The 144,179-nt window shown below is 41.4% G+C and overlaps 1 protein-coding gene and 2 pseudogenes across 1 annotated transcript; 2 read left to right on the top strand and 1 right to left on the bottom strand.

Moving 5' to 3' along the window:
- The first annotated feature begins 45,512 nt into the window (after nucleotides 1-45,512).
- On the top strand, nucleotides 45,513-99,481 carry Emb (embigin). Its single transcript, XM_052159405.1, has 9 exons — nucleotides 45,513-45,816; nucleotides 56,826-56,915; nucleotides 74,759-74,951; nucleotides 75,176-75,261; nucleotides 86,496-86,623; nucleotides 89,350-89,629; nucleotides 91,275-91,308; nucleotides 94,425-94,479; nucleotides 95,245-99,481. Exons 1-9 carry the CDS (start codon nucleotides 45,708-45,710, stop codon nucleotides 95,260-95,262), a joined length of 993 nt encoding a protein of 330 aa, XP_052015365.1. The 5' UTR covers nucleotides 45,513-45,707; the 3' UTR covers nucleotides 95,263-99,481.
- Nucleotides 99,482-115,049: 15,568 nt separating this feature from the next.
- LOC127666653 (protein transport protein Sec61 subunit gamma-like) lies at nucleotides 115,050-115,319 on the top strand (annotated as a pseudogene).
- A 20,434-nt stretch (nucleotides 115,320-135,753) lies between these two features.
- Nucleotides 135,754-136,394, bottom strand: LOC127666538 (60S ribosomal protein L15-like; annotated as a pseudogene).
- Between the last annotated feature and the right edge of the window lie 7,785 nt (nucleotides 136,395-144,179).

The following is a 144,179-nucleotide window of genomic DNA, read 5'->3' as shown; positions in this document are numbered from 1 at the left end:
ATTGAAAATATTCCAGGAGAAAAAAATTATAAAGGAAGAAAGCTGAAGGGGAAAACGGAATGAAAGAAAGGAAGAAGGAAGGAAGGAAGGAAGGAAGGAAGGAAGCAAGGAAGGAAGGAAGAAAGGAAGGAAGGGAGGAAGGAATGGAGGAAGGAAGGGAGGGAAGAAGGAAGGGAGGGAGGCAGGAAGGAAGGAAGGAAGGAAGGAAGGAAGGAAGGAAGGAAGATGAAAAGCAAGGAAGGAGGAAGGAAGAGGTGCAGATATAAATTTGATTACATTAAGTTTATGTGAAAAATTGCAGGGATAAAATTAAGCATGTACTGACAAGATGTGTAAAATAAATGATGCCTCAGCATCTAGAACATGCAAAATACATAGGACATCTTTGCTTTAAAATGGGAGAGGAAGCCAGGTGGTGGTGGTGCACGCCTGTAATCCCAGCACTCTGGGAGGCAGAGGCAGGTGGATTTCTGAGTTCGAGGCCAGCCTGGTCTACAGAGTGAGTTCCAGGACAGCCAGGGCTACACAGAGAAACCCTGTCTCAAAAAAACCAAATCGAAAAAAAAAGAAAAAAAATGGGAGAGGAAAATGATGAGAACACTTAACAGGGGAGGGGAGTTCCTGAAAACTCTGGGGAGTTGTTGAACTTTCTTTTTAGAGGGGATAAGCATCAGTCAGAGTTATAACCATGTTCTTCTGATTTCCCGGCAATTCTGCTGCTGAATCCTCCCTGGAGAATTCCCTACCAAGATCCATGCACACACATGCTGAGAATGTGGGCACATGATAGCCCCATTATAAAAGGAAGAAATCATTCACAATTTTGCTGTCCCCAGCAAAGAATGCACAAACCCCCTAAGAGCATAATTAGTCCCCTATATCTGCTATTTCACCATTTGTTGTTTAAGCTCCCCTTCCCCCATCCATAATCCTGAAATAGTAACTTTAATGTTCCAGGAAGAGTGCATACGTCTTAACCATGTACCTTCCTGAGTTCCTGATGAGACTTGTATCATCTGGCTTCATCTTCGAGGGTACATGACTCGTTCTTCTGCCCACCTGTTGTTACCACTCTTTACTTCTCAGTAGTCTTAGTGACCGTTGTCACGTCTTCTTCACTCACTGGCTATTGTGGCACCAGTATCACAGTGTCCAAGTAACACCGAGATGTTCATCTAACACAGGCTGCAAGGCCTGTGTCACACACCACAAAAATATCTCATCCTGTCATCTTGCATTATTAATAGAAAAATGAGAAGATGGAGGGACATGGAGAGAGAGAAAGAGAGAGGGGGGAGGGAGGGAGAGAGAGAGAGAGGCACAAAGACAAAAGTCACAATCATACCACTTCTTACTATATTTTTTTACTTATTCTTTGAAAGTTTCATAAGTTCATACAACCTATTTTGACCATATCCCACACTCTTCCCTGCCAACTCTTCCCAGACATCCCCCACATCTCCCTTCCAACTTCATGTCACCTTATCTTAATCCTCTGGGTCCAGTTAGTGTTAGGAGTGTGTGCATGGTTGTCGCTGATCTCTGACAGTAGTTAATATATAAATTAAACTTTACCATAGGCATTTGTGTGCATATTTGGGTTTGGTGCCATCATGATCTCCAGCATTCCCTTGAGGTCATGGATGTGGCATATATTATATTCCTTGAAGCAGATGGAAAGAGCTGTGCTGTCAGAGATAGTATGCCAAATACAACTTCCTGTAAGATAGAAATGATAAGCAGAGATCAGATATTGAAGCAGATGGTGGTGCCTCATGCCTTTAACTCCAACATTCAGGAGACAGAGGTGGGTGGATCTGTGAGTTTGAGACCAGCCTGGTCTACAGAGTGAGTCCCAAGAAAGCCAAGGCTACTTGTCTCAAAAAAATTTTTTTTTAAGAAGCTGATATTGAAGAAAAGGGGGAACAAGGAAAGCAACAGAATAGGATCATACAGTTAACTTCAGAACTCCCACACTTCCACCACGCAATGCAACCTATAGGGGTCTATATGTGTCTAACCAGAACATATAGAATACCTAGGCAGTGAGATGGGACAGAGAGCTAAGTAAGATGAGAGAGAAAAATAAGTAGAAACTATGAGAAATCTTGCCTGTCAGGTACATTTTTCAGATTATAATTGCCTTCATTTTTCTATAACCATGTTTCTAAAGAACAAGGAAACATGAATTTGCATTGGTCATAGAAATCTCCAGGGACGGAATTGTGTTTTTATACACAGCTGTTAAATACAAGCTGTGATGACTGCAAATATTTATAGTACTATTAGCTTACCCTGAAAATGTATTTCTGAGAAAGTATTTTGAATAAGAATGTAACTCATGTATATAGATGATTAAAAGTTATATGTTTAGGGTATTAGGAAAGTCTTTAGATTCTGAGCAAAGGCCTAGGAACATAGTCGATATTAGAGGCTTGATGTTTGGAGTGCCATTTTTAAGCTGACAGCCTAAACTTACAAAATTTAATCAAAGTCAGAACAAGGAAGAAGAGACCAGACATGATGGTGCATGGAGAATCCAAGAGGCTGTGGTAGGAGAATATCAAGGTTGAGCTGGCCTGGGCTACATAGTTAGACTCTGTTTCAAGAAACAGACATGATAACTCATTGTTTGATATTTTTAAGTGAATCCATAGCCACTGCTGGATAGTCAGTAACCTATGATGCAAACATTGATTTTAAACATAAATATTTGATGAGGCTTAGTCAAAAGATAAAAGTATCTAGATGCAAAAACAATAAAAATTCCTAAGTATCCACTTCCCATACTCTCAGTGTATTGATAATATACGGATAATTGCTGACGCTGAATTGGCCAGAAACTACCAAGACAATAAAATAAGTAAATAAGGGGCAAATAGCCACAGTACCTGTGAGAGAGAACGTGTATGTGATGTGTGCATGCAGAAGCTGGAAGGGCACATTGGCTTCGAGACAAGTTCTCCACTAAATCTGGAACTAGGCTGGCCGACAATCCTCTTTTCTCTGCCCCTCACAGCGATGGCCATGCCTGACATTTTATGCAGGTATCGGGGCTGGGGCTTTGACTTCTGGTCCTCATGCTTACACCTTCCCCAGCCCTGATCAATATTTTGATCTATTATGTCATATGGAAAAATAGATATTACTATGCCAAATAGGAAATACTTGTTTTATAAAGACCTAAATGTATACTCACTTTAAAAAAAAAAAGTGTGTGTGTGTGTGTGTGTTTGTGTGTGTGTGTGTGTGTGTGTGTGTGTATTAGTGTGTGCAGGTACTCACAGAGGTCAGAAAAGAGTGTTGCGGGCAATGAGGCTTCTGGGATCAGAACTCCTGGTCTCTCATAAAGCAGTATTTGCTCTTAGCTGCTGAGCCATCTCGCCACTCCCTTTATATGTAGTATTACAATTGTCAACAGAAAATTTCAAATTGCCCAAAGAAGTGCGACATATTTTTAATTGTTACGCCATTTGTGTGATTTTATTAGGACAAAAACTCCTCAAAGACTTGGAGACATTCTGGATCTTTTATGGAGATTATGTTATCTCCCACTCTCTGATTTTACAACCGTGAAAGAACATATTTATGAAGAGATGGCACGCTTATCATGCTGGGATACAAGGGAATTGTGGAATGCATGCATAATCCATTTCACACTTAAGTAGTTTAATTTCATCCTCATAGAAAATCACCTTATTTGTCTTAATTAATTGATTAATACAGCAAATATTTTATTACTTTAGCATCTGTCAATATGTACTGGGAACTAGAAAATGAACATAAATGCATGTGTGTACAGGCACTCATACACACAGAGACACACACACACACACACACAATTCTCTGTCATTATGGAGCTTGTAATACAGAAGGAATTTCAGACTTCAAATGAATTTTTAAAATCCACATTTCTATGACGTTCTATGACATTTTCACTTGTAGACCTCTGTCATAAACCAAGTATGCCTTTTATACAAGAGTTCTTTGAGTCATCAAAATCCTCCTCATATGATTATACATCTTCAAATCACACTTCAGTTCCTACAAAACCTTCTTAAAACATAATGCCCAGAATTCAATGGAGATATTGCTTACTAAACACAGTAAGATTATTAAATGAGACCAAAGGTGGCAAACACCTGTTCTAAACTAACATGTCATAGTGCATCATTACATTTCAAGATTTGTCGTGTGTGAACTTGGTGATGCTGAACTCCAGCCTCTCAAATGCCTTTCTTGACTATTAGAACCGGGCATGTGGAAGACACAAGGGAAATTCAGAGAGGCAAAGGGAAGCGATGTGTGCTTCTCTGTCTCTAATGCATGCTATTTCTGAGCTGCTGATTCAATTCCTTGGGGTGAAGTAGAAGGTGGATCTGCAAATGTTATGGCTTGCCCTGGATTCATGTTCCTTTTCTCCTGGGTCAGATATATATGCTTAGCTTTGCGACACAAGTCCTGAAGACCTATGCGATGATATCACTACCAGTGTCAGTAAAAACTGGCACTGTTTTGAGGGTTAAGTTTGGGTTTATGAGTTCTGATCTCCCCGTGGTCTCCCTTGCTTTAAGCACATCTTGTCTTCCTGACTGCACAGTTGTTGATATCCATGCCCAGTTGTTCTGCTTGTCACAGCTGCACCCTGTCTAATAAACTTACAAGACATGGGAGTTTCTTCTTTTCAATTTTAATTTTGATGTAATTTATACATACTGATAAGTTCTGATCCTGAAGAAAACATTACTGATCTTCTTGATAGCAAAACCTTCCACCTCTAGCCACGATCTGTGGTGGTCTGAATGAGAATGGCCTCTATAGATATGTTTATACCTTCGAATATCTAATCCGCAGTTGGCGGAACTGTTGGGGAAGGATTAGGAGGAGTGGCCTTGTTGGAGGATATGTGTCAATGGAGGTGGACTTTGAGGCTTCCAAAGCCCACATCCTTTCTAGTTAGCTCTATCTGCTTCATGCTTGTGGATCAAGATTTGAATTCTCAACTACTGTTCTGGTACCATGCCTGCTGCCTGCTGCCTGCTGCCTGCTGCCTGCTGCCTGCTGCCTGCTGCCTGCTGCCTGCTGCCTGCTGCCTGCTGCCTGCTGCCTGCTGCCTGCTACCTGTTGCTTGATGCTGTTAGCATCAAGATGGTCATGAAATCACCTCTGGAACAATGAGTCTCAGTAAACTGTTTTTTCTATAAGTTTTCTTGACCAATGTGTCTCTCATTTGTACTTCTCCACATGAATCCCTCCTTAAGTAATCAAAGAATATTATGTTTATCATTTCTAAGTTGCTTCATAGCTCTTACAACACATATTTAATTGTGTGTATAAAATTTTTTTATAATTAAGTTTTTGTGGGTAGGAGTGGTGTGTACTAGAGGACATCTTGCTAGAACTTATTCTTTTTTTCTCCATTCAGTGGATTTTAGGAATTAAACTCAGGTCTATCTTCAGGCTTGGTGATAAGTGCCTTGAGAAGTCTCCCTGGGCTAATTGTGTGCATTTTTAATATTAAATGAATAATATTCTAGACACCTATAAAGTTAACCTCTGTGGTCAATGTGACACAAACATAAAGCTTCCTGGGAGAGGGGAACATGAGAATTGCCTCCATCACATTGGCCTGTGGCCATGGCTGTAAGGGTATTTTCTGAATTAATAATTGATGTTGGGGGTCGAGTCCTGTATGGACAATACCATTCCTAGACAGGTGGGTCTGGGCTGTACAAAACAAAAAGCTGAACAAGCAAGAGGGAGAAAGTCAGTGCAACACCCTCCATTGTCTCTGCTTCAGGTTCTGCCTTCGGTTTTCTATGTTGACCTTTTTGTCCTATGAGCTGAAATAATCCCTTTATTCCTCAAATTACTGTAGGTGAGGGTGTGCATCATAAAAGATTAAAAACAAAAACAAATAGCAAATAACAAATAACCTAGAACAGTAGCCTTATGATGTTTTATAAGACATATTTACTTATTCCTATCTGAATCTTTTATTAAATTATATTTAAAAATAAAAAAACAAAATGGTCGTGGTGGTGCTAGACTTTGGAGGCAGAGGCAGGAGGATCTCTGAGTTCAAGATCTGCAAAATGAGGTCCAGGACAGACAGGACTATGCAAAACAAAACAACAACAACAACAAAATATGTCTCAAACCCAACCTCCCCCAAAAGATATTTTCAAGGAGCTAGAGGGATGGCTCAGTGGTTAAGAGTGCTGGTTGTTCTTCCACAGGACCCAGGTTCAATTCCCAGAACTCACCTGGCTGCTCATAACTGTCTGCAACTCGAATCCCAGAGGCTCTGACACCCTCACACAGACAAATATGTAGGCAAGACACGAATACACATAAAATAAAAATAAATCACGCTTAAAAGGTATTTTCAAGATAGGTGTCTTCAAGAATTATAAGTCTCCTTACTTTTTTTTTTCACTGAATTTAAACCACCAACTTAAAGTGTCCATCAGTTTGGACCTGGTTTCCCTCATCTTCCTAGTCAAGGCTCCCTTCTGCAGCTGTTTTATCTCATGCTTTGCAACAAATACTGCCTATATTTGTATTCTACCAGAGCTGCCAGTCAGTCAATGTGGAAACCCCGACTGGGGGCAATGAGGATGCTTACAGGAAAGGCAGAAAGAAGATGCAAGGAGCAAAGATGGGGGGGCTCCTGGTGAATGCCATGCCAGTGAGCAAGTATATCTTCTCAGGGTCTTTCATAGGCAAGCCACACAAAGCGTGACCCATTCCTGGAAGATACACAATGACCACAAATCCTTACGAGGCAAATGGATGGTACACAGTATCTACGTCTGACTAAAGCCCTTTCCTCAGCCTAGGGACAGTCTCTCAAGGCTGCACGTGTAAGCAGAGGAACTTGTCAGGGTATAACGCTCCTCTTAATTAAAAACAAAGGCAGATGTCTGCAGACGCATTCATGGTTACTCACAAGCAAGAAGTCAGTCAGAGTTAACTCTGGAAGCGCTCCCCACAGTATTCTAATGAGAAAACCTAAGAAGTAAGTTTTGAAGATGGTCCTAGGCACATGTGACTGTTCTCTCACAGCAGATGGTCTTCTATTTAATGTGTTGATTTGCTGTGTTAACCAAATGTTCCCAGTATCACCGCCTGGTTTAAGTATCTACTTCTCTTGCACAGCTAGACAGTACTATGTTTAGTGGAAAGACAAACTCAATTCCACCTTTTAATTTTCTGCCTGTTACAATGCTTGGTACTAACTTGACCTTAATTATTGTTTACTGGTTGTATATGGTTGAGATAGATGAGGTAAGAAGAGGTGTTCTAGGAAATGGAGACCACAAAGAGGCAGAGGCTGAGACAATTCAGTAGTGTCCAGCTTCCTCTAAGGAACTCACATTACAGTACTACAGGAAGGCAAATAAACCAAGATGCCTTAGCATCTTCACAAAGGTCATCATGACACCACAGGACGTGACTGTGGGATCACTGAACCCTGGCAGGGACCACGATTGAAAAATGCATGAAATGCAGTTGTGGTCTTATAATGGTTTCTGAGCAGTCGTTACAAGCTTGGATGGGCTGAGTAAACAACCTCTTGTTTCCTCTGAAAGAGAAACTGTGAGCTGAGGTAATGAGCAGCTGCTTTTGTTCTCTTTGCCTAATCGACATTGACCCTGTGACATTAACTCAGCCTCCCATATGCTGAGATGCACTGGGCCTCCAAGTTACACCATTGGTTTGAGACAGAGTCTGGCTACATCACCCACGCAGCTTTGACCTTGTGACCCACTTCCTTCAGCTTTCTGAGGAACTGAGGACAAGCCTGCACCAGGGAACTTTTATTCCTGGAAGAAGTTCTTTTTGATAATGACTTATTCCTTTTCATCATTATTACTTAATTCCCTTCTACATCTTGCATTAATGGTTTTTGTCGCTGTAATATGCCTGTGGGGAGGGAAAGAGACAGAGGAACGAAGGGTGTGACGGAGAGACTTACAGGCTTTCTTCCTAGATTCTGGCTCAGTAGATCATAGGAATTGGACTGTGCTTTAAACTTGCTTCTGGGGGGTAAGGGTGGTGCTAGAGAGATGGCTGAGTGGATCAGAGCACAGACTGTACTTCTGGAGGACCTGGACTCAATTCTCAACACCCACACGGTGGCTGACAGTTGTCTCCGATCCCAAGGGATTTGACACCTTTACACAGACATACATGCAGCTGGAAACACCAATCAATGCTCTTAAAATGAACAAATTATTTTTTAAAGAGCTGCTTCCGGATACACAACTAGTCATGAGAATCATTATCTAATGCATCTGGTAATAAAGTGATCAGACAAATAAATACAACTAATCTAATCTAACCTAATCTAATCTATTATAAACTATTAACCTACCATTTGAATGCCCATGACACCAAGTGGGAACTGCATCCCAAAACATTGGCTTGCCTCTGGATTAAATTTTACTCCTATCTCTCTGGGTCATCTAAAGAGCAAGCACCAGCAAATACCCTGGCTTGAGCCATATTCTAGAACCAGAGATGTCTATTTGCTTGAAAAGATCTTAATGTTATATTTGCAGTCTCTGGGTTTATTGTCTATAATTATAGTACAAACATTTGGAGTATTGAGTTTTTCAGGATAGGGCAGTAGTGATACATGCCTTTAATCACAGCACTTGGGAAGCAGAGGCAGGTGGATGGCTGCATTTGAGGCCAGCCGGGTCGACCAAGAGAGTTGTAGAATAGCAGGAGCTGTACAGTGAAACTCTCTAGACCACACATCCCCACACACTTAATTAAAAAAAAAAAAAGAGTTTTTCAGGAGCAAAACAGCAGAGATCAATACCTGGTCAAAATATATAAACTAAGTAACCATGGTAACCATGGATTGCCCAGCCACGATTAGTGCATTAACACAACCGCTACACCTAAGGCTCAAGAAACATTGCAAAGGAGGGGATGGGAAGATTATGTAAGAGACAGAGAACAAGAATGTCTGCTCAGAGGGTGTCCCGACAATATGGGGGCCTGAACATCACTGGCGTAATGACTATGTCATTCTCTCACTTCCTGCAGGAAATCGGGGAGACCAAACAAGATGAGCAGCTCCTTTCTGTTTTTGGAAGACAAGACACTGACAGCCATTTGAGCTGCACTCCCGAGAACGTAAGCTTGCTTCCCGCGTGGGACCAGCGCAATGGCTGAGATGCCAAAGCTTTTTAATTCAAACTCCATCTTAGAGAACCTGGCCTGTGTTTGAGCTCAGGTAGACTAACAGGCTGGTACCTAGCATTAGTTTCCAAGTTGCCCCCTAACAAAATCTGAGCCTAGCTCCAGTCTCTAGGCTAAACCCTAGCAAGAACAGAGTTTCCAGGTTACACCCACAAGACCAGTGTCTCCTGGTGAGTCCCCCAACAAACCTGCAGTCCCAGGTTAGAAGCCCATCCCCTGCCTTACGACCACCAATGCACAGGGGAGCAGAAGTTAGGTTTATGATAGGACTCCCGGCACCAGCCAATTATGGTAAAGACCACGGTAGCTTTCCAATTAGATGCTTGGACACATATTCCCTGCTTATTGCTTACTATAAAGCCTTGCCCCACAGACATTCGGGGCTCCCCCACCATCAAAACTGTCCTGCATGATGGTGGTGTGTTGGGGGTAGGGTGGGGAGAATTTGCTAGTGTATGGAGAGGACGGGAATTCTGGGGTGTGTTGGGAAAGGAAAGAAGATGATAAAAATATTTTCTGTGAAATTCTCAAAAAAAAAAAGAGTATTGCTGAAATGAAGGTGAATAAGAAGTAAGCATTTTGCAGTTACTTTTGTGCATCATTTGTATTTATTTGGTAAGAACGAACTACACAAAAGCCAGGTGTATGTACGCATTTATAATTCCAGGACTTGGGAGGCTGCGACGCAGCAGAATCATGAGTTTGAGGCCAGCCAATTTCATACAGTGAATTACAGGCCAGCCTGGGCTACAGCACAATAGCTTGTCTCAAAGTGCACACACACACACACACACACACACACACACACACGCACACACACGCACACACAGAGAGAGAGAGAGAAAGAGAGAGAGAGAGAGATAGAGACATAAATTAATTTCAGTGCTTTTATAAGTTAAAAATTTCTAATATTAGCACTGCTGACTATTTTGAGCAAAACTCTTTCCGATAACTTTTTTTTTCCTTCCTTAGAATATTAAGCAGTGGACTGGTGAGATGGCTCAGCTGGTGACAACACTGACTGCTCTTCTGAAGGTCCTGAGTTCAAATCCCAGCAACCACATGGTGGCTCACAACCATCCCAACCATTTGTAATGAGATCTGATGCCCTCTTCTGGAGTGTCTGAAGACAGCTACAATGTACTTACATATAATAATATAATAATAAATAAATCTTTTTATATTTTTGGTTTTTTGGATTTGTTTTTTTTCAAGACAGGGTTTCTTTGTATAGCCCTGGCTGTCCTGGAACTCACTCTGTTGACCAGGCTGGCCTTGAACACAGAAATCCGCCTGCCTCTGCCTCCCAGAGTGCTGGGATTACAGGCTGGCCTAAATAAATCTTTAAAGAGAAAAATCAGTAAAATGAATAAAGATTACACCATCATTCAACTTTTTTTAAAAAAAAGAATATTAATTAGCAAACAAAAAAGGTACTATAAACCCAGTTAAAGACCACAAAGAAATGGTAAAAACTTGAAACTGAGTTATTTCCTATGACCTTCCTTGTGATTTCTAACCAAGGGACCTGTGTTGTGGTTTGGATCTTAGATAAAATGAACATGTGCTGCTGGGTTGGTTGCACTGGAAAGCGGTAGGCCTTAGGAGCTGGGGCCAGTGGAAGGAAGCTATCTTAACACGGGCTTGCACCAGAGAAGGATGCTAGGACCAACACTGCTTTGATCTTACTATTGGCCTCCCAAGCCACTGTGAAGTCAGCAGTCCCCTTTGCCCTTGAAACCATCTCATCAGCCCCGTTAAAGTCACTTTAAAAAAAAGTTAATACTTACTAGTTTTAACAGCAGTGTTAACATCTACATTATCTTATAACTGAATATTTCATTAAACTGTTTCATTCACTCTAATGGGTGTATTTAAAATTAGTTATCCAGGATGTTCTACACAGAGAATCCTATAAATGTAATTCATACTGATCTCCCCTCCCCTTCAAATGTTTATTTATCACATTAATATCTTATTAGAACTTGCAGCATCGTTGCTCTTAATTAAAATAAAACAAAAGAGAAAACAGAGTAAGTCAGACTGGGTAATTTTGAAAAAAAAAAATACTTAAAAGAGAAAACTAGAAAAACACATTTTTTTTAAGTCATGTAGACTGAGCAGCTGGAATCAGATGGGAAAGAAACTCATCCGGTCACCCTGCTAAGGCTGTCACCATTGAGTGGCAGACTGGCTGCCTCAGCACTAGCCAGACAACAGCAAGGATGGGGGAGCAGGGAGGGGGGGGGGGCGCATGTGAATGCAGGGGTTCTCAACCTGTGGGTCGCGACCCCCACACAGTTTATGTATCATATATCCCATATATTAGATATTCATATTATGATTCTTTACAGTAGCAGAGTTGCAGCTGTGAATTAACAACAAAACATTTTTATGGTTGGGGCTTTCCACAACATGAGGATGTATTAAAGATCACAGAATTAGGAAGGCTCTGAGCTTCCTGCCAGCACTGGATCCCAAGGAGGCCAGAGTGGCTCCTGGTCTGTCCTCCCTGTGTTATGCCCTGACTCGGTTTTCCTTCAGTCTGTCTGAACGGCCTATGTCATATGCACACGCCAAAGTGAGGGGAAAGTTCTTTTTTTTTTTTTTTTACTGCCTAGAGTTTTCAACTAATGAGAAACTTGCAAATTTAGAACCAGAGTTAACATGTTGAGCAGAAGACAGACCAGAATATTCCACACTCATCAAAACACACTGGATAGGGCAGCAACAGGAATGGTGTGCTGTACATTGCTCTGTGCAGTAACTGTATTTACTGACCAATATGCTATTTCTCATTGTATCCACATGGTTATATAAGTGGAGGTTCTGTTTACTGCTAGTCTACCAAGGGTCATTGCTGGCATGCTGGCTTTAGTCAAAGATGGGTTGAGATCAGAGTGGAGCTCACTCTACAGGCCTTGCCTAGCATGCACAGTGATCCAGGTTGCATGCCCAGTTCTGTAGGAAAAAGAAAGAATATTCCCTTTTCATCAAATACATTTTCAGCACAGATGCAAAAACTGAAAAGGTGATTCGGTAATACACAATATCAAATGATGTGAACAAGTTTCTTCGCGTTGAGTTGTTTCCTTGTATTGCAACTCATATCTGACTTGATCTTGTTTCTTGTTGACTCAGTCTGGATAGTACTGGGTGTGTGTGTGTGTGCTTTCACAGCCGAGATTTCTAATGTATACGTAAACTCATCATGTCATACCTTTCTGTTACTGTTCTGTGTGTGTGTGCATGTGTGTATGTGTATGCATGCATATGTGTGCACCTGTGTATGTAGCTGTGTATGCGCGCACAGTTGTGTGCATGTGTGCGCATGAGAGTATGCATGCATGTGTGTGTGCATCTCTTGCTATTCTCCTCTCCTTCCTCTCTTTTCCCAATGGTCATCTCTCTTCCACAGGCTTCAGGAGGTGTCACCTCTCCTGTCAGGGCCTGCTGTACTCTAACCTAACACACAGCTATCAATCAATGCCTTCTCTTTCTTTGTCATACTTTGAATTCACTCTGCCTCTCTTGTGGTTTGGATCTCCTGCGAAAGGCCTCCAACTTCCCCTTACTTGATTTAAAGCCCGTTTTGCCTCCGTGAATCAGCAGGTCAGGTGGACGAGACAGGGCAAAGGCACAGCCGTGAGAGATGAAGTCTCCCATCTGCATCCTGACAGGCTGAGCCAGTCTCCCTGGAATGTCCTCCTTCATCATCTTGACAATTCCTGCCCCCACAGCAGTCCACTTAATTTGATTTACTTTGATTTTGTGGAAGACATTCTCCAGTAGATCCTCAGGGAAGAGACTCTTGAAATATACATCTTTTCAGATAGTTCTTGATTCAATATGTTTTTATTTGGTTTTCATATTAATAGACATTTCAATAGGTCCAAGGGAGGAAATACTTTTTCTTTCAGAAGGTTGGAGCCAGCTTTTTTTTTTTTTTCTGTTTAGAAAGTGATCTAGGGGTGCTGTTCATACCTGACCTAACATATAAGGGCTGGAGGCAGGAGGATTGTTGTAACCTCAAGACCAGCCTGGGTTACGTAGTGAGTTCTATCCTAGCCTGAACTACAGAGTTAAGACTGTCTCAAAAAACAAACAAGGGAGCCAGGCTTAGTGGGATATACCTTTAATACCAGCATTTGGGAGGCAGAGGCAGGTGGATCTCTGTGAGCTTAAGGCTAGCCTGGTCTACATGTCAAGTTCCAGCATAGCCAGAACTAAACCTCTATTTAGTCCCTGTCTGAAAAAAAGCAAACAAACAAAAGTTGCAGCCATTTTTAATTTCTTACCACTTCATTAACCTCTCTCCCTCTCTCTCTTTCTCCCTCCCTCTCTTCTCCCTTATATTCTTCCAGAGTTCCACTGGCTAACAGTGAGCATCTGCCTCTGTCCACCTGTGAGGAATAAGAAAGCTCTCTGCCCACACTGTCTTACCTTTAGTTAATTCTGACCTTTCCTCCCCGACTTCCTTTCTCCCTGAGCTTTCTGTGCCTCCCAGGACGTCCGCTCTTGGGATGCTGGACCTCACCCACTGATGCTCTCTCACCTTTTTCTGTCTTCCAAGAACATCTGTTGTCCTTCAGAGAGCTTCTCATCTTCATTTTTCTTTTTATATATGTATTTTTTAATTTTTAGAGTAAGCTTATCACGGGTTCACAGGAAGAAGGTTAACTAGGAGAGTCAGGGCATTGAGTTAGGCACAGAGGTCAGGCCACAGCAGGAAGCAGCCACACGGTGTGGACAGGGGCTTTAGCCCAGAGCAGGAACTAGTTAGTTAGGATTTGGTTTGTTTGTGTGCTCTGTTTTCTCTTTTCTTTTCTTTTTTTCTTTTATTATTTTCTATATTCTTTGTTTACATTCCAAATGATTTCCCCTTTCCCGGTTCTCCCCTCCCCATAAGTTCCCTAAGCCCTCTTCCCTCCACCCATTCTCCTATTAACCCCTTCCTACTTCTCTGTCCTGGTACTCCCCTACAATGCTGCAGCAAGCCTTTTCAGGGTCCGGGACCTCTCCTTCCTTCTTCTTGGGAGTCATTTGATATGTGAATTGTGTCTTGGGTATTCAGAGTTTCTGAGTTAATATCCACTTATCAGTGACTGTATTCCATGAGTGTTCTTTTGTGATTGGGTTACCTCACTTAGGACGATATTTTCCAGATCAAACCATTTGCCTAAGAATTTCATGAATTCATTGTTTTTAATTGCTGAGTAGTATTCCATTGTGTAAATATACCACATTTTCTGTATCCATTCCTCCACTGAAGGATATCTGGGTTCTTTCCAGCTTCTGGCTATTATAAATAAGGCTGCTATGAACATAGTGGAGCATGTGTCCTTATTGTATGCCGGGGAATCCTCTGGGTGTATGCCCAGGAAGGCTGTTTTCTCTTTTCATTTGAAATTCTCTATCTCTGGTATTTCTTAATCTTTAGTTGGTTTATTTTATTTTATTTATCTGCTTGTTTGTTTGATTGTTTATTGAGCCAGGATTGTGTGTGTGTGTGTGTGTGTGTGTGTGTGTGTGTGTGTATTCCTGGCCATCCTGGAACTCAATCTGTAGACCAGGCTGGCCTCAAACTCAGATATTCACCTGCCTTATCTCCTGAGTACTGGGATTAATGGCATGCGTCACCACCGCCCAGTTCAGCTGTTTCATTTTTATTCAGGATTATTCATGGGGAGAGATAGGTCAGCTGTTAAGAGGCATGAATTTGGTTCCCCGCAACCATGTTTGGGGGTGCACAATCCCCAATAACTGTAGCTTCAAAGAATCTCTTCTGGCTTCACAGGGCACCTAAGTGGACACATAGGTTAATAATAATAATAATAATAATAATAATAATAATAATAATAATAATAAATCTTTAAAAACAGAAAAAGATTATGGATTAAAACATTTATTTTAATCATTTGATAACCTTAGAATACTTGAAGTGAACACATTATCTGAAAAAACCTTAACACGGCCACACTGAAAATTAAGGCAACAGCTCTTACTTGAAAATTCTCAGTACTCAGCCTGCAACACTGTTTTTTTCTTTTTCTTTTTCTTCTTTTCCCTTTCCTTTTTCTTTTTCTGTAAAGAACCTGCGCCTCCTCGTCGCCCCACAGTCTCTACGAAGCCGGCTAGCGGAGTCCAGAACCAGCCTGCACTCTGACTCTCAGCCCTGCGCTGAGCCGACGAGTAATTTCATTCCACTCCAGGCTGGTGTTTCCGTTTCTCAGAAGGCCACACAAGTCGATGTTACCAATCTTGGCAACCCACACCTCCAAGTCTGAAGATCACCCACCAACACCTCTCTGGGGGCAGTCTGCCTTGAAGTTACCACTGAGGAACCTAAACTGGCCCGCTCTCCATGGATATAGCTTGTTGGTAGTTCCTTAACTTTTATTTGTCTACTACAACTCCAGCACATGCTGGCCTCCCAACCCTGAAGCTTGTGTTAACAAGCAAGCTTTTATTCCACTACCAACTTCCTACCAACAGTGAGTGGGCGTTTCCTGTAAAGCGGTGCTGTATGCAGCAGGCCTCTGGATGCAGCGCACTTCTCTGTACAGGAAAGGGAACTACTGGGGAAGGGGTGGGGAGGGACACAGAGAGGGGGAAGCTGGGCTTTGCTTTTTAAACTTTTTTTTTTCTTTTTTGGTTTTTTGAGACAGGGTTTCTCTGTATAGACCTGGCTGTCCTGGAACTCACTCTGTAGACCAGCCTGGCCTCGAACTCAGAAATCCGCCTGCCCCTGCCTCCCAGAGTGCTGGGATTACAGGCGTGCGCCACCACCGCCCAGCTGGGCTTTGCTTTTTGACGATGGTGTACTTTTTTACAAATTTTGCCAGGAAATCTTTGTCTTAACCCATTGGGATTGACTTAGCAATCTTTCTAAATTCCAGCACACAAAAAGCTCCAAATGGGGGCATTTTCACACACACACACACACACACACACACACACACACAGCAAGTCAGCTGGAAATTTACTGCTTTTGTATAATTCATACAAATTAAAATATGAAAAAAATAAAATTGATTAAAAAAAACAGTACTAACCATTACAACAAACATTCCCGTATTGTATTTTATAATTTACGTTAATGCTGAACATTTGTCTTGATCACCACAACATTGGTAGATGGGCATTTTTTTTAACCTTATAGGGGGTTAAGAGATGGGTCCCAGTTTCTCAAAAAGAGCAAGTGACAGGGTTGAAAGCTCAGGACCGCCACCTCCCCAAACCCTCTTAACTGGGTGAGCAGGCCATCCTCAGGGGCCAGGCCATCCCCAGGAGCCAGGCCATCCCCAGGGACCAGGCCATCCCCAGGGGCCAGGCCATCCCCAGGGGCCAGGCCATCTCCAGGAGAAGGTTCCCCTTTTTATCTGGCTCCTCCAGTTTTGCCCATTTTCTTCTTTACAGGAATCTGAGGGGAAATCTTACCCTGTCCTTATATCCTTTAATAAGCACCGCCCATGTTTATTAACTGAGCATGCGCCCGGACAGGGCAGTAACTCGTCTTTCTGAATGGAAACAAAGCTGCCTTTATCAGAACTTAGATTGGAGTTCTGCCCACCTGTTTACTCAGCCGCACTGTCACACTGGCAAGAGCACCAACAGGATCTTAAACCTAAGAGCACGGCTTCCTCTGCAGCAACTAAGAAAACTGAGACCGTCCTTACAAGTGCCCACATAGCCGGGTGGAGAGAGGAATTAGTTTTATGTAACTTTTTACATCTTACTTTTTTTTTAACTAACAAAACATTTAAAACATAACGTGAAGTATTATTTTGGCATAAAGCTTTCTGCACACGAGAGTGTTTCAGTGACAACTGAGGTTTCCATCTCTGACGGTGGGGAATGCCGCCCTCCCTCTCCCCCCCCCCCCACTCCCCTGTTCTCCAAGGCAAAGATGGAGATAAAATTCCACACGAATTCCATTCATTGTGAAGATCAAGATAAAAGTTTCACGTAAGACCTTGGCATCTCTGATCTTTGTCTTGTGTAAACTTCTTCACCTGTAGAACACCAGCGTGAGCTAGATCTCTTGGAATTCCGTACAGCTACTAGATCTAATGTGAGCTAGGAAATGGAAATATTAGTAAATGAGAGAGTGGTGGTATAGCTCAGTGGTAGGGCACTCACTGGTTTCATACCCAACTCTATGAAAATCTAAATAGAGTCAATGCAAAATTCTCAAGTAAAAGATACTTGAGTTTGAAAGGGAGATGAATCAACAGGATTTGAGATAAACTGTTAAATTCACCACAGATTTAGCCACAGAGTGGGACAGAACAAAGATGCAGAGGAGGTCAAAAGGTACCTTTCTCGTTTGGTTCACTTGTCATATTTTTATTTTGTTGTTTGCCTTTTGAGACAGGGTCTCATTATGTAGCCCTGGATGGCCTAGACCAGGCTGGGGTTTTGAATTTACAGAGATTCCCTGACTACTGCCTCCTGAGTTCTGGAATTAAAGACATCTACTACTACACTTGGTTTTCGCTTTTTCATTACTTTTTTTCTAATCTTGACATTAGCAAAAACTATTTCTAAAGGACTGGTTAATATGACTATGAAACAAATTATTCCTCATGATAAACAGCTTTGTGAACAAAAGGCATCCTGGGAAGAGATCATCAAAAACTAAAACTGTACAATAGAAAAATGGGTGAATAACCAAAATAAATTTGATGAATTGGCTCATCAAAAAAGGAAGTGAAAATACCACTCTTTGTATTTGCTCTATTTGTGACTGTGTGTGTGTGTGTGACTATATATATATATATAGATATATAGATAGATAGATAGATAGATAGATAGATAGATAGATAGATAGATAGATAGTATTTATTTATTTGGTGTTTGGTTTGTATGGGTGTTTTGCCTGCATGTACGGCTGTGCACTGTGTTCATGCAGTGCCCAGAGAGGCCAGAAGATGACACTAGATACCCTGGAACTGGAGTTATTGACAATTGTGGTTGCTGACCTGTGGATGCTGGGAATTGAACCTGCATCTTCTAGAAAAGCCACTAGTGCTCTCCCCTCTCCCCTTTTTAATTGGATATTTTATTTACATTTCAAATGTTATCCCCTTTCCCTGTTTCCCCTGAAGTCCCTTATCCATCCCCCACCCCCTGCTTCTATGAGGGTGTTCCCCCACTCATCCACCCACTCCTGCTCTCAAATTACCCTACATTGGGGCATCAAGCCTTGACTGGACCAAAGGCCTCTTCTCCCTTTGATGCCCAGCCTCTGCTACATATGTAGCTGGAGCCATGGGTCCCTCCATGTGTACTCTTTTGACCCGTCCAGCAGGTCCAGTTATTCCAGGGTCCCGAAGAGGCACTACCTGAGGGTCAAAAATGGGGGGAAGAGAGAAAGGAAGCCAAGCACGCTAACAAAGTCAGAGTCAGTCTGGGTTGTGTCATGGCTTCGTTTAATGTCGGGGAGGTAAGTGGGTTTTAAGGCTTACAGAGAAGGAAAGAACCTTCACACCAGACAAAGGAGGGAAGGGCAGAGACATCCCTAGGGGTCGAAGCAGGAAGCAAGTGAGGAGGTCATCTGGTCATCTGGAGAGGACACCCGGAGTTAACGCCGACAGGTACATTCCATGGTTAGGGCAGGAACATCTTGTGGTATTCTCGGGAATCTTCTCACACCCGACAGTTCATGGGGAAGTCTCTAGTTAATTGTTCTCATATTTTAGCAGCCACCACCTTAGGGCCATGAGTAAGCATAAGTCCAAATAGCTCAGGACGGCTTCCCACACTCTTTGGTTGGTGGTTTAGTTCCCGGGAGCTCTGGGGGTACTGGTTGGTTCATATTGTTGTTATTCCTATGGGGCTACAAACCCCTTCAGCTCCTTGGGTCCTTTCTCCTCCATTGGGGGCCTTGTGCTCAGTCCAATGGTTGGCTGAGAGCACCCACCTCTGTATTTGTCAGGCACTGTCAGAGACTCTCAGAAGACAGCTTTATCAGGCTCCTGTCAGCATGCACCTGTTGGCATCCACAATGGTCTGCATTTGGTGACAGTATATGGGATGGATTCCCAGATGGGACAGCCTCTGGGTGTCCTTTCCTTCAGTCTCTGCTCCACACTTTGTCTCTGTATTTCCTCCTGTGAGTATTTTGTTCCCCCTTCTAAGAAGGACTGTAGCGTCCACACTTTGGTCTTCCTTCTTCTTGAGCTTCATGTGGTTCTGTGAATTATATCTTGGGTATTCCAAGCTTTTGGGCTAATATCCACTTATCATTGAGTGCATACCATGTGTGATTGAGTTACCTCACTCAAGATGATATTTTCTAGTTCCATCCATTTGCCTAAGGATTTCATGAATTCATTGTTTTTAATAGATGAGTAGTCCTCCATTGTGTAAATATACCACATTTTCTGTATCCATTCCTCTGTGGATGGACATCTGGGCTGAAGAGATGGCTCAGGCATTAAAGGCTAGGCTCACAGCCACTAGTGCTCTTAACACAAAGCCAGCTCTCCCCAGCCCCTTTAATAGCTTTGTCTTTTTACATTAGCATACAAAGCAACGGGCCTTGCCCTGTGACCTTTCCCACATGAACATCTTTATACATTGTGTTCATCGGGCATAAGCTTTTTATCCTTGGAAAATGGCCATGTTATGCTTCATGTATTTCTAGCTAGGGATGGCAAACAGCATGTGACCTAGCTGCAGACACTCACACCCATGTGGCAAATGTTGATTCATCAATAATCAAAAACAAGAAAGATGCTACGTGAAGCTGTTTTCACTGGTTTAAGACAAGGAAAGACAGCTAGCTCATTTCCCATGACTTTCAGGTTTGTCACCTGATGCAAAGAGGCACTAGCATTTGCTACAGGATAAGTAAATAGCTTTTGCATTTGTGGCCTCTGACGCCAGATGACGCAGGGACTAAAGGGGCTCTGGCTTCTTTAGCCATGCGGCAATACTATTTTTGGTCACATGGATTTCAGCTTTCCTTTCTAGTCCCTATGATGAATGATTTTGTACTTTTCTGGCTGACCTAGCCAGTGAGTTCCTTTCTCTGCACTGTGGTGCTGGCTCCTTATTTCCAGTTGTGCTAGAAAATTAAAGAGAGAGGTCGGACCGGGGAGGTAGCTCAGTGGTCAAGCACTTCCATAGCATGGGTGAAATCACAGGCTTACTCTCTGGGGTGGGAAGATGGAGGGAGAGAGGGAACATGAGAGGAGAATATGCCAGGTCAGACTTCAAACCTTGGCTGGACTCGCTGTCTCAGACAGCAAGGAGCCTCTGTTGGTTCTAAAGTTGCTTGTGATCGTGTGTCGCTTCAAAACTTAAGAATGCTAAACAACAACAAAGCACCAACCTCTGAGATGTCGTATTATAGGTAACTGAATTTAAATACGTTATAGATGCATAGAGGAAGTATATATTCTGAAAGGAAAATGGAATTGTGAGAATTAGCGTGGGGACATCTGGCGAGACGCAGATGACTCTGGGCTTCTAAAATACCCAGATTCTATAGATGTTCTTTGCCAGGTGAAGCACCTCCAATTTCTCCCCGTGGACAGGTAGATTCTTGCAAGCAAAAAGGCTCAGTAGCACAGGCAATTACCTTACAGGAACATTGTGAGTTTCCTCAGCCTCTAGTCAACTCACTGTATTCTAGACTACAGGTGAACCCCAGTGTGTCCTGGGGTGTCCCCAAAGAATGTGACTATGCAGCGATCGTTTAGGAATCTCAGTGGGGATAGAGATTCTCTCTCTCTCTCTCTCTCTCTCTCTCTCTCTCTCTCTCTCTCTCTCTCTCTCTCGCTGTGTGTGTGTGTGTGTGTGTGTGTGTCTGTCTGTCTGCCTGCCTGCCTGTCTGATGTAGAGAAAGATCTATCACTTGTAATAGGTAAGGAGAACATGGACTTATTTGCAAAACAATATCCTTGTCAAGCAAATAAGTGTGTGTGGCTCATCCAATGAGCCTATGGATCTTCACAGAGCCCTATTGCAAGGAAGCTCTTCAGAGTAGGCAAATCCCTGACAACGTTCAGCTAAGGGATATATTCCTGTGCTTGCTCAGCCTAAGGTCACAGTTCAAGGAGAAAGGATGGCAGATATGACTTGGGGCATGGTTAGCTCAGGGTCCTGGAACACAAGTTCAAAGAAGAGTCAAACAGAAGGTAGGAACACTGCTCCTTATTTTCAACTGTCAAAAAAAGATGGCGGCTATGAAGTGTCTGCGCATGCTCAGATTGCATTGGACCGTTCTAGGTTAAAAACAAAAGGATGCTTTGGAGGGTATGTGCTGGTGTTCCCTTTTTCCTCGTAAGACAATAATTTGAACTGTTGTAACGGGACTAGTTTATTCTAGTAATTATAGTACCCTGATACTCAGAGCATTGTGAGCTGAAAGTAGCAGACAGGTGTTCATTCCAGGAGGATAGACAGGGCTTCTCTGTGTAGCTCGGAGCTCACTCTGTACCAAGGCTAGCCTCGAATTCAAGAGATCCACCTGCCTCTGCCTCTAGGGTACTAGAATTAAAGGCGTGTTCCAGGACCACAGATATTGGACTACCAAACAGAAAGCATGCATGGGGCAGACGTAGTTATGTAGCTTGGGCTTCATGTGGGACTCAAAACAGCAGGAGCGGGAGCAGGAGCAGGAGGAGGAGCAGGAGCAGGAGGAGCAGGAGGAGCAGAAGGAGCAGGAGTGGGAGCAAGAGGAGGAGCAGAAGCAGGAGGAGGAGGAAGAAGAGCAGGAGGAGGAGCGGGCTCTAACTCTGCTGCCTGCCTTTGGATCTCTTTCCCCTAACTGGACTACCTCGTCTAGCCACAATACAAGAAGATGCACCCAGTCCTACTGCAACTTGCTATGCAAGGTGGATTGATAGCCATAGTAGGCTTCCCAGTTTCTGAGGAGAAAGTGAGGACAGGAGGATGGGGGGAAGGGGAGATGAGAGGGAGGGACAGAACTCTCAAGGAGGGAGGGAAAGTTGCAATCAGGATGTAAAGTAAATAATAATAATAATAAGTGTTTGCTCCCCACCACTGTCCAGCTTAGTTCCTTTATTTTTATTTAGGATTGATCACCTTCTTTAAGTACAATTGGCTACATCTCAATTCAATCCTATCATGTCTATGCTACCTATAGTCTATGCTACCATAGTGAAGCTTTTTAGCAAAGTAGAAAATATACTGTAATTACCACCCCTTCCTCCCTCCTTCCTTTCCCTTTGTTCTTTCCTTCCATGGTTTCTTTCTTCTTTCTTTCTTTCCTTCTTTCTTTTTGAGATTTATTTATTTTACATAAATACACTGTCACTGTCTTCAGACACACCAGAAGAGGGCATTGGATCCCATTACAGATGGTTGTGAGCCACCGTGTGGTTGTTGGGAATTGAACTCAGGACCTCTGGTAGAACATTCAATGCTCTTAACCACTGAGCCATCTCTCCAGCCCCCTACCCCATGCTTTCTTTTCTTTTTTTCCTAGGCTTTTAAGCCAGGGCCTTGCTATTTAGCCAAAGATGGCCTTGAAGTTGCACACTCTCTCTGCCTTAGTCTCCTAGTGCTAATATTAAAAGTGAGTGCTACCTTTGCACTGTTTTCCTCCATATTAAAAATTCAAACTTCATTGACTCTCTGTTTATATGGAGGTGATATGAGCTCCCATGGGTACTCACCAAGCACTAGCCCATTGTGGGCAGAATGTCCTCTGAACTACCAAGCCACGAAGTGATTCACATTCAGCAACGTGGCCCCATGATTTGGATATAAAATATATACGATCCCTCTTGAATCCCAACGATTATACCGTATGAGCGGAAGACTCACATTCCCAACAGGCATCCACAAAAGCACACAAAAGAATGTGGAGGTACATTCTGAGGGTCTCTGGCTGGGAATGTGGCAGGAGAAAATGTGAAATTGGATGAAAAAGACTTTTTAAACTGAGGTGCACTCTTCCAGGACAGAAGATAATAACATGTCATAAATTCAAGGAGAAAGTGTGAATTCACTAACAAGCTAGTCCTCCCAAAACATAGAAAAGGCCTGATGTTGGAATAAAAATATATTCAGAGATTTGGACGTATTTAGATCAAATATTAAATAGACTAGAAAACCCACTATTTTGCTCCCTGGGAGGACACAGAGGGGACATGTCATTTATAGAGGCCATTTAAATGTATGTATTGCGCATAGGAATATTAGCTTCCCTAACACATCCACTGCTGCCTCTCCTCTCTAAGGATGCAGAAGAAGTTGTAGACCTGGACTCACTTGTGCTAGGAGTGAGGATCTGGAATAAGATATTAAATGAGTAAACCTCAGAACAAGGACAAGCTTACTGTAACGAATGGAAAACTCAGGAAGCCATGCGTGGATCTTGGGTCCATAGGAATGTATAGGAATAGTCAGAACATAGTACGGCTAGGGCAAAATAGTCAAGAAGAATGTTCAACTATGTAATCAAGAAAATCAAAGTTAGACAACCAGGGCGCTAAGCAAAGGTTCTTTGCCCAGGAAGTGAGTGTTTGATTTCATCCAGATTTACCCTACTGCCAGTGATGTGGCAATAGCTCAGTCTTTGAATTCATAACTGGAATTATCACGCTTTGTTTTGGCATAACACCTATGCTGGAGTCTCAGAATATGAAACCGTAGGAGGGAAGGGCCAGTAGCAGCCAGCCAAGACAGCTAGTCTAAACTAGTACTAGTAACACCTCTTAGGATAATGTAAAACTTCCCTACATTCTTAAAGACTAAAGCGTGCAATGGGCATGGTGGTCAGCTTACTCTACTTAACACACAGTATTCCCATCCTCGGCATAAAACAAATACCATGTGACACCTGCAGGGTCCCTAACAATGCCTACTGATAGTAGCTGTTGGGTCTGCTTAGCTGCAGCTATTGTGCCTTGCTAGTCCGTGATCCCTAGGCTAGAGCCGATTAACTCCCCGGTTTATGGTATGCTGTACCATGTAGCTGTTTGTGTTACTATGTTAGAGACGCCACAATAGCACCACAGACTGTGTCCCTTAAAACTGCAGTTTGTTTCAGAGATCTGGGGCCTGACAATCCACAATCAAGGCATTTGCTTTCCCCTGCTATCTCTCTCCTTGTCCAGCAGATGGCGACCTTCTCCCTGTTGCTGTTTCCGCTTGTCTCCACGATTGCGTGTCCTTCCTGGTGTCCCTTTCCCCCACTTCCTTCTAAATTTCATTTTATTTGGTGTGTGTGTGTGTGTGTGTGTGTGTGTGTGTGTGTGTGTGTGCATGTGTGCGCGTGTGCGTGTGCATGTGCATGTGTGCGTGCATTGTGTGTGTGTGTACAGCACATGTGTTGATCAAAGGACAACTTGTGCAAGTTGGTTCTCTTTACCACGTGGGTGGGTCCTGGCATGGAACTCAGGTTGTTGTCAGCTCTGGTGGAAAGCGGCTTTGACCTTTGACTCATCCCACTTGCTGTCTTCCTCTTCTTGTAAAGATATTAAGGATGAGTGGGCAGGAGAAAAGGTCGTTGCGGACCCACAAGAAGCAGAGAATTCATACTGGCTTGGGGCTCAGTCTCTTCACCTCACTTTGCCTTACCTTTTAAAGGTCCTATCTCCAAATATAGCCACATTCTCACGTCCTGGTAATAAAGCTTCCATGCCAGTCTTCGCTCCTGCCCCCAACTCTATTATGACCTCATCTTGAGTAATATTTAAAAACCTGTTTTAAAAAATTACAGTCTGGGGTACGAGAGATTAGGACCTTAGGGGAGAGACTTTGAGAAACACAAGGTGGTCTAACACGGGTACTAACATGACATTTTCCAAATGTCAAGGCAGAGACAGATGACGCATTTCTGATGTGGCCTGACCACATGACGTGCCCGACCAATTTGATTATGTCATCTTACTTTTTAAAAACAAATGGCATTTGTATTTGAATGTGGCATTCTAACTCACAGAGTGCAGCAAAAGAATTTTCTACTCGTGAACTTACTAGGCATATGGACCACTGGTTGAGAATCTCACAGAAAAGCTGTAACAGCCAGACAGAGGTACAGGAGTGGACACATGGCCACATATTCACTAGACATAACTAGTCATATACCAGAACCGCATATCCCAGAAATTGTCATTTTTTTTTTAATATGGCTGAAGCTGACAGTTCAAAAAGTGATACCTTGGGAGGTCAGAAAGTCATCTTTTTAACAGTACATACTGTCAGCTAACCACTTTATATGAGCCAAGTTACCCAGCAGTAGAAATGAGGGAATTTGTGGGTCTAATTCTTACAACCCTGTGTTCTGTGGATCTAAAGGAAAGGCTGACCCAGCGTCCACACAAAGGCTCATTAACATAGGGCACTGCTGTCCACCGGACACTTCGCCTTCATATAAAGAATGAGAAGGCAGGAAGGTCAGACACGATGGTGGCAAGGGTGACACACTCAAGGGACCCCTTCATGGCAAATGGACTGAAGTCACGGGTCCTGAGGAGGTCACAGTGGAAAGGCCCAAGCCTCCTAGTTAGGCACGTTTGGAAGAACCTGGAATCAGGGCAGGTGATGGCCAGATGTATAGCCAAACCATAGAGAAGGGAGAACACAATGTCAAGCGTGCTGCCCAGACTCTACTTTCTGCTTCCAGTACATCCTCTTCTACATAATGCCATCATGAGGCAGTTGTCGTGTCTTCAATATGCTCTACCACAAAATATGACGCACATAGGATAAACTTGGCGGCGGCTGAAAGGGGACGAGGGTTGAAAGCATTCTTTAACATTAATCGGTTTAAACCATAGAAAAATTTTCAAAGATTATCTCTTTGATTTATTGTGAACTCCATTTTGGTGCCAAGTGATAGCAGAACATCAGGCCTTTGCATTTGGCACATCACCTTTGGGTAAAACGTTTAGTCACGATGTTGGGTGGATAACAGCAGGAGCTCTGTGCGTGCAGGTTATTTCTGTATCGCATTGGAACAAGGTTCCTCTACACAGAAGTGACTGCAGGACACAGCAGCATGATGATAAATCTCCACTAGTTTTACCCTAACTCCTCATAAGACATAACAGGAAGGGAAACACAAGGAAAGTTCCATTGGCCTGAGGTTTTGGTTTAACTGCCAACCTGACACAGCTTAAAATCTTCTGGGAAAATCTCACTGTGAAATTATCTAAGTGGGTTCACTTCTGAGCATGCTTATCAAGGTATAAAGGTAGATATTTTGGATCTTTTGTTTTGTTTTTTATTCTCTCTCTCTCCTCTCTCTCCCTTTCTGTCTCTGTCTCTCTCCCTCTCTCTCTCCATCTCTCTCTCTCCTCTCTCTCCCTCTCTGTCTCTGTGTCTCTGTCTCTCTCCGTCTCTCTCTCCATCTCTCTCTCTCCTCTCTTCCTCTCTGTCTCTGTGTCTCTGTCTGTCTCTCTCCCTCTGTCTCTCTGTCTCTATCTCCTCTCTCTCTCTCTCTCTCTCTCTCTCTCTCTCTCTCTCCCCCTCTCTCTCTGTCTCTCTCTCTCTGTCTCTGTGTCCCTTTGACAAAGTTTTGATATGTATCCCCTCACCTGGAATTCTACTTTGTGGGTGTTGGGACTGAAGGTGTGAGCCACCAGGTTGAACAGGGATTTTCGTACCTGGCCTAATTGGGGTTGGAGCCCTCACCCTGAATGTGGGCAGGGTTATTTCATGGGCGGGGTTCTGAACTGCAAATGAGCATAAACACTGAGCTGAGAAAGTAAGCATGAATGCATTTATTCTACCTCTGCTTTTGATTGTGGGTGTGGCTAGTTGCATCAAGTTCCTGACTTGACTTCTTTACCATGGTGGACTATCATCTGGAATTATAAGCTAAAAGACACCCTTTCTCTCCTAAATTGCTTTCTTTCAGGCTATTTTATCACAGCCACAGAAAGAAAGTAGGGCAGTTAGAGTAGACCTAAATAATTTAGCTAAATGGCTGATTTTAGCAAATCTTGCAAAAGCATCTAGCAAGTGAAAGTAGTGCTAGCTTTTTGCCCCTGGATCTTAAGATGTACAAGTCAGGATCCCCTCTAATGAAACATGTTCTTTCCTGAGATCTAAGGACGTGTATGTACTGGCCATGAATGGCGGGTGTTATAGAATGGAAGAGTACATGCAGTTATTGCAGAAATTGAGCATCCAGTGAAGTAGTTGATAGTGTGGAGTGCTGACGTCATTACATCTCCTTTAGAGTTGCTACTGATGGTGTGGTATACTTAAGTAATTAAGTTTCCAGTAGTGTTGTCAATGGTAGTGTGGAGTACTGAGGCAGATTCTTCATGCTTGGAATATCTTCCTATTTTTGAGGGAATTATCACATTATGGATCTGACTTTCTTCCATGGGGATCAGTACTTGGTGACCAGACTCCCTTGCAGCTAGCATGTGTCCTCAACCTTGGCCCACAGGCACACCCTAGTGAGACTGCTTTTGAGATGAGCTAAGCTGTGTCCCCATCTTTCTGGTGTAGGTGGCAGCAGGAAGAACCAGGTACAGCATCCAACAAGCTGCATCTTAGACAGAGACATCTGCGATGCTGGCCTTCCAATCTCTGCATTTCATGGCCAAGGAAAGAGGTATCGGTGATATCCCTTTCAGTCCAGTCTCTTGTGTAGTTTTTCTGGCATTCCTGGAAGTTTACTTCTGTGTTTGTTTCTTCACAATCTCAAGTAATGCCTAATCTGCTTCAAAAGATTCTAGTTCTGGTAGAACTAGCCAGACTAGATCTTGCCGGCATCAAGGTTTGCACATGGTATTATACCATACAAAAAGTGTTCTGACCCCAACTAATAATAGAGGAAAGTAAGTCATGCCATGTTATTCAGTTATTGTATTGACAAGGACTGAGAATCTTACCTGTAGGCATTAATACAAGTAAGCAGGCTTTCTGGTTGTTGGTAAGAATGCAAAATGAAGCAAGTTGGATGGAAGATATTATGTCAATATCTTTCTGGATTCAAAATGCAACTCTCCTTTGGTAAAGAATTATTCCTATGATTATATTCTGTATGCATATTCATATAACCTACTAAATAAATGTACAATGGTTTAATTTTGAATTGGTTCTAAATTAAAGATCTTAAACATCAATGGAAATGCAGTCAGTCAGGAACTGGTAAATGGACATTGAGCAACCAAAGAATGGAGTGATACTGAGCTGTTAAAAAAGGTAAAGGCCGGGGACTGGAGAGATGGCTCAGTGGTTAAGAGCACTGACTGTTCTTCCAAAGGTCCTGAGTTCAAATCCCAGCAACCATATGGTAGCTCACAACCATCCATAAATATATCTGACACCCTTTTCTGGTGTGTCTGAAGACAGCTACAGTGTACTCACATATAATAAATAAATAAATCTTTTTAAAAAAATTAAAAAGGTAAAGGCCTTTATGGGAATCAGTAGCCATAGTGTCAAAATTTAAAGAAATAAGTATGGGACATGGAGCATGGCATGTTATCACGCGTGAAAAAGAGAAAAGGCCACAGATATGTCTGCTCTGATTTGGAATGATTCTGGAGGAAAGCCAGTAAGAACCAACTCCTTCTAATGGGGAGTGGGGGGAGTTGTGTAGAGGATGTGTTCTTAAGAGATGGAAACTACTGAGGAATATGCGTCTATAACATTTAACTTTCCTTTATTCATCTATGTAACAACTATGTCTTAGAACATGGAACATACATGCTAGCCAGATATGAGCTAAGCATCCAGGGAGCTAAAAGACAGAGAAAGCAGATAATTACAAGATCACATGTAAAGAACTAGTTATATTAGCCTTCTCTTGCTGTAACAACTGCTGGAGGTAAATCATTTTAGAGAGAGGGCAGGTTTATTTTGTCTTGTGGTTTCAGAAGTTTTATTCCACAGTCATGTGGCTCTGGCCCTTTAGTCCTGAGCGCTTGGAGAAGATCTTGGCAGAAGCATTCAGTGGAGGAACGTGATTGGGACTATCATGGTGACTGGGAAGCAGACAGGGTCATAGTCAAGAGACTGAAGTACCAATATTTCTTTCAAGGATCCACCCAAACCTAAGTTCCTTCCATCAGCGTTGGAAGGCTTTCTCTTCTACGTTTCTACAGCTTTCTCGTAACTTGGTAATCAAAGTCACTACCAGTACATGGTCTTTCCGGGACATTCTAGATACAAACAGCAGCATAAGCCAGAACGTCGGGGTATGCACACGATGCTGTGGAAGCCAGGGAGGCTGGTGGGAGAAGGACAGTCAATGACGTTCTCTGAAGCAAAGGGCATTCAGAAAATAAGACTGCGAAGAGTTGGGGTCCACAGCGGCAGGGGGGGGAGGCAAGAGAAGGAGGAGAAGGCAGAGGAGGATGTGATAAGAGTGGAGGCTATCAGTAGAGCAAAGGTGAACGACTGACTGCAGGAAGAGCAAGAGGGGGTGGAGCTGCAAAGGAGAAGGAGGAAGAGGAGATAACAGGATGCTATCATCGAACAAAGGTGAACCACGGCAGGATTTAGTGGGAGATTTCCGGGAACTTTAAGACACAGGAGGTCAAGGCTTTATATTTAGACTAAAACAAAAGCTCTAGAAGGTTGGAACCATGTGGCAATGCATTCAGCTGCCATTTGCAGACCCAAAACAGTTCTATACCAATACCTGTCACTGCTACTTTATGTAAGGTCTCAGCGAGGAGTTTGAGGTTGATGTGGGAACGCGGTGGCACTGCCTGTTCCTCATCTGCTTGTGAAGACACTGACTCAACACCAGATGAGGGCAGATTTGCTCCAGCCAATCCTGACCTCATCGTGGCTAGATTCAAGGGAGGAGGAAGAGAGGCAGGAAGCAGTTTCTCCCCATTCATGCTTTTCCTCTCTGTAAAGAGAACTGATATCTTTTACTGTATTTCATTAGCTGCCTCTTCCCCACCCCCAACCCACCCAACAAGCCCTCTGCACAGGCGGCTGATGGAGACCAGCTGTGACTCATCATCTGGGAGATGGAGGATCCTCAAAAATTTTGTGTTTAACTCAAAATATCTTAGCAGAGATTGCAAATCATGGGTCTCAACTCAGAAATAGCATGTTTTCTCAGTGAACCGAGAACTTGCCTTTGATTTTTGACATGCGTCCTGTGGAGGGAACCCCGTTAGTTTTCTACTGCTGCCTTAACACATTGCTGGAAGTTTAGAAGTCTAAGGACAAGACAAAGAAGTGATCTGACAGATTCCACAGGTTCAGGGTTCAGGCTATTTCTGGGTTTCTCCTCAAAGTGTGCAGACCTGCAATCTCACCTGAGGTTTGGGGATCTCTTCCCAGGTCACTGCATGGCAGAATTCAGTTTCTGGTGATTTCAGGACTGAGACATCGAAACTGTAGAAGTGATCCCTTCCCATGAGGTACTCACAGAATGACTGCTTTTCCATTTCAGGCAAACACAAGGACAGCTTCCTATAGGACTGCCTCCAGCCTGTTAAAAGAAGACATCAAATGTAACATTATAGTTTGGCTGCCAATCTCACCACAGTCCCTGGCCTGCCCACACTTAAGGGGCCGGGTGGTTGGGCTTACAAGTTATTTATCCAGGGACAGATCTCGGGTGTGAGCCTGAAAGCATGCTTGGTTTTGATTTATCTTGGTGGCTTTTGACTTACCTGTTTTCCTTATGGCCACTGGTAAATTCTCCATACTTTATAGATACATACCATGTGATATTTTTCTCTAATATAAAAATCCAAACATTATTTTCAATAATAACCAATTCCCATCTCCATCTCCACTCTCATTTTCTTTTAATTAATTAATTAATTAATTAATTATTGGGTTTTTTATTTTATTTTATTCTAGATAGGGTTTCTCTGTGTTGCCCTGGCTGTCCTGGAACTCACTCTGTAGACCAGGCTGGCCTCGAACTCAGAAATCCGCTTCCCTCTGCCTCCCAGAGTGCTGGGATTACAGGCGTGCGGGCCCCCCCCCCCCCCCCCCCCCGCAGACTCCATCACACACATTCTATTCACTCACATAATATGATAAAAGTAAATGCCAAGGCAGATTTTTGACGTTATTGTCAAAGCAAAACTAGAAAAATTATATAAAAAAGAAACCATGTGCTGGACAGATGTGGTGCACACCTTTAATCCCAGGACTCAGGAGACAGAGGTAGGCAGATCTCTGATTGCAGGACCAGCCTAGTCTACAGAATGAGTTCAAGGACAGCCAAGAGCCCGGCAGGGGTGGCGCACGCCTGTAATCCCAGCACTCTGGGAGGCAGAGGCAGGCGGATTTCTGAGTTCGAGGCCAGCCTGTTCTACAGAGTGAGTTCCAGGACAGCCAGGGCTATACAGAGAAACCCTGTCTCAACAAAACAAAAAACAAAAACCAACCAACCAAAAAAAGGACAGTCAAGGCTACACAGAAAACATTTTTCTGTTTTGTTTTCTATGTTTCAGAAAAACAAAACAACAACAACAACAACAACAAAACCACGAGAAGGGCATGGTGACACATGGTTTAATCTGGGCACTCAGGAGGTAAAAGCAGGCAAATCTCTGAGTTCAAGGCCAGCCTGGTCAACATAGTGAGGTTCAAGCCAACCAGAGGTGCACGGCACCATAGGTAGAGTTTGTACCTCTGGATGCAAGGAAATATCATGAGCAAAAAACAAGCTGGGAGAAAAGGGTTTATTTGGCTTACACTTCCATATCACTGTTCATCACCAACAGGAACTCAGGCAGGGCAGGAATCTGGAGGCAGGAACAGATGCAGAGACCACAGGGAGGGACTGCTTACTGGCTTGCTCTCTATGGCTGACTCAGTTTGCTTTCTGATAGAACCCAGGACCACCATCTCAGAGATGGCATCGCCCCACAATGGGATGGGCCCTCCTCTATTGATCACTAATAAAGAAAATGCCTCTCAGCTTTGTCTTCAGGAGCTACCTTCTCAATTGAGGCATCTTTCTTTCTGATTACTTTGTGTCAAGTTGACAGAAAACTAGCCAGCAGCACACATGGGAAGGTATAAAATAAAATAATAAAATAAAATAAAACATTTTTCCTATATGAATTGTCTAGTTAAGTTAAAAATCAAAAGACAGGCACTGGAGAGGCGTGGCACCAGTGGCCATTGAAAAATGGCGACTGTTACTGAACTGAAAGCTGTTTTAAAGGACACCTTGGAAAGTAGGGGAGTGTTCGGATATTTAAAAGCAAGGATCTGTGGGGAAGTTTTCAATGCCCTGGACGATGATCGTGAACCCTGGCCATCCTTGTCTCATGAGAACCTTCTAATTAATGAATTAATTAGGGAGCATTTGGAATTCAATAAATATAAATACACAGCCTCTGCCATTACAGCCAAGAACCATGACGGACACACTTCATGCTGCTGCACAAGCAGTCAGTAGATGATGCCTACAGCAGGCTCTTCTCCTAAATGGTGTGTGGAGTAACTAACTTGTTATTCACAATGCCATCGATTAGACCACCACTGTTTGTAAATGTTTGAGCAGTTACAAACATTCAGCCACTCATGGTTTACTGCATCTGTGGAACACTGATCTGGCATCTAGCTTGCTGGATGCCCCTGGGGGAAATGTATTGTTTGCAGGATGTATTTTTAAAGTTCTCATTTGTGAAATCTGAAAGGGCTTTTTAGTACTTTGCACAGTTTTTTGGGTTTGGTTTTTTTATTTTTTGTTTTGTTTTGTTTTGTTTTGTTTTTTTAAGGCCAGCTCTAAGGGCTGTTGATGTGCTGTTAGTAAAGAACTTTCCTCCCATGTGTAATGTCTGGGTTCAGTCCTAGCACTGAAGAAAGAAAACAGAAGAACGGGTCTTTGTTCATATGCTCTGCTCATTAAACTTTTTCCAGCTAGAATTATATGGACCTATGGAAAAGGCATTCATGTTTTGAAAAAAATATTTAAAGGAGCGTTAAAACCAGAACTTAGCTGGGCAGTGGTGGTGTACGCCTTTAATCCCAGCACTTGGGAGACAGAGGCAGGCGGATTTCTGAGCTCAAAGCCAGCCTGTTCTACAGAGTGAGTTCCAGGACAGCCAGGGCTATACAGAGAAATCCTGTTTCGAAAATACCAACAAACAAAACAAACAAACAAACAAACAAACAAACCAAAAAAACCAAACCTTAATTTGCATAAAGTTTGATTTTTAAAAAATATCTGAATTACTGCCTGCCCTGGCTAGTTTTATGTCAACTTGATACAAGCTAGAGTCATTTAAGAAGAAGGACTTTGAATTGAGAAAATCCCTCCATCAGATTAGCTTAAGGGCAAATCTGTAGGACATTTTTCTTAATTAATGATTGATGTGGGAGGGTACAGCCCATTGTGGGTGGTGTCACCCCTGGGCAGGTGGTCCTGGGTTCAGTAAGAAAGACTGAGCAAGCCATTGGGAGCAAGTCAATAAGCAGCACTCCTCTGTGGCCTCTGCGTCAGCTTCTGCCCTGATTTCTCTCAGTGATGAACTGTGATGTTGAACTGTAAGCTGAAATAAACCCTCTTCTTCCCTCCCCCCCCACAATAAAATAAAATAATAAAGTAAAAAGATAACAGAATGAAGCAAGAATGTTATTTATGGAAGGTTTGCTGGCACTATAAAATTTTATTTTACTTGTGAAACAAGATAAAATCACAGCTGAGTAATAGTGAAATATTTAAATTGAAATTCAGAGCAACAGTAAAGCCCCAGGTTGTAAATCATTAATCACGAAATTGATCTTATAGATAGTATGAATCTTGAGGAAAGAGACTGGCTTGTTTGTTGTGAGGGTGCAAACTAATTCAACATGTTATTCCTCAAAACACCCCCGTTCTCTTGTGTCTCACTGTGCAATGGGCTGGGAGGGTGGTCAGAGGTTAGCTGGCAATTCTCTACTAGGAAGGGACGTTAACTTCATGGTGCTTGCTGAGAGCTGGCTTTTGAAACGTGAGAGTCCTTCACAAAGCTGGGACCTCACTGCTCTTCACTCCTGCTTCTTCACAAGGAAACTTATCATTTATGGCTAATTAAAAAGTCAAAACAGAGGCCAACCCTCATCATTCTATAAATGTGCCCAACAAATGTAAGCTCTAACAAAACACACAACTCTCATTTCTCTTCGTGTCACCGTGTTAAGTTTAAAGCAATCAGTTATAGGCGAGTGATTTTCTACGGCTCCTCTTGCCCTCAGAGGAATGTGGTTTCTACAGTCAGTATGACACAGAGCAGTACACTTCCTCATTGTTCTGGGACTTGTGAGCCATGCTTCTTACCACGGCTAATGTCTCCCAGCTTCCAAACTGTTCCTTTGTGAGCACAATGGAGTCTTCTATTCCTCTTCATCTGATTTGATTCTTCACACTTTCCGGTGTCAGAGGTGAGAACCACAGAAGACCGTGATGAGCCCCAAGGCTAGAGAGGGTGACTGGATGCCAGTAACCACAGAGACCTTTCTACTCACAGGTCTCTTGCTGTCAGTAAAGTGCAAGGGCAAAGTGTCTTAGACCTGGCTTTGTATGCCGTGAATCCAACTTTCAACCTCATTGTGTAATCTGTACGTGTTCTTCACTACAAGGTCTCAGTCAACTGCCTTTATGTCTAGAAAATAATACTTATTATTCCCAGGGATGCCAATGGATAGTGGCAGAATTACCAAGCTCCCCACAGATCAGTGCTATTTTAGAAATACTAAGGCAAAAGTAGGTTCTTCTCATTTACAACCCTTATCTAGGTGACTTTTTCTTTTTTCCATTTTTATTTTATTTACACCGGTGTCTGTGTGAGGGTGTCTGATCCCCTAGAACCAGTTACAGATAGTTGTGAGCTGCCACGTGGGTACTGGGAGGTGAACGCTGGTCCTCTGAAAGAAAAGCCAGTGCTCTTAACTATTGAATTATCTCTCCAAGCCTCCCCTGCCCCCAGATGACTCTTTTTTTGTTTGTTTGTTTGTTTGTTTGTTTTTTCTAGATAGGGTTTCTCTGTATAGCCCTGGCTGTCCTGAAACTCACTCTGTAGAACAGGCTGGCCTCAAACTCAGAAATCCACCTGCCTCTGCCTCCCAGAGTGTTGGGATCACAATCACACACCACCACCACCTTGCCCCAGATGACTTAAATGTCTGCTTCCTACATATGTATCCCCAGTAGGTCATGACTTTCATGATTGCAATAAAATCAAACTACTTTACAGAACTATTTGACATCATTCTAGGGTTTGGTACTCATCAGCTCTTTGTAACAAAATGCCTGATACAGGCTAGTTTTAAAGAGTAAGAGGTTTATTTAGCTCATGGTTTTAGAGGTTCGGAGTTCTAAACCAAGTGATCACATGTGTTTGGCCTCTGGTGACGACAGTACATGGGATATCATGGAGGGATTGCATCTAGGACTAAATGGTCAGATCTCCAATTGGAGCAGGGGACTGGATGGGGCCAAGCTCAGACTTCACTATTACACTTTCGTGAGAGCCAAGAGGCTGTATGCATGTTGGACTCTGAGAACACATCCTCCACAGCATAATGACCTCTTTCTATGTTCTACCTTCCAAAGGGCCCACAACCTCCCCGGAGAGCCACCTTAGAGGACAAGACATACAAAATCTTCAGTATTCAAACCATTACAAGGCCCACAGCTCCCCATGCAGTTGGGTCCTTAGGGATACTTGAAAACAACTAGAAAAAGCTGATTGGGTTATTTGACCTAGATGTCATTTTATTCTTCTTTTGTAGTGCTGTGAATTAGAGTGTTAGGATACAAAGCAGTCACTCTACTGTTAAACTAGAACTCCCTTTCCTTGGGTCTTGCTGAGGATGTAACCTGAGAAAAGGGTAAGATGGGCCAGGAAAATGGATCAGCAATTGTCAAAAACTTGATCTTAAATGTTCCCCATGAACACTGACTGGATCCTAATCTGATCCTGAAAACATGCAGACTCAATGAGCTGGGGTTGCCTGTAGGAAGGAGGGACTCATCTCTTAGGTCAGGATGACTAGCCCGTTTTGCTAATGGATGGTACCCAGGAATAAATGACTGACAGAGGAAGCATGAATCAGAATGGGGGATGAAGACTACAACAGCTCGTAGAACATCGGGAAGGGAAACTGTATCAAGAAGGAGCCATCAGACCAAGGAAGTGATGGCCCAACAATTAGCATTTGCAGGGACCTTGACTAGCCTTTCAAACCTATTCCCGATTTTGCCCCATTGATAAATGGTTATGGTTGCTGTAGTCATTATAAATGGGTATTGGGATGGGGGCGGGGTGTTTGTCTTTACTAAATAAGAGGCAGCTGGAATAACCTTAACCTTCACTTAAAAAAAAAAAAACAACTAAGTTTATGACACTACGAGGAAGTATCTGGTAAGCTACTTCCAACCATTGTCATACACTAACAAGGAGAAAATGAATGCAAGTGGAGAAATTTATACTGTCTTGGTAAATAACATAGGACTTTTTTTTTTCCTCTTGAACATCGCCATTGTATATTAAGAAGCTTTTGGAGTAATAACAATAACTTAGTGGTGGGAATTTCAAATCAAGTTCAAGGTTTTGCATTACTGGGACATGTAACAGTTATCACTGGCCTGCTTTTGAGCATTACAATTTCCAACTGTGTGATTCTGTCCCTGTCAATCTCCAGAAAAGACTTCTGATTTCCTGAGAGGGAGCATTAAATTGCAAAGATGTATAAACAGACATACACTATTCTGAATTCCTCATGCTCCTCACGATGCTTCTTGTACGGATGTGGGAAATCCACTGCATTCCTGATTGCACTGTTAAACTGCTTCCTAGGTCATTTCAAGGGTGTTTGTTCCCTGAAACAATGCAAGCCACACTCTGCTAAGAGAATCTAATCTAGAACAAATCATTCTGTGTGCTAATCTGTGACCTTTACATATCTGTCAGTAAAGCAAGGAAGGGTATGTGGGGGCATTACATAGGTCCTGCAAGCCATAAAATTATAACGCCAAGATTCTCAATGGTAACAAATGAAAATGTTTTGCTAGGAGTGACACCAACTGAGACCAGATCACAGTAGTGGAGTATATGTTCTTTCTTTAAGTATTCCTGTAGATAAGACCACTGAATTTAACTAAAAATATAAATGATGCATGCTAGGTATAGATAACAGCCAGGCCTAGGCCTCACTATGTATATATGTTAGAATATATATATATATATAATAACATATTTACATTAATTATATATTATGTATTATTTATATACAATATGTAACATATAATGTACAATGCATGTTATATAATACTTAAATAATATACAATATATACTGTGTCATAGGTAATATATTACATGATATATGTGGTTATATCTTTATTATATTCAAATATATATTTATAACATATGCAATTATATGTAATTTATAGCATATATAATTGTATTATTTAATATGTTGTTATATAGCCAAATATATATATATTACTTGGATAGTAAAACCTAACCAGTGTTCCCTCATACTTTTACATATTTTATGTTTATGATTTCAACGTTGTAATTTCAGAAAGTCTATGTTGATTCGGTGTGGAGATGATTTATTCCTTAATTCTTCATATCTAAAAAGGACTCAACGTTTGACTCAAAAGTTTTGGTTACAACTGAACCTCAGTTGTAAGACTCGCTAAGATAAGCTTCACTTCTCAGAAGAAATGGAGCCCTATCTACCTCGTCACATCAGCAAAGGAAGCCTTCTTGCCTTAGATAAAAATAGCAACGTCCAGTGGACTGGGCTGGAGAGATGGCTCAGCGGTTAAGAGCACTGACTGAAGACAGCTACAGTGTACTTACATATAATAAATAAATAAATAAATCTTTAAGCCGGGCGGTGATGGCGCACGCCTGTAATCCCAGCACTCTGGGAGGCAGAGGCAGGCGGATTTCTGAGTTCAAGGCCAGCCTGGTCTACAGAGTGAGCTCCAGGACAGCCAGGGCTACACAGAAAAACCCTGTCTCGGAAAACCAAAAAAAAAAAAAAAAAAAAAAAAAAAAAAAAAAAAAATAGCAACGTCCAACTTTATCTTCACCCAGCAATGAAAGGCAGCACGAGAGATTCCTTGGATTTGCATGCAGTGTATTGAGAGCCTTCTGTCCCCAAGTTGTTTCTGATCAGGACACAAACTGAAAAGAACATTCAGGAAGTTTTTTTTCATGAAACAAAACTGGAGAGTAGTCCTTGTTACATTTTAAGGCCAATTGCAAAGTTCTCCTGAGGTCGGATACCCCGCCCCCCCCCACACCTCTAAATTTTTAATGAAACAGACAAGCGAGAGTGTCCTCGTTTTCAAACACACGTGGAAAAAAACACTCAGCCTCACATCTGAGAGAGCTAAAAGATCAGATCCACATCTTCCATAGAGCCAGGAAGGTACAATCTCTTTGGTTGGTTAAATATTGACTTTGGATTCTCCATTTGGGATCTTGTCTTCAAATCTTCCACAGCGTCAGGAAGGCACAATCAATTATCTCTTTGGTTGGCTAAATATTGACTTTGGGTCCTCGTCTTTGGGATCTTGTCAAACCCTTGGTCCTGTCTCCCTAAAGGGTCTATCGACAACCTTTGTTGAGCACCGTGCTCTCCCAAGCGTTTTAAAAGCTCGCCGGTGGTGGACACTGACTCAGCAGATCCTCCCCTGTAGCAGCGACAAACAAAGGCAAGGAATGGCATGTGGCCTGTGTGCCAAGGCCTAGTCAAAGGTCCTGCAGCCTCACGAAACGAAGCCTTCTAAATGTCCTTGAAATGCAAAGCCTAAAGAAATACACTTAGGGTTTTTCTTTCTTGCCGGTACGAAGAAGTTGAAACAGCCAGTCTAAGCCAAATGAACTTATAAAGCAACGCTGGCTTCAAAAGGATACCCCCCCCCTTTTTTTTAGGGGGCGGGCGAGGGAAATCATAAGAGACATCGATGAATTTCTTCCTTTAATCTTTATAAATTACTCAGTAAGTCTTGACAGCCAAACTTGGCTTCTCCCAGTCCCAGACTGTTCTTTTGTGCGTACAGCACACTCGAGTTGTTTTTAAAACCTGATGTGATTTTTATCTGGGGAGCACAGCGTCTTCAGCGCCTTTCTGGCTGCATGCTGGGTTTCCGTGTAACTCCTTTTCACCTGGCAGCTCTCTTCAGAGAGAAGGATGTGAGAGAGCTTGTGACCTAGATCTGAAGACTCCGGGCTTGTTACGCCGGCAACATTCAGCTCAAGAAAGGAAACAGAACCCTCCGCCAGCTCGCACACACTAAGAGAGCAGGAAAGTATTTGAGACCACATTTCATTTATTAGGGAAGGAAAGGACAGTTCTATATAGAAAGGCCAGAAAAGCTATACAGGGAGATTATTCCATCATCTGACTTTAAAAGATGCCAATCCTTTTTTTTTTTTAAGGGTAACACAGACGAGGCCAAAACATACAAAATATATCTAAATATAAAAGTGTAACAGAGGTGAAATCGAGTCTCCAAATGCTTGGCAAAACAAGAATTATATTTCTTTCTCAACTTCTTTTGCTCAAAGAAATAGGACCGCAGGAATTAACCTTGGGTGTGGCAAGTCACTGCTGCCAGTTGACAAACCCCCCAAAAGGAATAATCTTGGGTTTGGCCAGACACTGGTGGTGCCAGTTGATAAAACAGGCAGATTCCACTGAAATGACACTTTTTCTTTAACTGGGGTCAGCTCTTTTGCAGGAGGGTGAATTTGAGATGAATTTTGGTAGACTAATTGAGAAAGGTCAGGAGAGGTCGGTTCTAAGAGGCGCTGGCAATTAAAGGCTCCCCGGGTGTGGGGAAATACCTGCTGGGCAGAAATTAGCAAGCCCTCACTCAGGAAATTTGGGTTTAGCTAGCCCACCCTTGGGACCCTGGGAAGGTCACACTGTGCGAAGCGTAAGCCTCAAGGTATCTTTCGACTTTGCTGAGAGCGGTTTAATCATTATAAAAAGTACGTTTTCTGACTGCAAATATAATCACCTTTCAGGAAGGAATACTCCGGTGTTCCTCACAGGGCTAACAAACTCTGGAAATGACGGTCTTGGAGTAATTGGAATTTTCCTGGGATTCTTCAGCTAGAAGAAACCTGTCTCCCTGAAAGAGATTTTACTAAATTTTGACAACTTGTCAGACCACTTTATAGAAGACGCTGGAGACAGGATTGGTGTGAGCGCTCCTTAAAGGGACAGCTTAATTATGCACGCCTCCATCTTTCTGGTTAACCCTAAACCTCAAGCCAGGACCGTGAAGACCGCTATGGGTGGTCTCTGTCCCTCTTTCCAGTGTGACACCATTGACTAGAGACCCTTTCTCTGGTTTTTCAGTATACTTTGTTTAAATGACCTATTGAGGGCAGGACGCTGGCTTATCTTGGTGTGTGTTACAGAAAACCGGGGTTTCTGTAACACACACACATATTGGGGTCACCAGAGCCCAATGCTCTAACTGTAACTCTGAAAACAGGAAGAGTCTGTGGGTTTTACAGACAAATGATTGTATAAGTTAGTTGTCATGTGTGCTGCTTATTTTTCGTGCAGTTCCTTTTGAACATAGCATCTGGCACTCAGGAGATATTTAATATGAGTTGCTTCATTTCTTTCTTTCTTTTTTTTTTTTTTTTTTTTTTTTTTTTTTTTTTTTTTGGTTTTTCGAGACACGGTTTCTCTGTGTAGCCCTGGCTGTCCTGGAACTCACTCTGTAGACCAGGCTGGCCTCAAACTCAGAAATCTGCCCGCCTCTGCCTCCTAAATGCTGGGATTACAGGTGTGCACCACCACACCCAGTTCTCATTTACATTCTTTCTAGACAAGCTTACAGAAACTGTATTCTTTTTGTTTCTGAGATGGGGTTTCTCCCTGGAGCTATGTCTGTCCTGGAACAAGCTATGTAGGGACAGCTGACCTTACAGAGATCCGCCTACCTCTGCCTGTCAAGTGCTGGGATTAAAGACATATACCACCATTACCAGGCCAGAAGCCATATTCTTTCCTGAAGTTTTTTTTTCTTTCCCAATTAATATTAACCCAGGAACATGAATATTTTATATGCATATACCAGTTAAAAATTTACGGTGACTCCCAGCAGTAAGCATAGTTCTCTCGTTCAGTAGTTTAGTCTATAAGGTAAGTTTCTTTCTGCAAAAAGTAATGGCATTTTCTCTAGGCTCCACCCCACAGTTGCCTGGCAACAGCCAAGTGTGCCTGACTCACTATTAAAGGTGCTGCTTGCCCCTCCTCTCTCTCTTGCTCTCTTGTTCTCTTGATCCTTACCCTCTCTCTCCCCTATTCCTTCTCCACTCTCTATGGGTTCATAGCTGGCATCTCCTCCTCCTCCTCCCCTTCCTCCTCCTCCTCTTCTTCTCTCTCTCTCTCATTCTCTCTGCCTTTCTCTGTCTCTACTCTCTCAACTCCCCTCCCCATGCCCTGAATAAACTCTATTCTATGCTTTCCCTCAGGGGAAGGGATGCCTCAGCATGAGCCCCCAGAGGCACCCCCTTCCCCCACCCCCTTCCCCCACATCTGACGACACACCCACCCAACCTATTTCTTCTCTCCTGTTTATTTTTATAAAACACAACATAAAGTACCCATCATTTGGGAGGAAATCTTTTTTCCTTTTAAATCTTATTTGAATTTAGAACTATCAAACCTAGCATTTAAAGAGTAAGAGGTCATGACTCTGTCGTGATGGCTCAGCAGTTAAAAGCTACTCCTCCAGAGGACTAGGGTTTGATTCTCAGCATCCACATGATGGCTGAAACCATTTGTGACTCATGTTCTAGGGATCCATTGCCCTTCCCTGGCTTCCATGCACACATGAGATAGACATATGTGCAGGCATCCCCCTCCTCATACAATGTATTTGCTGTAGTATGGCATGGGGGTGCAGCTGAGGCAGAGGAATTTCATGACACCAGGGACTGGGGGCTAACCTCAGCAACACAACTAGCTATATTATGTGTAAAACACAAACAAAAAACTACAAAATGACTCTCCCCCCACCCATAATCTTTATTGCGTGGTAATATTCCACACGGTAGGATGACAGATGTACTGGCTGGTTTTGTGTCTCAATTTGACACAAGAGAAAGGAGCTTCAGTTAAGGAAATGCCTCCATGAGATCCAGCTGTAAGGCCTTTTCTCAATTAGTGATCAAGAGGGGAGGGTCCCTTGTGGGTGGTGCCATCTCTGGGCTGGTAGTCTTAAATTCTACAAGAAAGCAAGCTGAGCAAGCCAGGGGAAGCAAGCCAGTAAGAAATATCCCTCCATGGCCTCTGCATCAGCTCCTGCTTCCTGACCTGCTTGAGTTCCAGTCCTGACTTTCTTTGGTGATCAACAGCAATGTGGAAGTGTAAGCTGAATAAATCCTTTCCTCCCCAACTTGCTTCTTGGTCATGATGTTTGTACAGGAATAGAAACCCTGACTAAAGCCGGGCGTGGTGGCGCACGCATGTAATCCCAGCCCTTGGCAGGCAGAGGCAGGCAGATTTCTGAGTTCGAGGCCAGCCTGGTCTACAGAGTGAGTTCCAGGACAGCCAGGGCTACACAGAGAAAGCCTGTCTCGAAAAACAAAAAACAAACAAACAAAACAAAACAACAAAAAACCCCTGACCATGTTTTGGGGAGGATTGTGGAAGGACTTAGTGCTAGAAGAGCCATTGGGATGTTAAGAGCTCTATGGAATGTTTAGTAGGAGCTTGGAAGATAATGTTGAGAACAGTGCAGAAGAAGGAGACCTGGCTTGTGAAATTTCAGAGGGAAGATTAAAGACTTATCAGGGCTGTTGCTATTTTGATTGTGAAGATCCTGTGTTTTTGGTTAACTGGGACTGAAGAATCAGCGGTGATTAACAAGATACCAGAACTACTAAAGCGAAACCTTTGCATTACTGGGACTATTGATGGCTGGTTACCTGGAGCTAAGAAATTAGTGGTGATTAAAAAGAGACCAGTGTCACTGAGGTGAAATCTTCTGGGAAATGTTTTCTGAGAGCACACAGAGGCTGCATTCCAGAGATAGCCAAGGTTGTACCTCGTGCTGTGGCTGGACTTGGTGATGTGTGAGAGTCGGTCACCCAGGTGGTACTGATTTTGAGGCATGAGGGGGTCATGAAGAGCAGCTGAGGCTTAGCACTATAGGAGGCCTTGGAAGGCCATTAGTGAAGGTGCAACCTCAGTTGCAATTAATGGTCCAGGATTGGAGGGGTCATGCAAAGGAGTTGAGGCTTGGCACCCTGAAGAGAGCCTATGAGGGGCTATTGGTGAAGCCTAATTACAGCAGAAGACAACAGTGTTTTGGAGATGCCAGTGCCATGAGGTGACCACCAAGAACAGCAGCAGCAGTGGAGTACAGGCAGCTGGAGCCTAGAAGACAAGGTATGTGCTACAAAGGACAGAGCTGGAGAAGTGACCCAAGCCCTTGGAGGAATCCAGAAGATTGTGAGTGTATCCCAGACATTGGACATTTGGAGTTTGCTTAAGGGTAGAGGCTTAATAGTTATGTTTGTGTGTTAAGTTGATAAGGGGTCAATTGTACTGGCTGATTTTGAGAGTCCATTTTTGACACAGGTTGGAGCTTCAGGTGTGGAAATGCCTCCATGAGATCCAGCTGCAAGGCATTTTCTAAATTAGTGATCAAGGGGGACGGGCCCATTGTAGGTGGTGCCATCCCTAGGCTGGTAGTCTTGGGTTCTATAATAAAGCAAGCTGAGTAACATCCCTTCATGGTCTCTGCATCAGCTCCAGCTTCCTGGCCTGCTTGATTTCCAGTCCTGATCTCCTTTGGTGATAAACAGCAATGTGGAAGTGTAAGCTGAATAAACCCTTTCTTCCCCAACTTGCTTCTTGGTCATGATGTTTGTGCAGGAATAGAAACCCTAAGACAAAAGAGAACATTAGGGAGGAAGGAAAAATAGCCACTCACCTGGAGTAAGCTGAAGCCTTTTCACTAGGAGACAAGCATTCCATCACAACTAATATTTGCAGTGTTACACAGAGACAATATTGCCTTCATACGGACCTCAAACAAAACAATGTAAAAATTGCAGTGTGTCGCTTTTAAGGTCTCAACTTAAATGAAATGATGTTTCTTCTTTTCTGTGTATAAGCCTGCAGTTTTCCAGGAATCTCCCCTGAAGTCCCTATTACAACAAAAGAAATGTCTTAATTATGCACTAGAAACGCTTGCGGCCCATGTTTTGATCTTATCAGATTGCAATTTCATGCGAGGCACCCCTGGAAACACCCTTTAATTTCACTTATCAAGAAAAGAGGAATAAAGCGGAATGGGGAGCTTCCTAGCAGTCCTTTTGAGTTGTAACTTGAGAGACACTAAAATGGTCTGTGTGGTTACTGTTAAAACACAGCTCTGAAATCCATGCACCTGGTCTTGGGTGTGTCTTATGCATTTAAATCTACTTTGAGGGGAAAAAAAAAACCTTTTTAATAAACTCCAGCTATGCTTCACACGGTATCGTTCTTTAATTCCTTCCTGGCAGTTTCACCTGAGTGGGGGTCCCTAAAGGACAAAGGACTGCTAAGTAAGGCTTGCTGACTGCCTCAGATTTAAGGCTCCCTGGTTTTAACATAGAATCCTTTCCCGCTGAATAGGAAAACAATTGTTTTTCACTGTCTCAATTTATTTGATAGGAGAGTAAGAAATTCCAACCTCCCGGTCCTCGTGGATAAGAGATAACATTGTATTCCACAATGTTTGACAAAGATGAACGGCCTTCTGCAGTTTACACAGTTTCCCCTTAACTTAGTCTTCGTTTCTTGAGCTCTTTGGCGCCAGGAGAACTGTGGCCGCAAGCAAACAAAGGGAGACACACTGTGGGGCCTTGGGACTCTGAAACCTTAATCCGGAGGGAACCGGCCAAACCTTCAGTGATCGGGAGGGGGGGTGGTGGCAGGTGGGGGAAGGGGGTCAGGAGGGTGGGGGGTGGAGTAGTGGAGGGGTGGGGGGGTTGGGGAGGGGTATGCCTGACTGATAGAAAACTCCAAGGAACATAAAGTACCGGTCTCAGGGCCACTGGATAGCGCCTTCGGTTTGGTGAAACGAAACCTTTGTACATCCAAAGATGTACAGGAGCATAACTATCTTATCCTTTTCACATGTCACATCAAAGTAAATATGGGAACCTATCCAACGGATGGGAAAAAAACGCTCTGTAGGGAGTTGCGACCCCTCCGGGAGGTGATGAGCTAGACACACCTGGCTGGCTGGCTGAGCTAGGTCCCTCCCCAACCTGGGTAGTCGAGGAGGATTAGGGAGGGAGAGGATTCACTGCCGGGCTTGCACAGCACATCCGGGCGCGCCGACAGCGGGCTGCATAATTGATAGAGGGCTGGCTCTACGCTGGGCTGGCCTCGGGTGCGCTGGGAGCGTCTCGGGGGTGGAGGCCAGGGTGGCCGGGCCCCTCCCACTCCGCTTTTTCTCGCGTCTCCTGTACCCGGGACTGGCAGTGGGCGCCTGGTTACCAGACGGTGTACACGGGGACAAACGGAAACCGATCTCAGCAAGCTGAGGGTGCAGGAGCGATCTCCTGGACCGACCCGCCCGCGCCATGCGCTCGTACACTGGCCTGAGGGCGCTTGTGGCTCCTGGTTGCCCGCTCCTCCTCCTATGTCTTCTGGCGGCGACGCGCCCGGATCGGGCTGAGGGCGATCCCGCAGGTGCCTGGGGTGTGGGGGACTGGCACGTGGGGGGCTCTGGATGCACCGGAAGAGGCGCAGTGGCGGGGACCCTCCAGCCCGACAACATCCCTTGCTGCTCGCGCAGGAGCTGCGGGGATGCAGGCGGCTGCGGAGCAGAGCGGGGGTGGCCTTTCATTGGCTGGGCGCAGATTACCCAAGGAGGAAACGTGGGAGCCCGGGTGGCTCCGTATCCGCCGGGTCTGGGGGTGATTCCGTCCCAGTAAAGCCCAGTTTGATCCAGGGTACTGGGACAGGATCTGATTTTACCTACGAAGTGGGCTAGTAGAGTACGTGGGTTTGTGGAGGGGGGTACTGGGGGTTCTGCTAGTGTGGTTTGAGAATGAGTCCACGTTCCCTGAGGCCAGCCCTCTTCACTAGAGGCCACAGCGAGGCTCTTGGATCACCTTTCCTCCTGGCAGGTATTGACTCTGGGGATGTTTTTTTTAGAGCAGAGGGTAAAAATCGCGACTGCCAGCCAACTCAAGTAAACCCAGATAAGAAAATTATACTTGTGTGTTATCTTTACACTTCAATCTTTATTTAAAAAAAAAAAACCGTTTTTCGAGGGTGTTGGGTTGCGTGTTTAAGGCATGCGGACAGAAAGATTTCCGTGAAAAACATTACCGGGTCACGATCTAGTTTGCCACGCTAACTCACCTGTTTATACTTTCTGTGTTGCAAGAGATCCAGTGCTTTTCAGTGCAATTTCCTGTGTCTGTGACCAGTAGCTCCCATCTAAGTTATCACTAACTTCTCAAGCAGTTGAAAGACTATAAGGTTTTGAGCTATTATAAATTATTTCCAAGAGTTTATACATGTAGATTTGTTGAACATAGTATAAAGGAAAATGGTCAAAGGGACACACACGCACTTTTTTTTTTTTTCCTCTTTGGATTTGGATTTGCTTTTTTTTTTTTTTTTTCTCGAGACAGGGTTTCTCTGTATAGCCTTGGCTGTCCTGGAACTCACTCTGTAGACCAGGCTGGCCTCGAACTCAGAAATCCGCCTGTCTCTGCCTCCCAGAGTGCTGGGATTACAGGCGTGTACCGCCACCGCCCGGCTCACACACGCACTTTTAACTTGGGTTCTTCTAGTGTCCGGATGTACTTGCTCCACATATGGTTTCTCCATCATAAGAATTTGGGACATGGCCTTCTAGCTGTACCTGGTTCTTCGGTTCTTTTCCACTCATAAGCTTCTGAAAATTATAGCCTCTTTTTCTAACTTGATTGTTTTTCCTCCCCACTTCCCCTTTCCTCCCCTTGCGCCTCCCCTCCCCTTCTCTTCCTTTCTTCCTCCTTCCTGCTTTTTCTTTCTTCCTCCCTCCCCGTGGGTCTGCTTGAACAGAAGCCGCTCCACCCTGTAGCTACAAACCCAGCCTACACTACTGTTTTGAGATTCAGTCTATTTTAGTTTAGTCCTAGAAGTTTGGCTTCTCCACTTGGCGGTAGTGGGAAATTTTCAGAGAGCATTAAAAAGACCAATATCCAGGTCTTGCTCTAGAAACAACTGACTCATTAATCATAGAAGGCAGCCTGGGCGTTAGTAGTTTTGGAAATTCTTGGTGCGAGTCAAAGCAGGTCAAAATCACGAGAGGACCCAGAGGGTGTATCGTTGCTGACATCGGGTTGACATCTCGGCTTCTACGGAGAGGAAAGTCGGAAGCAGATGAAACTGAATAAACATTCTGCACGGCAGGGGAACTGGGGACTCCCACAGAAGACTCAGCTCAGGTGAAAGGAGCAAATTTGAACGTCATGCTATCAGAATTCCCAGCACCCATTTGGCAGCTCACAACCATCTGTAACTGCAGGCCAAGGAGATCCTATTTGATGCCCTCTTCTGGCCTCTTTAGGCATGGCCCATAGATAGGCAAGACACACAACATAAATAAACCCATAGATGGATAGATGAATGGATAAATGAAGTGGTAAGGCCACTACAACTCTTTCTACATTTAGTATTAATTTGAACGAGATTCATCAGAGCCTTTACTAAAGAAATAACAGCAAGGTTTATTGGATGTTTTTGTCTTTCTACTTTGAACTACTCAGAAATAGGTGGCCTTTTGGGGGCCAATATCAATAATGTAAGTTAAGCTACTAATAGGCTGTGAGAGGTGTGCACCAGGCACTGTGTGTGCAGTGTGTAGCCTGATGAACTAGATTTTATTTTCTTTGACTATCAAAAGAGGAAGATGGGTAGTCATTTAAGCAATTTCCCCAGTACGTGGAGTTAAATTAGTAGTAGAACAGATAGTTTAAAGTTAGTCTTCCTCTACAGCCCATTTTTTTTTAAAGATTTATTTATTTATTATATGTAAGTACACTGTAGCTGTCTTCAGACACTCCAGAAGAGGGTATCAGAACTCATTATGGATGGTTGTGAGCCACCATGTGGTTGCTGGGATTTGAACTCAGGACCTTTGGGAGAGCAGTCAGTGCTCTTAACCGCTGAGCCATCTCTCTAGCCCCTGCAACTCATTTTTTTAAACAAAGTTCTCTGAGATAATTGGGTGTGCCCTCCAGAATTTGGAACCACTGACCAAGGACATCTACCTGTGTGAGCAAAAATGCACACCTGCATTTTTTTTTTTTTTTGAATCCTGGAATGTATTCAAGGGTCTTTCTTATATTTTTGTTGTTTTCTTTTTTTGTTTTTGTTTTTGTTTTTTGGTGTGTGCTCATGAATGGATCCAGCCATGCACATGATCATCAGAGGATAACGTAAGACTAGTTGTTTCTCCCTTGTGGGTTCTGGGAACTGAACTTAGGTTATGAGGCTTGCTTTAACCCGCTGAGTCATCTCAGTAGCCCTGATTTTTCAATTAAATAAGAGATCTAAAAATATCTTTGTAAAAGGAACAGGTAACCAGGAGTATTTTGACATCATTATTATCATAATAGTGGGAACAAGCCAAGGTGCTTTTATTTTGAAACCCTTTCAGTGGAGTAATTTGGAACAGGCATTGTAACATCCAAGGACATAGCTTGTATGCTGCCTCGATTAATTCTCTTCCCTACTAGATCCTATATTGCCTAGTAGTAAATACCTGTTGGAATTAATCTTGCTTACATGCCAGCATCTGCCTGGCATTCTGCTTGTAGAAAACACTAGCAGTTTTTGTCTTGAAAAGTATTTAAACTGATTAAATGAAGAGATTTATTATAAGCCCATCTTTAATTGGGATATTTCTGATGTTTAAAAATTTGGTCATAATTAAAATTATGTAAACTTTTGTTAAGAATATGTTTTACTAGCCTGGCGGTGGTGGTGGCGGCACACGCCTGTAATCCTAGAACTCTGGGAGGCAGAGGCAGGCGGATTTCTGAGTTTGAGGCCAGCCTGGTCTACAGAGTGAGTTCCAGGACAGCCAGGGCTATACTGAGAAACCCTGCCTTGATAAAACCAAAATCCAAAAAAAAAAAAAAAAAAAAAAAAAAGGATATATTCAACTTTTTTTTATCCTGGTACTTCATCACCCTATGGTCCTATAGTAATTGGAAGAACGGAAGCAGGAGGGACCCTTACCTGGTGGGTGGAGCTAGAATCACACTGTCTAGTGTGGATTACTTCCCCCACAAAGGGCAAATTGAGAGGTTAGGCTTAGCACTGGGAAGAAGAACCTCCTCTGAAGATTAGCGCCCCGCCCACCTCAGCTGAGTGAGGCAGCTAGCAGCAGGGGCTTCTACACCAGCTCCAGGGCAGACCAGTACAGAGAAGGTCAAGCCTGAGTGGGTGCAGAGTGCAACTGTGTGGAGACAGATGTGGCAGCTGCAGTGAGATCTCATATATACACTGGAGTTGATCATAGCACAGCCACCTGCTATGTAGTGTGTAGCCTGATGAATTAGATTCATTTTCTCTGATTTTAAAAGAGGAAGCTGGTTCCTGGGCGGTGGTGGCGCACACCTGTAATCCCAGCACTTGGGACACAGAGGCAGGTGGATTTCTGAGTTTGAGGCCACCCTGGTCTACAGAGTGAGTTCCAGGACAGCCAGGACCATACAGAGAAACCCTGTCTCAAAAAAAAAAAAAAAAAAAAAAAAAAAAAAAGAGGAAGCTGGCGCTTCAGTTAAGCAGTAAAGAAATCTGTCAAGGAAAATAAGATTCAGGATTTCCGTTAGGGCAGAAGAAAATAAAGAGGAGAGGATGAGCAGGGAAGAAAAACTTTGATGTTCTCAGCGTGAATCTTGACTGTAAGTCTCGTCCGTCAATTTATCTGTGTCACGTACGTATGTACGTACAAATACATGTATAATATATAGTATATATATATGACATGTATGTTATATACATGTGTGTCTCATGTGGCAAGTATGTTGTATGTATTTGCATGTGCATGCACAGGCTGTTGGCTTCGAGCACTATTTTTGATAATGTTGGAGAAATGGCTGCTTTCTTTGGAGCTGGGGTGGAGAAGTGTGTAGACCTGGGGCATCCTGTGTCAGGAAACAATGGAGTACTTGAAAGATGATGAGTCATGTCTGAAAGAGGAGCCAGTTTAAGGGGTTCCCATATGTCGGGTGGGGAAACAGAGCAGCCAAGTAAATCCTAGTAGAAGGTGATGGTGATCTTGCTGAGAGGTCTTGCTGTGTAGCGTGGTCTGGCCTTGCCTTATGATCCTTTTGTATTAATCTTCTGAATACTATATTGATAGTGACATTGTTAACCAATTCATGAGTCCACACTGATAAATAGTGATTAAACTAGGGGACTGTTTGGTGAAGCATAAAGTACTTTGTAGTTTTAAAGGAATTTTCTGGAAAAATCTTACAAATTCTGAAGGAGAAGAGTAACCTTACACTGGGGAAGTGTGGCAATACTGTAATCAAAGTGAAAATCATCACTAACAATATTTAAAAAAAAAGTTTTCTTTTATTTCTTCCTCTTCCCTCTTTTTCCTCTTCTTCCTCTTCCTCCCCCTTCTCTTCCCCCTCCCCCATCTACCTCCTCCCTCTCCTCCCTCCTCCTCCTCCTCTTCTCCCTCCCCCCTCCCTCCCCCCTCCTCTCCCCCCACCACCTCCATATTGGTTCCCTTGTGCCATCTGGTCTGAGACAATACGGTAAAAAGCACACATTACCTCAGTGGCATTGCTGCCAGACTGCCTATCCCAAATCTAATCTGAATTTTCCTAAGGGTCAAGGCTGTAGAAGTAAGGTCTGGTATGCCCAGAGCTGTGGCTGTGAAGGAGAATGGAGAGATGGAACGCACGTGCTTCTGACCTGGCCCTTCTGCAGAAATGCACACCGGAGAGAGACTTAGCAGGAGTGCGGCCTGAGCTGCCATTGCAGAAGTGCCAGCTTCCTGAGCTCAGTGAAGCCTGGAGGGCTATGGGGTGCTTCCTCTGCAGGAAAGACTCCGTGATGCCATCGAGAGGGCTGATTTATCTGGTCAGCAGTGTACTTCTCACATAGATCAGCAGGAAATGTCAGTTCTTGGCATTTCCAATAAACCGGGAGATCAGTTGAGGAAAAACAACATTAACTCAACTTTTTCAGAGAAAGCTTGATTTACCAAAGGGATTCCATTAAAACAGTAGTTTGTATGTTTGATACCATATTTTTCTGTTTTTAAAATGTGTGCATGCACCTGTATGTGAGTGTGTATACCATTAGGTGCTGGTGGAACAGAGGAGTGTGTTGTGTTCTTTGGATCTCAACTTACAGGTGGCTGTAAGCCACTTGGTGTGAGTGCTGGGAACTGAGGCCAGGCCCTCTGCAGAAGCAGTGAGTGAGTTTAGCTGTTGAGTTGTCATCTCCTGGTACTGTTTATAAAAGAACATGTTCTTAAACAGAAATAGATGTGTACTGAGGCTGACTGATTTTCTCTTCTCCTTCCCTCCTTCCCTTTCTCCCTCTCTCCCTCCTTCCATCTCTCCCTCTCTCCCTCCCTCCCTCCCCTCCTTCCCTCCCTCTTCCTCCCCCCCCCCCCAACCTTCTGGCTTCTCATATTTCACAATAACAAGGACAACCTTGTGACTCAACAATTCAGCACACATACACTAACACGGAAGTGAAAAGAAAAAGGTCCTTCTTAACAACAGTTTATTAAAAATAAACTCCTGGGGCCTGGAGAGATGGCTCAGTGGTTAAGAGCACTGACTGCTCTTCCAGATTTCCTGAGTTCAATTCCCAGCAACCACACAGTGTCTCACAACCATCTGTAATAGGATCAGATGCCCTCTTCTGGTGTGTCTGAAGACAGTGACAGTGTATTCACATACATTAAATAAACCTTTTTTAAAATAAATAAACCCCCGAAGATACCATCCTCATTCAGGTATAACAGAATATTTCTGTGATGGTAGAGGAAGGAGAGACTTCATTAAGGATGGCACTCTTCATTTTAACAAATACTTTGTTTTTTCTGTTTTCTAAGTTACTGAGATACATTAGCATAGCTAATGTATCCATCTTAAGCCGAGACGAGACTGAGTCTCCTCTTTTGTTTTATTGGGGAGGAGGCGTGGAGTTTACATATCTGTGGTTGGCCTCAGACTCACTGATAGGATGAAAAACTGAATTCCCCATAGCCCCACCACCACCTCCCGAGAGTGCTGAGATTACAGGCATGTGCTGTCACATTCAGGCACAGAACCTTTTTTGGTCTTTCAGTTACACAAGTCAAGAACCTGACGTGGAATTTTGATGGATCTGAACGCCCAGAGTGCCTTTGCCTTATGTCTAGGGGCAAGGAGCAAGCTGTACCTGGTTTCCTGTTTATGCTTCAGTGAGCCACCCAGCAATGGGCTTCTTCCTAAAAAGATCCTTAAAGTAGACCCAGGCAAGGAGGCTGCTAGTCACCCGTGAAGACGGACTTAATATTTGTGCTTTCAATTATTTGTGTGTAAACTGTGTGGGACAGACCAGGGGGTTACAGGACTGGACCAGGGGGTTGCAGGTTATGAAAAGCAGCATACTGAATCAAGAACAAGGGTAGAGGATCTGTCTACTCAGAACCAAGGTTTCTTGGTCTTCCCATCAATCTGCCCCTCCCCCTCCCCTTCTCCTCCCCCTCGCCCCTCCCATCTGGATAAGGCATGGTTGTAGGGCTGTTATTGTGGAATGTGCTAGGAGATCATATAAAAGTACACGTTGTGCTTGTCATGAAACTTTCACTTTTTAAAACTCAACTATAAATGGCCTTCTTGACTGGTAATTCTCATATTATCTGAAATACTAGTTACCTATCTGGAAGATTATTCATTTGTGACTCTTAAAGGTTGACTTTTCAATGATACCATCAGGACAATGTATTACAGTTCTTCTGTATTTTTATTTTCTCAACAAACTCTTGAAATCTAATGGCCACAATGCATAATAGGGGATAAAAATACTAGATACCTAGAACCTGGAAGTGTAATTCTAAATGCATTTGTTCATGAGCAGGATTTCACCTGGTAATAATCTGTTTTAAAGATACAGGTAAGTCATAACATGCAGTCCTGTGGTTACGTATAATATTGCCTCCAGGAAGAAATACACTGATTTTTACACTTAAGATTCTTACCAGTATATTTTACTTGTTCTAAGTTGTAGTGTTTTTTTTTTTAATAATTGTGTATTTATAATATTGTATGTTAGCATGTTAAAATGAGGATTTATTCAAAATAATCTAGAGTGTGCATTGACAGTAGCATAGAGGTGAGACATAATAATAGATTACCACTTCTTTTTCTCAGTGCTGTGGCTTGAATACAGAGTCTTCTACATGCTAGACAAATGCTCTACCATTGAGTTATGCCATCTTGTACAAGAAGGATTAAATCTGAAACACGAAATATAATGAAGAGAGAGAGAGAGCGAGCTCTGCAGTTAAGAGAAGTGCACTGTTCTTGCAGAGAAACCAGCAGTTTTTTCCCATCCTCCTGGCAGTTCAAGGGGAGCTGACGCTATTCTGTCTACACAGGCTTCTGCATGTGTGTGATACACACATACTCACAACGGCACACATACACACAATACATTCTTAAATCTAGAGACGATGCCATGAAGAGATTGGGAAAGATATTGTCCTTTTAAATTTCCTCTAAGTATTGGGGGCTAAACAGAGTATTTTGCACATGCTCAGAAGTGTCCTACCACTGACATATCCTAGTCTTTTATTATTCTGAGGCAGTATTTCACTGCCCTCAAGTATTTGCCTAGGCGGGCCTTGAATTTTCAGTCTTCCTGCCTCAGCTTCAGAAAAAACTGCACCGGCCTGAACCATCTGGCCTATAATCATCACATTTAGGGGAAATAGTTATTTTTGTAGGAGATGCTCTTGAATGGATTTATTTCCTTACTTAAGTAAAAACAAATCTTAAGACTCTGTGTAGTTTTCTAGTATTTTCTTCTGTCTGACACCCTTTCCAGTTTGCTGCTTCTTTTAAACAAAGCACAAAGTTCAATGTGTGAAATGTAGATAGTTTTAAAAGGACTATAGCATTTAGTTCATTTGGTAGTGTTATATCAATTTTAAGCCCCTCTACTCTAGCAAGATTATTTTAATATGTAACGTGAAAAATACCTACATGGAAACACTTCATGTCAAGTAATAATAGGTAAAAATTAGGTTACCCACCCCTCAGTTCTTTGAGGCATTATCTTCATGCACCATCTCTTCTTCTGAGGGAGGAAGAAAAAAAAAATCCTCTAATCTCTGGAACAACCATGAGTTGTTATTCTTTTATGTTGGTATTTTGCCACTACCTGTAAGAGAAAGCCAAGTGGAAAATGTCCAGGAATGATTAAGACAAGGGTGATTGTAATACCTCGAAGAATGCATGTTTTAAAATTGGCACCGTCACCCAATATGTATGTGACTTCCAATCCCCTCCCCCCCCTTTCCTGAAGAATTGATATTTACTGTAGAGACATTGCTATCAGAGCATTGAACTGTGTCGACCCCATTTTGATAGTTCAGGTCCCAAGCCAACTTGGCTTGGGACATGCAATTCTTACCTCTCCATTTAATTTTTCTTTTTTGTGACTCAGCCTGATCCTTTCAGGGTCATATCTGTCTGAGTCTTCTCCCTGCCAATTTCGGTTGCACACACATGCTTGCTAAATCATCCCCTTGCTGCCAGCTGTCCTCTGAGAAGTAGAGAGGTTTCCACACTCACTTCTTTGATTACAGAAAATGTCCTGAGATCTCACTTTTGCTCTTCTAGGGTCTTCTCCCTGCTTCTATACTGTAGCATTCCTTCATCCTGCTTCTTAAAGGAATTCTTTTTTTCAAGTTCAGCAGAAAGTAGAATCTGCTAAAGATCGATGCTTTAGGTGGGCAAAGGTGACATATTCTTTTTAAGCCCAGCACTCAGAAGGTAAATGCAGGTCCCGAGTACAAGCTCACCCTGGTCTACAGAGTTCCAGGACAGTCAAGGAAGGCTACACAGAGAAATCCTCTATCTTGAAAAACCAAAATAAGATAATAAGATAAAAAGATTGAAGCTGGGCAGTGGTGGCACACGCCTTTCATCCCAGCACTTGGGAGGCAGAGGCAGGTGGATTTCTGAGTTCCAGGATAGCTAGGGCTACACAGGGAAAGATTGGTGGGGCTGGAGAGATGGCTCAGTGGTTAACAGCACGGACTGCTCTTCCAGAGGTCCTGAGTTCAAATCCCAGCAACCACATGGTGGATCACAACCATCTGTAATGGGATCTGATGGCCTTTTTTGGTGTGTCTGGAAACAGCTACAGTGTGTGTGTATATATATAAATCTTTAAAAAAAATGATGGTCTAATGAAGATGTGGCATCAGCACTCAGGTGGTATCAGGGTTACATATTTGAATATATATGCATATATATATGAACTGGTAGGATATATATGCATACATATATATATATATATATATGAACTGGTAGAAATGGCTGAAAGAGCTAGTATGTTCTGGAACTCTCCAGATTCTCTCATCAGGTGGCCTGGTTTTCCTTCTCTTCTTCTTCTTCCAGCTTCTATGAGCAGAGGTTTTTGTCCAGCCTCAGCTTTAGATCTCCTTCATGTTCCTCTTTCTAATGTAGATGCCAGATAAATTCTTTCAGAGTTGGTCCCTGGAGATGAAAAAGGAAAGAAATGCCCAGCTGTGATCCCCTGACTGTGATCTCATTCCCTTTCTAGAGTCGGGTTTACTCCCTGTAGATCCTGTGCTAATGTGTGAGAGACACAGGCTTGGGACAGTTAATACCAGAAATAAGTGCCTCTCTGAAATTTTAATGACTTTCAATCACTTGTGACCCAACGGCTGCTTTACCACTTGTTAGCTCTTCCGGGATCTGCTTTCCCACCTCCTGCTCCTTGTCAGCACACAAAGTATACCAGGTGTTTTTCTCCTTACTTGGTCAAGTGGGGTCAGAATAAAAATGTCACGACCTCCCCCCCCCTTATTTTTTCAGTTGTCAATCTCTGGGTGAATCATAATAATGATTATCAGGCTGAGTTTGGTTTGCCTCTCTGCAAAGGTCTCCCTTCTTGTTTCAGCGATAGGGCACATGATGAGAAATCTCACAGTGGTCAGCCAGGCCAGGAAAAGAGGGCTTGCGAATAATGGGATATATGCTTGGCACCGTTCAAGGTCAGGTGGCAGTCACGTGACTTGCTTTTCTATTCATTTTTTCCTTTCTAAGGAACACTGAGTGGTTCTCTTGTGGCCTCTGCCTTAACATACTCCATATGTGCTTTGCCCAAGTGGGAATGAATCATTTTTTTATTAGGAAAAGAATGTTGACCGGACCCCTTTATTGTGTGTGTGTGTGTGTTATATATGCTACATATGTGTATATATATATATGCTATATATAAGTATATATGCACTAAACGGTATTATATATACACACACATGCACACCCTAACACGACACAAACACACACATCCAAACTCTGGTCGTTAGGCCTGGCAGCTAGCACCTTTACCTACTAAGCCAACTCTAAGTTGTTTTTCAAATAGTCACCCAGTCTTGGTGAGGATATCTAAAATGTAACCACACGGAATTTGTTTTATAGATTCAGCTTATACAAGTCTACCTATTCGAGAAGAAATGATGGCGAAGTACTCAAACCTTTCCTTGGAGAGCTATAATATCTCAGTGACAGGTAAGTAGGTCCCATCTCAAAATTCCAAACTAAGTTTGAAAAGATTTTAAAATAAGTCATGGCTTTGGTCTCTCCAGGCTTGGGTTTTCGTTATGACAAATGATTGTAGAATTTTTAAATTAATAAGAGCAGTCTGTTCAGTAAAAAACACTACAGTAGCACGATTAGAATCTAAACTCTTTCAACCTGCTTATTACATTAGAAACTAGTATTTTACTTTCTTTTTATTGATGCCATATGCAGTTTTTGACTATTTCCCCAGTCCTTTGAATTGTTTCTCTAGTCTTTGTTTCATGTGACTAGACAAACAGTGTGAGGGGCAGATTTTCCAAGCCAATGCCAGTATGTGATGAATTATTTGTTTTGTGTTTGTTTGTTTTGTTGTAGTTCTTTTTTTTTTTTTTGACTAGACATTGTTGAAAACCTTTGTAGCTCTTTGTTATTCTCAGATCTTCATATTACAGTATTTGGGATTCATTCTTGTAAAAGTCAAATCTGTATTTCCGTGTCATTGCTCATTGTGTGTGTGTGTGTGTGCGCACACGCGCACGCACACGCATATTCTAGTTATTGATTGTCTCTGTGAGATGAACCACTTATTTGAGAAGGATACAGGGGAGAATTCTTTGGCCAGTCTCACAGAGTGGATTTCAGGAACCAAGTCTCACTCAGCACAGCTTGGTGCTTGGAAATCAAAGATTAATGCTCAAGGCTACAACAAGAAATACTTTATTAACTTAAACTGTGCTAGGTATTTACATGACCTACAGAAGGCTTCACTCTTATTCTAATAGTTCAACTGAAACCAGATTCCTGTTCTTACTGAAAGAGTCGTTGTTCATGGCTGCCCATTGTTTATTGCCTTGATTTGGGCGTGTCACTCTGGGTGTCCCCTGCACTTCCCTTGGTTCCAGTCTGAGCATCCTAAGGACCAGTGCCTAGGCCTGATCATGATTTCTGTGTACTTAGCTGTTTTTCCATCTTTTCTCTTAAAGATCCTGCTAGCTTGCCTGTCTTCCCCAAAACAGAACGCCTTATTTGCTACAGAGACACTTGGAGATTTTGAATTGGGAACTTTTCTTCTGTTGCAGCAGTTCTTATGAAGTAAAGCCTTTTCTAAAGCTCTGAACTGATGTTTACTTAAGAAAAGCAGTCCTGGAGCTTTGGCTCAGTGGTTGAGGTCACCCGACCTACAGTCCTTGCAACCATACTATGTTTTGCCAGGCAGAGGTAGCGCACACCTTTAATCTCAGCACTTGGGAGGCAGAGGCAGGTGGATTTCTGAGTTCTAGGAGAGCCTGGTCTACAGAGGGAGTTCCAGGACAGCTAGGGCTACACAGAGAAACCCTGTCTCGAATAAACCAAAAAAAAGAAAAAAAAAGCAAAGCAAAGATCTGACGTTAATTTTGATACACTTGAGTCTCTGAGCTGTGGGTGCATCTCATGTGGGCTTAGCTCTCTTGTTGGGAGCTACATTTATTGGTACATGGAATTTAAATTTGAACCATAGGCATTATCTTACTTCTGGCAAACTTTTTAAAGAGTCCTCTCATGAAAATTGGTTGATCTGGAACCTCACTTGTCACATCTCCATCATGCTGGCATTAGAGGTCATCCTAATGTCTGGAGTTTGTGTTTTCCATGAAGGATGTGTTTTGCCAATAGTGATTGCAACATCAGCCTTGCTTGTAAATAATACTCATGGCCTCTCCCCTCTTGCTGTGTCTCTGCTTTCTTTTTCCCTCCGGCCAGTTTGGAAATTGATATTTCTATCGGCTTAATGTATGTTTTGTAGAGAGAGTCAAGCATACATAATACCTTAGTTACAAATCCTGGGCCAGAATGCCAACTTTGGCTGCGCTCCACAAACCTATTTAATGAGAAAGGGAAATATGTGGACCCTGTGCCTGGGAGAACAAACAAGCGGTGGCCTTTGGTTTACAGATGGAGGAATAACAACAACATGATTACTTTTTTTTAACATGAGATCTTTTTTATGGACTTGAGAAAGTCATGGTGTTGACTGTGTGCCACATGTCTTTTTTCTTTTCCTTTCTTTTCTTTTCTTTTCTTTTCTTTTCTTAATAGGATTTAGCCTTCATTGCAATTCTTTGAAGTGAGCACTGTTGTTATTTCAGTTTGTAGATGAAAACAGCCACACAAAGAGATTGAGGGAGAACTGACCAACCCCAAGTGGGAACTGGCTTTTGAACCCAGGCAGTCTGGCGCCAGGGTCTGTGTTGGGCCAAATAACTTCTTAAGGTCAAATTATCCATTTCTTTTAGCAGTATCACTCAAACAACTGTGCTTTTTATTCAGGTGAATAATAGAGTAGCTCTGGAGTGTTATATTCAAAATCTATGAAAGTAAGGTGATATTAAATGCTTTAACCCTAACTAGGTTAAGTTTAGGGACTGTATTTCCTGAATAATGAGTTTGTAGATGTGGAATTGATGTTACCAAAGAGGGAAAAATATCTTTCCTCTCTCTGCTATTACTGTTTTTTTTTTTTAAGTAATCTTTTGATAATGGGCTATTTGGCACTCATTGCTTATATTACTGTAATTAGAATGTCTCTATATTGTTACTTTCAGTGTTTTCTCTTCTGCAAATTTGTACTTTTTTTTTTTAATGTGTCAGTGTTGTAGTTTAAACAAGGAGATGAAAATTCAAACATCAGCTGGCCACTTTCTGGTGACGCAGAGGTGAAGGTTACATGGCTGACCCAACCCATATTGTGTGTTTACCAGCTGAGGTGAGAGCAGGTGACCTGGCAAGGTCCCCAGGAGGGGAAGAGGAAGCAGAAGCCAAAGCTGGAGGTGCACTGTGCTGATTTAGCTGCTGTAAGGTTTGGTAATGTCACTCGAGATGATGAAATGCAACCTTGTTGCCTAGCCACAGGCAGGCGGGACCTCACAGGTTGTAGGGTCAGGAGCTTGAGCAGATGGATCCTGTGTGTGTGTGTGTGTGTGTGTGTGTGTTGGTTCCTGTGCAGCTGCTCTCCTAGTCCGCTTGCCAGTCTCCTGGACTTCTTGCCTCAGGGAAGAAAGATCCTAGAGCACTTCAGTGGCCTGAAGCAGTTAGTGATATTTTGGGGATCTAGTTGTCAAGTCTGACATAAAAACTGGTCATGCAGAAAGAAGAAAAATGTGAGTGAGCATCGACATTCACAAGGGGTGAAAGAGGAAACAGGACACAGTTCGCTGGAGCACTGGACAGAACAGAGGCAGAAGGTGGCACCTGCCCTCCATCTGGGCTCTTAGTAGCAGAAATATTAGCACTGTTGACTGGAGAGTTCTTGCATGTGTCTGTTTGGGGCGTTGTAGGATGTGTAATGGCATCTTAGACCTGTTGATGATGTGAGGCCAGATACATTTATTATGCAGATATATTTGTCTTCATTACAAGTGTTACAATGAGGGAGCTCTGTGTCTTAGTTTCTCCTTGCGACAGTGGAGTACCTGAAGCAGCCTGCTCCTGAAGAGGAGGTTGGTTTACTCAAAGTTGTGGAAGCCCAAATAACTCCCAGTCCTAGTCAATGCCCATAGAAGATGATGAAGCCTTGTGGGAGAAAGCACACAGAGCTTGACTCTGGAGGTAGGGACAGCTGTGTTCTAACAGACTGGCTGCTTGACTTCTCTTAAGAAGTTAGAGTTTTGCCAAGAGCTATTTAATCCCATTATAGGGCTTCTAGTGGTCTGAGCATGAATTAAGTCCCACTTTTTGGATGTTTGTTTTGTTATCTTTTTTGGTTTTTGGGGTTTTTTTGGTTTTTGGTTTTTTTTTTGTTGTTTTTTTTTTTTTTTTTTTTTTTTCCAGATAGGGTTTCTTTGTGTAGCCCTGGCTATCCTGGATCTTGCTCTATAGACCAGGGTGGCCTCGAATTCAGATCTGCCTGCCTCTGCTTTCTGAGTGGGGGATGTATCCTTGTGAGACCATGATGTTTTAGTTTTTAGAGACATGCAGGTACACAGCTGTGACCACACACAAGACAGGAGTAGAAACTGGAAGCCCCAGAAAGCTGATCCTTCCTGGGTAGACACACAGTGGAAGGTTTGACCTCAGGGGAAGAACATCAGCTAACAGCCCAAAGAGAGGACAAGTTGTCTTCTTCAGTTTAGCCCCGTACAGTGTTGAAAACTCAGGGCTCCTATCACTGTCAGTTACGAAAAATAAAATGCAAAGAAGTCCTCTAAAACCCTGCCCCCACAAAGTCCCCAGATTATTTATAGGCATTGGAGAGGCTTAGGGTACAAATTTATAATAGTTGCACTTTTGAGGCTCCACCAAGCTGTGAAATAACACAGAAAGGAACCCCCGTGGCTGCTTTTCCCGCAGAAAAGCCATGAAGAACACAGTGGGAAGGCTGCACCCCTTTCCCTGGGTGTGCAGTGACGGCTGAGCATGTGAACATAAGATGTCAGTGAGCTTCAAAGCACCTCTCATACACTCCACCAAGGAGCAGTAGGCCAAGCCATCGTGGACCCATGCTACAGAGACACTCACTGGAGAGGAACTGTGGCAAACATGCTTAATGTCTTTCGACATCAGTTCTTGGTGCTCTAGGCATAATACACACACCCTGCTAGCTTGCCTGTTGTATAAACAGTGTAAATGGATTAGTCTTGGTTGGCTAGGGTATTTTGTTTTTTGGATTTGGTTTTTTCGAGACAGGGTTTCTCTGTGTAGCCCTGGCTGTCCTGGAACTCACTCTATAGACCAGGCTGGCCTCGAACTCAGAAATCCGCCTGCCTCTGCCTCCCAGAGTGCTGGGATTACAGGCATGCGCCACTACCGCCCGGTGGTATTTTCTCTTAATGAGCTTGCTTGCACACACTTTTCTGTTATAAATTATATAACAGTAAACACCCACTAGATAACTCCATGGGCGCAGCATAGCCCCCAATGCTTGCCCTAAAGAGTACTGTGAAGCAGAATTACTGAGTTAGAAATTATGTGCTCTTTTGGTGGATACTGTGAAGTTATCCTGCTGACTGTCCGCACAGCTTGTCCTTTCCCACGCCCATGTTTCAGCCAGTTTCCCTGTCTTCACCCACACGAGATCCTATCAGACCCTTTGAACTTTGTCCTTTGTGAGTGTGAAAGCTGAGGTGCTGTATAAAGTAGCATTCTGAATTTAAACATACTTTTTCTTCATGCCAGTGGATATTTGTTTATTGATATTTTTTACTGATTTCCTATTTGTTTTGAAAAATTGGTGGAAATGAGGTAGAACTAAAGAACATATTCCTTTTGGGTATGCTTTTTATAAAAGTTAAAATACTTTTGCCCATTGCATAATTTGTGCGTGTGTGTGTGTGTGTGTGTGTATGTGCACATTTGCGTGTGGAAGCTAGAGGTTGATGTTAGTTGGCACCTGGCTTCCTCCACCTTATTTTATATCTATGTCTATGTCTATGTATGTGTATATATGTTTACGTATGTGTATATATGTTTGTGTATGTGTGTATATGTATGTGTTTATATGTTTATGTATGTGTATATATGCTTATGTATGTATATATATGTTTATGTATGTGTGTATATGCATGTTTTTATATGTTTATGTATGTGTATATGTGTGTATATGTATGTGTATATATGTTTATGTATGTGTATATATGTTTATGTGTATATATGTCTATATATGTGTTTATATGTTTATGTATGTGTATATATGTTTACGTATGTGTATATATGTCTATGTATGCTTGTTTGCCTACATGCGAGTCTGTACAATACCTGCATGCTTGGTGCCTGTGGAGGCCAGAAGAGGGCATTGGATTCCCTGGTGGTCTGCAGATGATTCAGACACTATGCGGTTGCTGGGAATTGAACCTGGGTCCACTGGAAGAGCCTTGGGATTTATCAGCATGTATTGTAGGGGGGCGGTAGGAATTTAAGGTCAGGTCTTCATACTCACACAGCCAAATACTTTACAGACGTAGGCTCTATCCTTACCTAGTAATTTTTGTAGTCAAGTTTTGTTATACGATTCACCCATTGCCTTCGTAGTTTCTACCCTTCACTTAAACATTTTCAGTCATTCATTTTATTTTCGTTCATTCACTTTACGTCCTGATCCCAGCTGCCCCCTCTCCTCATCTTCCATTCCCAGCCTCATATACCCCTATCCCCCCTTCCCTTCTCAGAGAAGAGGAAGTCCCCCTTGAGTCCACAGCCCACCCTGGCTCATCAAGTCACAGCAGGACTAGGCACATAGTCTAGTAACCAGGACAGACACTTAGAACAGACAAGATAACCCGGCTAAGGGAAAGACGGCGGCTAGGGGAAAGATGGCGGCTAGGGGAAAGATGGCGGCTAGGGGAAAGATGGCGGCTAGGGGAAAGATGGCGGCTAGGGGAAAGATGGCGGCTAGGGGAAAGACGGCGGCTAGGGGAAAGATGGCGGCTAGGGGAAAGATGGCGGCTAGGGGAAAGACGGCGGCTAGGGGAAAGATGGCGGCTAGCGGAAAGATGGCAGCTAGGGGAAAGATGGCGGCTAGGGGAAAGAGAGGCAACAGAGTCAGAGTCGGCCACAAATCCAATTGTTAGGGTGCACACATGAAGACCAAGCTGCACAGCTGCTACATATGAGGGCCTGAGTCCAGCCCACACATGACGAATGCTCTTTGGTTCAGTCTCTGTGAGCCTGTGAGGGCCCAGGTTAGTTCACTCTATAGCTATTCTTGTGTCCTTGACTCTTCCACGCCCCTCTATTCTTCCCCCGACTCTTTCATAAGAATCCCTGAGAGCTACCTAATACTTAGCTGTAGGTCTCTGCAACTGTTTCTTTCAGCTGCTCGATGAAACCTCTAAGAAGACAGTTATGCTAGGTTCTTGTGAGTGCCACAGAGTACATGCAGCGGTACTCAGCTTCTGGGTACTGTAAAAAAACGAAACAAAACAAAACAGGGTGAGCAAGCCAAGGGGAGCAAGCCAGTAAGGAACATTCCTCCATGGCCTCTGCTTCAGCTTCTGACTCCAGGTTACTGCCTTGAGTGCCTGCTCTGACTTACCTTCTCAACAGACTGATAAGGACTCTCCCATTCTATGTTGCACTTGGCTTGGGTGTTTATCACAGCAGTAGAAAGCAATCTAAGACAGTGTGCATATGCATACTGAAATAAATGTCTCATCAAGGCAGAGAAGGTGGAAGTCGATCTGAATTTGGAGACAAGTTAGTGGTATGGAGGTTCTTGTTTTGTAAATGAAGAGACAGAGAATTATAAAATGATACTTCCAGTTCCAAGAGAAGTAGTGGGACTGGCCCTGGTGCCCTGAGTGTAGGGGAGGGGTGTGCTGTTCTGAACTCTGGATTGGTAGACCTTCTCCCCACCATGCTTTCTCTCCCAGAAAGCTTGCTACAGCTCCTGTCCCCTCTGCAGTCTTTCTCCCTGGACAAGGGGTGTCACTGTGACACTGCCCTCTCCCTCCTCTTTGGGAGCAAGCTCAAGTCAGCCTGATTCATGATTCCTCTCGCTAGCGCCTCCTGACTTCCGGCATACCTCACCACCTAGCCTGGCCTAGCCTATGTGAATGATTTTGGTAAAGCTGGCTTTGCCTTCACTGCGTAGAAGCCGTCCTTACAGACCTGTGCTTCCCTTTTTGCTTTGAGGATGCCCATATAAAAACAAGCTGGGTTTGATCACAAGGCTTATGGGTTGTGAGGATTTTCAGAGGGAAGGTTTTGTTGTGGTAAAAGACCCTAAGCTACAGGCCTGTTTCCTATAAAGAAGGAGATTTTAGCAAAGTAGCAGGAGATTCAACTGGCAACATACATGTCTTTGAAAGGGACACTGGATCCTTGCCTCTCTGTCTCTGTTTCTCTGTCTCTGTTGCCTCAACTCATGGATGTCTGAAGAAGAGTGAACTTTCCTCCTGAAGCTGATGGTCTCAAGTCATTTATGTCACAGCAATAGAAGATTGAATAATATGAAGATTTTTTTATATTATTGAGTCCAATAAATAACTGGACTCCATAAAACAGCAATTATCAGTCTTCACTTCAATGTATGGATTAATTAGAGAGAAAGATAAAATTGTAACTTAAAGTGTAATGTTGTTTTCTTTTCTTTTTCTTTTCTTGAGAGATGGGGAGAGGGAGGGAAAATGAGAGGGAGGGAGGGGGGAGGAGTAAAGGTTTCATTTTCCTTGGATGGGGTACCATAACTGGTTAAAAGACGATTCTGCCTAAGTCTGGCTTGGTAAATCAGTATTTTGGGGGGGGGGGTTAGGTACAGGAGCAGGGTGAGATTTCCTTTTGTGTGACTGTCTCAAAGGTAACTATGTCACTCATAAAGTTTGACTTCCTGTACATCTCCCATATTTACAAAAAACCTCAACAAAGATAGTCATACTTACCTAGCAGGATTTACCACATTTATAACAGAGTTATGAATCTTCTCACTTTCTGAATTGCTAGAACTTTCTACGTTTTAGTGACTTCTGAAGTCTTATGAGCTGCCTTACTCCCTCCAGGAGGGAATGCTTCAATTAATTGTACTTTTAAAGCTTATTTGAAAACACTATATAGAAATTTCCAGTTATATTGTTGAAGATAACATGGTTCTAAATGGTCACAGTAGATGTACCTACAGTCTTTATTTACATTTCTTAAGATGGCAAGTTGCTAAACATTTCTACCAAGATCTTATGTATACAGGAGACTATTTAGGCAGTTATAATTATTACAGTGGATTAAGAACTTGTGTCTTTTTTATTTTTATTTTAATATTATTATTATTATTATTGGTTTTTGGTTTTTCGAGACAAGGTTTCTCTGTATAGAGCTGACTGCCCTGGAACTCACTCTGTAGACCAGGCTGGCCTCGAACTCAGAAATCTGCCTGCCTCTGCCTCCCAAGTGCTGGGATTAAAGGCGTGCGTCACCACTGCCCAGCCTTATCTTATAATTCTTGTTGAAGATAAATTCTCGGGATGTAGTCTAGGCTGGTCTTAAAATTGTGATCCTCCTGTCTCAGCCTCCAAAGTTCTGAAATCACAATATTTATATTTCAGGAACCAAGTACATTTCTACATTCCTAGAGCCATAGATGTCATGGGTGTTTTGCAACTAGGTGGCAGAGATGCGCTGCCCTTGTGCAATATTAGGGAAGTTGAAACATCTCTTGAGCTCACAGTCAGTCTCTTGCTTAACCACAAGAGATTTTCAGGGGTAGAATTTTCTGCCTAGTTTTGATGCTGTGATTCTGTGACAGGAAATAAAGCAAGCTGCGAAAAAGTCATGAAAAACAGTGAAATAATAGTGACCTGGGAAAGGCTGTAGTGGAGAAAGGCTATGCTTTTGTACCACTGGAGAGCATTTAGTTGAGAATATGAGTGTTTTTTTTTTTTTTAAATTAGATATTTGCTTTATTTACATTTCAAGTTTTAACCCCTTTCCACATTACCCCACCAAAAGAAAACTCCCTATGTCATCCCCCTCCCTCTGCTCACCCTCCCACCCAATTTGCATTCCCCTATTCTGGGGAATCGAGCCTTCACTGGACCAATGGCCTCTCCTCTCACTGATGTCTGAAATAGTCATCTTCTGCTACATATGTAGCTGGAGCTAGTCCCCCCATGCGTACTGTTTGGTTGGTGGTTTAGTCTCTGGGAGCTCTGGGGGGTGAATGTGAGTGTTTTAAACGTGTTCATCTGACAGCTATTGCTCCCTTTGATAAGCAGCTATGCTTTCAAGTTTCCTTTGACTTGTTTTTTTCATCTGAAGTCTTGGCTTTGAACAGTTAGGAGGTGAAGCCAGGGATGTTATTTGCATAAGAATGGATCTTTCAGAGTTTGTGTGCTATGTGTTGTTGGTGAGGGAAGAATGTGGGCTCAGCCACACTCACCTTTGAAGTTCTGTGCTGTCTGTACCTTAGTCACCTTGGGTGGGAGTCTCCTCTCTGTAGCTTATCTGTGAAGTTGGTGGCTGCTTATCCCGTAAACACTGCTATGACTTCCTGTAAACACTGCTATGACGATGGATGGAATGATGCAGCCCATGCAGTCACCCTGCAAGTCCTCACCTTGCCAGTGGGCTTTTATCACATTCCTCACTTAGGTGGCAGGAGCACGCTTACTCAACACTGCCCTGCAGAGCACAGTGCTTTCTACAGACTTCTTGCACATCAGCCCATTTCATGTATAACAATAGCACGAGGCAGGCAAGAAAACTGGAGAACCACGGGTTGCTCAGGATATAAGTTCATGGTAGAACCTTTGCCCAGCAGCCTAGGTTATACAGGGATCTGGATTGGATTTCCACCACCACATGCACACACCCACTAACCCAAACAAAAATCAAAACAATAAGGACTGTTCATTACAAAGATCCTTTCCCACACAAATGAAAGCTGTTATGATAATAGTTTTTTTTTGTTGTTGTTTTGTTTTGATTTTGTTTGTCTGCTGAAATGAAGTCCCCAATAAAAGCAACTTGACCAAGAGTTTCTTTTGGCTCATAGATTGAGGTTACACTAGCAGAGAGGGCAAGGCAAGGGGACACTGATGCAGCTGTTCACGAGGCACCCATCGTCAGAAAGTAGATGTGGATGCTGGCCTCAGTTGGCTTTCTTCTTTTTATTCAGTCCTGCACCTCAACCCATAGAGTCATGCACATTCAAGGTAGCTCCAGTCACATCAGTGAAACATCTCAGAAACTCCCCCACAAACTTGTGCAAAGGTTTGTCTCTCAGCCATCACTGATTCTATCAGGTTCATGATGGGAGTTGACTATTACACCAGAGCAGCTAGACCATCTGAGGTCTGAGTTATTAAAGGTGCAGCTTCGATATAATTACAGGTGTTTGTTTTAATTGGAAGAAGAATAACTTTCAAGAGAATTGAGGAAATCACATCATCCCAGGCCTTGGTGAAAGATAACTAAGGCCTGTGGGGAAGAAGGTTGGAGAAACTGAGGCAGATTCAGTAGCCATTTCAGAGGGAGAATTAAGACTCCCATTACATTTGAGTTAGTGCCCAAGGAAAGGGGAAGCTATTGAATGAACCTAGGGCAGACCGGGTCTTAAGTCCCTTCAGATAATCCAGTTTAGATGCGCAGAGCCCTGGGTCAGTGGCCGAGAATGAAGTTTTGAGTGGAACTCTTGTTTTTCAAATAGTGTTTTAAGGATATTAAAGGTTAATCATTGGATTCAGGGTGGGAGGGTCAAACTGAGAGGTAAAGGAAAGTGACCAGAAAGCAAATCACCCAGAGAGGGAATACTGAAGTGGCAACGGAAAGGATTTGTGCTCCTGGCATAGGGTAAGGTTTGCTGGGTGTGACAGAAAAGTAGAGGGGATTTCAGAAAATGAAAGACCTTGGCAACATCCTATGTTGTGTAGCCAACAGATATGTTAAATGTGAGCTTTGGAGGACTGAGAAATGGTTCATCAGTTAAAGGCAGTTGCTGGTCTTTATGAGGCCCCTGATTGGTTTGGTTCCCAGCCCCTACATTGTAGTTTACAGCCTTCTGTAACTTCAGTTCCCAGGGGACCCAACACACTCTTCAGGCTTCAGAGGGTACCAGGCACACAGACACACAGACACACAGACATACAGATACACACACACACACACACAGTATACATACAGATATGCAGGCTAAACAATCGCATATAAATACTAAAAATAAAATTAAAAAAAAAATGAGCTTTGAAGAGTAGCATCATCAGCCCTGTAGGAGGAACAATAATATGTACCAATCAGTACCCCCAGAGTTCCCAGGGACTAAACCCCCAACCAAAGATTACACATGGAGGGACTCATGGCTCCAGCTACATATGTAGCAAAAGATGACCATTTCACACATCAATGAAAAGATAAGCCATTGGTCCTGTGAAGGCTTGATTCCCCAGAATAAGGGAATGCAAGTCAGGAAATTGGGGGGAGGGTGATAAGCAGGGGGAGGAAGGATGGGCTAGAGGGTTTTCGGAGGAGTAACTCGGAAAGAGGTTAACATTTGAAATGTAAATAAAGCAAATATCTAAAAAAAGAAAAAGAAAAGTAACATCATTAATTTAAGCAATTTGGCTATCAAATTTCTTTAAACATTAATTAATTCAGAGTGTATGTATGTACACATACCATGATGTGCATGTGTGGAGGTCAGAGGATAATTTGTGGGAGTCTTTATCCTTTCTACCATGTGTGTTCTGGGGGTAAAACTTGGAATGTCACCCTTGGTGCCAAGCGCCCTTGATTTGCTGAGCTATCTTGCTGACACTAAGCTTTTTTCTAGTGTATAAAAGGACATTTTGTGTAGTATATTGGGTACTGAAATTGGGAATATAAGAAAAAAAAAAACAGACAGAATAGTCAAGTTTTTAAAAAATTGAACAAGGTAATTTTTTACTGAGAACTCAATTTTAAGAGCTAAATATGAGAAAAATATATTGAAAAAAATCTCAAGACTAAATATAGTTGACCTGGAAATAGCCTTTCACTGTCATTACTATAATTCTGGTATGTAGGTGGCTCTCAGCAGATAGGCAGACGTAAGAAGTTCTTCAGTTTTACTCAGTCTCTTTCCATATAATCTGACTGCTGTTAAGGTCTTTCAGTGCCAGGGAGTTCAGTTTAGCAAATTTGCAGTTAAATAGCAGCTACTTCTGGAGTCCTGTCACAGAGTGGTTCATGAGCTAGCTACACTTCTTCCTTTGCAAACTCTGGGCCTGTACTTTGTAAGAAACACTTTGTGAAGTTTTAGATGTAGTTAAATGTTATAAAGTATGTGTTCTCTAAGTTCTTTCCATTTTTTCTTATATTTTGCCTCTGCAATCCTTGAGAATGACCTAGAAGTTGTGGGAACTGAATTTATACATTAGAGCACCCTCTCCTAAATGCAGCACCTCCCATACCTCTTTAGGTCAACTATCCTTGTTCCTATATTTGTGTAGAAGCTTTTTTGGTTTTCTATATTGTTTTAGTTCCCAAGTACAACAGTAATTATATCCCCAAATACAATATTTAGCCTTTTTTGTTTTTTTGGTTTTTTTTGGTTGGTTGCTTTTGCTTGCTTGTTTTCATGATATCGTTTCTCTCTGTAGCACTGGCTGGCTGTTCTGGAACTCACAGAATATATTTAACTTCTTTTTTTTTTTTTAAAGACATTTTATTCATGTTTTAAAGTATTTGTCATCTCAACATTTCTGAAACATATTGCTTCACCCATTTTTAACTTATTTGCAGGAAAGAACCAGATTCTTTATCGTGTAGAATTTCTCAGCGGTCTAGATTTTGTTGACTGCTTTCCTGGGATACAGTTTAACATGGTCTTTCTGTCTCTACTTCTAGTAGCAGGAAAACAGAGAATCTATTTCAGGACCTTTCCACTCCCCCTCCAGCTTCCTCCTAGGTGTTGACTTGGGTGGTGGACAGGGGATGCTCTTGCGCCATGGGTAGGTAGTCAGTCCTCTGTGTCTGGCGGGGCAGCGGTGGCTGATGCAGAATGCTCTGACTGGTGCTGAGTAGGTGTTTAATTTCCTTCTTATTGATTTGCTAAGAATCAGTAAGGAGAAAGTAACTCCCACCCTTCATTTGTCTAGTCAGTGGTATAGTTGGAAGGGAGACACACATTTATCTGTTATTTGATATTTTCATTGGAGCACTCCTAGATTAGATATCTGGGTCCCACATGCTGCCTGGCTACACTCCTGGAGCACTTTCCTACTGCTAAATAGAATTTGTCTTGGTTTGAGGTCTTGACTTATCAGTTAGACTCCGGCTGAGCACAACTAGTCAAGAGTCCGATTTCTCTCTCCTTTGTAGCCAGATCGATGTGTAGGAAGATCTTTACTTTCTTAGGTCCCCGGATTTAAACCAACAAAGGACAGGTTGCTGAAGAAAGATAGGTTTAATTATCGTCATTGGAAAGAAGTGACAAAGGAACAGTTAGGATTTGTATTATGTGTAATCTTTCTTTAAAAGTAGAAACATTAGTTGGAATAATAATCACACAGCTTAAATAATTCAGTGAGATAGTTTTGTATGTATATACTCTCAGTGTAAATTAACATCTCTGCTTTAAAGGGAATATTTTTATTTTGAGGCACTTATGAGAGATGGTGGCTCAGATCAGATTCCCTAAATGAAGTATTCCTTAGTGAAAGAATGTATGTAAATTTCTATAACCACAAAAGAAAGCCTTGAGCTAATATTCTTACCCTGTACTTTAGAGTAGTCATTAGCTAGGGACTGTATCACAGCAAGGTGGGGAAATATTATCGTATTCTTAGCCATCAAGTTGGTAGAGATTGGCAATGGGTCAAAATTAGTTGTACATCAAATATTTTTATCCTGAAGTCAGAGATGTTAGGTCAAATGCAGTGGCAGTCAGTAAACGGTTACTGAAGGAACTAAAGATAGTCTTGAATAACTTTGGCTTTTGATTTGCAAAACTGTCTATGCAGATGGATACATGAGGTTCTAATCATCCAAAGTCAACTGCTCTATATAATTTTTTTTTTTTTTTGATTTGTTTTTTTCGAGACAGGGTTTCTCTCTGTGTAGCCCTGGCTGTCCTGGAGCTCACTCTCTAGACCAGGCTGGCCTCGAACTCAGAAATCCGCCTGCCTCTGCAGGCGTGCGCCACCACTGCCCGGCCAATATAGTCTTTTAAGAGACGTTTTTACAGTACAGGGAAGTCAAAGAATCTACAAATCCATTACTTCAGACATATCATGTTTTGGGGGCATCCAAATCTGCTGTTTTGAAGTACAAAGTTAATTGTACCTTGTCCTTATTACCATCCTGACCTTTGGAGCATTAGAATATCTAATCGTATCCCATACCTGTTAACTTCCTTTGCCTCCTAGTCTGATAACACTATTGTATTTTTGTCAATTTGACAAAAAATAGAGTCACCAGAGAGGAGGAAAACTTAATTGAGGAATGACCTCCTTTGGACTGGCCTGTGGGTATATCTGTGGGGCATTTCCTTCATTGGTCATTGATATGGGTAATGTTGGCCCTGGGCAGGTGGTATTAGATTTCAAATGAAAACAAGCTGAACTAGTCAGAGGCTGCAAGCCAGTAAGCAGCATTCCTCCTTGGTCTTTACTTCAGTTATTGCCTGGGTCCTTTCTTGGCTTCCTTTGATGTTGAATGTAATATAAGGCATATGAAGCCTTTCTCCTCTAAGTTGCTTTTGGTCAGAGAGGTTTATCAGAGCAACAGAAAGCAAACTAGGATTCTATTATACTCTGCTGTTGTATAAAATCAACTTTCCTTTTTTTTTTTTTAACTCTCACACAAATAAGCTGTTTGAATTTGCATTTAAATTCTTGTGCTTGACATTTTGCTTAACACAATTTTCTCTACCTTTATGTGTTTAGCATTTTAATAGCTGGAAAGGGAGAGAAAGGACTTTTATGGGAAGGGAAAAAATGACCTTTTGTAAGGGTAAATCACCTGAAGGAAACACATGCTAGTTTTATGGCTGTGTTCCCCCTCCCCCACCCCCAGGAGGGGACTTTTGGGAATCAAGAACTTCGGGAACTCAAATACTTTTCACTCAAAATAAGTTTTATATATATTTTTTATTATTCTGGACTCCTTCAGGAGTATATATGTATATTTGTATATCCATATTCTTATTAGTGTGTTAGAGTTTTATTTCTGTGATAAATATATAAAGGACACAGGAGTTATTTTGCCTCAGGTCTGGGAGGTTTCAAAGCTTGGTTCTCTGACTCCATTGTTTCTGGATCAGTCAGGCAGAACATCTTACTAGAAGAATATGTTGGAATCAATTCCCTCACCTCTTTGTAGTCAGGAAACAGGGAGATTTAGAATGGGGATCAAGGATAAAGTTTATATTCCCAGGGCACGGTGACATACTCTCAAAGCCCACATTTGGTGACATATTTACTCCAGCAAGGCTGTGCCTGCCCAAACAGCAGGAAACCAAATCTTTAAATCCCCGAGACTATGTAGAACATTTATCATTTGCATCACCATGAGTATAATGAGAATTCATAGGAAGCTACCCTATATGCTATGTCTCATTGGTAGAATAATAGTAGTAGATTATCCCCTAAAGCCTGTAACTGTCTGGACACAGGTTCTTGGACCTGATAATGGCACCACATAAAGGTTTCATTTTGAAGAGTGGCCCTTAAAATCTTGTCATGGTTATCCCCATGACATTTGTGCCCTGTTGTCCTTGCCAGGCCTGTTGTAATTTTAGCTAGCGGCTCCCATAGTGAGACCAGATTGAGTTCTTCTCTCCTCCAACAGTTTGCATAGCATCTTCAGCACTGTGAAAGTTAGCCAATAGATTAGGGTGAAGCTTCCAGTCAATCCCAGCTTGATCCCCCCCACTCCCACATTCTGTTATTCAAATATATGATGTCTTATGCAATAGGATTTTACTGTTATGTTTTGGAGCATAACTAAGGACAGTGGCAATAGTATATCATTTTAGGATGTATGTGACCTTACTGGCCAACAACCCTATAGAGGTAACTTATTCCTGACGTGGACCAGTATCTTCCTAAATAGAGGGAAACAAAGAGAAATTCTACCAAAATCAGAAATAAAATAAGGACATCCATTCCCCATCTCCTGTTCAACACACTTGATATCTATATTGTCTGTGCACATTCATGTGTGTATTCATATGTATGTGTGTATATGTGTGTGTATGTGTGTGTGTATTGTTATCAGGTGAAAGAGATAAGAGATACAAAAAGGAGGAAAGGAAGAAGTCAAGAATGTCTTTATTTGATGATGCGATTCTTATACATTTAGGGCCATAAAAAGACAGCCAGAAAATGACACTTGATGAACACATTCAGCAATATAGCAGGATGCAAAATTAAAACCAACAAATAAGTCAGTAGTCTTTTTATATAATGACAACAGAGAAAAACCATGGGGGAAACAATATCATTAACATTTACCTACAAAAGCATTAAAATATTCTTGGAATACATCCAACCCTGGAAGCAAACAACTTCAAAACAATGAAAATTTGAAGTCATTGAAGAAAGAAATCCAAGAAGATGCCAGGAAATAGGAAGACTTCCTACACTTGTGGTTTAGTTAGGATAAATATTGTGAAAATGGTTGCCTTACCAAAAACAGTCTACAGAGTCAATGCTGTCCCCATCAAAAGTCAAATGCAGTTATTCATTGAAATGGAAAAGAATCTTGAATTTTATATGGAAATTCAAAAGCCCAAGGAGAGTCAACAGTTCAGGATGGAGAATGACAATTCAATCTTCCCATCTCGCCACAATTTCCAAGGCTGTATGCTTACTGAATAGAGTTAAGTCTGCGTCTGTGCTTCTGTGTGACCCTGCCGGTGCACGGTCTAGCATGGGGAGTATATGGCGCAGAAGCTCCTTTCTCTGTGTCCTCCAGCTCTTGAGAATTAAAGGAGACGGATATGACAGCCTTAGGCTTTTGTAACTTTATGAAAGTTGCAAGAAAACTTTCTTTGCTTATCAAGGAGAATAAGAAAGGGAAGCAGAATGAAGAGTCTTAAGTCTCTGCAGCAGGGGCTGGAGAGATGGTTCAGCGGTTAAGAGCACGACTGCTCTTCCAGACGTCCTGAGTTCAGTTCCCAGCAACTAACCACATGGTGGCTCACAGCCATCTGTAATGGGATCTGATGCCCTCTTGTGGTGTGTCTGAAGACAGCTACAGTGTCCGCGTATGCATCAAGTAAATAAAAACTCTTTTTAAAAACTCTATAGTAGACCACTTTTAAACATTTAGATAGTTTGTATACATGCTGTTTATAAAAGGTGTATATGTGTGTGTGTGTATTTATGTAGTAAATTTGTCTGCACATGTAATGTTCATAGCATACTTCCTTGTTCTTTTGTGTTGAGCAGAAGAGCCCAGTGTATCAGCAGAGCAAAACATAACGCTGGAGAGGCCTTCTCACCTGGAACTGAAATGCATGTTCACGGCAACTGGGGATTCGAACTCAGTGAATGTGACTTGGAAGAAAGATGATGAGTTACTTGAGATTGCTGATGGTTCCAATATAACTAAAATGGGCAACACCTTATCCAGTCAGTACAGGTTTGTATATAAGCGTACGGACTGCCAGTCACAGCCAGTTAGACTACACGTCTTTCTGTTCACTAAGCATTTTTTTTCTTCTGCAGTCATTTAAATGTTCTGCTAATTTTCTAATTTTCATGTTTACAGAATTATTTCTGTTTTAAAATTTTGATCCATAACTGTTCATTTTTATTAAGTATTTTGGGAAATAAGCCTGTATTTATAACTCTAATTATCTCTAGGTTCATCGTTTTTAATAGCAAACAAATGGGAAAATATTCTTGTGTCTTTGGAGAAAAGAAGCTCAGAGGAACCTTTAATATCAAAGGTCAGTATTTATAACTTCAGCATTACATTCTTAGATTTCTCATGTCCCTAGGGTTTTAAGTAATTACTGTAGTAATAAATGTATATCAGATGAAAGAAAATCATTTTCTTTTCCTTGAACTTGAGTTCCAAGTTCCTTGAATATATAGCCTTGCTTTTTTATATCTCCTTTTCTTTCTTCCATATTTTTCTTTTATCTTAGTTTAAAATACAAAATTTAGTCCAAAGTCAGCTGTCAAGGTTTTCCTAAATCCTATATTTTTCTTTCTTTCTTTTTTTTTTTAAAGATTTATTTATTATTATATGTAAGTACATTGTAGCTGTCTTCAGACACACCAGAAGAGGGCATCAGATCTCATTATGAATGGTTATGAGCCACCATGTGGTTGCTGGGATTTGAACTCAGGACCTTTGGAAGAGTAGTCAGTGCTCTTAACTGCTGAGCCATCTCTCCAGCCCCTTAAATTATTTTTTAATTTAGCCCTGTAGCCTTCTAGTTTTGAGAACAGTCATCTAGATTGTGAGTTCCTACATTCTCAGATGGCTCAGAGGACCATAAAAGTCTCATGGACTTCTGTGATACACAGTGGTACCTGCATTTTTGTGTCATTAGGCATGGGCATTTCAAAACACGGTCATGTGTCTTCCAGTGACCAAGATGTAACTTGTAACTTGTGAACGATATGGTTGGGTAATTTTGCCCTCTGTGTTCTTTGTGAGCCTGCATAGTGTGGCCCACCACAGACCTTGGCCTTGTGTCAGACACTGCTGCTTTGAGACAAGAACCATACCCAGGGGGTCACTGCACTGAATTAGTGGGCAAGTGTCACCTAAAAGGCACACTTTTCATGGATAAATTTGCTGGACTGGCAATGGAGAGGCAAATGTGCTAGTGTAGACTTTTAAACACAGCACACTTGGGCACTGCTAAATTTAACTTAAATGTGTTTCTCATAACCAGGCAGTGGTCGTACATGCCTTTAATCCCAGCACTCATGAGGCCTAGGCAGGCCGATCTCTAGTTTGAGGCCAGCCTGGTCTACAGAGCGAGTTCCAGGACAGCCAGGGATACATAGAGAGACTCTGTCTAACAAAAGTAAACCAACCAACCAAGCAAACAAAAACTTTTAAATTTTATAGTTTATTATATTTAACTTGTAGCTTTTTATTTTGCAAATTAAATTTGCTTTTAAACAGTTGAGCTTTATTTATGACAATGGCCTAAACCACACTTTATAGTTAACCAAACATTTTTATCACATTTAATAAACCTTTTTGGACCTTCATAAATTGTTTTGTTAATAAAGGAGACACGCCCATTAAGTACATCACTACTGATACCTTCCGTCTACAGACCACCAGCCGGTCTTCAGAGCTACAAAACATGACTTTTGTTGAGAAGGTCTTTGTTTGGAAGCAAGCCCGTGGTGATTTACTCACTTTGGTTTTGGTTTTGGTTTTGTTGTTATAGCGTTGCTGGTGAACAGATAACTTGGGATGAATGTTCCCATCTCTTGAGTCACATCTCTTCTTGTGTCAGGGCCCATGGCTTTGGGAATGAATTGAAGTCAGTGAAGTAAAAGTTTTCATGGAGTTCTTGATTCCTTTTCCCTCACCTCTTCTCCACTTACCCTTCCTCTGGTAGCAGGGATGCTTCTTGTCCGTGTTAGGTTGGTTCATTGGTGCCATTCAGTAGCATTTTCTTCTTTTCTTACAGTTTTTTTAGAAACCTAGTTATGACATCCCACTCTTCCTCATGGGAACAAACAACTAGAATATGTTCCTCATCATTAAACAAAACATTAGAAGGTCTCAGTGTCCTAATAAAGACTAATTCTTTGAGTTAGATAACTGCTTTCCTGAAAAGTCCAACATTTTGTGGTAGATTAGTGAGCCAGTTAGCGGGTGTTTGGAACATGGAGTCGGTTGGCATAGCGATTGCTCGGGTTTTGCATCATAGTCATTTACCAGTGATCTGACACTTCTGAAGCCTGAGTGGCTTCTGACAACCTATGGATGCTGTGCTCGGGGCTCACCTGTAGCAGAATGGTCTGCTTCCTCACTGAGGCTCTACTCCCGCGTCCCTCACCATGCCCCTCACCATGCCCCCTGTGTGCTCACACTCGGGACTTCTTTCATTTCTTTTTTTTAATTATTACAACTTGGAAATGATATGTATATATACATATCCATGTAGTTATTCCCTTCGGTCTTTCCAGTTGCAGAAAGTGATGTCATACTTGGGTTACATTGCGTGTGCTCTCTGTTTAGCTCTTTGTTCCTCTGTGGTCTGATTTAACTTGTGCAGCAATAGTCATGGTGTATTTTCCTCCTTCCCTTCCTTCTTCCTTCATTTCTCCCTTCCATTCTTCCTTTCTTTTTCTTCCTGTTCTTTCCACCTTCCTCCTCCTCATTCTCTTTTTTCCTTCCAATGAATAATGACCAAAATCGTAGATACTTCCACTATGTATTTTTAGGGTTGTCTTTTCCAGTTTTGTGAAGAGTGGCATTGGAAATATGATAAGGATTGTGTTGAGTCTGTAGAGTATTTTGGTCATTGTCTTAGTTAGGGTTTTACTGCTGTGAACAGATACCATGACCAAGGCAAGTCTTATAAAAGACAACATTCAATTGGGGCTAGCTTATAGGTTCAGAGGTTCAGTCCATTATCATCAAGGTGGGAACATAGCAGCATCCAGGCAAGCATGGTGCATGAGGAGCTGAGAGTTCTACATCTTCATCTGAAGGCTGCTAGCAGAATACTGGCTTCGGGGCAGCTAGGATGAGGGTTTTGTTGTTGTTGTTGTTTTTTTTTTAAAGATTTACTTATTTATTATATGTGAGTACACTGTAGCTGTCTTCAGACACACCAGAAGAGGGCATCAGATATCATTACAGATGGTTGTGAGCCACCATGTGGCTGCTGGGATTTGAACTCAGGACCTCTGGAAGAGCAATCAGTGCTCTGAATCTCTGAGCCATCTCTCTAGCCCTTAGGATGAGGGTCTTAAAGCCACAGTGATACACCTACTCCAACAGGGCCACACCTTCTAGTAGTGCCACTCCCTGGGCTGAGCATATATAAACCATCACAGTCATGAAGCTACTCTGCTGGACCATGAGCACTGGGGTGTCTCTCATTGCCTAGGATACTTTCATTGTCTTCCCAGGGTTTTTTGTTTGTTTGTTTTGTTTTTTGTTTTGTTCTGTTTTTTCAGTGTAAAGGCCCTCTACCACCTTTAGTTATTTCTAGTTTTTGTTTAGTTGTTTAAGACCATTGTGAGTGAGATTGTTTTGTTGATTTGCTATTGGCATATGAAAAGCTACTAATTTTCTTTATTGATCTTTGTGTTTGTTCTTTTGTTCAGGTATTGATCCTAACTAAATAGAGTCTACAAGGTCCTACAGTCGCCCCTCCTCCCCAGCTTATATCTCCATCATTTCATTCTTTTGTTTTGTTTTTCTGGATAAGGCTTCCAGTTCTATATTGAATGAGAGTAGACACCCTTGTCCCATTCCTGATTTTTAGTGGGATCCTTTTGAGTTTTCCCATTTAGAATAATGAGAAGTTCTAGAATAATAAAGCCTTCCTGTATATATTGTTTTTTATAATGGTGAGGAATCTGCCCTGTATTTCTATTTTCCTGATGATTCTTATCACAAATGGTGTTGAATTTTGTCTCCAATTGAGGGCTAACTGAAAAGGTGGGACAAAGCAAGAGGGGAGTGGGATATTTACAATATTGGAGCAGAAGAAATGATTTGAGCGTTGATAGAAGGAGTCTAAAGAAGAGAATACATGGGAGATGGGAGAGAACAACAAAAATACAAACAAAAACAACAATAAAAAGCAAACCTCTCGATTATAATGTTCTATACGTACAATATAATCTATGTATGCCGTCCCTGGTGGAATGTTGGTGGGCCCAATCTTACGCATGTCTGCTGCGGGAACCCAGAAGTTCTGTGATTTTATGAGTATAAATTATCAGGGCTAGAAGGCAGCAGGTTACAGCATTGCTTCCCATTCTCTGGCTTTTATATTATTCCCACCCTCCTTCTACGGGGGTTATTCCTAAAGCCGTGGAGGAGTTGATATAGAAATATATAGAGTTGGTAGCACAAAAGTCACTTATTTTTGGTCTTTGGCCAGTGATAAGTATTTTGCATTTTAAAAAAGAAACCTCTATCAAGGCTGAGAGCAGCATTGATAGGTATAAATATAGATATTTAGAAGGCAGTTCAAAAATATGTATGTTTAGCATGGCAATTATAGGTTTCTTCCAGGGCCTCTGACCTCTCAGCCACAGGATGTCTGTCTGTCTGTCTGTCCATCCTGATCTATTTATCTACTATCTATCTATCTATCTATCTATCTATCTATCTATCTATCTATCTATCTATCTATCTTTGTTTCAAGGTCTCATATAGCCCAGGCTATTCTCAGACTTGTTATGTACCAAAGAATGATGTTTACCTTTTGATCTTTCTGTTTTAACTTTCCAAGTGATGACAAGCATGTACCACCACGTTTATCTCCACATGTTTTAATCATATCTCTCAGGGCTGCAAAAATCTGTTACTTTTAAAATTTGCTTGAAGCGGTTTAATTCAACTCATTTGTTTTTAATACCCACTTAACATTAATGTAACTTTTAAGTATGCATTATATCCTGAAGATACTTATAAAATTAATAACCTTGGTTCTTCTGGAGAAGTTCTTGCTAAAAATAATAATTCTCTGTAATTTAAATCAATTTATAATTGATTATTGCTTGGAGAAATAATTTTATTTGAGTAGAGTCTAAAGGCATCTGTACAACCATTTATTTCATAGTTATTTTATTAGGTTTGTTAGGCTTATGCAACAGTGTATTTTTGTAAGTATCATCTACATGACTTGCTTATGGTTTTTCTTAGGGAGAATGATCAGTACTACAAATTAGTATGGATAGAACGCTAGTTTCATGTTCTCTCTTAAGTTGAGTGATCTCTTCTCCATTTTATTTTACTTTTGCTGTAAACTGCATGAGTCAAGCCCAACTTATGAGCATAACACCTTGGGACAATTTACACTGCTTCTGTCCTTAGGGGAGCTGATGTGTTACTGTGACATGGTACTGATGGTGTGGAAAAAAATATCTCCTGCTGACCCTGTTCACCTATAATGCCCACCAAAGCAGGAGAGCAGAAGTAGCTAATATGTTGAGAATCATGCACCACCCACAAACTCTGGCATGAGTGGTTCTTAGTGGTCTGTCAAATAGTATGAGCCAAAGAAAAAAAGAAAAGAAACAACTTCTGTAAAATGTATTAATATCAAAAATCTCAGGATAAGCTAGCCAGTGATAGTGCACACCTTTAATCCTAGCACCCAGGAGACAAGAGGTAGGTGTATCTCTGATGAATTCGAGACCAACCTGGTCAACAGAATGAGTTCTAGGATCTAAACAGAGAAGCCCTGTCTCAAAGACCAAAGACAAATCTCATATTAGAAAATGCAAACATTTAATGGTGAGATTTTGATAATGTAGCTTGTATTGAGCCTGGCCTGGTTCAGCCAGCTCCCTTCTGTAGTTTCCTTAGCTGCCTTTGATATGATAATATCTAGTTGCCCTTAACAGGAGCATGGCTTTGAGCCAGTGTTCTAGCCTGTGAAGGTGCACACACAGAGCTTTATTTTTGTAACTTTTGGACAGTTATGACTTTCACTAAGTAGATTCAATCCAATATATCCAGATACTACTTAGAGTTAGAAATTTCACCATCCAGTCCTGAGACCCCACCCGCCCCATGTGTCCCACTCTATTCAAAGTTTCAAAACACTAAGATGGTGCATTAGGACACTATCTCCCTGCCCTTGTATCAGTATGTGTTTTAAGACATGATTAGTGGCCCAGAACAAACTGTGATCTTCAGTACAGTGAAAAAAAAAAATTCCTGGGCTGGAGAGATGGCTCAGTGCAATGACTCTTGCAAAGGTCATGAGTTCAAATCCAGGCACCCACATGGTGGCTCACAACCATCTGTAAAGAGATCTGATGCCCTCTTCTGGTGCGTCTGAAGACAGCTATATAGTATTTATATACATTTAATAAATATATCTTTAAAAAAAAATCCTAAGTCAGAAGTGGTAGCTTCATGCCTTTAATCTCAGTACTCTGGATACAGAGGCATATAGATCTCTTTAAGCCAGTTCAGTTTATATCTTGAAATCTAGGACAGCCAAAAAATATATATGTATGTATGTATGTATGTATGTATGTATATATGTGTGTGTGTGTGTGTGTGTATGTGTGTATAAGTAATCTGGGAACTAAATCCCTCCCTTCCCCAAGTTGCTTTTGGTCATGGTGTTTATCACCTCAATAGAAACCCTAACTGAAATATAGGCCAGGTTTGAAAAATAGATTACCTAAAAGATAAAGAGCCCAGGATAGCAAAAACTGAGCACGCACACACACACACACACACACACACACACACACACACACACACACATATACACACATATAAATAATTCAATTTCATATGGCTATTGATCGCCACACTGAGCCAAGCAGAGTTGGTGGGAAGCGGGGCAGTTTTAGAAAAGGCATCGTGTTTAGCCAAGTTCTAAATTTCTGCTTGATTGACAGTTGCCATAAAAAAGGGAATAAGAGAAAAAGATTTTGTTGTCAACATTTGAGATTCTCCGTTTCTGGGTTGTCACCTGATGTCACTTATGTGGGCTGCATGCAGCCTTACTCCAGCCTTCAGATGAGCCAGTTTAAGGTCATGGCCGTGGCTTCTATCCAGCTCTTACAGAATACCAGCTTTTCCTATATAGCCCTTCTCGCTGCCTCTTATGTATCCCAAGCATCTCCTTCACAAAACTTTACTGAAAAATAGTTCCTCCTGTTGCCGTAGAAATTAATCCCAACCCAGGGTTTCTACCCGTGTTGGAAAATTTAGTTCCCAGATAAAAAACACATACAACCTTTATATTTACAGTAAGCCTTAAGCAGCCTAATAGCTGGGCAGCTGCCTACCGTCTTGGCTGTGAGAATTGACTTTCCTATTGATAATCCTGAGCTATTACTTACTCTGTTACTACGTTTCATCTGAGTTATTGCCATGTTTCATCTGGGCTGCTCTTCTCACTAATTGTCCAGCCCTTGGGCCACATTTTCCTTACTCTTAGCCCGTGGAAGCTTCTCTTCCTCCTCCTACACCTTCTCCTCCTGGTTCCTCTCTGCCCCCCAAGCCTGGAAACCTCAACCCCATCTATATGTCTTCTGCCCAGCTACTGGCTATTGGCGTCTTTATTTACCAATCAGAAGTAACTTGGGGCCACGATGCATTGTGCAGACTCTTATCTCTGGACCAACCAGGTCCTGGGGCTCCACACTTAGCATCACAATCCACAGCGAAAGACCAGACCTTACATCCTGGTCCCTGCTCTCTGTCCAAACTTTGCTTTTCCCACTTTTGATTCTCAGTTTGTGAATACGTGTCAATCTTTTGCTCATGTTTCAACACATAATTTCCTGCTAAAACATGACGTAATTCTGAGAAGGAAGCATGCTGTGCTGACTCGATTTATGTCAGTTTAACAGAAGTTAGAGTCATTTTGAAAGAGAGAACCTCAAATGAGAAAGTTCCCTCACCAGACTGGTCTGTGGGCTGGCCTGCCATGCATTTTCTTGATTGTTGGTTGATGTGGAAAGGCCCCGCTTCAGTGTAGGTGCTGTTGACCTGGGTGCTGTAAGAAAGCAGACAGAAAGCCATGGGGAGCTGCTCAGTAAGCAGCATTCCCCCATGGCCTGAGCTACTGTTCCTTCCTCTAGCTTCTTGTCCTGCTCTGAGTTCTTGTCCTGATTTCGCTTAGTGGTGGAGTGTGACCTGAGAGTTGTAAGCGGAAATAAACCCTCCCTTCCCCAAGTTGCTTTTGGTCATGGTGTTTATCACCTCAATAGAAACCCTAACTGAAACATGGGCCAGGTTTGAAAAATAGATTACTGAAAAGATAAAGAGCCCAGGATAGCAAAAGCTGAGCCTCACCAATGCTGGGCTTCAGAATTTGCCCTTCAGAACACTGGTAACCGAATGGCGAGTTGGTCCATGAATCAGGGGCCTAGGAGAACCTACCCTGTCTGCTTCTCCACATGGGCCTGGAGCAGAGTGGATAAACTCTAGTTCAGGTTTGGAAGGGACCTGGTGGGTTTAGAAAAAGGTGAGGCAAGTTCTGATCCATGCTTGATCTGCAGGTCTCTAGTTGGCACCTCTTTTAAAATAATGGGGAGTCTTTTATGCCCTTGAGTAAGCCAGCAGGCCTCAAACATGGTGCTTCTAATAGAGCCTCACCTAGTGCTGCGTGCTTTGTGAAGAAGTCTGGTGAGATGGGTGTGTGTGTGTGCACCTGGGAGCCTGAGGCTGCTTTGTGGGAATATCTGAGAATAGCTTAGGCCCCACCCCCACCCCATTCCAGTCTCCCCACCTCATGACAAAGCCAGAGATAGGGAAATGTGCATCAAAAGGAGCCAAAGTATGTGATTGTTGGCTAGCCAGGAATCTCACAAGCCATCTCACAAGCCTTGCCTGTATTATAACGAATCTTGGGAAGACTTGACAGGGTGGGCAATTAGAACTTACTTGCCTCTGTCACTGCTGTGTTGTTCACCTAAGGACAGAACCTACCAAAAGAAATCCTATTTTTGGTCTTTGTCTGGTTATTAACATCGTCATTTCTTTTCCAATAGTTACTGAATTTTTTTCTGTTTCTCATCTTTACAACTTTAATCAAAATTAAAGTTAGTTACTAATTAGAGACGAATCTATTCTCTACAATCTGGGGCTGATGACTTGGAGAAGAAGGTGCCCATTCATCTGAGTAGGGGGCAAACAGACTCAACAGCAATGGTGTTACTGATTTCTCTAAATTTCCAGTTCTAGAAAACAGACCAGCCCATCAGTGTACTACAACCCTAGCAAGTATTGTCAGTTCTGCACTCTGAGGCTCAAAACAGGCGTATTGAATGAAAGGAAGGAACTTACGTGGAGTCTAACAGAGAGCTCAGTCCGCAGACCACTGTCCAGCCTGAGGCAGCTCCCACCACGCCATAAGGATAACCAAATCAGAATAAGACGTTCTGGGATTCCGCCTAGTTGAGCCTTTACGGTTTGACATTTAATCATTTTCCTTTCCTCAATAACTTAAAATATACTTTTTATATTAGTATCAAGACAGATGGTCTATTCCTTCCCTTGGATCTGGGAATTGCTTCCAGTTTCCTCATAATGGTTAGTTTCCTCCCTGTTGGAGCCATCTGGATTCATAAATGAGTTCTGAGGTGATCTCAGTAGACACAGGATTCGGGACCAAGCATATAGGAGTAGCCTGCTTTGTAGCTGAACACCTATGTGAGAGATGTCTCTCTCCCTATCCCTTTTCACCTGAATCCATGTAGATTAAAATTGCTTTCTTATTGTTTTTTTTTTTTTTTTTATCAAGTTACTGTCTGCTTTTTCTCTGTATTTTCTCATTAAAAACTATATGTTGAACCGGGCAGTGGTGGCGCACACCTGTAATCCCAGCACTCTGGGAGGCAGAGGCAGGCGGATTTCTGAGTTCGAGGCCAACCTGGTCTACAGAGTGAGTTCCAGGACAGCCAGGGCTACACAGAGAAACCCTGTCTCGAAAAAACCAAATCCAAAAAACCAAAAAAAAAAAACAAAAAACAAAAAAAACCCTATATGTTGTAAGTGAGGTATTTCTTTTTTTTTTTAGGCTTTAAGTATCTTATCTGTTCGCCATACTATGTAGGTCTAGAAGGAAGGTTGTTCTGATCTTTTAAACCGTGCCTCTCTTTACTGTTGACAGTGCTCCATTACTACTGTTGATCAGCAAGCAGCCCTGAAGAGACTAGGATGATATGTATACTTATATCAAAGCCAGTGACTTGGGTTCACTTTAAACAGTTATAAACAGAAGGCTTGCTTCTGTCACTGCTGTGTTGTTCACCTAAGGACAGAACCTACCAAAAGAAATCCTATTTTTGGTCTTTGTCTGGTTATTAACATCGTCATTTCTTTTCCAATAGTTACTGATTTTTTTTCTGTTTCTCATCTTTACAATTCATGCCTCATGTAAATGCCAAGTTACATCGGTAGAAAATTCAAGAACCCTTGGACAGCATATTTTATCTAGAGTCTTAGCTGTAGAAGTTGAAAATCTTTCTAATCACTGCACTAAACGTTAAAATTAGCTATAAATTTAGATACCATAATATGACCTATAGACACTACAGTAGTTTTATCTATTTTTTCTTTGCTTGTTAACTTAATAAACAGAACACACAAAATTAGCAAAAAACAAACCTTAAGTTTAGTAAAATTAGGAAAAAGAAAACAAAGGTATCATTGCTGATCCGTCTCCAGACAGGACAAACTTTACCTTATGGCTTTCTATTGATTGTGTTTGTGTGGCAGTTTCTTTAAACAAACTGTTCCGGTATTTTTAAAATTTTATTTTTCTGACTTCCAGTTCCTTAGCATTGTTGCTAATTGTATATACTTCAAACTTTCTTGACTAAGTTCCTTTGAAGTGATGCTGTAACTATCTTTCTAAGTCTCCCTTGTTTGCTGTGCTTTAATCTTCCTCCTGACAGTGCTGGTGTTCAGTGCAGAGCTTTGTGCCCATTGGGCAAGCACTGTGCATCACACCACATTCCCGTTTTTCCTTGACTCTCCTCTGTCCCTTTGTGTCACCATTTTCTCTAACTCTGCTGGCTCTTTACAGATCTGCATCAATTACGGCTATTTTCTAGCTGAAAATGTTGCCTTTTAAACCATGCACTTAAGGGTAAAGCTCTGAAGAAACTGTTCCATTATTGTAGTTAGCGGGAAGCAAGAACAGCCTTGAGAAGAGGAAGCTCCTTTTTATTTGGCTCAAGCACTTAATAGTCTGTTGCAAACTTGGGATGGTTAAAGAGGTTTAATCCCTGGAGGCTTTCCTTCCAGTTGTACACAGCAGACAGTTCTATTGAAGTCTTCTTCCATCCACTCCTGCTAACCACTACTGCTGATGTCTCCTAGAGACTGCAAGTTGGCTTCATTTTATGTACAATCAAAATTGCATGACGACAAAAATACGTTAGTAAGAAACAAAGAGGGGAAAATGACTGTAAATTTAGTTCATTTCTTTTACTTAAACAGTTTCCATAATATACATTTTCCTGATTTTTTTTTTCTTAGTACCCAAAGTTCATGGAAAAAACAAGCCATTGATTACTTACGTGGGGGATTCTACTGTGCTGAAGTGTGAATGCCCGAATGGCTTTCCTTTAAATTGGACTTGGTACATGAGTAACGGAACTGCACAGGTAAGATTCTATTTGCCGGGGCTAGGAAGACAGTTCCATCTGTGAAAGTGCTTGCCCTTTAAGCACGAGGACCAGAGTTTGGATCACTATCCCCATGTCTAAAGTGAGGCACGTTTGTAATCCAAGCACTGGGGACGTGAGAGACAGGATGACCCCAGAGGCTGTCAGGCCTCACGGTCGAGGGTTGCGAGTGTAGTTGCGAGTGTACTCCAGATTCAATGAGAGACTGTCTCAAAAACAAAGAGGAGCACAATTGCAGAAGGCACTGGATGTTTATCTGTGTCCTCCACACATAAAAATGTGCTCACACACCTGTTCAGACAGGTATATACACGTGTAAGCACAAAAGATCTTTTTTTCCTCCTCTGATTTGAAGAAAACAAAACAAGAAAACTTAGTTCATAAATAAGATTATGGCTGATTTAAGATTCCCAGGAAAACTAATATTTCTGTTCTAACTGATAATTACCAAGTGATAAATGGAGTTGTCATTGGGTAATCTCAGGGAATTGCATTATATGTGTGAAGAAACTCTTAGTGCTTTATTAGCTCATACGCAACTTTTTTTTTTTTTTTTTTTTTTTTTTAGGTTTTGCAATTTATTCTTGGAAAGAGAATTAAAATTTGTTTTCAGAATAGGCATGATGGTTTATGCATGTAATCCCAGTACTAAGGAAACAAGACAGGAGGATTGCTCTGTGTTTACCTGGAGTAAAGAAATGGGACCATTTAAAACTAGACTAGCCCAGCCAAGGCTGAATAGCAAGGCTCTGCTAAAACAAAATTAAAAGTAGAAAAAAGGAGAGACTCTGCCTAGTGTAGTAGGGACATAATCCCAGACCTGTGGGAAGGTTGAGTTGGGCGATCATTGTGTTTTCAGGACATGGATAGAGTTTGATGGTATCTCAGACTCTATAATGAGGGAAAACCAAAACATTTATAGTTGACAAGGCTAGAAATAACTTTAATAACAAACCCCCCTTTTTGCCAGGAACTAGGGAAACAGACAACACAGTGCCAGCCTCCTTTTCCAGCTTGTGTCCTGAAGTATCTGACACAGGATGTACCATCCCATGTGAAAAAAATAAAGGGGTGCTGTAAGCATTGGAAAGGAGTGGCATACTGCATTTCAAGGCTTTTTGTATCTAAGACAAATGACTTCGTAGAGCTGATTGGAGGAAAACAATAAGACCATCCAATGAATAAATTGTCGTTGGCTTCCTGTCCTCTCCCAGATTGCCTCCAAGGGCTCAAAACTCTGGGACATGTTACTCTAGGGGTGCTCTTATCTTGCCTTGGTGCTAATGAGTATTCAAATTAAAATCCTATTGAAAAAACCTGCAGAGCATATGAAACAACAAATCTTTTAATGAGGTGTTAAATTCCCCCTGAAACAAACAGGATACTTTGGAAGAAAGTCCGGGAAGGGAACATGTCTAGTTCTGTGATAACAATGATGCCCTAATGCTTTATGAAAACGACTAGAGGCAGCTTAAACAATGAGTCCTCTGCCCTTTTGTATTACTGCTGATTAGCACAGGTAGCTGGAAATGTTTCTGACACATAAATTATAAAAACAAATATTGGCTGGCTGTGGTATTTGGAATACATAGCCTAATAAATTCATGCAGATGTGATCGCAGACAAAGTGGAGCCCAAGTCAATTTATATTAAAGTCATAGGATGCCCTTCTCTGCATCCCTGTGCTTTTCTGGAAGAATCATTATCCTCTTCATTTGGCATTGGGCCTGGCCATAATCAGCTGTGAGACTGGGCTAGGGAAGGGGTCACAGGTCAACTTTTTAGGTCAAGTACCACTTTAAGATGAAAGTCACCATCCATGTCAGAATTAGCTCTGAACTTTCTTAAACTGCAGCCCTTTGATTTATTGTTTCTGATTCATATGGTGGCTTTTGTCATGAATATTTCAGGCCATGCTGCCTGTCTACATAGAGATGGGCAACAGTCTTTTCTCCCTCTTCCCGTATATATCTGCAGAGAATTCTTCCTCGGATGACCTCTGAGAACATTTGTATGCAGCTTAGCACTTAATTGAACATCTCAGGCAAGTGACAGCATAGTAAGGGTAGCAAATGTCCTGAGAATAAAATTTAATTTAAATGGATTAAATAGTAACAGCTTCTAAGTGTGAGTTTGTGAGCCTGAGGAAAACCCAGCAGATCTCAGAAGCCAGTCTACTGGGGAGAGAAAGGAACTGGGGCATGAGAGGGAGGAATTGGGATCTAAGACATCACAGCGAGCTGGCCACTGGAGCTGCTACTGGTCATCCGTGTAGGGAACTAGTGATGTGAGGTTAGTGATATATCTTCAGAGGAATGACTAGAAGTGGGCTATTTTGTGCCTGTCTGTCTTTGTTTGTGGACAGCTAGTCATACACAAGAATGAAAATCCAAGATGACTAGACACGGTTTTCTGCCTTAAATTCTCACCTAATAGTTGCTAATGGCGATCTAGACATATTCTTGTAGGCTTAGACATGCAGGGCTATATCCTCACAGCTGAATAGAATTTTTCCTCTTGCATGCTGCTGGAATACCAACGCCCTGCTCTGACTTTAAAGGTCTGTTTTATATAATGTCTCATAAATTTTAATATGCCCCTTTCCGGTAAGTGGTTCCGTCTTTCAGCCTTGCTCAGAATTAGATCACAAGGGACATGTGTCTCCTTTTGCATTATGTAAGGGGTGTGATGTCTCCTTGCCTTAGGTTCCCATTGATGTTCACGCGAATGATAAGTATGCTATAAATGGTTCCTATGCTAATGAAACAAGACTCAAGATAAAGCATCTTTTGGAGGAAGATGGAGGATCCTACTGGTGTCGTGCAGCCTTCCAGTTAGGGGAGAGTGAGGAGCAGATTGAGCTGGTTGTTCTGAGCTTCATGGTGCCCCTCAAGCCATTTCTGGCCATAATCGCTGAGGTCATCCTCTTAGTGGCTATCATTCTGCTTTGTGAAGTGTATACCCAGAAGAAAAAGAATGACCCAGGTAAGATTTCTTACTTTTTCCATTGCATTATCACTTACTGATGATGCGTATTATGGCTTTGCACAGTGTAGTCACTTACAAGTCCTGGAGAAGGGCTGGAAGGATGGCTGGGTAGAAGAAGCATTGGTTAAACAAGTGTGAGAACCTGAATTGAAGTCTCCAGAGCTAATGGTGCGAGCATCTGTGATCTCAGCGCTCCTGTATAAAGGAGAGAGGTAAAGGCAAGAGATCTCTCTGGAAGGTTAGGTGAACCAGCCTCACGTACGCAGTAGAAAAGAGCAAGAAGATTCTGTCACGGTGGAAGTTAAAGGCGAACAGACACCTGAGGTCAGGCTGTCATCTTCATACCCAGGCATTGCTCCTGCATACTTGTATTCTCACATGTCAATGTCCACATATGCAAATACATGCATGCATACACACAAAAATAACTAAGAATGGTCTGTAATGATTTTTCATATTTGGACCATTATTTAGGTTTGCAACAATAGGGGTGATGCTCTATGAGCATGGATTGTTTTTATCTCTTAAAGAGTATCAATGTTAAAATATCTTTCTTCTCTTGGTGCCACTAAACACCATTTAGGGAATGTGTGTTGACACTAGGATTTAGGCAAAAACAAAAAAGCAACAACAAATTACCGCCCCCCCCCCCAAATTTGTTTATTATAAATGGTGCAAAAGAGGGTTTTTTTGTTATTGTTGTTTTTGTTTTGTTTTGTTTTGTTTTTACTTAAATATTTTAATCATTTATTTCAGGGGAATTGCACATGTGTGTATCTGTGTGTGTGTGTGTGTCTGTGAGTGCTCATGTGTACATGTATATTTGTAGGTCAGAGCACAAACTTGGGTGTCGTCCTTAGGAACTCTGTCTACTCCATTTTGACACGGTCTTTCACTGGCCTGGTGCTCACCCATTAAGCTGGTGTCGTGTTGTAAGCTCCAGGCCACTGAAGCTCCATGGTTCCTCATGTTTCCCTGTCCCCACAAATGTGCATTGCCACACCCAGCTTTTTATGTGGGTTCTGGGAATTAATCTTCTGACCTTGTTCTTCTGTGGCAAGTGCTTTATGACCAAGCTATATCTCTATCTCCATTTAAAAACTATTTTATCAACTCTTTGAGATTCTTACAAAAGCCAAGGTTGCATTAGTGTTGTTTAAAACCCATTTCTGTTGGGCTATTGGATGAAAAATCCTTAATAAAAATTGTCCTTTATTCTGTATCTATTTTCTGATTTTTATACATTTTTGAAAAACTTCAGTGGCAGGCTGCAGTTAAGAGCACTGACTACACTTCCAGAGGTTCTGGTTTCAATTCTCAGCAACCATGTGGTGGCTTACAACCATTTGTAATGGGATCGGATGCCCTCTACTGATGTGTCTTGATAGCTACAGTATACACATACACACAAAATTAATAACAGTTTTGAAAAAAAAAATCCCAGGGTGCCAAACATCTCTTAATCAGATATTCGGATAAAGTCTGGCATCCTGCTGAGAGGGAGCAGAGGGAGGCGAAGCTACTCAAGGTGGTGTAGCTGTCCTTTCCATAGAAACGCGTTGTTAGGGGCAGGTTGAATTGAATGTGCATAAGTAGCACCATGTCCTTAATTGCCATATCTTTTCTGTTTGTTGTCATACAGATGATGGGAAAGAATTTGAACAAATTGAACAGCTGTAAGTATTATTTTTTATTGATTTTTTTTTCACTTTTGTAAAATGCCAATAAATATGAAATTAAGTAAAATGTTTGCAATTAGAAACAAAAACAAAAGGAGATGCCGATGTGCATGCTGTTTTCTCTATATGTCTGTGTGATGCTGATGTTTGGTACTCAGCCTACCCCTCCATCACTTACTGGTCTGTGCTTCTGATTTTGTTTGTGCAAACATTTTTAGTGTTACTACTATATACATTTGGTAAATTAAGTTTTATGTGTGAGTGGTTAGTACAAACTTTTGTGCATAACAACCAGGAGTATTAATTTTGAAGTGATTCTTTACCTTTGTTGTATTTTTGATCACTGATTAAAAACCTTCTTAAGACTACAATATTCTTGAGGCTAGAGAGATGGCTTAGTGTTTAAGAACATTTCATGCTCCTACAGAAGACATGTGTTTAAATCCTAGCACTCACATAGCAACCTATACTAGTTTATAACCACAGGTCCAGAGGATTTGATGTTCTCTTTGCCTTATGGAGGCATGAGCACACATATGTGCAGGCAAAACATCCATGTGAGGAAAAATATTAGAAGGGGAAAAATTTTACAATGTATGCATAAGAAGAAAATAGAAGAGAAAATTATTACAATGCAGCTATATAAAGAGAAATAGAAGGGAGGGGGCAAGATTACAATGTATCCGTACTAATTAAAATAGAAGAGGAAGAAGAGAACAATGCTCAGACCTCACCAGATCCCCCAGATCAGAACCACTTATGCTGGGACCAGGTATCTGGGTGTCCTTGGTGTTCAGGTTCTGCCATATTGAAAGTCTCTGGCCTAGAGTTCTATCAGAATCACTTTAGAGAAGGTTTGAGTTTTGTTCTCTTACAGCTCTCTCAAAATTAGATAGAACATGTGGGTAGCTGGGAATAAAATGACCAGGGATCTGCTTTGGTTGGGGGATGGTGGAATACTTCTGCTCTTCCAAACCAGAGAATAAAGGTGCTCAAGTCAGGGACTACAATCTGAGAGCCAGCCAATAGTTGTGAACCAAGGGCTAAGAGTTCAGACTAAGACAGCTGAGAGATACCCATGAAAGGGGAGGCCCAACCAACTGTTACCAATCCAATCCAAGATGGTGGGCACGGCCTGTGAACCTACATCACATTAAAGAGCAAGAAGGGTCCAGAATGTTGTTTTTTGCCTTTGTTTTTTGAAATTATTTACTTTACATCTCATTCATTCACTCACTCGCTCACTCACTCACTCACTCACTCACTCACTCCTGGTCAGCCCCTTCCACAATCTTCCCTTTCTCTGAGTGGGTGAGGTCCCCCCCTGGGTATCCTCCCACCCTGGCACATCAAGTCTTTGCAAGACTAGGCACATCGGCTTCCACTGATGCCAGACAAGGCAGCCCAGCTAGAGTAACATATCCCATGTACAGGCAACAGCTTTGAGATAACCCCTGATGCAATTGTTTGGGACCCACACGAAGACCAAGCTGCACATCTGCTATATATGTGCAGGGAGGCCTAGGTTCAGCCTGTGTGTGTTCTTTGGTAGGTGGTTCAGTCTCTAAGAGCCCCAAGGGTCCAGTTAGTTGACTGTTGGTCTTCCTGTGGAGTTCCTACCCCCTTTCAGGGCCCATAATTCTTCTTCCCTCTTCTTTGATAAGAGTCCCCAAGCTCCATCCAGTGTTTGGCTGTGGGTGTCAGCATCTGTGCAAGTAAGCTGCTGGGTGGAACCTCTTAGAGGACAGCCATGCAAGGCTCCTGTTCTTTACATACTCGTAGAGTATTCGATGTATTTATTAAAGAGGCATTTTGACCCAGTTTATTCATAGGAGCACCAATAAGATAAGTGCTCTCAAAGTTATAAGTTGAATTTTAATTCTTAAATCTTCCTGATTTCTTAAAGTCAAAAAGTGTGACAGCCATTCATGTAAGTAAGGATAGTTGTACTGGGCTCTGTGATGTCTGTTCTTCTGCCCAACTCCTATCATGCCTGGTGTTGTATAGTCACTCTGGCCTGGGGCTGCAGCCATTGCTATACTGGCAGTGGACTTCTAGTTCCATGTAATTTAATTTTTATTTCCACAACTTATCCCACTTACTGCTTCTCTCCAACATCTTAAGAAGCAATGTCAACATGATTCCATCTATAATATAAGAAATGAGGTTGCCTTTTACTTGAAACTGGAATAAAACACATCATGTATTCCATCTTTTATTACATTGTATCCATCACTGAAAATGTCATTTAGGTATAAATTAACAAGGGTATTTTAAGCTCAATTGGATCCACCCTTTCTGTGATTCATTTTAGATACTCTAGAATTTAGTTTGGAACTCATTTTATTTTTCATAAAAAAACATTTTCATATGTTATATGCCTGTTATATTTGATATATACTATGTGTTTTGGTTTGCATTGTCCTTTTTAATTTCTTGTTAAAATGATTTAAAAATAAAATATAGTATCAAAACCAATGACTTCTTTTAGGGAGAAAAGTAACCCATTTATTTGATTCATTGTCTGACCATCCAGACATCTGTACACCGATTGTGACATACATGGTTGGGTGGCTGACTTCAGTGATTGATAGTAACCATGAGCCACAGGCCTGCCCACCACATCCCCACTGCTCTTCACTGTGTTTGGAGACTTTTTCATGCAGATGTGCTTAAGAATCTAAAGTACATACTTGTAGTTTTGCTCTGATGCAAGAGGCCGTGTGTAGCTTCCATTTTAATGCAATAGCCATCACATTATGACACCTGTCTCATGCAAACCAAAGCCAAAGCTCCTGATGTTATTTGCTTGTTTCAGAACAATGTGAGAGTTACTGTTACATACATGCCCATGGCCCTATGCTTGCTTGGGAAGAACCAGTTTTCCCTCTGCATAGACCAAGCAGGTCTTTGTTACCATGACTGTGCCCTGCAGGTCCTCCCTAAGAAATGGCATATGGAAAATCATCATTCTTAGGTAGAACAAGTTTAGGAAGAATAAATTTGTTCCATACTGACATTTCGAGTTTACATTCAGCTATGATGTGCACACCACACTGACTTAATTTTACACATCATGCCTATCTAGTGTTTCCTTTTTGTTTTTGACACAGGAAATCAGATGATAGCAACGGCATAGAAAACAATGTCCCCCGCTACAGAAAAACTGTAAGTTACTTCTAAATGATAGTAAAAAGTTATTTTTAATATATTAAACCTTGCTCTTTTTTATCAGATTCATAAAAGACCCAGTTCACTGTGTGATTGAATTCTTGTTTACACAGTTTTAGGAGAAACCATAGACTTATGCAAAAATAAAGGTATCCGGGCCTGGAGAGATGGCTCAGCAGTTAAGAGCAATGACTGCTCTTCCACAGGTCCTGAATTCAGTTCCCAGCTACCACATGATGGCTTACAACCATCTATAATGGGATCCTATGCCCTCATTTGGTGTGTCTGAAGTACAGCTACAGTGTACTCATATACATAAAATAAGTAAACAAAATCTTTAAAAAAAATTATGGTATCCTTTTCTGCTAGAGAATAGGTGTTAATGATCCGGTCTCAGTCTCTGGAGTACTGGATTTCATGCTTGTACCTAGCTTTATTTCATCATCTTTATATAAATGTATATATTCTCCCTTGGGCTAGTGTCTTTCAAAAGTTTTCCGTAATTTTTAAATTCTTACCTCAAAGTTCCTGTATTTTTCTATTTTATTTCCATATATGTCCAGATAATTGATGTGATAAATTTATCCACCATAGCTAGCTTCCCTAGTTGATTTGTAATTGTCTCAGTTTATCGTTGTTTGAACTTGCTTTGCCCATAGTTGGCAAGCTCACTTGCCAAGCCTCTCTGCTCTGCTAAAGTGATAGTAACTTATTATGTGACAGCATTGCCGTAACTCATTCCTTCTGCTTTGTTTAACTCAGGATTCTGCGGATCAGTGAAGACATAGAGCACATTTCGCCCTGGGAGGACGTACAGCGTTGGAGTTTGTATTTCAGCTTCCTTTTCAGAACACCCGAATTTTAGATTTTTAAAAGACAAAGATGCCCTCAACATGCACAGGAGTAGCTTTATAAACAATGTGGTCCATCTCTTACCTAAAGATGTATTTTCATTTTGTAATTGCTTTTCGTTAAAGCAAGGTAAATTGTTTCAGCTGTGTTCTGTGAGCTGTAACCTGGATAATAAACTTTACCCTCTTTGGGAGATCAGGGGTACAGGGAAGACACCAGCAAAAGCAGTTAATAATCCACAAATAATGCTAAAAATCTGTTTATTACCAAAGAATTTATTAAAGAGAAAGTGTTTGCCAGTTGTCTTAAAAGTGTTTCTCTCCACCAGACATATTACCTAAAGAAGTATTTATACCAGTTTTCATGTGGAGTGTTCCTGTGTTGAGTGTGTTATCTCTAGGAAATGGAAACAATGCTTTGAATATTGGTGACTACACTGCAGCCTTGACACTAAGATATATTCGTGTTCCTTAAGTAATGTTGTAAAGGAAGGGAGTTCAATCAGATGCTTGTGCCATGGTCAGTATAATACCAGAACTTCTCATCTTTATTGCAATCATTTCCGCTGTTTCTATCCCAAGCCAAAGTGCTTCTCAGCCTTAAGTAGGATGTTTTTCTTGTTCTTTGCCATTAGTCTTTCCTGTGTTGATGATTCAGAATGCAGATTCATACGGTCATAGTACAATACCAATGCCTGCATGCCTCTGTGGCTCGTGGCTCCTGGGTACCTTTATGTGCTATCTCTTTTCTGATACCACAACTGGTTAAGCATGTAAAAATGCATTATTAGTGTTTTCCAATAATAATTCCTTTGACTAATATATAGGAGTAATAGTGTATTGTTTTATGTTACTGCAAATGCCTTAGACTTAACTTTAAAAACATATCTGAGATACTTTATGAACTCAGTAGAAAACCACATCAGTTCAGTTTTTAATGGACATGGAAAATTGTCAATGGCTTGAAATGAAATAAAATGTAGTGCCTTGGATGGATGGATTAAATATCCCTTGTGCTGCTGGATTTTGTGACACGCTGCCTTGGAGAGAACAGGGCTACAAAGAGAGACCAGCTTGGGATGGTAGTTTAAAAAAAAAAAAAAAAATCCATGGTCCCTGGTGATTGAGGGATTAGATGTTGGGTAAAAGGAGTCCACTGGTTTAAAAATGGAAAATGGAAACTATAGAAGTGCATGCCTTTTGCATTTAGCTATGAAAAGTGTAAGATTTCTGGTGGGTAAAATTATGTAACATCTTGCTTGACTAATGCTTACCAATATTTATTAGCAAGTAAAATACATAGGAAATAGTTACAGCAGCTGCTTACTGTTGTCTGTTGATGAAACAAAATTCAGTATTTTCTAATAAGACATATTAACTGCAGGTGTGGATTTTTATTGAACTAGAATGTAGCTCTTGGTGGTAGATGTCACCTTTTTCCCCTTAGTTTCATTAGCTACACATTTGTTTTGCCTTAATTCATGCTTAATTTGGCAAGCTCATTTTGATGACCAAAGGTCAACAAATATAAGTAGCCTAAACATTTTGAATCTAACAGTTGTCCCTCTCAAAACAGTGTAACTGTGATTACATACATACAAATCCCCCAAAAGTAACTTTTCTTTCAGGATTCATTTATTCCCTTTGCCACCACTCTTTAAGTTGAAATAGTTTTCATGAGAAAAATATGCTACCCAGAGGTAAAGTAATCTGAAATACTTATGTAATACAATGAAATGTTAATGGGCATGTGTGCTATTCATTACTCTAGGAAAGATGAGTTATCCCAATAACTTGAAGTAGAAAAAGTTCTCAAATATTTAAGTTCATTTTTGGCCCTTCAGAGTGTCTCTGGGGTACTTATGGAAAATTATTCCATCCCCGTTAGATGAAAATGGAATGCTTCTATTAACTAGCTTTGTGGAATTGAAGAGTGGATTGTCTGAGGACCAATTGTAAATGTAAAAAAAAAAATTAAAAGCTGAAGCAGGAACACTATCTTGAGTTTATAAAGTAGACATTTGGGGAAATTCTGTTAATCTTTCCAGTAGATGGGATTTTTGGGATAATAATTAGATTTAATGATGCCATAAATTTTCCAGATGATCTTAAATTCGGTTTACATTAACATATGTTTCCTTCTGCAATCTGTTTTCCCCTAGCTGGTTAGTCCTTCCGAATCAAACCTAAAATTGTTTATCTTCTTTTCTTCCTTTTTTTTTTAAATTTTTTATTTTATATTTATTTTATTTTTGGCTAAGAATACCTTCTCCTCTGACTCTGTTAATCGTTCTTTCATTAATCCTCAGGGCCTCTCCCCCCTCGCCTTCACCAGCTGCAAGACTATGGCTTGGTTTCCCTACCTTAGCCTCGTCCACCCCTCCAGTTTTCATGGTGCTTCTCTCTGCCTTTCTCCTTAAACACAAAGGACTCACCCTGATGCATCCGCTCAGGCCAAACCTTACACAGCTCGTGGTTGCCATTTCTTAGACCTGCACTTCACCTGGTCACTATGTGCCTTCCGTTGTCTTGAACTAGTCTAGCATCTGTCTCGGAGGCTGTCCCCACTCCTGCTCACTCAAGGGTACCTTCAGCCTGTTAAGGCTTAGAGGAAGTTCTCTTTAGCAGTAGGGTAGGTAGCAGCTCCTATGCTCACATAAACTTCATGCTTCTTTGAGGTTGGTCTACTTCCTGGAGTCTTGACTTTTAGCTCGGAGTACAACAGGTTCTAGGTGGTACAAGGTGATATAGGTGTTGTATAATGTATTTGGAGGAATGTGAGGTTTAAATTTTTAAGAATCACTTGTATCTATTTTAGAAAACTAATTTTAACTATGACAGAATTGCAAATAAAATATGGAAAAGCAGGTTATATTAAGTTCTTCAAGTTGTTGTACAAGGGTTATCACACATATTCTGGTGGGTTTTCGTTTCTATTGTCCTTAAAGTCCCGTGGTCGGTGTGCATGTCACACATAAACTTAAGTTTTACCTTTTCTTTAATAAGGCCATTGCACATATAAACCTAATTCTCACCTTTTCTTTAGCAAGTTTACAAATCGGCTCTAATTATACAGGGCTTTTGTGATTATTTTTCTTCGTATGGGACAGCTGAGATCTGGCATTTGTGTTCACTCCACTAACATATCTTTCCATCGCCCCAAGTTTTGTACAGTACCTCAGGATGTACTTCAGAATTTAATATCAGCAGCATGTTACAAAATAACTTACTAAATTTTGATTATCCAAAGCATACTTCTTACCAGATTGATCAAAAGAAAAAGATTCCCTGTCGTCTCTACCTGTTTGCTTCTGGTCCTCATCTTTAGGGCACTTAATTCCGCCCCCCCCCCCCCAATTATTTGCTACTAAACTTCCCCACATGAAAATGAATCTTTCTAATTGAGTAAATCTAGGCAGAAAATTAGGGAATTCCTTCTCAGTGGTTCAGTTCTTGAAGGAGTGAGTTAAAGTATGCGTTTCAGTATTAATTGAATGGCATGATGCCTGCTTGTGGTAGACTCTGAGAAAATTTTTTACTGAATGGGTGACAATAGGAAGACTTAACTACTTTGGAATTTTAAGTTACACATATTTACATACTTAACTACTTTAGTGAATTTATCCTAAACTACCCATGAATTTATCCTAGTCTGTCATAGAAAGAGCTGAAACTATGTGCCACTTTATTCTAAATCTAGATAGTCAGTGACATGTTCTGTTAGTCAATCAAGTTCCCCATTAACTATGACCCTCCTATTGTTTAGTCCTAGTACCTGCTGTATGTTGAGTGTGGCGCATGCTAGGCATTCACCCTAAAACATTCTTTGAAACGTTTCGTTGAATCCTCAGTCCATCTCTTGTCATAAAAACTGTTCTCTCTTTTTTAATCAATACACAATTTCAAGCTTAGAGACCTTAAGAAAATTGTCCAAGCTGCCCCGATGCACATGATCAGAACTGAAATCCACATTCAGTTCAGCTGACTTGACCTACCTTGTTCACCTGCTGTGAACTGATAATTGTATACATCCGAGAAAATGAGGATATGATCAATTGTCCTTTGTCTTTTAATTTTATTCTTTTGGTGGCCAGTCATAACCCAAGATCCATAATCTTCCTGAAGTTGGGGAGACCCCCCTCCCCCCCTGCTTCACCGTTCCTGTGTCCCCACGGTGGTGCTGAGGAATCAGCACGTATTCAGGACTTTTTTGGGGGGCTTGATTTGTCAGCAGTAGGCATTTATCATCTACACACGGGAAATGGAAGGAGATGCTGTGTACCGCTTCACTGAGATGTGGCGCTTCACTGAGATGTGGCGAGTGGGTCCTCTGGCCTCACATTTAGCCCAGGGGAGGAGCTGGCTGCTCTGTGGGTCCTGTCTCACAGGGCAGCAGCAAGCTTGGAATGTTGGCGGAAATCAACATTCATGGAAATAGCTGGGTGTAGGTAATGCAGGGAAATCACCATGTTCAGTAAATGGCGGGTGGGTGTCGCCATGGTGAAGTAGCTACGATGGCGTCATCGTCTGCTTAGCTTAAAGCTTTATTACTTTAGGTATCTGTATGGCGGAGGTTTTGCAAGTGCGATCAATGCACAGGATGTAAGAGAAGCTGGCCAGGAACATTTTGCTTATGCTGCTGTGTGGATGAGCTGGCCAGTTCCTTGGATTTGTGTATCTTATGGTTCATTGCTGTAGTAGCTGTGTGTGTGTGTGTGTATCCAATAAGTCAAGAATGGCAGATTATGCCTATGCCTTTATTACAAAAGTTGCTTGTGGGTGAAATTCATGTACAAATAGAGTGGACAGAGGTACTTTTAGTCCTGTGAATGATTTATAGTCGGGATTTCTTACTCCTTTGCACCTCAGTGGAAACCTGTTGTGGAAACATTTAAACTGTTGGTTAAAATATATATTTTTTAATTAAAAATATATATTATAAAATATAGTCATGTTCTAAGGCATTTTCAAGAAGAATTATATAATTTTCATTTCAGAATATCACAAATTATTTTTCTAAAGTTTATTTGATAGTCATGAAAATATTAGATTTATTCCATATATAAATAACAGTAATGTTATTTAATCTTGCAAAAAGAATAGTTGCTTATATTTTCTACCTTTTAAACTAGGTGTTTAAGCATAAATGTTTAGTTTTACTTATGTCAAGGACCATTGATTATATTTATTTTAAAGCTGTGTTTCTTTGACATGCATGTTTAGATTTTTACCACTGGCTTTTTCTATATCAATATAGGAACAATGTGAACATGTCCTTGTTGCATACAGATTTAATGTACAATTAAGCTTAATAAAATGTACTCTGTGGGTTAAAACTTTCAGTTTTGGGAAATGTATTTTCAAGTTTTTCATTTTAAAAGGAATGAATTCCTTGTGTATGTTGTATTCCGTAGCTGCCTGCAGCTACTAAGAACTGGGTTGCAGGAGCAGAAGCTGAGGGATAGATGGGGAAGGGATGAAAAGAATGAGGCCAGGATGATTCTTTACTGATCAAGGCCCCAACTTTAATCGAGGTCAGGCCTTTTAACAGTTTGGGCAAGCCCCTCCCCCCAAACTCCTGGCTGAGTTCTGGTGGTCCTTGGTTCTACTGCTCAGGCAGCTGGGTGGGTCACCTGCTTATTCATAGACCTGGAGGAACAATGAACTTAACCCGGGAAATCTCTGCTCAACCTAGGCTGGGAGAAGTTCACCTTGACCAATGTCTAGTACACTCTTAGCACTCCACCCTAGGATAAAAATTCCTGCTGTAACCTACTTCCCTATTATGCCCTAACATCAGATTCCTGCCCGAAGCCAGGAATTGTCTTTGGCCAATGTCAAGTTACTACCATGTGGCATGATACCCCAATATGGCTCTGTACATGTGTATGTTGTGTGTTTGTGTGGGGTCATAGGATGCCTTGAAGCTGGAGTTGCAGACAGCTGTGAGCTCTCCGTGTAGGAACTGAAATCTGAATTCTATCTCCGCATGAATGGTGAGCACTCCTGGCCACTAAGCCACTTCTCTGACCCAAGTCTTTCTTTTCTTTTTTATCATTCTCTTTCCCCATTCTTTCATTTTTCACACAGGATTTCTCTGTGTAACAGCCCTGGATGTCCTGAAACTCCCCTTGTAGACCAGGTTATCCTCAAACTCATAGAGATCTATCTGTTTGCCTTCTGAGTTCTGGAATTAAAAGCCTGTGCCAATCCTACCCAGACTTTTGTTTTTTTTCATTTTTAATAGTTTAAAGGTGGTTGCATAGGCCACAGGAAACACTGATTTATATTCCTGTGTGTATGTTAACAAAAACTTATGTTTTATTAAACAAGGTATTATCCTCAAGGCCAACACATGAAAAAGCCTTAGCTGGCTCTGTTTTAACATGAAAGTCAGCCAGAAAGCAATTTTCGAAACACAAAAATATGTTTTGAAAGTCTAAATTACAAAAATGGCCATGATTTTTTTAAAAGAATATTTAAATTGAATTTGGTACGTGGATTATTTTTGCTTGTTTTCCTGGGTCATTTCCTTTCAGCTTTTTGTTACCAATGTAGATTAATTCAGCAAAAATGGTTGCAAAATGGTTCAGGTTTTAGAAAAACTAAATATTTGAAGAGGCTTCTATGAAAATGTCTAATGTTTTAAAAGAGATCTCAAATAGGACAGATTAATGAATTTAATAATCTCAGGGAAAGATAAATTATTTAAGCAAGGCACTAGATTAGTTGGTTACATGTTCTATTTGATTCCTATATTATGAAAGTAACATGACTAATAGCTAACAAAATAAGTGTTTCTCGTTCCTAGCCTGTGAGCTCAATCTACAATTGGGTTTTGTGATTGATTTAAAAACTAATGGTTTGTGGTCAACTTGTAGATGTGCAGAACAGACATGTTTTTACCATGCTCTTGGTAAAATTGCAGCTGATCATGTTAGGCTTTATAAATCAAACAGTGAATGATTCTCTCTTTAATCAAATACTACTACTAAAATAAATTTTCAAACTAGTTGTTGAGGCATGTGACTAATCCAGCTGTCAGGATTGAAGTTGTCTTGACTACCAGGGAGACCCTATTCCCCAAAACAGAACTAGGGCAAACTTTTAAGAAAGCAAATAGAACAGATTTGGCAATGGTGTATACTTACATATCCATAAAAATGAGGAAACCTCAAACAATAAGTGAAATATGCAGCCAGATATATAGTTATCAAAATTGAGGAAACAGCATAAAATTTCAAATATTTTATGTATATGCCCTGTATGTGTGTATGCATGCATGTTCCTGTGGATGCTAGCAGACAAATTCCCTGAAGTCAGAGTTACACATGAGTGTGAACTGACCAAGGCATGCGAGACTTGAACTCTGGTCTTGGGGAAGAGCAGCAGGCACTTGCAACTACTGAGCCATGTCGTTAGCATCCAGATAATGATTTTAATAGATGTTCTCTAGAGTCATCTACAGGGAAAGGACAAGTTGAACAAGAGCCAACTTGTGACAAGAGACTATGACATACTCCCAGAAGTGTCACAATGTTAGAGTCAGGTTGATGCTACCAATTCAGAATTCTGTATGTCCAGAAATGATCCTTCAGCAGTGCGATGGCCATCAGGACACAGAGGACAGCAGGGCTGAAGCTCAGTGGTGGGCCACTTGCCTACTGTCTAGAGTCTCTGGATGACGACCCTGGCTTCATAGGAAAAGCAACTGAGATTCAACAAGGGACAATTGAGCACCTTTGTCCCTTGTAGGCCAACCTGCAAAAATGTCTAAAGTTCTCTGAAGAGAAAGGGAGTGATGAAGAATTTTAGAACAAGAGAAGACAGGAACAGTGGCCACAGATAAAACCAATGTGTTGATGTTTCTGTTGTGCTGGACTGGGAGAGCCCAAATTGCAGAACTGCACTGCTTGTCAATGTAATAGAAATATAAAGGCATCCGCATTTCCTACAGTGGAATAAAAAAAAAAAAGACATAAAGAAGACAGAGTTCCCATAATTCACTTCAGCTGGTGAAATGTCAACAGGAGTATATTTAAACCATGTGATATTGTGTAATAATCTACATAACCCTTAGAGCACCCACTAAGACAGCTGCTTAAGGCCTGTGGTAAATCATTACTGATACAATGTAACTATTAGTGTTTGGGATTGCGGTATAGTGTGAGATAAGAGAGGGTGTGTGGGAGACAGTAATCAGAATATATAATGTACACATATGAAATTGCCACACAAAATTATCAATGAAAAGTTTAGAAGATGCTCTAGTTACCCCTTGTACTACAAGGAAAAGCAGTAACAGCAAGAAGAAACAGAAGCCAAGAAACAAGCTAGCAGTGTCAGGCCTTAGTAATGTCAATGAGGCTACAAATCTCAGTAGACTTCCATATCAATAACAGACATTTGCAGATACTCAAGAACCCAACTGTCTGCTTCTGAGAAGCAGCAAGCAAAGGCCTGGAAATAGCAGCCACATGAAAGACTTAGCTGACAGAGATCGGGAAAGGATATGGGAGAGATGACCAGAGACAGAAAGGAACATTAGGCAAGGGTAAAATTGACACACCGAGTAAACACATGACAAATGACTACGTTGCAAAGCATACCAGATCCTCAGCAGTCACTTAGAGAACTGAAAGGCAGATCTACAATTTCAGTCAAAAAAAATCACAACACCCATCCCTCCATCAAGGATACAAGTAGAACATCAGTGATTGGCTCTCGGGACTCAGCCTGTCCCAGCAGCTCCTGAGTATAAGTCAGGGGTATTGCTACAAGTTGAGGTTATCCTGAGCTACTGCAAACACACACACACACACACACAAAGGTATAACCCAAGGAGAAATTTTAAAGGGAAACTTAAAAAGTACATTTGACAGAAACTAAATGAAATTATATAAAAACATGTGGTATTCCTCAATAGTCACATCGTGAGAGACATATGTAACTGTAAATTTAGTTGGCAAAGAAAAAAGGTTTCAGACCAACCATAGTGTAAAGAAACTACAGAAGGATAAGACAGTCCAACATAGTTGGTTTTCCTTTTCCAGCTTGTTACAGGCATGACCACATCATGCGTGGCTGTCTCAGTCAGCAGAAGAAAGCAGACAATGAAGACAAGGGGAGACATCAACGAAGCTGAAAACACAGGCCATGCAGAAAATCAATGACATAAAAATCCATTTAAAAAATAAAGATAAATAAAATTGGTCAGTTTCCAGTAAGACTGAAAAGGAAAAAAAACATGTCTCAAAAACTAAATAGGTGATCCTATTAAGGATTATAATCCTTAGGACAATAAAGAAATAGTACAAACAACTCTTATTTTCCTTTTTACATTTTTTGAGATTATAATATAATTATATCATTTCCGCATTCCCGTTCCTACCTCCAAAACCTTCCCACTCTCTTTCAAATCCATAACTTCCCTTTTACTATTATTGCATGTGTGTGTATATACATGTATATTACATACATACATCTTCCTAAATATAGTCATTTCAGTCTATATGATACTTGTGTGTATGTTTTCAGGGTTCGCTCTTTGTCACTGGACAAGCAATCGGTGTGCTCTCCTTGGCAAAGAGCGCCTCTCCCATGTGCAGTTTCCTCAGGTGAGTGTACATGACCCTTACAGATAGGTAGCTGAAAGGAATCTTCCAGCGACCATGAAGACTGACTATCGACGTCATGCAGCATACAAAAAAAAAAATAGCAGAAAAGGTGTATACGTGAATTGATATTTACAACCTCACATGTGGAGACAAGTGCTATGTCGCTGAGCTAAACTCTCCGAAGTCGAGATTGTTTTCTTGTTATGTTTTACAATGATGCTCAGACTAGTTACCTTCATTTAAAAGCTTACTTTTAGATTCGCTCTCTTTGCAGCTACTTGGACATGGTGTGCTAGGCTCACCCTAGAGTGAGCACCAGCAGTGAGCTGTAACTCTGCTAGCCACAGGAGCAGAGAAACAGTGGATACTCTGTATTGTGCAGAGTGTATCCGGTAAGTCACACGAGTTTGGGAAATCAGCTTTTAGGTCAGTGATTTTGGCCAACTTTAGCTTAGGCCCCTGATCTGGCTAGGTTCCAAGACAGCTATGTAAGCGATTTCACTTGGGCTCACCATGAGCTTGGCATCTTCCTTCTTTCCCTTCGAAAAGCAAATTAATCACAATGAACCTAAATACACAACAGAAAAAGGAGCAAATAGTACTGAGATATCGAATACTGAGTGGCGTGCCCTGAAATTGCGCCTCTTATACATTGCTGGTAGGAACACAGCGGACATGGTGGAAGGAGGTGTTGGTTCCTAAGACAACAAATACACTAGGTGATCAAGAAATATTCTTCCCAGACATTCGTTTCAGAGAAAGGAAATAGTGTGCTTCCTCCAAAGCTTTTCAAGACTGTAGACCACAAATAAACTGTCTTAAAAACAGGCGACTATGCAAATAGCTTGTGTTCAGTATATTGCCATAGTTTAAGATTTAAATGTTCCCCCCGAAGGCCTATGTGTTAAAGGGCTTAATCCTCACTAGGCTGGTTCTTGGGAAGTGATGGAGATTCTTGGAGGCAGGGCTTTGTGAGAGATCTTCTCATTAGAGCCATATCCTGAAGGAGTGCTGGGATTCCTTTCTCTGTATCTGTCCCTTTCATTCCCAGCCATCACACACTTCTTGGCACATGTTGTATTGTTTAACCACAGGCCCAAGGTGGCAGGACCAGTTACTCACAGACTAAAGTGTCTGAAACTATCTGGAAAAACAAACCATTTCTCTCCAGGTTATCTCAGGGGTTTCATTAGAAACCTGAGTAATATACCCATGGCATGTGCAACCCAATGACGGAGAGCAGGGTAGTAATACACACATCTCATTAGATGATTAGCACTGGGTTAGAAAATTGTGGTATATATTTTAGCTTCTTTCTTCTGGATCAGGCAGAAAATCACCTTCAAAGGTTAGCTAGAACCATTGATAAAAAGCAAGATATAAGATTAGCTGTGCGCTTTGAGCTAATATAACTTATAAGGTCTTACCAGCCACCCTTTGCAGAAGAAAAAGTTTGTTATTCCTATTTAAATAATAACACATTGAAAAATTTGCCCTATTGATTATATATAATATATATCATTGATTATATATTATATTTCATAATATAATTATATAACTTATAATTATATAATATATAATTCTATATTCTATATTCTACTATATATTATATAATAACATATAACACATAACACATAGTGTATAATGTATAATACATAATTTAACTATACATTATTCATAATTTATATAAATCTGGGCCACAGAATTTTTATTCTGTGTTATTGTAACTACATTCACAAGGGAAGGAACATACTCTAGGTTGCTCATTCTCATACTTTACCATAGCTTCAACAGACAATTAGCAATGAAGAAAAGTCTTACTTTGTTTTGGAAATAAAGGCACTCTTAAGGTTGAGTTCAAGCTGTGCACATTTATGAAACTATCTGCACATAAAAAGCTATAGGACAGTATTCATATCCACACCACTCCTCTGTCATAACTGCATTAACCCATTCTTGCTTCCCAAACATGATCTGCAGCCATTAGGTGGGTACAGCACGGAGCCCGAGATAGGGAACAGCCAGTCAGGATGCACAGTGGCTTGCAGAGACAGGAAGCAGTGTGGGTACCCACAGCATCTAGCAGTATGTGTTTAAAAGAAGAACAGACATCTATTTGATGACCCTGTCATGATGCTATGGTGAATATGACAGAAATTACTTAAGTTCTGTGTAATAAATCTTTTCAATGCTTTAAAAATTCCCAAGATTCTGAAAAGAATTATCAAATTATAATCTAATTCTGCTCTTGATTATAGTCTGGGGTTTCCTATGTTGGAAAAAAGAGCCTTCATCTAAAGAGTGAATGCAGTTTAAGCATGATTGTGTGGTGAGAACTCCAAGTTAATGTCTTTTTTATTTTTTTCATTATTTTTGTGATGATAGGAACTTAAGCTTAATCTTGCCTTCTGTAAGGTTATTTCAAGCACACAGCCCAGTGTTCAGTGGGCACAGTGTGTGCCCTGGCTCTGTATGTTAGCTGTGGGCACAGTGTGTGTCCTGGCTCTGTATGTTAGGTGTGGGCATATTGTATGCCCTGGCCCTATGACTTAGCCGTCTTATGAAACTGAAGATTTCTTCTGTTTGAACTGCAATCTCTTATCTCTTACCTCATCCCCTCCAGCTCTGTTTCTGGGCAATTGTTTATATTATATATTTCATATTAATGAATCATGCAGGATTCCCAGAACTTGGCCTCTGTCACCATCTCACTCAGCAGATAATCTCCTGATTCACCCATGCTCCTGCATGCCAGAATTTCTCTCTCTCTCTTTTTTTCTTATTTTCTGTTCAAGTTACTGTGATAAAAAACCCTGATAATAATTCAGGATGAAAGGTCTTATTGTAGCACAAAGGTCCAGATTCTAGTACCTCATAGCAGGAAAATCACAGCCGCAGGAGACTGAGAGGTTGATCCTGTTACATCTATAATCAGTAACAGAGTGTAGCGTGCGCACGCATGTGAGTTCTCAGTTAACATTTCCCACTATGACACAGTTCAGGGTACCCTGCCTAGGGGATGGTACCACCCACAGTAGGCAAGTAATCAAGATAACCCCCCATAAACATGCCCTCATACCAGCTTAAATCTAGATCTTTCACCATGACTTGATTCCCAGGTAATTCTACATTGTGTTTAGTCAATAATGAAAAACTACCAGTCATGGGTCAGCAATGCCTCAGCAGGTAAAGGGTTTCCCAAGAAGCCTGACCACCTGGGTTCAGTACCGAGGACTCGTGTCCCGGAAGGAGATAACCAAGTCCCACAGGTTGTCTTCTGAATTCTACACGTGCGCCCCACACATACACAAATAGATAAGACATGATTTAAAAATTAGAACTAACCAGAACTGCTTTAAATGCTAGATAATATCTCCTTAGCTATTTGTTTTTAAAGTGGAGTTTTCTCCCTTTTTTTATCCCTCTTGAATATTCTGAGAATGAACGAGGTCCCATAGGACTTTATAACTTTCTTGTTTCTTTCTTATTTATTCATTTTTTAAGATTTATTATTTTGGTATGTGAGTGAGGACACTGTCACTCTTCAGATATAGTAGAAGAGGACAATGGATCCCTTTACAGATGGTTGTGAGCCACCATGCGGTTGCTGGGAAATGAACTCAGGACCTCTGGAAGAGCAGTCAGTGCTCTTAACTGCTGAGCCAGTTCTCTAGTCCCTTATTCATTCATTTATTTATTTATCCATATTTTTTGACAAATTTTGTCTATGACTTGACAGCTGAACCCGGGACCTTGCTGAGGATCAACAGCCACTCTTCTTGCTGATCTATATTTCTAGGTCTTTATAGCAATTTTCAGGTTGGGGCAGAGTCTTGCTGAGTTGCCCAGGCTAGGTTTGGACTTACTTTATAAGATAGGCAGGCCTTGGAATTTGGTCCTCATGCCTCAGCCTCCTTGGTAGTTGGGTTGATGGGTGTAGACTACTGTTCCTAGTGTCAGGCTAACATTTTTGTTTATTTGAGGCAAGGTTTCTCTGTGTTGCTCTGACTGTTCTAGAACTTGCTCTGTAAGCCAGGCTGGTCTCAAACTCAAGAGATTTCCCTGCCTCTGCTTCCTGAGTTCTGGGATTAAAGAAATATGTCATATATGTGTATGAACATGTAGATTCAAGTGTCTCTATATGTATTTCATTTAGTTGGTTTATGCTTTTTTTATTGAAAGTAGATTTTTTTTCCTACAGTGTGTTCCGATTACAGTTTCCCCTTCTACAAATCCTCCCATGTCCGCCCCATCTCCAGACTCGCTACAAATCCATCTTAGTCTCTCTTATTAGAAAACAGACATCTAAAAAATAATAAAATAAGATAAAAACAAAGCTGAATAGGATAAAACAAACAAGTGGGGAAAAGAACCAAAGAAAACACACACGAGAAAAAACACAAGAAACACATGCAGACTCAGATGCAGAAATTCCATAAATACACAAAAGGGGGAACCGTAATATATGAGCAAAAGACTTATAAGGTTACGAAAATCTATACAAAGCATTATGAGATAAAAATACTCACAGGAGCAATAAGGGAGGCAATGTGTGGAGCAGAGTCTGAAGTAAAGGCCACCCAGTGACTGCCCTACCTGGGGATTCATCCTATAAACAGTCACTAAACCCTGACACTACAACAAGAAGTGTGTACCAAAAGGAGCATGCCATGGTTGTCTCCAGAGGGGCCCCGCCAGAGCCTTACAAATACAGAGCCAGAAACTAGCAACCAACTATTGGACTGAGCTTGGGGTCCCCAATGGAAGATCTGGAGGGTGGTTCAGAGGAGCTGAAGGGTTTTATAGCCCCATGGGAAGAACAATGACTTCAGACACCCAGACACCCCAAGACTCCCATCTTGGGAGAGAATCATCAACCAAGGGGTACACATGGTTCCAGCCAAAAATGTGGCAAAGGAATGCCTTATTGGCCATCAGTGGGAGGAGTGGTCTTTGGTCAGGTAAAGGCTCAATAGAGGCTCCAACAAAGGGAAACGGATGGGGGGGGGAGGTAGGAGTGTGTCGGGTAGAGGGGCATATACATGGAGGCAGGGGGTGGGAGGAGGGGTAGGGAATCTTTGGGGAGGGGGGCTTTTGGGAGGGGGGAAATTGGGAAAGGTTTTACCATTGGCAATGTCAATGAAGAAGATACTCAATAAAAATAAAACAAAACAAAACAACACACACACACACACACCCCAAATTACAATCCTCTAAAAGCACGGATGAGCTTGTTTTGTGTTGGCCATCTACTGGTGGGTATGAGGGTGCCTGTCAGTGTGGCCTTTCTTCCCAGTGAGAACTTCATTTGAGAAGACTAAGTTTTATCCTTGGGAGCACTATCTACTTTCCTGCTGTGAACTGTTACTATCATTTCAATCTATAGTTTGTGTTTTCATAGACTTCCTATTCTCATTAAGGGCCTTGAACATACTCATAAGAGCTATTTGGAGGTCTTTTGCCACATTGACATTGAAGTTTTCAAAGCCTACATTCTTAGGGTTGCTTTTTTTCTGAGTATTAATGGTGGTGTTTTTGCAGTGGTGGCTAGGAATGTTGGTTTTTCCTAGAACCTAGGTGTTCTATATCGTCTTGTCTTTTTGAGTAGAAGTTCTGTTCCTTGGTTTCAGTTGCCCTCTCAGATCTTGGGAAAGTGTCCTGGCTACGGGTTACCTGGTATGGGGTGTTACTGAGTCCCCGACAGTTGAGGCTCTCTCTCTGTGTGTGTGTGTGTGTGTGTGGTGTGTGTGTCCTGGGAAGAAAGTGATTCGAAGTGTGCGGGATGAACAGAAGGGGATAGAGATGGATGAGAAGGGATGGACTGAGAAGTTCCACTAGAAGGAAGAAATCTGAGTCTGTCATAGGGTTTAGAAGAAGGTCTCTGCAAATGTTCTGCTACAGGGCTGACAATGGAAGTAGGGGGTTTGCATTGGAGGACAGACAGGAGATTGAAGATTAGGAAGAGTAAAACCTACCTGATTCCCGGGCTGGGATGGCCAGTGGGTAGGTTCCTATGTAGAGAATGGCTCAGGGTCTTGGCACTGGACACAAAGGGGTCTGCAGAGTCCCCAGGGAGTAGGGACAGAGGCAGACAGGCCCCTGCCAGTATCTGCTAGGGCGCTGAGAAGAAGATTCTAATCAAGTCTGTTCCTGAGCATGGGTGTTGAATTTTTTTGTTAGTTTTATTTTTGTTTTGAAATAAATTTTATCTTTTGGTTGATACACTCATTTTACTCACGCAATTCATTTACTGGTTTTCGTTCTATTGCAACTTAGCAGCCTCTTTAAAGATGAGTAGTTTGATTTCCTGGGCAGGACTCCTTAGACTTTTTAAGGCTTAGCTAAGCTCATTCCGTTCCCTCAGTTCTGTCACGCTTTTCCAATTCTCGCTGTTTCTTAACAATTGTTTTTTTTTTTTCCCTACACATTTGAAGAAACAACTACTGCTTAAAGGAATTATCCATAGATTGGCTTGCACAAAGATAAACGGGGATAGATTAGAGGGACCCCTCCCCCTCCCCCATCCTGTGGCACTGGGCAGGAGTTAAGCGTTGTTAAATGCTGCTAAGGAACCGGTAATGGTGTCCTGACAAATCCGTTTTTAATGTGTACATTTCTTCTAAGCCGGCTAAGGCCTTGGCGACTGGGTGATTTGACTCCCCCATTAACTGCTATTAGGTCCTTCTTTGGTGCTTCAGTTTCCACGAGCAAGATTATGCATCAGGCCGTACATCCAATTGCCCTTATGCCCTCTAACGCTTGGTGCACTCTGTGCATGCGATGAGGAAACTATATTATAACCACAGTTGTTTGTTGTTAAAGCCCAAATCTTGCCCTAGATGGGATTATCTTGGCCACAGCTGCTCTAAAAAGCTTATCCCAGAGTTTTTGCCATCACCAGTTATAACAAACACCCAAACAATGCTGCCGCCATTTTGTGTGTGTGTGTGAGAGAGAGACCGGAAGTGCAGCGTTTCTTTGTTTCACCAGCAGAAAGCTTGCCAGGGAAGCACACACCATCTTCCTTTTCATAGGGGATTCTGTCATGATTAGTGCAAACTTAGTTCTTCATTTGCATATCTGGTCCAAACATTCTCACTATAACCATTTCTCCACCCCCTGCCCACGCCCCACCCCCAATAAATGGCCATTTAGCTTCCTTTGCTCCTGTTAACGGAGTACACTCAGGTGGGCTGAGTTTGTGGTGGGAGGTCAGGATGGTGGAAGCCACCCCGGCAGTGTTGGGGCATCAGACAGTGATGAGGGGTAAGAGGGGATGGGCAGAGAGGATGGAAAGCAAGAAACCAGAGACAGTAGGGAACGGTGACAGTTGAGAGAAGGCGAGAGAGGTAGAAACCAAGAATGAATAAACACAGAAAGTGGTGAAGAACCAGGGGAGAGAAACTGCAAGCACCACTCTCTGGAAGCACTGCAGAGAGCTGTAAAACCTTAAGGGGAAAGGTCTCAGACACAGCAATTCAGGTCCCAGAGCTTGTCACTAGCTGCTCAAGAGCTGTGGCATTTAATGATGGCGGAGTGAAGGTTTCAGAACCTGAAGCTCATTTCCGCGCTATAATATTAAGAGTAGCCAGTGTTTGCTGTTGCCATTCGCTGCCAAGAATTACAATGGCTGGCAAACACGGGGACCGTTGGTGATTAAGACGCAGAGCAATGCATTGCCAAACTGAGCGCCTGTAGGTCTGGAGCAATGGCCCCTAGCTTCAGGGGTTGGAGCTGAAAGCCAGTGCAGCCCCAAGGCCTTGCTTGTTCAAAGGTAACCCGAGAGTGCCAGCACTTTAAGAGCGAATCATCTACTCCCGGCAATGGAACCCACCCAGAAGATTAATAACACGACCCTCATTGATCAGTCTGACCAATCAAGTTCTTTCCAGCTGTCCTAAGCGTATTTCCTTAGGCTTCTTTTCTTGGAGCCAGTGATCTCTTGCGCCCTCTGGTGTTTGAGTATGTCAGTTCGTTTAGCAGGGTCCTAAAGAAAGATAGGGCGTTGGAGACTTGTGGTAATCCTTGCCTTTCATTGGGTGTGTGGAGAGGCTCAGTGCGGCTCATTTTTTTCCCAACCTCAAAGGTTTGGTGACGCCCACTTCCCGTTCTTTGCTGCTTCTGCTCTAGGCATCTGGATAATCGCAATTCCCTTCCGACCTGGTCAGAGGTGCCTCTGAACCCAGCTACTCAAGACAAACTGATAAGCTTAGAGCCTGGTCACAGATTCACTCCCTGCCCCTAGAAGTCAGGGACCAGGCAACTTCTCTTGGTCCTGAGCTATGCCAGTTTTAGAAAATGGTAGATAAAGTGTAGTTTCTCTTGGTAACAATTTCATGTGGCCATTCTTGTTTTCTGGCCTTGTGCAACGTGCCGCGACATCTTACCTGTATCTAGAACTTACTGCAGTGTATGTGTATTCTTGTTGGTTTCTGTTTCTTGAGAGGAATGAGGATGCTGACTTATTTCCTTCTGCCTTGCTAGCGTCATTGTCTCCAGTTTTCCAGTGCTATGAAAGAGCAGAAAGATGTGGCAGAAACGACACAAATTTACTTATGTAGGTGATGTTACAATTAAGAAAACAAATATCATGAGGGATGGTGGCTGCACGCACTTTTAATCCCAACAAGATGCAGAGACAGGATGATCTTTGTGAGTTTGAGGTCAGCCTAGTTGACAGAGCAAGTTCCAGGACTGCCCGGGCTGCACAGAGAAACCTTGTCTTGCCAAACGAAAAATCAACCAACCAAACTGCCATCCCCATCCCCATCCCCATCCCCATCCCCATCCCTATCCCCACCAACATAAAACCACACACACACACACACACCATCCCCACCAACATAAAACCACCACCACCACCACCAACAACAACAACATCAACATCATCATCATCATCATCATCATCAACAACAACAACAACAGCAACAACAACAACAAGCCAAATCCTCAGCCCCAAAGCTTTAGTTTCTATCCTGGTTTTGAGAAGGTAGCACCTTGATGTCTATGCTCTATGTCATCATTCTGACTTGAACAACTAAATGAAAACACAGTTTGAATTCACAATTTCTAAACTTATTCTTTAAAGCTGGTTGTAGGAAGAAATGACTGAAGTGACCTGATATAATAAGAATTAGCATTACCTAATTTTTTTTTTGCTCTTAATCTAAATCTCATGAAATTTATCTATCAATCTAACTTTTCTGTTTTGTAATTGTATCAATTTGCTCAGAGGTCTGATTCCTTTTGTATCTCTGTCTCTACAATTGCACACACAGACTAGACTAATATTACATTATTAATGTAATGATGTGTTTCAGAGAGGCAACCACTATCCTCAGGAGTGAACTTAGGCTGGAAGCCTCTCAGTCCAAATGATAGTTATTAACAGCCAGGAACTTAAGGGCCTTTGGTTTGGCTGATTTTAAAAGTGTGATCTCAAAGAAATGAACTCCAACTATACAGTGAGTTTGGCAAAATCTAGGAATTCGTGGTGAAATGTTTTAGGACCATTGCATAAAGATCATAAATTAGAACGTATGTATTCTTTTCTTTTCAGTTTTTCTTAATACTACAGTGGAGTGGAGTTTGGTAAGTTTCCTATTGCAAACACGAAGCAGTATCTAACGAGCGGGAGCTCTGATCAACGGCCAGTGCTTTCTCTTACCAAAGCAAAGCCTTAGGCATCCTGGGAATTCACAACTGGAAATGTCAGTTCAGAGCTTTAGAGAGATCATGATTTGAAGCTACCGTGCTTTCTTGGAGTTAGATAATAACCTAGTTGAGAGACAAGACTTTCTCCCCTGTTTCTTCCCTAGTCTCTTCTCTACTTCCAACCCTAGTTTTATAATCTTGAAAGACAGAAATAGAGGGGAATTGTGAACTAGAGTCTTCTTCTCACTTCCTTTTATTGACCACACCCAGGCATTTTTACAATGAAAGTGTACTGAAATATTGACACTGTTGCTTCTGTAGGACCGTGAGCATCTCTTGAGGTTCAATAGACATAACTAAGATATATTTTGTACATTTCATCCCAGTCATGGGGATGGTAGTAATGTGATTTAAAAGCTTTGCTTATCACCCTCTCAAACCATCCCACAAACATGGATCAGGTAATGCAGTTTGTCCAGCCAAGTCGGCATCTGTAAAGGACTCAATTCAGCTGGTTAAAAGATGCACCAAACCCCACAGAAAAGAATTCCAGAAGATCGCCATGGCCACAGCTATAGGATTTGCTATCGTGGAATTCATAGGCTTCTTCACGAAACTGATCCACATCCCTATAAATAACATTATTGTGGGTGGCGAGTCCTTTCTCATCATGGGACGAGTGAACCAAGGAGGGGGTGACAACCTCATGAAGTAAAACGTTCCCTGCATGCATTGTGGTTTTTGTTTCATTCCTCTTTCCTATGAGGTTTTCTATTTCTAAATTAAAGTAAATTTCAAAATTAAAAAAGGCTTTGGTTATGATTTCCACAAGTCACTGATTATGATGTGCTCAGTACTGCTGTAGGCACTGCAAAGACTATACATAAAAGAAGCCATTTTCCCTTTAAAGAATTGACAGGCCTGCACTGGGTAGAAGGGTGAAGAGCAGTTTTCCATACAACATGAAAAATGCTTGACTTTGAATAAATAATCTCTAGAGTAACAATAGATAAAAGTTCTCACATAGCTGGTTGTTCTCAAGATGGGGCCTCTTCCTGCTAGCTTTTGAGTGGACAGCTTCTGAAATCTCACATCAAAACAGTGTCTTGCTTTTAAGCATCTGGTCCTTGTGTTTGACTCCCTGACTCTCTTACTGCGTGTTGTTCCTCCAGCCAGGTTGTCTGTGTGAATTGTCCCTTGGGCACAGCTATACCCAAAGTGACACTGCTCCTCTGGGTTTTCAAAAGGGCTTGTGATTTTTCTCTGCCTATTTTATCCTAAGAGGTGGGAAAGAGACTTTCTCTTAATTCCCTATGAAATAGGAAAAATTGGTGAAGATTCTACTGAAGGTTTCACCACACTGGAAGCAAATATAGCACAGGAGATACTTTACGATTATAGAGTTGAAGCTATACACTGTAGGATTATGTGTGTGTGTGTGTGTGTATGTGTGGTGTGTGTGTGGTGTGTGTGTGTGTGGTGTGTGTGTATGTGTGTGTGTGTATGTGGTGTGTGTGTGTGTGTGTGTGTGTTGTGTGTGTGTGTGTGTGTGTGTGGTGTGTGTGTGTGTGTGTTTCTAACCTCTTCCTTTTTAACTTTTGAATTTTTTTTTTAGATTTTATTTATTTCTTATATGTAAGTACACTGTAGCTGTCTTCAGACACACCAGAAGAGGGCATCAGATCTCATTATGGATGGTGGTTGTGAGCCACCATGTGGTTACTGGGACTTGAACTCAGGACCTCTGGAAGAGCAGTCAGTGCTCTTAATCTCTGAACCATCTCTCCGGCCCCATCTCTTCTTATTTATATCCAGGTTGTCTCCATGTAATGAGAGAACTAGCAGTGTCTCACTCAGACCTTAGAGTTTTTCATGTTTTGTAGGCATGCAAAACAAATTAGAGGGTAAACCAAATCCATCCTTATCAGCCCATGGCCTGCCTCTGTGCTCTCTGTCTCTCAGAAGATTAACATCTTTCCTGTATGACTGACTATGGAAAGACCTGTTGAGCAATAGGTTACACTCTTGTCTGTAAACTATTCATATCCAATTAACCCTAAAGTCCTGTGAATCAGAATATTTGTAGAATTCTGAAGAGGATAGATATTAAAAACTATGTTGAGCCCCAAATTGCCCCATCCATGTGAGGTACAACAAAGCCAATTCACTCTCTTCCCATCAAACTAAGTAACAACAACAAAACCAAATTATAGCAGCAGCAGCACCTCAAACCTCCAAATCAAGCAGAAGGGAACCTTAAAACTCAATTTAAGGTTTAGTCTCAACAAAGTTGGCTACTCTTCTAAGTAAAAATTAAATCAACAATATAATAATTTACTGAATGGAAGTTTGAAAAATCTATAGGAAAACTTTGCCAAATCTTTCACAGTACCACTTTAACTATGTGTAAATAGGACATATAGTGCATGATTCTATGAGGAAAAGATAATATACAGTTTCCTTACCCATTCACCCATTTTATAGTATAATTATGTAGTAACTGAATGCTTCCTTGATATCTATCCATCTATCTAGATATGCCTCTATATATTTATGTAATCTGTGCATCATCTATATGTATGTATGTATGATGTATGTATGTATGTATGTATGTATGTATCTATCTATCTATCTATCTATCTATCTATCTATCTATCTATCTATCTATCTCTGTACTTATCATCTGTCTATGTCTTCGTACAATCTATCAGCAGTATCTATTTTCCACCCTTCTCGTTCTGTCTCTATGAAGCTCAATTCTGACTATCACAGTTTTAGTCTGAAAGGAAGTATATTAAGCAGAATGCAGTATTTATCCTGAATGAATTTACCTCCTTATAGAGAACACAGATAAACTAAGGGCCAAATAAACATTGACTATATTAGCTGGATTAGTTAATGGTACAAAAATGTTAATGTGGGACATGCAAGGCTGGGCTTTGCTTGTGAGTACAGGGTAGGTATGAGACAACTTTTTCCAACAAGAGTTCAGACAGAGATAATATCAAATTCCTAGAAGTGTCTGAGGAGAGAACATTACATTCTGAAGAGAGAAAGCAAAGAGATATGGAAGCTGTAATTACAGCTATACTATGTAGCTGTATATATGTATGTATATTCATAGTATATTCTGTATATAATAAACAGAAGCAGCAGGAAGAGCAGTCAGATAGACAGCAATGAGAGTGAAGGGTGGAAATATGAGAGAAGAATTGTGTGGAAACGTTAAGTCATGGAAAGAATTTTGAATTTCGTTCTCGGTTTCATAAAAAAAGATTTGAAGTAGGTATAGTTTCTGGTAACAAAAATTAAATATCTAACTTACCTTCAGAAGGACAGGCTGTCATTTCTCATTCACATAAAGACACCATGATAGGGGCTGAGAGATGGCTCTGCACTGAAGAGTCCTGGTTACTATTGCAGGGGACCTGGGTTAGATGACCAGCACCTACAAGGTGTCTCACAGTTGCATATAACTCCTCCTCTTCCAGGTGATTCCAAACTCTCTTCTGGCCTCTGTGCGTGCTGCAAGCACTTGGTGCACAGGCATATTTGTAGGCAAAATAACCATAACTACAAACATAAATAAACAATTAAAAAAGACATCCCAATACAGGCATCCTGGTCAGCTTCAAAACTAGCAGGATCGGGATCCTCCGGCTTTCTGGTCAGTGGTCAGAATGTGACTTCTGATTTTAGGCCCTGAAGTGCCTTTAGTATCACCTGGATATTCCAGCCACCAGAAACCACACGGGTGGGAGAAAAAGAACTTCCTCTCTCTGTAAAGTTATGTCTTTCTTGAAACAAGCTCAAGACATATCTACCTAAATCCCATTGAGTAGAATTGGCCCATAGTGCAACCTTTACCTTTGAGAAAGACAGACAATGTTGTCTCTCCTAGAGTCATCTGTGAACACCAGGGTTTCACTTTTCAAGTGGGTAGGCACTGGAGGACTATCCGTAAGCTCTGAAATTGTGAGAAGTCACTGGATAGGATTAAGCATGACATATAGGCTTATATGATTATGATTTATATTTATATGATTAAATTATCTATTTGATTGTTGTATACAAAAAGACACAACGTTCAAAGCAGGAAAACCAGTGTGCAGTCTGTGACCATAAACTACATTCTATTAACACCACTCTGGAGATGGTCTAATAGATTTTTAGCTACACCTCTCACCCAGTTATTAGCCACATTATCAGATATTGCACCCGAAGATGTTATTTTCTGATTTATACACTTAATCTCCCATCTGTAGAAGATTGCAAAGCCACTTGACAACACAGAAATCTTCTTATACTCCTATTCCACTGAGATTCTTATCAAATTTCATTAAAAGGAAAATTTGCCTGTATTTTTTAATATAAAGAAAGCTTACACAGACTTAGTTAGCACATGTTCAGGTCAGTATGTTACAAATCTTAAGAGAAGTCAGTCTAGAGCTGCCCAGTTCATGACCTAACCTTATGAAAGACATGTTCAATACTCTCCAGGCAGTCTATATGGACTAGATTTAGAAACACAATTTCCACTTGTGCTGGCTGGTTTTATGTCAACTTGATACAAGCTAGAGTCATTACAGAGGAGGGTACATCTATTGAGAAAATGCAAGCTATAGGGCATCTTTTAAATTAGTGACCAATAGATAGGGCCCAGCCATCTAGGGTGGTGCCAGGCCTGGGGAGTGGCCCTGAGCACTGTAAGAATGTAGGCTGAGGGGGAAGCCAGTAATTAATACCCTTCTATGGCCTTTGCATCAGATCTTGCCTAGAGGTTCCTGCCCTGCTTGAGTTCCTGTCCTGATGTTCTTTGCTGATGAACTGTGATGTGGAAGTGTAAGCTGTAACCTTTTGGTTATGGTGTTTCATCACAGCCATAATGACCCTAACTGAGATACCACTAACTATGAATAAAGCTGCTATGAACACAGTTGAGCACATGCCTTGTGGTGGGTAGGGAATCTTTTGGGTATATGACCAAGAGTAGAACTATTCCCAGTTTTTGCTACACCAACCCCAGTAGTTCCTGTGTGACAAAAAGTTCCACAGGCTGAGGCAATTGACTCCGAAGTGAGAAAGTCTCCTGGGGAGGTTGGGGAACTCTCCAGTTGGAGGATGATTGAGTCTGTAGTTCTCAAACACAGTTTACTCTAAATTTCCTTTTTTACTCTCTTCACAAGGATATCCTAATGGTCCGACTGATAATCTGTTCTTTGAAGTAGAGTCACTAACCACAAACTCCTTTTTAAGAATTGCAAGCTTTGCCTTATAGTCATTTACATAATTACAACCTTCCAACTACATGCAGGTTTATACGGTTGTGTGTATGTGGATGAGGGTGGCTCTGACACTCTGGTATGGAAAGCATTGATAAGTCAAGAAGCTAAATGTTAGATAAGAATTTCTCACAAAAACTTATTAAGACCCCAGGGGTATAAGAAACTTCAAACTCTTTGAAGGTTTACTGTAAACTATAAGTGACTCTGTATTCTAATCAGGAAGTTTGATGGCATCTGTAAATTGATCCTCTGAATCTGTTACATGAGAAACATTGTACCTGATTGATTTTGCATTTCCTTGTGCCAAATGGTTATGATAATTGTGCCTGCTTTACCGGATACATCTTTTGAAATGGTAATACCAACTCTTCGTGTATAAAAATCCTCACTTTAGAGCTCCTAAATACATTCAGATTCAAACCGCCTCTGTATGTTGTTGTTTCTGTTTGTTACCGCCGAACCTGTTTCTCTCCAGAAATCCAAATTTCTCCCTCGGATCTGAATCTTCCCGGCTGGGACTGTCCGTGGCAAATTTTCTAAGAAACCATCAAATCGTTTTCCAAAGTAGTTGTGCAAGTTTGTGTTCCCACCAGCAATGGAGGTGTGTTCCCCTTGCTCCACATCCTGGCCAGCATGTGCTGTCAAACTTGAGATTTGGAGCTTAGCCATTCTGATGGGTGTCAGATGGCATCTCAGACTAGCTTTGATTTGCATTTCCCTGGTGATGAAGGATGTTAAACATTTCTTTGAGTGCTTCTCAGCCTTTACACATTCTTCTGTTGTGAATTTTCTGTTTAGTTCTGTACGCATTTTTTTCATTGGGTCATTGGTTTGTTGGTGTCTTTATCTATTTTAGATATTCGACCTCTGATGGATATAAGGTTGGTGAAAACTGGAGGGGGAATGGAGGAGCGGTGTGTGAGAGTGGGGCTTGGGGGAGAGAAGGGAGGGGGCTATGATCAGGATGTAAAGTGGATAGATAAATAAATAAATAAATAAATGTTAAAAAGGTACCATTTGTTATAAATATTTCTCCAAGAGAATGTGAGATAAAAGAAATGGGAAGGGAGAGGGGGAGGGACAGAGGAAGGGAAGGAGGGAGGAGATAGGTAGATATAGATAGATGGATAGCTTTTTAATAACAAAGTTTAGGGTTGATGCCAAAACCAAAGATAATATTAAAATGCTGCTTACATTTTGATTATTTCCTATAATTGTCTAGGATAAGTGCTCCTTTCAAATGTCTTTAATAATGTATGGTGTTTGCAGCAAGGGGATGATGGTTAAGCTTTGTTTCTGAAGAGATATTCTCGGGTGTGGCTAAAGAAATGAAGTTTGTATTATGCATGCCCCAGGGAAAACAGGAGAAAAAAGAAAGCATGAGAAGAAAACGAAGCTGGAAATCAGTCATTCCTTCATGTGTTTGGTGTCTTCGCAGTAAGGCCAGCTGATTGTGCAGGTATGTGACAAGAGGTGCTAGGGAAGTCAAATGACTTCCCTTCACTTCAGTGAAGTCACGGGTTCAGGACAGCGTCTTCTAACTAGTCAGTGGGACACAGAGGATGCCAAGCAACAGTGTTTTCCCTCTTTCTTTTTCTTTCTTTCTTTCTTTCTTTCTTTCTTTCTTTCTTTCTTTCTTTCTTTCTTTCTTTCTTTCTTTCTTTCTTTCTTTCTTTCTTTCTTTCTTTCTTTCTTCTCCCCCTCCCTCCCTCCCTCCTTTCCTCCTTCCTTCCCTCCCTCCTTCCTTCCTTTCTTTCTTTTTTAAAGGGGCCAGGACTGAGAGACCTGACCAACCCCATCCCAGGTTCAGACTCGGTCTTAGAGAACCTGACCTAAGGTTGAACTCTACCAACAAGCCTGTACACCTAACACCAGTTTCCAGGTTACTTCCCAACAAGCCGGCATGCACACCTAGCATCAGTTTCCAGGTTACTCGCTAACCTGCCTACATTTCTGCCACTCCATAGCAACCACCCATCAGGAGGAAACCAGAAGTTAAGTTTATGGTTTGACTCCCAGCATCAGTCAATTATTTTAAAGGGCAACAAAATTCCATACTAGCTCCCCAATCAGATTTGTGCCAGGCTCAGAACCCCTTACTCGGTCAGTTGCTTCTATATACGCTTGCTTGACACTGGGCTCTGGGGTTCACCCTCCTGTCCTGCTGCATCAGGGTCAGCAGTGAGGCCAAGCTCCAGCTTAAATAGAGACCGTAATGCGATTGCATCGGAGTCGGCTCCTTGGTGGTCTTTTGGGCTTGCAAAGAGTCACAGCAATACTAGAGAAGATCAACAATTAACAGTTGTTCCATTGCTAGATTTAAGATTTCATTACAAAATTCTTCAGCGACTTGAAGCGACCACATCAACAATATATGTTCACCACAGCATTTGAACTGTGAGGAGTTCTACATCTAATTTAATAAGTGTAGACCAGTCTCCTCATTCTAAAAATGGCTAGGAATAAAATTAAATAGTTTCTCCAGAAGTGATTAGCCGGTCCACAAATTAGAGTCCTTCCTTCAATTTATATTTTCCTTTTATTCTGCTATAGTTGTTTAGGCATCATTGAAATATGAATGTGAGGCTGGAGTTCACCGCTGAAATCCGTGAACTAGAAAACATCAAATGATTTGCCTTATTAAAAGGAATATCTCTGTTTGAAAGTTTGAAATTCATATCCTTCTAATTACATCTTGCATGGCGGGCAATCAAGAATGGAAAAATAGTCATCATGCTGTGAAAAAAAATGAGGGCTTTTAAAAAACCGAAATTGTCCGTGTCTTTAAATTTCCTCTTTGGGAGATTATCAAATATTGCAGGAACTGAAAGTTGATAATTACAGTGTTTGCCCAGGAAAAAGTTGCCATATGCTTCCAAACTGTTAAGCGGGGGAGCCCAGTTTTAATGAGTCATAGATGAGTGATTTAATTGCGTTCATCCCTTCTATACTAATTATCTTGTGAAAGGAAATGATATTCTTTGGCTTTTATGTTGTGCACAGTCTATGTATCTAAATGGTTCCAATTTCAAGACGGGGAAACCACCGTGCCCTGATTTTTCTCCTAACTTTCAAAGTGGACATTTAGACTACGGACAAAGGCAAAGACCTACTGGAAAAAATGGTATTTTAAACCAGTAAATAAGTTGAGAGAGGGCATCTGGGCCTCAGAGATAGCACAGCAAAGGCACAGAGCTTTGAGCCATTAGGCAGAAGTGAAATCTGTTAGGGACTGAGGCCTGCCGCTATAAAGATGGAGGGGGTTACTTGGTGAATCCCCTGAAATGAGCAGGTGCCACGCTGCGACGGATCTTAAATAAAGTCTGAAGATGTTATTTGTTTATAGCTACACTTTCACAGATGATACAGAGCTATTATTACCCTTTGAATGGTTTGACTTGACTCCGGAGTGTCCAAGTATCTGCAACCACCGAAATCCCACTTCCCACACAGACCCTGAAAAACAATGCAAATGAGTATGAGCAACACGAGAATTGCACTGACGTCAGAACTTCTGTCTTAGCAGTGGATGTGGGCCTCGCCCCTTTAAATCTCTGTGTGGAAAAAGAGCATTTCTCAGGAGCCATTGGGGGGCGGGGATTCTTCATTAGAGAGAACTTCTAGACATCTTGAGAAAATTCATTTGAAGATAGGAGGAAATACTATAGGGATATAAAATTACTGTTTTAATTAATTAAAATTAAGTTAAGTGTTAACATGAAAAGTGAAGCCTTGAATGTACTTCAGTGGGAAGAGACATGAAAGGCTTGGGCCCTAGGAAGTACTGCTTCTGACTAGCATGGGGTAATAAGAGAAGATTCAGCCTTGTCCTGAAAAGGAGAGACCAGAAGCAGAATTGACAAAACAAGAAGTAAGGCAAATATTTATTATAACAAATAGACATTTTGTTTATTATAGACAAGTAGACATTTATTATGACAAAAGAAAAAAGAAACATCATAGGGCACCAAGCAAAAAAACTGTTCTCAAGTATTGTTAACTAAAGTGACCCAACTTTCCTTCAGTGCCAGAGGACAGAGGTCATCCTTTAATTTAAAACTACCTCATGTCACTAGTCCTGTCCACGAAATATGAGGGAAAATAGTTTTAAGCTCTACAAAGGAGAAATAAAAAATGAGAATATAAATATTTTAGCTAGTGAAATTCCTTTCTCCGTACACATCACTGGTTGATAGTGTAACCAATGTTTTGCTATGAACATTCTCAAGCAATTTTTGGTGGTAATAATCAAAAGTTGATAATCTTGAGTTATAAAGTTCCGATGAGACACTAGGAAGACTTTGAGGGAAAAATATTAAGGGGAAAAAATAAGAAAAAGAGAAAAATCATGATATTAAAAAAATTTATAAGACCTTAAGAAATGAAAGTGAGCTGGGCGTAGTGGTAACACGCCTTCCTTTAAGCCCAGCACTGGGGACGCAGAGGCAGGGGGATCTCTTTGAGTTCATAGTGAGTTCCGGGACTGCTAGGGCTGTACAGAAAAACTCTGTCTTGAAAAACAAACAAACAAACAAACAAACATCCGAAAACAAAACAAATGAGAATGCAATGAAAGTAGAGACCATCGAAGAGAATAGAAATCTACAAGAATGAAGTGAAAGAGGCCGGTCTGATAGTGAGCCAGGAGAGAAAGGAGGGTCAGAAAACATGGCGAAGCTGCGGAAGGAGGAAGGAGTTGTAGCTGTCCAGCGGCCACGGGGAACTGCAAGGGAGGCTGGGAAAGAAAATGGAGGGGCGGGCGAGAGAAGAATGACGCCAACACAAAGGTTTCTGATCAAGGGTCAAAGTTAAATTTTCTGCTCTGCTTTTATATAGGCAAACCGCAAAGACCCATTCTTTGTTTCAGCTGGATTCTGTTGCTTTGTTTCAGCTGGATTCTGTTGCTTTGTTTCAGCTGGATTCTGTTGCAAAGCAAGCTCAGAGGGCAGTCTGCTCCTCAAGGCTCTGGTAGGGAAATGCAAATTCATCGAGGCCATGCACCGGACTCTAAGCCAGGTCTGCTAGGTGGGTGGAAAACTAACTGTGGCAAACTATTAAGGTCTATTTAGCCTGCTCAAAGCTCGGGAAAGGGCACAGAAGTAGCCGCATGTGGGAAGCCTGAGCTATTCGGACTTATGCTTACTCATAGGCCTAAGGTGGTGGCTGCTAAAATATGAGAACAATTAACTAGAGCCTTCTCCTTGAGCTATCAGTGTGAGAAGATTCCGAGAATACCACAAGATGTTCCTGCCCTAACCACGGAATGTACCTGCCTGCGTTAACTCTGGGTGTCCTCTCCAGATGACCAGATGACCTCCCTTGCTTGCTTCCTGCTTCGACCCCTAGGGGTGTCTCTGCCCTTCCCTCCTTTGTCTGGTGTGAAGGTTATTTCCTTCTCTGTAAGCCTTAAAACCCACTTACCTCCCCGACATTAAATGAAGCCATGACACAACCCAGACTGACTCTGACTTTGTTAGCGTGCTTGGCTTCCTTTCTCTCTTCCCCCCATTTTTGACCCTCAGGTAGTGCCTCTTCGGGACCTGGGAATAACTGGACCTGCTGGACGGGTCAGCCGCAAAAGAGAAATACCGCGTACAAGACCCGGGCCACGTCCAGAAACAGAACGGATCAACCAGAAGGACTTCTCAATTCCAGTGAAAACTGACTCAGAACAATCAAACCATTGACAGAGTTCAGTCACATCACTACACTGTGAAGATAAGGGAAAAAAAGACCCTCAGACCCCAGGCCTAATTAATAAATACACCACCGGCCAATACATATTTGAATCTCTCATAAGATTGGTCTATCAGTTGTCTCAAAAGAGGCACGTCAGGCAAGATGGGAATAGACATTACAGGATGTGCAGATAAACATCAGGAACAAAGGAAATACTCTTCAGACCACTGGTTCTCAACCTGTGGGTCGCGACCCCAGAGACATCACATATCACTTATTTATATTACGATTCATAACAGCGACAAACTTGCAGTTATAAAGTAGCAACAAAATAAATTTATGGCTAGGGGTCACCACGGACATGAGGAATTGTATGTGTGGACACATTAGGAAGGTTGAGAACCACTGCTCTTCATGACGTGTCAAGCCTGTTGGTGAAAAAAATGTAAACATTTAAGAAATGAGGGCTTATTTCTATTTTTCTTTTTATTGAAAATAGATTCCTTTCTCAAATAATACATCTGGATGACCTCTCCAGCCCTTATATTGACCATTTTAATTGATGAGCTAAGGCTAAAGTAAAAGTGGTGTTGAGAATTAAAGAACAACATAGAAGCATTATACGCTTTTAATATCAGAAACCATACACCTGAAAATGGGAAAATGGTACAGGGAGGGCAAGGTAGAACACACTCAAGAACTGACATACTGTCACTAGTTATGCTCAAAAGAACACTACCATAAATGGTCATAGACTAGCTAAGGAAGCCAGAGTCAAGGTACAAGTGAAAAAGTACAAAGATAGCCATTGAACAGGCAGAGAAAGTTATTTTTGTTTTAAAATAAATAAGTAAAGAGGCAGCTTATGTAGAAAAAGTAAATATAATATAGAGTTATAACTAAATAATCATTTAGAGTAGAGACCAAGCAAGCCAGTCTTTTCAACAAATGGACCTAACTTAATGGTTGAAAGAAAAATATTTTCAGCTTTATTCACAAATGAGACTCAAGCGTTCGATGGATACATCTAAGCCAAGGGATTCAGAGACATCAGAGACTCAAAGAGGGCCGGAAGTGAACCAGGTCTAGTGAAGACGAAGAGAGAACACCAGTTGTTGACAGAGATGTTGGGCAGATTGCAGCCGAGCCAAAATGTGTTAGAGATGATGCAAACCCACAATCCAAGATGAAGGCACAAGGATTCTGAACAACTGTGCATTCCATTACTACTTGTGTAAAGTGGATACCGTAAGCAATGAATGCATAATGACACTTAGTGGGTTCGAACTAAAAGTTGCGAATTTTTACACATCTAAGATTAAAATGACAACATTTTATGTTTTATGTAACATTTTATGTTTTATGTATGTAACAGGCCTTTACACACACACACACAAAATCAACTATGTAGATTTTATAGTCCAATAGAATTTCATAGCAATGGATTAAAACCAGAACTTAGTTATAGAATATGAAAACTATAACAGAGATAATCCATTGTTGTAAAAGGTAGGTATTCTTACAATTGAGACATAGGAAGGCCAACAGACCAAGAGCAAATTGCCACCGAAAAATTAGTTTGGGGAGTTGGAGAGATGGCTTAGAAGTTAAGAGTAGTGTGTGCTTTTCCAAAGGATCTGCATGATAGTTCACAACCATTTGTAGTTCCATTTCTAAAGGATTCAACTTCTTCTTCTGCCTTCCATGGATACCACATGCCTGCAGTGCACATATACATGTGGACAAAACATTCATACATATAAATAAAAAATAAGGAAATAGAAAAAATAACCCCAAACTATTCTCAATCTGTTAAACTTGCAGATCCCAAGAGAGGTGTGTGTGTGCTTTGCCCACAGACGGCCTTGTAAGCAGTACAGGGTCAGTAAGGAGGTGGATTGGGTGGGAAAACATTATCTTTAGTGTGGCTTCGGACAAGGCAGGGTAATGTGTATTTAGAGGTTACAAGGCGGGTGGTCAAAGGTAAGGGAAATGACATCGCTACAGATCATAAAAAGAGAGGGTGGGGGAGAACAGGAGACAAAAGGGAAAGGATACTTATGCAATTAAGGAAAATTCTATAAAAGGACAAGTGACTGGAAATATCTAAAATTAGGTGATTATATGAAGCAGAATAACAAAATATAAAATTACAGAATAAGTAATGTAACGATGCTGAGTGTAGTGGAAAGAAAATAGAGTAGACTCACACGGTTTAGAAAAAAAGTAGCTTATTTCTGAATCTTCAGAAACTGGACCACCAGGTACATTCCTAGAATGGAAGGACCAGCTGAATTGTGGGCTATTGTTTTTCCTGTGGCTTTATGCTGAAGTCCAGCAGAGAACGCACCTTGGCTGCTCTCCTTTGCGTACCAGCGACATCTGCTGGACACATTTAGCATTGTAGTTTGTTTGTCCAATGTCCTCTGAGATTGCACAGTGAACTCATTCTAAAGTTTTAGCAGGGGAACTTGCTACACTTATCGCTAATCACAACTCTGAAAACAGGCAGAGGATAAAACTTCTCACTTCCCAGACCACCTACGTATACTTATCCCACCCGCTGCTCTCAAACTCATCCTTGTCAAGAGTAGTTAAGAGTAGGACTATGTCTCTCGAAGTCTGTTCTTGGCTTACTTCGGATCAGTGAATCATCTTTCTTTCTCATGCAGTTAGTTCTGAGGTTTCTTTTTGTCCCCTTTGTGAATGTTTAGGGCTGTCTTCCTTTTTTTATTTTTAATGAGTGTGTGTGTGTGTGTGTGTGTGAGAGAGAGAGAGAGAGAGAGAGAGAGAGGGAGAGAGGGAGAGAGAGATCTTGGTCTGTTGGCCTTCCTATATCTCAATTATAAGAAAACCTATCTTTATAGCAATAGATTAGCTCTGTTATGGTTTTCATATCCTACACCTAAATTCTGGTTTTAATCCATTGCTATGAAATTCTATTTGACTATAAGATATATATATACACACACACACATGTATATATGTATGTACACACATATATATGTATAAATGTAAGATATGTGTATGTATGTATATATAATATATTCATATAAATGATAACTTTAAAAATATGTTTAGTGTGTGCGTTTGTGTGTGTATGTGTGTATGTGTGTGTATGTGTGTATGTGTGTTTATGTGTGTATGTATGTGTGTTTATGTGTGTGTGTTTGTGTGTGTGTGTTTGTGTGTGTATTTGTGTGTTAAGAGTATATGTTTGCCTGGTGTGCCTTTGCAAGGCGGAGGACAACTTGTGGGACTTGTGTCTTCTCCTCCATACAGCATCCAGGCTTAGTGGCAAGCGTTTTCATTTGCTGAGACATCTCACTGGGGCTCCTGTTCCAAGTTTTATTGACTTTTTCACCAGCCCCCACAGAGGCCACTTGCAGCCCATCATGAGACAGAGGACAGATACTAAACGTGTTCCTAATACTCAGATTCAGACTCCTGTGTTTAAGAGGAGAGCCACAATGCATACTGGGTGTGCTTGCGATGGAAGAGATGTTTTCCTGCCTGTGGAGAAGACTGTGGGCTGAGACTCTGGGCTGCCAGCCACCCCCATAATTACATTGGCTACAATCACTGAGCCCATTGTGGATCATATGATCTGGTGCTACCTCTCAACATAGCTTGAAGAGAACTACTAATTTTTTTGTTTGTTTAAACAATGAGCATTAAAACAGTATTAGCAAAGATTTGCAGTTTATGAGCCCTAGGTTTAGTCACTGCTTCTTACGAATATAAAATTTTATGGGAATATGCTCAAGTCCACTTATTTGCAGTGTCTTCCCTTGCTTTCCCTTTATGGCTGCAAGGCTAAGTAGCTGAAAGGAGAGGAGGTGGCTTTCGAAGCTGAGCATATGTGCTACTGGAAGCCATTAAGTAAAAGCTAAGCCATCATCTGTATGTTCAAAGGACTTATGGATCTTGGATCAACATGTGATAGTATCAAACTTAACACGCTGTCTGGGGTTAGCACCAAGAAAACCATTCAGTTGATTGGTAAAGTTGTTTCTTCTCCGGAATATTAATTTTTGTGACTGTCCCTTTAAAAATAGGTCTTGAAATTAACTGTCTTTGGAATATGCTCTGCATTTCTGTCTTGAAAAATTCTCACCCACAGTAAAAGACCTACAGAGATGCAGTGTCTTCTGGGCTCTGCAGAGACCCACACACAGCATACATTTACATCATGCATAATTAAAAACAGAAACATTGAAAAGGCCTAAAAAGAGACACTTCCTGTTTTTATTTTTATGTTAAATAAAATGCACACATAAATTATTACTTTAAAAAGTTCAGTGTGGTATCAATAGGAAGACAGTGATAGCCTCAAATTCATTGTGTATGTCTTAAAAATGGAGTTTAAACCAAGTGAATAAAATTATATACACACAAAGCAATAGAGTAGATAGAAAGTTACAGGATTATAACTCTCCTGGAGAGTGTTATCAAGTGAGTGTTGGGGAGCAGGACACAGAGGGAAGGGTTTCTAGCACTTTCTAGTGCTCATTTATGACAAACATGGAATAGTTCGATAGTGGGCAGAAGAGATTTTTACATGCTCCTGACACACAGAAAATGATTTGTGTTTGAAGTAAGAGGTATATTTTACTCTATTGTGATATATATGCATTCAAATATATATATATATGGATATATGTTTTCAAATGACATGTGGACTTCATCAACCCAAACTTTTTTTAATGTGCTAATAAAAATTAAAAATAAATTTAATCAGAGGAAAATGATTAAATCTGTACCTTGTATGAGTGACTGTGACCAGGTGTCTGGACACACAAAGTATCACCTCTCACAAGTTTGTAAAGCTTATGATAATTTTAAAATTGCTCTATGTTACTAGGATAAATTGTTTAAACAAACTGGTGCTCCTTGTTTTCTCTTATTCTACTTCTCAAGGGTCCCAGAACATGTTCTATGCCATGGTTGTTTGTAAGCAAGCTTTGGAGAGCTTTTTGTGTCTGTGGTTCCTTCTGTCTTCCTTGCTGGCCCCTTTGCTGCCTGTGCCCACAGTTTATTCAATCAGCCTTTGTAATAGCTGTAGCATTCAGAACTTGTTGTTTAGTTGCTGCTGTTCGTTTATTTTTTCTTGTTTGAGGTTTCAGAAATGCTGAGATCAGATCCTCATGATGTTTTGATAAGGTTCATTCTTTAAAGTAAAATATCCCTACAGTAGGATTTCTAGGCAGGAAGTCAAATGTAACTAAATATCATTTATAGAACCTTCCCTGAAATTAACTGAGTCTCTGATGTTGTGTTCTTTCTCCACATCTATCTATCTATCTATCTATCTATCTATCTATCTATCTATCTATCTATCTATCTAGGCATTTAAAAGTAAATACAAAGCCAATGTGTTGTACTTTAATCATTCCTCCTTTTACAAGTAGTGCCATCCCACAGACACAAGCAGGGGGCCATGTTCTTATTTATGGTGCCAACTTTTGTAAAAATGTATCATGGTCTTCAGAAACCAATAAGTTGGACCTATTAATAAAGTAAGAAGTATTTCAGCTAATTATTGAGCAAAGCCGCCGTTACTGTTTTGTGGTTATTGAACTCATCCATAATCCCTCCCAGCACTCATTTACTAAAGTCAGGTAGCTTGGCCATCAGAGGAAGTACACTGATGTCATGCAGATGTTATTTTTATAATTGCTTAATTTGTTTGTTGGAGCCAAATGGCCAGGGAGTTGAAACTTACCGAGATGAACTCCGTGTGTTTTCCTGTTTGCTCCTATTGTTAGGTAATAATCCTGTTGGGGATTTTCTGTTTCTCTCAGGACTCTCAGGTTTATATTAACCATGGGTTGACAATGAGGGATTAAGGCAGTGGAAAGTATCAGGGCTGTAGTGTTTGCGCAATGAACTTTTATCTGCTGGTTCTCTAGCTAAGCCTACAAAACAAGCCAGTCTCTTCTAAAGCGAGGAGCTGTGATGTTGAATCAATGAAATACCTTCCCACGTGAGCACACTAATCATAACAACAAACACAAACTAATGTCTTAAAGAGACTGTAATATGGAGCTGGGTCCTTTGTGACGCCAGCTTCTTCTTTCTTTGGAAATGGAGGTATTTTCTGAATGGAAACTGGTAAGAACCAGATCGGTCGTTAGTGCCCCTGCCTCTCTGTAATTCCATACTGCAATTGGTTTGACAGGCAGTGGCTGCTTTTACTTTAAAATAATTTCTTCTGATATTTCATAGATTCAGAGTTGAGTGTCAATTAAAATTATATGGAAAGTTTCATATTTGTGATTGGAAAAGGGGCAACAGCCAAAGATGCTTCCTCCTTCTCCCCCCACCCCTTCTCCCTTTTCTTCACTCTCTCCTTTTTTCTGTCTCCTCCCAATTGTATTGGCAAGTAATGAGTATCAGTAGCTGCTTTTCCTCTAGTTCAGAGAACTCCTCAGGTAGAATCTTGCTGATCTCTGCGCCTAGGAGGGGAACATCAAGTGCCAGTTGCCAGTCTCAAGGGAAGAGTCTTAGACAGTTTGGTACTTTTTGCCAACATTCTTTGGCAGAAGGTTTTGCACAAATGTTACTTGAGTTAATCAGTACACTGGTACAAGGTAAAGCAACATTGTTGCTGACATACACGTAGGGGGAATAAACAGAATCTCCAAAACCGTGGCAGCATCTATAGGCTCAAGACAGAAGCGCAGGGCAGAGAGTCTTCTTTGCATGCCTTCCTCGCACAGGGAAGGTGAGGGACTTTGGAGGTACTCTGCTTGGGGTTTTGCACTCCAAAACATGGAATGGATAGGATTAGTATTACAGGACACCCTCTTATAGGAGGGAGACACAGCCAGGACATCTGGACTGTACTTATTTCAATATAACACATTCTTGGTGCATTCTGCTTGAGAATTACATGCAGCCTAGGAGGAGAGCTACTCCTCTAAATCGATCTGGGGAGTGGTGGCTGCAATGTGCCATTCATTCCTCATCTAGACACTCCTCTCCCAGTTGAAACACCTCTTTTCTCCTGCTGCATTTTCTAAAAATGTTCATGCAGAAAGGTCTAGGCTAGACTGCCCTGGAAGTGTGGCTCAGAAGCCGAAAAAGATCATTCTGAGATACTTCTCTGAGTTCCTTGGTGAGAATTCTGCATGTTAGAAAACTTCATCTGATTCCACAACTGGATGTGGAATAGGCACACCATATGAAAGTCTTAATAGTAAGGATTTGGCCAAATAGCTTAATTCGAAATTGGCAAAACGGCAAAGACTGAGCAGCAATTAAGGCAACTGTCTCCATTCCCCTGCCGCAGCTCTGCGGTCCAACATGGTTTTGTTAATGTGGCGGTTTTTACCTTTAATCAGTACTGGGCTCTCTTTGGTGATTTATTCAGTATTGAAGGAGGTTATTGAAATCAGCTATATTCTGCTTCTCATGTATTTATAATCTACTTGGATAACATATATTCTTGCATATGTAATCATGTAAAAGAATATTGAGGGAAGGAGACATGACCCATTGAAGTCGAGTCAATTCTGAGTAATGATTCCAAATGGACAGGCAAGGTATCAATTATTTATGGGAAACACAAGGCAAAAGTACTTAAGAATGATGTGCTTTTTGATAAATACTTTACCAAAAGGCATTGTGAGTAATGTTAGGAAACAAGGCAAAATTGTTTAAGAGAAGTCACTGAGTGCTCCATTTTGTTACAGCAGGTGTTCTTTCCTATCCTCCTTTATAGAGATTTTGATAGCGAATTTTGTTGGTCAACTTGACACGCCTGGAAAGAGAGGGCATTAATTGAAATACTATTACCGTTGTATTGTCCTATGGAGCAGTTTCTGGACTGATAATTGATGTAGGATTGCATAGCCCACTGCGGGTTGTACCATTCCTAGGCTAGTATGAGGCATATATGTCCCTTCCCCCCTCCAGCGTCTGAGCTGGGATTTCCAGCCTCTGCTCTGATAATCAGTTCCCAGCCTGCGAAATTCCTGGCTTTTGTTCTTTAGAGAACAATACAGCTCGCTGCTCTCACCTGGAAGCTGGGAAGTGTTCCAGATCTGCTAGACTTGAAGTACCCTGAACTCTCAGCAGGCGACCTGAGATTGAGCAGGCGACCTGCTGAGATTGGAACCAGCGAGTTCTCCAAGCTTCACCTCGAAGCCTGGGAGGAGGGGGGTCCTTCCAAGCTATATATTTACTAACATTTTTTAAAGTCTCAGTTTCTATCGACAAACGTCGTCCTGACTCAGTTCTCTTTCGTCGCCTTCCCATACATCCCCAGGGCTCTTTTTCAGCTATCTGGTTCACGTGTTGCTGTGGGCAGCAACACATATAGCTAAACATAAGCCTGGGGGAAGCCAGTAAGCTGTGTTCCTCCATGGTCTCTGCTTTAGTTCCTTTCTCTGGGTTCTTGCCTTGACTTCCTGTGGTGATGGACTGTAGCCTGCAAGCTGAAATACTCCCTCTCCCACCTAAGTCACTTTTGGTTATGGTATTTCTTTTTTTCCCTCCACTAATTTACTTATTCACTTTACATCTGGTTTACTACCCTGGTAATGGTATTTCTTACAGCAACAAAAAAGCAAAGTAGGAGAGAAATTGCTCCCTAAAACATAGGGCTGTTCCTGTGATAGACCTAACCATGCTGTCTTTGGAAAGACTGTAGAATAAGTTTGGACTTTTGAGCTGGTGAAGCTATTGAGTGCTCAGAGCTTGATGCTAGATGGGGATGGCTGTTCTGGAAGAGCTTGGAATATGTGAATGTTGAGAGATGTGCAGATAACTGATGCCAGGCATGTGATGTTTTAGGGATGCAAAGACTTTATCAATGCTGTTTGTGCAATGTTCTGGATTAAAACTCCTTTGAAGTGAAATCTTTGTTTTACTGGGACAGCGGATGCTGGGTAGCTGGAGCTGGAAAGCCATCTGTGATTAACAAATGGGAAGCATTTCCCCAGGGTTAGTAATAGGCACTATGTCCAGTGCAGGGCCAAAGCTACATACCAAGTTCACAGAACAACTTTACCAGTTGTTATGTAAGACTCTACCAACATGGCTCTGGCTTTGAAGGCATGGATGGGCCATGGAGAACAGTGGGGGTTTGCACTGTGTATGAGGTTCAGAAGACAGACCAAGAGAGGCCATTGGCAAAACTGCAACCACAGTTGCAGTGAGACTCCAGCATACCAGAGATAGCAGAATCATGAGGGTTTGAGCTGGGCAGCTACACGTATGGAGCAGGGCTGGCCTGAACCCACAAGACAAAGTGTGTGTGCTGCAGTGGAAGAGCTGGAGAAAGCATGGGGATGCCTTTTTTTTTGTAGCTAGAAGATGGGTGCATTTCAGGTGCTGGGCACTGTGCTGCCGTTTTGCGGGATGCTGGGTTTTGCTTTGAGATTTTACATGGTGCACCTGGTTGTTCCTTTCTGAAACAATACACTTGCTCTGTGTCTATAGGTGTTTCTTGTGCTTTTTCTTTGACTTGTTTTCTTCAGTTTCTTTGCTTTTTCCTATTCTGGGTAGTTTATTTTGAGTTATCTTATTTTATTATTAGTCCTTAGATGCCTGCGCTCCTCTCTCTCTCTCTCTCTCTCTTTCTCTCTCTCTGATATTTTCTTTATTTACATTTCAAATATTATCCCCTTTCCTAGTCTCTCCCCCTACAGAAACCTCCTATCCCATCCCCCTCTGCTTTTATGAGGGTATTTACCCACCCACTTCCACCTCCTGGCATTCCCAGACACTGGGGCATCAAGCCTTCACAGCTTGCAGTCCCATCAACAATGGGAGAGCGTTCCTTTTTCTCCACATTGTCTTCAGCATCTGCTGTCACCTGAGTTTATGATCTTAACCATTCTGACTGGTGTGAGGTGGAATCTCAGGGTTGTTTTGATTTGCATTTCCCCGATGTCTAAGGATGTTGAACTAAAAAGGTTCCCCATTTTTCAATAGAGTTATTTGGTTCTCTGGAGTCTAACTTGATTTCTTTGTATATATTGGATATTATTCCTTTATCAGATGTAGGATTGGTAAAGATCTTTTCCCAATTCGTTGGTTGCCATTTTGTCCTATTGACAGTGTCCTTTGCCTTACAGAAGCTTTGTAATTTTATGAGGTCCCATTTGTCAATTCTTTTTTTTTTTGTTACTGTCCTAAATTGTTTATTGGATATGAATTATACAAATATCATGTGTATTAGCGGTAATGGTGGAGCTGGAGAGTATTGCATCTTCTCCAGGCTGCACGGAGAGAACAATAGTGTGGAACTTGTGGCCTTTTCCTAGGCCACGGCTCTTTCGGCCAACAGATGTCAGCCCACTCATCTCTCTGTACTTGTGGACTGATTTGGCGATCCACTGGGTGTCAGGATTTCTTCTGATAGCTTTATGGAATGGATCAATGAGGATAACTTCAAAAGATTTATATGTGGAATCTTCACCAACCCAGTAGGAATTCAGGACTCTCAAAGCCCCACGATGGTGCTCAGCTCTCTCCTCAGCAACAGACTGAAGGCTTCTGGCAAATTTCAGCTGGTTAACACCACGGTGGACAGGCTTTCTGTAAGTTGCACCCTTAGGAACTGGGCATTTGCGACCATCACGGCTCACCTGAATCCTGTAAATGACATAACCTTGCTTAGCCTTGTAACCCAGTCTTTGTGCTTTAGCAAGCCGGGTGAGGCAGGGAGCCCTGTGCGTTGCAGAGAGCTGGCAGTATTGCCAGTAGTGGACCCTCAGAAGAAAGCACATCACGTCGGACTGCTTCTTCCTCCATAGCTCCTGGATGTATATGTATGCACCCATCTTGGCTCACCTGATGGCTGCCGCCAGAGGAAAGGAAGCCCCATTTATCAATTCTTGCTCTTAGAGCATAAGCCATTGGTGCTCTGTTCAGGAATTTACCGCTATGCCCATGTGTTCAAGGCTCTTCCCCACTTTCTCTTCTATTAGATTCAGTATATCTGGTTTTATGTGGAGGTCCTTGATTCACTTGGACTTGAGCTTTGTACAAGGAGATAAGAATGGATAGATTTGCATTCTTCTACATTCTGACTGCCAATTGAACCAGCACCATTTTTTGAAAATGCTGTCTTTTTTCCACTGGGTGGTTTTAGCTCCTTTGTCAAAGACCATAGGTGTGTGGGTTCATTTCTGGGTCTTCAATTCTATTCCATTGATCTACCTGCCTGTTACTGTACCATTACCACACAATTTTTATCAGTATCATTCTGTAATACAGCTTGAGGTCAGAGATGGTGATTCCCCCAGAAGTTCTTTTATTGATGAGAATAGTTTTCACTATCCTGGGTTTTTTTTTTTTTTTTTTTTTTTTTGTTATTCCAAATAAATTTGAGAATTGCTCTCTCTAACTCTATGAAGAATTGAGTTGGGATTTTAATGGGGATTGCATTGAGTCTGTAGATTGCTTGAGGCAAGATGGACACTTTTAACAATATTAACCATGCCAATCCATGAACATGGGAGATCTTTTCATCTTCTGAGATCTTCTTTGACTTCTTCTGAAGATTTCTTTCTTCAGAAACTTGAAGTTCTTGTCATACAGATCTTTCACTTCCTTTGTTAGAGTCACACCAAGATATTTTATATTATTTGTGACGATTGTGAAGGGTGTCATTTCCCTAATTACTTTCCTATCCTGTTTGTCCTTTGAGTAGAAGAAGGCTACTGATTGGTTTGAGTTAATTTTATATCCAGCCACTTTGCTGAAGTTGTTTATCAGGTGTAGGAGTTTTCTGGTGGAATTTTTAGGGTCAGTTAAGTATACTTTCATATCATCTGTAAATAGTGATATTTTGAATTCCTCCTTTCCAATTTTTATCCCTTTGACTGTGGGAAGCCATTAGAGATCCTCACTTCGGCCCAGAGAGCTGACAGGGCAAAGGTCCTGAGTAAAACAAAGGAGAGCCTCTCCGGTAATTGCGGTGGAAGGAAGTCCTGAGATAACTGAGGTAGACTCCAGCCTGTGCAAACACCAGATATCTTCACCTGAGGACCCTTATCTCTTTCTGCTGAAACTGCTAAATTGCCCTTCCTTCCTTTGTCCTTGCCTTGAGGCACGTACCTCCTGAAAGCCTTAAAACCTGTGTACCCCAGAACATTAAACGAGACCTTGACAATTGAACCCCCTCTGCCTGGTCTCCCTCCCCTTTGACCCTCAAGTAGCGCCCCTTCGGAACCCTGGAATAACTGGACCTGCCGGACTGGTTACACTTGACTTCCTTTTGTTGTCTAATTGCTCTGGCTAGAAATTCAAGTACTAACCATTCTGGAAATCAGTCTGGCAGTTCCTCGGAAAACTGGGCACGTCACTTCTGGAGGATCCTGCTATACCATTCCTGGGCATATACCCAGAGGATTTCCCAGCAGGTAATAAGGATATGTGCTCCACTATGTTCATAGCAGCCCTATTTATAATAGCCAGAAGCTGGAAAGAACCCAGGTATCCCTTAATGGAAGAATGGATGTAAAAAATGTGGTATATATACACAATGGAGTACTATTCAACCATTAGAAACAATGAATTCATGAAATTCTTAGACAAATGGATGGAGCTGGAGAACATCATACTAAGTGAGGTAACCCAGTCTCAAAAGATCAATCATGGTATGCACTCACTAATAAGTGGATATTGGACTAGAAAATTGGAATACCCAAAGCATAATCCATACATCAAATGATGTACAAGAATGGAGGAGTGGTCCCTGGTTCTGGAAAGACTCAGTGTAGCAGTATAGGGCAAAACCAGAACAGGGAATTGGGAAGGGGTAGATGGGAGCAAAGGGGGGAGGGAAGAGGGCTTATGGGACGTTCTGGGAGTGGGGAGCCAGAAAAGGGGAAATCATTTGAAATGTAAATAAAAAAGTATATCGAATAAAAAAAAGAAAAAAAAAAGAAATTCAAGTACTATATTGTAGAGCGAGCGAGAGACAGACAGTCAGACAGACAGACAGACAGACAGAGAGAGAGAGAAGCCTTGTCTAGTCCCTGATTTCAGTGGGATTGCTTCAAGTTTCTCTCTATTTAATTTGATGTTGGCTACTGGTTTGCTGTATAGTGCTTTTACTATGTTTAGGTGTGGGTCTTGAATTCCTGATCTTTCCAAGATTTTACCATGAAGGGGTATGAATTTTGTCAATGATTTCTCAGCATCTAATGAGATGATCATGTGTTTTTTTCTTTGAGTTTGTTTATGTAGTGGATTATGATGATGGATTTCCGTATATTTCACCATCCCTGCACTCCTGGGATAAAGCCTGCTTGATCATGGTGAATGATTGTTATGATATTTTCTTGGATTCGGTTGGCAAGAATTTTGAGTATTTTTGAATCAATATTCATAAGGGAAATTGATCTAAAGTTCTCTTTATTTGTTGGGTCTTTGTGTGGTTTAGGTATCAGAGTAATTGTGGCTTCATAGGACAAATTGGGTAGTGTTCCTTCTGTTTCTATTTTGTTGAATAGTTTGAAAAGAATTGGTATTAGGTCTTCTTTGAAAGTCTGTTACAATTCTGCTTTAAAACCATCTTGTCCTGGGCTTGCTTCTTTCTTTCTTTCTTTCTTTCTTTCTTTCTTTCTTTCTTTCTTTCTTTCTTTCTTTCTTTCTTTCTTTCTTTCTTTCTTTCTTTCTTTCTTTCTTTCTTTCTTTCTTTCTTTCTTTCTTTCTTTCTTTCTTTCTTTCTTTCTTTCTTTCTTTCTTTCTTTCTTTCTTTCTTTCTTTCTTTCTTTCTTTCTTATTGGGAGACTTTTAATGACTGCTGCTATTTCTTTAGGTGTTATAGAGTGTTTAGGTTGTTTAGATGGTTTATCTGATCTTGACTTAACTTTCATATCTGGTATTCTGTCTTGAAAATTGTCCATCTCATCCATATTTTCCAGTTCTGTCGAGCATAGATTTTTATAGTAGGAGCTGATTTTTTTTTTAATTTCCTGGGATTCTGTTGTTATGTCTCCTTTTTTGTTTCTGATTTTGTTAATTTGGATATTGTCTCTGTGCCCTCTAGTTAGTCTGGCTAAGGTTTTATTTATCTTGTTGATTTTCTCAAAGAACCAGCTCCTGGTTTTGTTCTTTGTATAGTTTTCATTGTATCTACTTGGTTGATTTCAGCCCTGAGTTTGATTATTTTATGGCATCTGCTTCTCTTGGGTGTATTCGCTTCTTTTTGTTCTAGAGATTTCAGATGTGCTGTTAAGCTGCTAGTGTATGTTCTCTCCAGTTTTCTTTTTGGAGGTGCTCAGAGCTATGAGTTTTCCTCTTAGCCCTGCTTTCATTGTGCCCTGTAAGTTTGTGTATGTTGTGCCTTCATTATCATTAAATAGTAAACAGTCTTTAATTTCTTTAATTATTTCTTCCTTGACCAAGTTATTATCAAGTAGGGCATTGTTTAGCTTCCATGTGTATGTGGGCTTTCTGTTGTTTTTGTTGCTATTGAAGACCAGCCTTAATCTGTAATGATCTGATTGGATGCATGGAATTATTTCAGTCTTCTTGTATCTATTGAGGCCTGTTTTGTTACTGATTATATGGTCAATTTTGGAGAAAGTACCATTAGATGCTGAGAAGGTATATTCTTTTGTTCTGGAATGAAATGTTCTATAGATATCTGTTAAAACCATTTGGTTCATAACTTCTGTTAGTTCCACTGTCTCTGTTTAGTTTCTGTTTCCATGATCTGTCTGTTGCTGAGAGTAGGGTGTTATAATCTCCCACTATGATTGTGTGAGGTACAATGTGTGCTTTGAGTTTTAGTAAAGTTTCTTTTAATAATGTGGGTGCCTTTGCATTTGGAGCATAAATGCTGAGAATTGAGACTTCATCTTGGTAGATTTTTACTTTGGTTTTGTTGAGAGAAGATTAATTTCTTGCTTTTTCTTGGAAGTAGTTACCCTTCTGTGTTGGAGTTTACCATCTATTATCCTTTATAGGCCTGTGTTTGTGAAAAGATATTGTGTAAATTTGGTTTTGTCTTGGAATATCTCAGTTTCAGTTTCTCCATCTATGGTAATTGAGAGTTTTGCTGGGTATAGTAGCCTGGACTGGCATTTGTGTTCTCTTAGGGTCTTTATGGTATCTGCCTAGGATCTTCTAGCTTTCATAGTCTCTGGTGAGAAGTCTAGTGTAATTCTGAGAGGTCTGCATTTATATGTTACTTGACATTTTTCCCTTACTGCTTTTGATATTCTTTCTTTGTTAAGTACATTTGGTGTTTTGATTATTATATGACAGGAAGAATTTCTTTTCTGGTCCAATCTATTTGTAGTTCTGTGGGCTTCTTGTATGTTTATGGGCATCTCTTTCTTTAGGTTAGGGAAGTTTTCTTCTATAATTTTGTTGAAGATATTTACTGGCCCTTTAAATTGGGAGTCTTGGCTCTCTTCTATACCTATAATCCTTAGGTTTGGTCTTCTCATTGTGTCCTAGATTTCCTGAATGTTTTCAGTTAGGAACTTTTGCGTTTTGCGTTTTCTTTGACTGTTTTGTCATTGTTTTCTGTGGTATCTTCTGCACCTGAGATTCTTTCTTCTATCTCTTGTATTCTGTTGGTGATGCTTGCATCTATGACTCCTGATCTCTTTCCTAGGTTTTCTATGTCCAGAGTTGTCTATCTTTGTGATTTCTTTATTTTTTTATATTTCCATTTTTAGACCCTGGATGGTTTTGTTCAATTCCTTCACCTGTTTGTGCTTTTCTGTATTTCTTTAAGGGATTTATGTGTTTCTCTGTTTAAGAGCTTCTACCTGTTTACCTGTGTTCTTTTTTATTTCTTTAAGGGAATTATTTATGTCTTTTTAAAAGTCCTCTATCATCATCATGAGATTCGATTTTAAATCAAAATAGTGCTTTTCCTGTGTGATGGGGTATCTAAGACTTGCTGTGGTAGGAGAACTGAGTTCTGATGATGCCAAGTAGTCTTGTTTTCTGTTGCTTATGTTCTTGTGCTTGCCTCTCGATATCTGGTTATCTCTAGTGCTACCTGCCCTTGTTGTCTCTGACTGGTGCCTGTCCCTCCTGTGATCCTGGTTGTGTCAGAACTCCTCAGAGTCCAGGTTTCTCTGTGATTCTGTAATTCTGGGATCCTTTGATCCTAAGATCCTGACTATGTCCGAGATCATGGGTGTCAAGCTGCCTCTGGGATCTTGAAATCCTGTGATCCTGGGTGTGTTAGAGCACCTAGGAGTAGAGATTCCTTTTGGTGTTGTGGGACTGGGTGTGAGGGATCTATCACCCAAGGCCTGCTCAGGGTCTGCTCAAGGTCTGACCCGTCATCCTTTTCTCATTTTGTGGTGGTCTTACCTGTGAATTTAGGAGTGACAGGACTCCTGGGAGACCAGATTTCTCCAAGAGGGATTTAGGTACAGAGGAGAGAACATAGGCTTTTCAGTCGTTGACCAATTTAAAAAACGATAGAACTTTTAAATGTTGGGTTATATTAAATATTTTGAGATTAACATTAACATTAATCTTGAAGAAAAGAAAATCTTATTCTTCAACAATGATGTGTTTGTGTGTGAAACTGACAAAAGATAGATTTATGATGGTTGACTTGTTACATACCTGAGAAGAGGAAACCTTAGTTGAATTTCCTGAATCAGATTTGCCCATGGGCATGTTTGTGTGTGCATCGTCTTGGTTGATAATTGGTGTAGGAGGACCCAGCCCATTGTGAGTTACCTCAAGAGACTTGGTAAGAAAGGCAGCTGTAAATGAGCCTGGGGCAAGCCAGTTAGCAGCGTGCTTCTGTGGTTTGTGCTTTAGTTTCAGCCTCTAAATTATACCCTTGTACTTTTGCGGTGGCTTCCATTGCTAAAGCTGTAAGCTGAAATAAACCTTTTCCTACCAAAGTTACTCTTTGCTATAATATTTATCATAGGAACAGAAATCAAACTCACAGAGCTTGTGTAGGACTGGCTTTACCCAAATGTTTGAACTAATACATTTATATCACAATTTATCCTTATTGGATATAAAACACCAAATCTAAGTTTGTGGAGACCTTTGTTGGGATGTTGAAATATAATCTTCCCCCTCTTCAAACAAGAAGTAATACCTGAAGCTTTAACAACTGTTCCAATCACTAGAGAAGAGCCCCGAAGAAATAACTTAGGTAGACTCTGAGGATTGCAATGGAACTTTAGAAGACAGAAGGAAACAAAAGGAGGGAATTAATTATTGATGACTCAAGTTGAGTTAGTTCAAACTTTGCCAGAAATATTCTTGTTATTTCAGCAAACAAGAGTTTCTTATTCTTTATTAAATTACTGTGAAGTATATGCACGCGGCTATGACAGAGTCTCAAATGTCATATATTATCATACGTACGTGTACCTTATATGAAATTTGTAACATATGATCCTTCATGTTGAAAATCTGCTAGGAAAGAAATAAAGTTAGAAGAGCAAGCAGAAAACTAAAACTATGAAAAATGTAATTAAACCATAAATTATATCTATGTTTTTGAAGAATTCCAGTTTTGGGGCATCTCATCTCAGAAGGCAGTGGATGGGAGAGGAGCCACTAAACAAGTTGGTGTGTGTCTTAATTTCGTTTTTCTTGTGCTTTGATAAGTTACTTTGACAAATGCAACTTAAGTGAGAAAGAATTTGTTCTGCCTTATACTTTAAGGGTATGGGTATTATAGCAGGGAAGGCAAGGCAGTAGGGCTTAAAGAAGATGCTTACATCACATTCATCATCAGGAAGCAGAGATGATTGTGTTCTAGTGCTCAACTTACTTTCTCTGTCAGTGCTTCACACTCAGTTAACACAATTAAGATAATTCACCACCAACCTGTCCTAGATATTTTACAGTTGACAGTTAATACTAACCTTCTGTCTTAGTTAGGGTTGCTATTTCTATAATGAAACACCATGACCAAAACCTTGGGAAGGAAAGGATTTATTTGGCTTACATTTTACATCATAATTAGTTCATTATCAAATGAAATCAGGACTGGGACTGAAGGAAGGCAGGAGCTGATGCAGAAGCCATGAAGGGGTGTTGCTTACTGGCTTTCTCCTTATGACCTGCCCAGCCAGCTTTTTTGGAACCCAGGACTACCCAGGGATAGCACCACCTACAATGGGCTGGGCTCTCCCTCATCAATCATTAATTAAAAAATGGCCTACAAACCAACAAATTGGGAAAAGATCTTCACCTACATCAGATAGAGGGCTAATATCCAATATATATAAAGAACTCAAGAAGTTAGACTCCAGAAAACCAAACAACCCTATTAAAAAATGGGGTACAGAGTTAAACAAAGAATTTTTACCTGAAGAACTTCGGATGGCGGAGAAGCATCTTAAAAAATGCTCAACTTCATTAGTCATTAGGGAAATGCAAATCAAAACAACCCTAAGATTTCATCTTACACCAGTCAGAATGGCTAAGATTAAAAATTCAGGAGACAGCAGGTGTTGGAGAGGGTGTGGAGAAAGAGGAACACTTCTCCACTGCTGGTGGGGTTGCAAATTGGTACAACCACTCTGGAAATCAGTCTGGCGGTTCCTCCGAAAACTGGGCACCTTACTTCCAGAAGATCCTGCTATACCACTCCTGGGCATATACCCAGAAGACTCCCCACCATGTAATAAGGATACATG

This window comes from Apodemus sylvaticus, chromosome 16 (assembly GCF_947179515.1).
Source record: "Apodemus sylvaticus chromosome 16, mApoSyl1.1, whole genome shotgun sequence".
NCBI classification, from domain to species: Eukaryota; Metazoa; Chordata; class Mammalia; order Rodentia; family Muridae; genus Apodemus; species Apodemus sylvaticus.
The sequence above is the reverse complement of the archived record's forward strand: the minus strand, read 5'-3'. Positions and strand labels throughout refer to the sequence as shown.

What these genes read in the sequence shown, in the direction of transcription:
- Emb (XM_052159405.1), top strand. Translation starts at nt 45,708, where the DNA reads ATGCGCTCGTACACTGGCCTGAGGGCGCTTGTGGCTCCTGGTTGCCCG. An exon ending in AGGAACCTTTAATATCAAAG is followed by an intron (nt 75,262 to 86,495) that starts GTCAGTATTTAT and finishes TTTTTTTCTTAG; the next exon opens with TACCCAAAGTTCATGGAAAA. An exon ending in GAAGAAAAAGAATGACCCAG is followed by an intron (nt 89,630 to 91,274) that starts GTAAGATTTCTT and finishes GTTGTCATACAG; the next exon opens with ATGATGGGAAAGAATTTGAA.